Source organism: Cyprinodon tularosa, unplaced genomic scaffold (genome assembly GCF_016077235.1).
Source record: "Cyprinodon tularosa strain WSP-4 unplaced genomic scaffold, ASM1607723v1 ctg771, whole genome shotgun sequence".
In the NCBI taxonomy this organism is placed as follows: Eukaryota; Metazoa; Chordata; class Actinopteri; order Cyprinodontiformes; family Cyprinodontidae; genus Cyprinodon; species Cyprinodon tularosa.
Genome location: NW_024039531.1, coordinates 263510 through 386600, shown reverse-complemented (window position 1 = coordinate 386600; position 123091 = coordinate 263510). Strand labels below are relative to the sequence as shown.

Sequence of the window (123091 nt, the reverse complement as noted above, 5' to 3'; positions counted from 1 at the left end):
CTGTTGAATGAATGAACCATATATCTTGTGACATGACTGAAGGCTTTAGCCTTGACATAAATATTGTTAATAAAGGTAACAAATAAACCCTGAAATAATTTCATTTAAATTATGTATTAACAGTTGCAAAAAGACAACAAAAACAACAGTTCCATGTGAAGTGCACTAGATTGGATCTGAAATATCCCATATTAAATCCTGCATATCCGCTCCAGCCATCAGTCAATATCTGAGCCAATATAAGATACAGGTACTGGATCAATGCATCTCTTCTTGGAATGTTTTATTGCATTGGCTTATTGTTTTTATTTTTTTTTTCTAGAAAATATTTGATAATAGGTGGGGAAAGCCCACCAAAGAGGTGTTTGTTTTAAAAAAAAAAAAAGAAGACTTGTTGGTTCCAAAGCAGTCTGGAACTTCCAAAAGAACCTGTTTGGAGGCAGTACCCCACAGTAGTTTTATCCTTTCGAGTATATAAAAAATGGATCTTTGTAAAATATCTTAAGTTCTGGTTTTGATTCTCTCTACTGCTCCTTTCTCTTTACCTTAATACACAGTCTTCAGAAGGATTTAGGTTTGACGTCTATGGAAGAAGGCTGGTATCATTTGTGTGTTGGTCACGTTTTGGTGCATTATCCCATTAAAATACCTACTAGTGGGTTAAAAACCACAACAACCTTTGCTTCTTATGTTCTAATTTTGACTTTTATTTAAAAAAAAAAATCAGTTGACAGAACATTGCAGCAACATAACAGAAACTTCGCATCATCCACTCTTGATGATGACAAGTGGTTTCTCATTGCATCTCCACTTACTATTCTATGAGTGGAGATAATAAGATATAAATATAGATATAAACAAAGAAAATGATTAATTGAAAACAAAAAAATTGAGATTTTCATGAAACTCTTTAAATGTATGAAAACAAATTATTCAGTGTGGGGTAATATTCACTGTATTAATGTTAATATAAGGTGAGAAGATATCAAACCTAAGTGACAAACCACTGAATTACACTTTTGCTGTCATTGCAGACATCCATGCATGTAGGTTTACTGCTTAAAAAGCTTTAGACAGAAACAAAATAATGAAGGGATTCAAAACGAATCAGTTACAGGCAAAAAGAACGTCCAAGTAAGACCTTTCCTTCCGGGCAATGCAAGTCTATGTACGGTAAGTTTAGTACTTACTGTAATGTAAATAGGAAATAACAATTATAAAAGAGCATTAAGAAAGTGATTCCGTAAAAGTAAAAAAAAAAAAACAACAAAAAAAAAACAATCAACTGGACTTGGTTTCCAAGATTTGAAGACGTTTCTCTTTCCCTCCAGGAAGTTTTCTCAATTCAAATGTCTGGATCCGCAGTGAGTTTGAGTGTTTATATAGACAGGGCCTTGTATTGCTTGGAAACATGCAGATTGAAACCGAGGAGTGTGTCGTATTTGAATTGAGAAAGCTTCCTGGAGGGGAAGCGAAACGTCTTCAAATCTTGGAAACCAAGTCCAGTGGATTTTTTTTTTTTTTACTTTTACGGAATGACTATGACCTGGATGACTGAGAATCTTCATCAGAACATTAAGAAAGAATAAATAGAAAGAAAACTGCTACCAAACTATATTCTTTTGAAGAAAATCTGGAAAAGAATAGGTAAACCAGTTGAACCTGCCATTGCTACATAGCTGAGGTTAAAAAAAAAAAGCCAAATAATCCTGTTGGAGATGGAGGTTTCCATTCAGATGTTATTCAAAACTGTCACTCAAAAGGCTATGATATTATACATGATAAACAAAATTAAACATCTATTCTTCCTACTCTAGTCTAAGAAACAGCTCTTAATGCTCTTCATGTATAAGCGAGCAATATTTCTGCAACATGGACACCTTGAATGTGTGCAATGTGTCTGTAAGCTCTAGTGTCTCTTTTTAAGTATTCCTAGTTAGTCTAAGGTTGAAAGGTATCCATGTTGGGTGAGCTGCTAATCTGAAATGACATAAAGGCATGTGAAAAGATTTTTCAGTTCTTTTGCAGGATTTAACAGGTCACTGAATCACTGCGTTTTCAGGAATTAACGTAGGGTTCCTATAAAAGAAACAGAAGAAAACAACATCTAACCACGGGCAGAATTCTTCTTACCTCAGGGAGCTTTCTAGGACCCCATGACTCATTCATATTCTGTCCTGGTCTACCTTAGTCGGCAGGGTGCTGAAGGCATCTCTGAAGGGAATTCATGCCACTGATTTCTTGCACATGGCAACCATAGCAACAGGCTCTGAATCAGTTCAAATACATTCCTCATCAAAACCCTCTCTTTTTTCTCTATGAAAATTCAATACTGTAACTTTCATTCCTAAGTCTCTAGAGCCATGCATTATGCAAATTTTAATGTACACATCAGAATAATTGTTTTGGTTAGGCTCTTGGTAGCAGAAACATATAGACATTATTCCTTAACAGGCTTACTATGAGACTAAAGCATTACATTTAATTTCATAACCTGGTTTTACATTATGCGACCATATTGCGATTGCTTGTTGTAACTCATGTCTAAATGACCAAACCTTTAAGAGGTATTTCTAGAGGGAGTTCTGCATGAAAACACTTTATTACAAATAAAAACGAAACAGGCCGTGAAATTAGAGGTGATGGAAAATGAACAAAAATAAGTGATCTATAAATAATAAAGTTCAGCATGCATTTTTATGCTTCCAGCACCATTGCAGCTTTCTCCTCAATAAAACCACACATCACAGCAGTTAAGTTAGCCCACAGCTATATTTCCATAACTCACAGTTTCACCATCTGAAAAACCATTTGATTCCATTAGAAAAGACAACCCTTCCACTAAGCTGACGTTAGTGACCTCAAGACACTATAGATTAGAAAGCGTGCCTGTGTGAAGATGTTTATATCACGATTCAAATTAGAATACATTTTATCTAAATCTGCTGTAAAATATTACTTATTTCTTTACCTACTGTGTTAATCGCACTGTGTGAAAATAACCTGACTCATTTTAAGTTTCCTTTTTAAACTAAAACTGCAGTGCTGGTTTATTAGGGTCCCCCCAAACTCAATGTCTTTAGTTTCTGTAGCATATTTAGAATTGAGGTAAAGGACGGGGCATGGTCTGACTAAGTGACAAAGCGAGGCAGTGTATAGTCTTGACGAGGGTCTTAACCAGGGCACAAGAATCCCCATGAATTATATAATTTAATTATGACTTCTATATGTGTTAAGGTTTTGCGGTTCTTTATCCTTTGAACCTCAGCCGAGGATGTTATGTGTTTGGTTGTGTTTGTTGTTTTGTCAGCTAGCAGGATTTCTTGAAAAGTTATGAATGGATTATACTGATATTTGAACCAAATGAACAATCCATTAAATATTGGTGATGATCCAGATCATAAGCCTGATCATAATCTGACAAATATATATTCCAATATCCAGATGATGATCTGGATATTGGAATTTTCAGCTTGAGCTGTGGTTTTCCGCTTGGTCCTAGTGCTCAACAAATGTTGGTGTACTGTCGCGTAACATTGTTTTCAGACAATAAAACCTGCAGTGGACTAAAATGGAAGTTGAAAAAGGTGCAGGTGACATTTCCCCCACAAAATTACATCTATGCTGAAGAAATAAATGCAGACACAAGAAAAGGAGGTCTTGTTGGTATTTTAGAAAGATTACATAAAGTGGTTGAAAGGTAAATATGATTTTAATAACATATTTACCAGAGGCCTCATGCCAAAGGAACAATTAATTTAAATTTGGTAATGATCCATATCATGCTTGACTTTTAGCTAGAGGTGTTAGTCACAACATATCGGGCTAAATTTGCTGCTTAGTGGATGTCTGCACTGTGTGCTTTTCTAGTTAATTTTGAATCGTAAAGGTTACAGTGAAGTTTTTTTATTTAGTTGTTTATAAATCTTTCAGTTTAATCAATGAGTGGTGGATAGATTGGTGGATTGAATCTTAACTCAGATTTTTTTATTTTAGAATTTCAGAGCCCTCATCATTATTTAACTTTTTAATACAAGTGTTCATTCTTGAGCAGATTATAAATGCTACAGGCTGGGGAATTTAAAGAGAACCTTTGTTGTGATAAACATAATTCCTGTTACTACTAATAGATTATTAAAATGACTGATTTATTTCCGAATATTAAAATAATCAAATATCACTACACTTTTCGTACACAGGACTTGAACAAAGAGTTTTAAAAAATAACAAGAGATATTTAGTACCCAGATATTCATTATCAAATTCTAAGACTAATTTGTAGTGAGTAGGAAAAGTAGGACATTTAGGAAAATTAATTATGTAATTTTCCTACTTTTCCTAACTTATATGCATTATCAACATTTTTCTTTTGATCATATTGGTAAATGCAATTATTTTGAAAGTAACAAAATGTATATTTTACTTGTATAAATCTATGATATTCTTATCACCATTTTAATGATTATATGCTTCCCTCATAGTGTCTGGGATTTAACTTAAAAATGTCACTGAAATATAAATGTTGTATGTTTGTACTTACTCTTTCTGTGTTAAAATATATTCAGAAAACATTTTCAAGATAAAAAAAGTCATTGTTACTATACCTACTTGACCTGGTTTTCTACATAAACATTATCTAGAGGGTTAGTGGAGTGTAAGATGCAATAACGTAATAGTCGATGAAACTAGTTGCTAAATATAAAGATAGAAAATGCTTAGTTAATGTGAAACAATATGGAAATCAAAACATTAGCTGACAAACAGCTGCATGTCAACATGTGCAGTGAGTTATCATGCTGACACAGCTGTCTCAGAGGCACAATGGTTTCCCTTGGCACCCACTATGTTAGGTAATAAGCAGAGGAGAGGCAACAACAACCACCATATGTCTGTTTAATCAGCTGTTGTCCACGATCTATGCTTCTTTATTTGTCAAACTCACATAGACCTCCTTTATAAGAGATCCAAAAACATCACCTCATTCACTTGCCTTAAGTCACTGAAATGCATGTACATTTGTTTCTTCAATATTTCTCTGAAGACCTGTGCATGTATGTGAGATGAACGTCACCCAGAATCTAATAATATTCCCCACAGCTCTACTGCCTCACAAGGCGCAAACAGCTTTAGAGAGAGGACGGGGCGGAAGTGAGAAAGATGGGAGGTGTGGATCATCTGACTTTTTCCTACCACAGAGCCGAGACTAACAGGAAACCAAGAATATGCCAGTGAGAGGGAAAATGTGTCAAATGGATGCAGTAGTAAAGAGAACGGAGAGGAACAGAGCAGTAAAAAAAAAAAAGAGGAACATGCTTATAGGATGGTGTCTGATAATAAGCATTATGTTTTATCACTTTGCCTTTTTAGGGACCCCTAAACATAGAATTATATTTTGCCCATATCAAGATATGTGATCTCAAAATCTACCAGTTGCAGATCACATCTGCCTTAAACAATAAAGAGTGCATAACATAACCAAGATATATTTCTTATGCATGAGCTTTAATATTTAAAACACAGCTTTGAATAAATGTCTCAAAACAGAAACATGCTTTAAAGCTCAAATCTCTCTTTGCACACATTATAGCATTTCACAATCAGAGAGTAATGCTTTGATATTTAATGTGTGCGCATGTGTGCAACATAGTAGATGAAGCATCATTAACTTGTATGTAATCACTAAATTTGTGTCTCTGTAGGGGTTTTCCATTCGTCTAATCCCCCCCTTTATCCCTGCATATTTGTCGTTACATCATTCTGACCCTTGCACTCTCTCAGCTCCAACAGCTGGCCTACGTTGGTAAGCTACCAACAGCACAAATTTAGAGAATACTAGCTCTGTGGGGAGTTAAATTACAGTAGAGAATATAGAAATATAAAATTAGTATGTTAATTCATGCCATTATACATTTTTTCTTAAAATATTTGAAAACTTAGAGAGGCTAGATGTACAAAGCAGAGTGAGACTGATTTCAGATAATAAAGTCAAAAAATCAAATTGATTCAAAGAAAACCTACTGACTGTATGAGCTGTTTGAACTGTAAAGTGCCTTGAGATGACTTGTGTTGTGAATTGGTGCTTTATAAATAAACTGAATTGAATTGAATATACCTAAAAAGATTTGAAACAATTATTACATTCAAAAGAAGTTCTATCCATTGATGTAGGTCCGCTCTCACAGACGACTTCCAGGTCTTTATCTGAAAAACCAAATTCAACATCATGTAATTCTGTGAATTGTGAACTGAAAAAAACATCTAGGCCAGATGACATCTCGTAAATTCATATTATGAATTGTGAACTGTAATGATCATTTTGGATTTATGTAACTTTAAATGTATTTTCATTCAGTAGACTCCAGGAAGAATAGCAGGAGCGCGGGCTATGGCTAATGGAACTCCAAATACATATATAAATAAAATGCATTTCCTTCCCTCTTAAACAAAAAAAGAACACATCTTGATCTATTATATTATGCATCAATGGAAGTTTATGGCTGTAATGTGACAACATTGTACAAAAATCAGAAAGAGTTTAACAACTCACTTTTTCAAGGTTGTTAAAAAGGATAAGGTTTAACAACCAAAACCTCTTGCAATCCAATCCTAAAGCACCCAGACATTTTACAAAGACACAGTAAAGTGTATTTTCTATTTAAGATACAGTTGTATTTGAGATTTGAAACTGACTTTTAAGATTTGTTTCATATAAATAAGTCAAACTGTTGGAAAGGAAAAACAAATAATGAACACAATCAATATGGTTTTACTTTTTTCCTCCATACTAGGAGGATGTAACCATATGTTCCAAAGAGCAATTTCATGTTCTTTGCAGAGAAAATTGCTGAAAAAAATAAAGAAAGAAAACTGAAATGCAAAATAGATTAAACATTTAAAACGTGCTAATCAGCTTTGTTGGTATTAACTTCTTTGAAGGGCATAAAGTTCTATAAAATCAAACATTAGTGAAGATCAACATTTGCAAATTCCAACTGCAAAAAGGAGATAATAAAAAAGAAAAAAAGCAAGAAGAAGAATTTCCTCAATCTGGAATTAGGCATGAGACTGCAAACAGAGAGATACTGCTGAAAGCTGCACAGTGCCAACATGTTGCAACTGAAGACAGAATTATACACAGATAGAGCAGGGGTTTAAATGAGTGAATACATTAAAATTCTTAAGCAGATTGCTCATCCTTTTGGGTATTTGCAGCAAGACTGTAAATGTCCTCTAGGTTAAACAATGTATGAGAGAAAAACAGATTTGTCTAATTTATTATAAAACACTGATTATATTACTACTATATTTATATTAGTTATAACTAAATACAAATTAAATCTAAATTCAGCAATCAAGTTCTAATGGTTAGCAATCATTAACTATGCTTTCCACAGTTGTAAATAACCCATGTATTCTGTTAAAATTACTGCTGCTATATCTTGACCATATCCACTGCATTTCCTTTAGCTTTATTTAAATTATATAAAAAAATACTGCCTCTCTTTGCAATAACACTATCATGACTAGTTTTGCAAAAAAACAACATTTGCCTCCTGACGGCATGTGCGCTCTTACATGCACATGCTCTAATCAATACTCTCACACAGCAAGAGTATTGAGAATGTAATGCAGATCAAATCAATAAAACCACAAATTGACAAACACTGAATCAAAAATTGGTCTGAAACACTGAGGTATAATATTTTTTTAAAAGGATACAAACCAAAGCTGCATACTTTAGAAAAATTCACCTAGCTGGAGCTGCATAAACCTGAAAATTAAATTCTCTAAATAGACTCTTTTAAAGTTTTTACAAGGCCCATTTTTCCTTCTCAACACATCGGGGAGCCATACAACAGCAACGTGTGTGCTTTACAGCAGCCGCCAGCTGGATGCCTGTGCTCACTGGTGAATATTTGATGAGAGAATGGATCCTCTCTGAGAGCAGGTTGAGTACAGTGTGCATTCTCAATTGTACACATGAGCACTCCCAGGTACGATCATGCAGCATACGAAGACCAGATGGAACAGTTTCCTTTGCAGCTAAATAGGAAGGTGCCAATGAGGGTGATATGAGAGTATCCAAAATTACTCCCTGATGAAAGCACACCAGAAAGAGATGCTTGTCACTCTTTAGTAGTCTCCATCTTAGAAATCACACTCATGAACACATGCATTAGGGAGTGAGTCCTTATGGAAATAAACTTTATGTGCCAGAAGAGGTATAACAACAGAATAAGAGACAAATAAGTGTCAAACTATGTTTCTATTATTATCATTACATGTAATATATGTGTGTATGTTCATAGAAACAAGTATATTTCTCACTCTACTATCCTATTTACAAAGTTATGAGTCTTTTATTAAAACCTTAAATAAAACCTACATAGGGGCTTTTGTAAACTTGCATTTTTAAACACAAATCTTGTAATGGAAGTTTACTTTTAAATTTGTCACATTTTCGGTGCAAGGCATTTAAATGTATCTTAATCTAAAAGTAAACCTCTAAACCTTACATATCACTGCAAGATTAAGATGTAAAATAATTGTCATTCCACCAAGATTTATATTTCTGATAAAAAAAATGATGCAGGTTTTATGCGATACTCCAAACCATCATGTCTTTTCTGGCTGGTTTTCTTTTACACCTATTGGATTATACACCCTGCTGTCTAGACATTACCACTACCATAAAGATGTCAATGTCAAATAAGCAGATGTTATATCACTTTCAAAATTCAGACGTTTTAGTTTCTTATTTATGTTCGAACTAAATTAACAGTTTAAATGGCGATCTATATTTACAAGAAAAGCCAATTTTACATATAATAATAGTTAATGATATAAATATATATTAAGCATTTTACACTAAGCACACAATAAGTGTCTCCTCTAAATAGAATTTTTCCCATGTTTTAAAGTAGGTTCCTGTGTGGATTAAATTGAATACTTATCCTCTCTGTCAATTTGTTGAGGGTATAAATTATTCAGCTTTCTTTGGCTGTGCTATTACAACTGCCTTTCAGGGGATTTTTTGTCGTTCAAATGTTTATGTGAAGTGTCATCCCTCCTAGCCAGATCAGATGTGTTTATGTATAACCCCATGTCATTTTCATTCCCTTTCAGTCATTCCCTCTTTGCTACTTTGACTCTGATCTGCTTCGATATTCTTCACTGATTCAAAGGATTTGTGAGTGTGAACGTTGTTATCCTCTGACTTTTCCGATAAGTGGTTGGGAACAGGCCTGTGTGTGAGTGGGGGTGGGGGTGAGATAAGAATTGAAAGAGTAGCCGATAAGACTCTTGTTGACACTGTTTCTTTAAGAGTATTTTTAGTATGTTAGATAGCGGTGGTCACTCTTAGCCAAAAAAGGACTGTGCAGCTTCAGAGACTTGTGCAGTGCTCCAGAATGATGCTCAGTGAGGAAGAAAGACCAATTTCTCCTAAAATTACTGCACATTCACAGAAAACCATAAAGAACCTTCATAAAAAGTAGATAATTCAGGTACCACAAGGTGTTCTCTGTTTTCATTTTTCTGCTGAGAATTTCCCTTTATTAAGGAAAAAGATAACCTGACATAGTAAACCCTTTATGGTTATTTACAATCAGATTACAGTGCCAAATATTTATAGCCCTTAAACTTTTTCCCCATTTTGTCATGTGATGACCACAGACTTGAATGTTAATTTTTTTTAGGGAGCAATTCTGTGCAAGTTATTGTAAATATATTCTGACACACAAGTCAATAATTAACATAATCAAGGTTGTGTGTGGGTCTGCTCAGTGTAGCAGTGGGTAGTACTGCTGTCTTTCAGCAAGAAGGTTGCCGGTTTGATTCCTGGTCCAGGGTGTTTCTGCATGGAGTTTGCATGTTCTCCCTGAGCATGCGTGGCTGCTCTCTAGGTACTCCGGCTTCCTTCCACAGTCCAAAAATATGACTGTTAGGTTAATTGGCTTCTCCAAATTCTCCTTAGGTATGAGTGTGTGTGTCAATGGTTGTCTGTGTTGCCCTGTGATGGGTACCCCGAGAGAGGTTGGTTTACCCTCCTCTCGCCCATAGACAACTGGAGATAGGCACCAGCACCCCTCGTGACCCCGCTTGGGAGAAGCTGGAAGTTTGTGTGCAACAAGATCTGCAGTTCTTTTTTTTTTATGGGAAACAAAGAGAATGGGGTCTCAGGAAGTCAGATCTAAAGGTAAAGAAGGTAAATTTCAAGTCTTGTCAAAAGACAACAACATTTAGACTGAGGTCTGGACTCTGACTTGGCCTTTCAAAGATATCAATGTAAGTTGTGCCCTTTGAAAAATTTCCACCTCTATCTCAATTCGTCTGCAGCTTCCAACAGGCATTCTTCTAGGACAGTCATTGATTTATAGTAGTTTCACTCAAGTTCCACTCATCTGTTCATCAGCTCTCTGCTAAGAAAAACATCCCAACAATATAATGCAGCCACATCCCAAGTGTTCCCCTTACATACGTTTTGACAATATGCATACAGAAATGTATTGGCTTTATTTCAACAAAGGCTTCCTTCTATCTAACATGTTGGTTTGATTGTTTCAGTGATTAATGGTCTTCTTGTCTATGCACTGTAGAGTGGATTGGATGTGCTGCAAAGTTTGTATTTGAGCTGTTCTCTGGATTTGGACCAGATGTATAACTCCTGCTTCCTCTTCACTCTTACTTTATGGATGTTCGGTATGAGGGAACATTGCAAAGACAATGGCTAAATGTATGCCACTGCCCACTGTCACTACATGCTGATCCACACTGCAAAAACAATCCAGAAATAAGTAAAAAATGGCTTAAATTAAGTATATTTAGCCTTAATTTGAGCAGGTAAATAAGATGATTTGCCAATGGAATGAGTATTTTCACTCTTAAAATAAGATAGTTAGATAATATTTACTTGAAATAAGACGATAAAATAGTTTTTTCTTATTTTAAAAGGAAATTGTCTTGTTCCATTGGCAAAGTGTCTTACTTACCTCCTCAAATCAAGAAAAAACACACTTATTTTAAGAAAAAATAACTTATTGAGATTTATATTTTTTGCAGTGCAGGAAGAGTAATTTCTGTAAGTTAATGACTGAAATGAATTCACCTGCTTAGAAAAATTTTAACCAATCTGTCTGTATGATTTATTTGAACTGTCGCTACATAAATAAACTGGATCAAGTTAAAATTAAATCTGTTGTACTTGAGCAATTAGACAAAGTCAATGGTGTGTAAATACTTGTGCAAGGCTTTCTCTGTTTATTATTTTTTTTCATTCCATCTAGAGTATTGCCAGGCCATAGTTTCTTTTCTTGCACTACATATGTAAATTTAATGACCTGACAAAGCATGTGTGATCAGGTTACTGTATAGATTACCAGGTGGCCCTGCAGAAAACTCATGCATTCAAACCTAGAGGGTACAGTGAAACATCCCCATGCAGGCTGCTTCTCCACAGGTTTCTGGCTCTTTACAAGAGAAAGCTATGCCGGGGAAAAACTGCTTTGCCTTTCTCAAGGGTCAGCGTCAGAAGTGAGTTTTTTTTTAATAGATTAATCTCTTTATTAGTCCTTTGTTATTGTGAAATTCCTGCTGGCAAGATCTCTTTCATATCTGCTGCTTCTCCAGTGTTTCTGTAAGATCGAAATGAGAATGAGATAAGTACTAGGTTCAAGTTCTCTTAATTCGAGTTTGTGGTTTTTAGAAACAGAGAGTGAAGAAGTGTACCAAGAGAGACAGAAATATGTGAATGCAACTGTAAGCATGAGGTACAGCTTTGGAAAAAAATATAGAAATGTCTTATAGTCATTATCCTTGATTTACTGAAGACAGCACAATAGACGATTTTACTTAAGAGGTATGTGTTCAGCTGTCTCAAAGGGCCTGCCTTTAATTCTATAATGTTTTTTAATGAATTAATGATGAGAAAATGGGATCATTTGCATTAATAGGGGTCAGCTACAGTTCATAATAGAAAGTGATTTTCTGTGTATTTGGAAGTAAGGATCCCGAGTTAGCCATGTAAAATTATTCTTTGGCAAGAGACCAAAGCTTGTACAACTTCTATGCTGTTCTCCCACTAATCCCTTTATTAACAACCTTCAGATAGTCATATAAACTTGAAAAATTAAATCAAATTCATAAAGGAACAGAAAGTAGCTTGAGGGCTTGAACTGAGGAAAAAAGTTTGGTTCTTCATGAGCTTAAAGAATTTGCTTCACCTCAGGGTTACCCAGTGTGTGAATTTGTCTGCATGGCTCATCACCTAGCTGCCCTCTGTTGCTCTCTATGAGCGTCAAGACTCAATCACTTATCTGGTAAGGTTTCTGGCTGTGGAGATCGGTTTCTATATTGTAATGTACAGAAAGAACTGGGGTTAAGGTAAGGTTCAGCTCATAATAAAACGGGAAAATACTAGCCTGTGAAATGTTTTACATCTTTAATTCACTCTGGTCACAGTTGGAATTATATATGAGATATTCTTTTGCAACTCATCATTAAGAAATAATCTATATCATAATGAATCTATATCATATTGAATTTACCTAGGTATGAAAAACATTTCATGTTTAGTGTCAACAGCGGTACATCCATAAATTATTAATCGGGTGCTACTAATTACTGACTCTAAAAAGGGTTTGATAATTTATTATATTCTATGATAGAAACTAGATAAAGAATATTATCACTGAATATATTTGTTTTTCACTGTATTTTAAAATACTGTGCAGAGAAGTTAAATGCAGTAACATCATTATAGATTTTGTAGCTCTGGATTGTCATAAAAAGCTCAAAAAGAACAAATAGACATAATGTTTTATTACAGTTGGCAATAAGGGGACAATAGGAGTCATGGGGCAGAGATTTTATCTCATTGGCTGATCATTTTGAGCTGTATTTGACTTTTCCCTAATTTTTGCTTTTCCTTTTTTCATCCCTTCCTCCATATAGGGTCAGGGGTTTTGGGCAGGTTGTTGATGTTCGGAGAACTCAGTAGGTCAGAGCCGACACAAACCATAGATTTGTTAACGCCTAAAAAAAAAACACAAAATCAGGGAGTGCAGCAAACCTATCTATAAGATTTAATATGTGCAAAAATGGTTGCATTTCAACTACATCATCTCATCACATTTTGATGTTTCCTAGTTTTTCTTGGATTATTTTGGATATTTAATAATTCTTTTAATATACTAACTCTAGCATTTTTCGCCCATATTAAACTTTGCATTTTATTTATATATCTATAATTCATTCATTCATTTTAACTTCTATATGTTCCACAAATTGTGTATTCATGTTTTTTTGAGTTTCTTTAGAACTCTGCACCCAGCTACCCTTTATGTGACATCAAAGTCATGAGCACTAACCTCCTCCTGTTTAGCAGCTGTGGAAACAGGGAGGATGTGGGTCCAGAAGGTTGGTATCTTTAAAACTGGACCCCGTTTTGCACATAAATCCAAGAGAAAGGCTCTATGAAGTCTGATAAGCTGATAATTCCTGTGATTACCAATGTTCCCTGACCCAGACTGATGACTGATTTAAGTTCCCTCCTAATTTTCCTATTTACGCCCTAATCACAGCGCCATCGCTCAGCATAACACACAGATGGTCTGGGAGTATTTAAATATTTGCAGCAATTCATGTGGATTCCCCACACATTGCTACATTTATATATCAATCTGTGATATTACCCGCCTTTTGATCACTGGGGAGAGGAATGGGATGTTAAGAAAAATGGTTAAATATTTTCTTTTATTCTGAATTTCAACTCGTTTATAAACCTTTTTGTGTGTTTATCTGGGTGTGTGTGACATGTGCCGGCTTATACCACCTTGTAGTTTTATCGTCAATCTACTATTAAACTTTCATATGAAATTTACTTAAATGTCTGAGAGGAATTATGATGCAGTCTGTAATCTGGTCAGATTTGGCATGAGGAACTGCGCTTTTTCACACCAACCATGATTTTCATATGTCATGTTTGCTTTGGAGCCTGTGTTCTGTATTCAAGTTTGTAGCTCCATTTTTGTGTATGTAAGCTTTATAAATAAAAACCCAACTTTCTTCTTTAAAAGCTTACATTATAAACTATAACCCTGTAAAAACAACTCCTCCAAGCAATTAAATAAAGAGATGCATGTTTAATGAGTATTTAATGCAATGTGTTTTATTAAAACGGTATAATCCTAGTTTCAGATTAATGCATAGTCATATAAAAAATAATTAAAACATACTTAAATAATTACAAGTAAATCATTGAAGACAAGAGGAGGCTTATTTTTCTTAGAATTGAAATTTTAAAAACAAGTATATTTTTTTGAGGAAGTAGGTTGAAATAATTTAATATTAGGTTGTTTGGATTTGATGACCATTTTTGACCCCTCAGCAATTTACAGCTTCCATGTTTAGATGGAGACTTTACCCTTGAATGTGTCCAGTATGTATGTGTGTAACTGTGTGTGTGTTTTGCTTTAAAGCCAAATCTGGGTCTTTCCAAATAGAGAACGTAACGGTTCTGCTAATCACACATCACTGATGACGTAACTCTTCCACACACCCACACAACACTCGCTCTGTATTATTCCCACTCATCTTACTCATGCTCTTAACAGACAAACACAGTATTTAGCTTTCTGTAGCACACTTAGTGTTAACAATGTTAGATATACAGAAAATCACTGAATTTCCGTCTGTTATCCTGGTTCAATCCATATTACACTTAATTTTTCACTGTCAAAGCATTAGTTTAACATGGGACATTTGCTCCTCCTTTAAACTCTGTTCTCTAAATTAGTTAAAAGGACATGCATTTCAACCCAAATAGACTATTTGAATTGCTTTAATTTAATTTAAGGAAATTTTAAATTTATTAATATAATCACAGATAAAAAACATTTTACATTTTAAAATTGACTGCAGAACAGGATAAAATTAGAATAATGTTCCATTTGAAAAACATCAGCAAATCAAATGGAGTATTGTATAACTGGTAAGAAAAACTCTTGCAGATTTCCTCCACTGTGTTTACACACACACAAACACTCTTGTTTTCATTAATTACTTGGTCTAAATATATATTACCTGATGAAAGCAATGAACACATCAACAAAACAGCGATAGTTTTGTTGGGGTTTTTTCCCATATCACTGTAAACTATGTGATTCTGCCTTTAAAACTTCAAAAAGTAGAAGCATGTACTTTAAATTTGCTTCAAAACACAATAACTTTGCTGGCAAGCTAAATTCTCATGACATTTATGCAATCCACGTTTTAGTATTGCAGTTTAAGGTGGAGCATACAGCGGTGATAAAAGCAAGAGGTTCTGAGCTCACAGACTAACCAAAGTAAATTGGTGGTGCAGGAGGATGCACAAGAAGCTGGTCCTACAAAATCTTTTTTTTTTTTTTTTTTTTTTTAGAATCTACGAACTCATGTTTAAAAGAGGAAAAACGAAAAGTGTTTTAAGTATGAGTTGTTGTTGAGTTTTCAATTGTTACCTTGATTAGCTTGAACCAAAACTTTGGTAGACGGGTCAAACTATGTCTCGCTTCACCCAATCAACTCAAAAAGCGCTTCTGAACGTCGCTGCATGGGAGCTGGCTCAGAGATGGTCTGCCTGGCTGTGTGTTTTCTGGATGGGGCCGCCTGTGGAGCTGGTTTGCAGTTGCCTTTTGTATCTCTGTTCTTACTGTATGTCTGTTTCTGTCTCCTTGAACCCCAGTCGGCACCAGCACATGGCTGCTCACACTGAGTCTGGTTCTGCTGGAGGTTTCTTCCTGTTGAAAGGGAGTTTTTCTCTTCACTGTCGCTTGAAGCATGTTTAGTGTGAGGGACTGCCTTCGAGTCAATGAGTCGATGCAGTCAACTGTTTTCCTTAGATGGAAAACTGGAAGGAAATTGTAAATTGCGTTGAGATGACGTGTTGTGAATTGGCGCTATAGAAATACACTAAACTGAATTGAAATGAATTAGCTGTCAGGTCAAATAAAGGGCAGACGTTTTACTGAGGTAGTTTTAAGTGTTTTTAGAGAAAATGCTTGAAAACTGTTGGAGAAATGAATGCTTTTTTTTTTTTGGTATTAGTGTGAAATAGATGCAGGATAGTACATTAAATTACATAATTTAATGGCCAAACATAGATTGTATTGAGGTATTTGCATCTGCTTAGATGAGTTCTGTCTGAGATCTGTAGCTATATCCTAAAGACTTCTTGGTAATACCACATTTTGCCAAATGTCCTGTTGGGTTTTTAATCCAGAGAAATGTGAGTTTAAAAGATTAAAAGGAAAATGATCAACACAGAGACCGGGTTTTGTGACGTCAGTGTGTGCCGGGTGGAGAGAAGAATGCTGGCTTGGAAAGCCATCACCTTCTCCCACAGATCCCTTCATGGCAAAGCCTTTTATTAACAGTTTACAACATCAAACAGGCGGGCCTAAAACAGCAGACCCAATAATGATTGTCTGAGAGGATGCAGGTAACAAGATGGTGTGAATTGACCAACTGGCTGGATGGAAGTCACACATCCGTTTGATTCTGCCTCATGACCTACAGGAGGTCATAAAAGTTTATGACCCTTCTGGTTGAAACACAGGATAGTTATCACTCTAACATTTCCCTCCTCTTATACATAAAAACATCAGCATCTTTCAATTCATATTTTATTCATAGGAGTAGGAATATGAGTACAAACATAACAGTCTGTTTTGTTCAAATCTTCAGCAACATGTTTTGCATGTTGCCACCACATATTGGCACCGTATGGATGATTTTCTGTGGATCCATCAAAAATCATCCTGCTCTTCCTTTGTTTCAGACAGTCAGTTTGAGTCCCTAGAGACACCACTCCAACGGTCACCACCAGGCAGATGAATGTCATTAGTTTTTCCATCTTCATCAGCTCTTAGTTATGGGGTTCCTGTGAAGGTAATTGGGCTTCTTTGCTGTGGAAAGTTTTTAATCAGTTTACAATGACTCTGGTGGATCCAAGTGTCTCTCTCCTGGATTTTCACAGCAGTGGGGGTTGTTAGTTGCACTTTGTAGGGTCCTTCCCACCTCGGAGCTTTCCAAGTTTTCCTTTTGATAATTTTAATCAGCACTCGGTCTCCAGGCTTCAGGCCTTCCTGTGGGGAAACAAAAGGAGCACTAGGCAGATTACATGTTTTCCGAACAGTTTTGTCGCTGAAAAGCTTCAGCATCCACTTAGTTAGCGGGTCAATGTCATCTTGTTCGTTTTCTGCCCATGGCTTTCCTGTTTCTGCCATGAATTTTCTCAATCTATTTTTAACATCCTCGAACCATTTAACTGGGTTCTGTCTGGCTGGAGGTAAACCTCGACAGGCAGTCCGCATCTCTGCATCTGTCCATGGCCCACACACAAGAACAGTGGGTCCACAATCCAGTGGGTCACCATCTTGGGGTCCCGTGCGTTGACCACAATGAGGGTTGGCCACCTCCAACACCGGAAAAGCACATGCCCCCCCCCCAGGATCTTGGTCCTGCTCTTGTTTTTTTTAATTCAGCCAATCTTGGATAAATAGGGGCAGATGGGCCCCTTCCACAAGCCTCCATTTGATAATCATCCATGTAACACTTCAAATCAAGCTTCACACCCCCCCCTGATCCTCCCAACTCATGCTCACAAGAGTCAGAGGCACTGAGTTCCATACCATCCACAGAGGACGACACGGACAGGGGGCCTGCTCCTGCTCCTCCAATATAACCACACGATGGTGGGGCTACTGGAGGAGGAACAGTGGCATGGCTGTGTTCACATTCACCGTGATGGGGTTTATCTCCACCTTCCTGTGCAGCTGATGCCACTGCTTGAACCCCATCACCCCCTTGAATTTGATTAGGATCAGGATATTGAGGAAGCATACGGGAAACAACAGTTTCTTCATCAGCTTTAACTTTTACAGCAGCAATTGTAGCTGTCTTTCTATCGTTCTTCTGTTGTATTTGGCTTTCCTTATTTTTTGCTTGCATAATCCAATTATTTAACTCTTCTAATTCTTTTCTGTATTTAGCTTGTTTTCTTTTTGATTTATACACCAATTTCATCTCCACCTTCTGCTGAATCTTAGTCAGCGGCTCAACTTTCAACTTTCCATCCCAGCCCTCCTTCTCAATCCACTTTCTGGCAAACTGTGGGTCACCACCACAACATGCCACCATCCATCTAACATCATCTGGCATTTCCTTCTTACTACTGCCTTGTCCCATTTTTAAAGAACTTAGTCCAGTACACAGCGGTTCGATTGTTTCCTCACACACTTTCACACAGTCACACACACCTAAGGCCTAATATTTTTTATTTTTTAACCAACATAGAGTCCCAGACTCGAATGCACAGAATACCCAGGTCCCAGACTTGTAAACAAAAACTTGGTTTCGTCAAATATTCTTGCAACTACAACCAGTTATAGCTTGAACACAGAGGGTCCCAGACCCAAACGCACAGAATACCCAGGTCCCAGACTTGTAAACAAAACTTGGTTTCGTCAAATATTCTTGCAACTACAACCAGTTATAGCTTTCACACAAAGGGTCCCAGACCCAAACGCATAGAATACCGATCCCAGATCTCTCACAACAAACCCTGTTTGTCAAATATTCTAGCGACTACAACTAGTTATAGCTTTCACACAGAGGGTCCCTGACCCAAAACGCATAGAATACCGATCCCAGATCTCCCACAACAAACCCTGTTTGTCAAATATTCTAGCGACTACAACTAGTTATAGCTTTCACACAGAGGGTCCCTGACCCAAAACGCATAGAATACCGATCCCAGATCTCCCACAACAAACCCTGTTTGTCAAATATTCTAGCGACTACAACTAGTTATAGCTTTCACACAGAGGGTCCCAGACCCAAACGCATAGAATACCGATCCCAGATCTCCCACAACAAACCCTGTTTGTCAAATATTCTAGCGACTACAACTAGTTATAGCTTTCACATGGTCCCAGACCAGCTTTTAATAAAAAACCTTAGGCGTACCGTTTCTGTGCAGATCAGTCCTCAGCTTGAGTCGTCACCAGGATGTCCAGGGCAGGGCTGGACCAACCTATTGGCTCCGTCCGGCAAAGGGTGGACGGCTGTTGACAGTTTCTTGGCCTTGGTCCCGCACGGTCCTGGACAATTGGATCTTGACTCCCGGGTTTCGGCACCAAAAATGTTGGGTTTTTAATCCAGAGAAATGTGAGTTTAAAAGATTAAAAGGAAAATGATCAACACAGAGACCGGGTTTTGTGACGTCAGTGTGTGCCGGGTGGAGAGAAGAATGCTGGCTTGGAAAGCCATCACCTTCTCCCACAGATCCCTTCATGGCAAAGCCTTTTATTAACAGTTTACAACATCAAACAGGCGGGCCTAAAACAGCAGACCCAATAATGATTGTCTGAGAAGATGCAGGTAACAAGATGGTGTGAATTGACCAACTGGCTGGATGGAAGTCACACATCCGTGTGATTCTGCCTCATGACCTACAGGAGGTCATAAAAGTTTATGACCCTTCTGGTTGAAACACAGGATAGTTATCACTCTAACATGTCCCATGACCAACATAAAGACTGCTAGCTCATTCCTGGATGTTTTGCAATCAGTTGCGCACAGATGTTTCCGTCTAACATGCATACAAAGGCAAAGCATGTGTTATGCAGTTAAAGCATTATAAAAACAAACAAACAAACAAACATGTATGTAAATAAAAAAGATATTTATTCACATATTTTTGTAATTTAATGAAAATAGCGAAGATTAAAAGTTTGACTTAGAACATTAGAATAACATCAATAAAAATTATATTTTAAGAAGAAATGTCAGGCCTATAAAAGTATGTTAATTTCTATCCACTGAAATTTTAATTTGTCAACCTTTTGCACAATTAACTGCATCAAAGTGGTATTGGTGAGACACTCTAAAACAAACAATGCAAATGCCTTGAAGGCTGCTATAAAAGAAACCCGGACTTTAGCTTTCTATATGTTAAAGGAGAATTCCGGTTTTTAACACTTTTAGCCCATTTTCTGTAGTGTCCAGGATGAAATCGAATGATCGACACCAAAATTTTGACAATTGGTCCTGTCTCTGCTTTTTGGCTCATGCAGAATCCCCCCCTGGCTGCTTCAGAATGGCTTCCATAGTGCATGTCCGATAATGTCCTTAAAACAACCTTAAACGTTCTTTTTTTAAAATATGCTACTCACCGGGTCGTCAGCGCTGTTCAATGACGTTCCAAAAAAAATATAAGGCATATGTATATATATATATATGCCTGGCCCAAAAAAAAGTCGGCACCAAAAAAAAAAGGTCATTCACTCTAATACTTTGTTGGACCACCTTTAGCTTTGATTATGGCACGCATTCGCTGTGGCATTGTTTCAATAAGCTTCTGCAATGTCAAAAGATTTATTTCCATCCAGTATTGCATCAATTTTTCACCAAGATCTTCCACTGATGATGGTAGAGTCTAACCCTGCGCAAAGCCCTCTCTAGCACAGCCCAAAGATTCTAAATGGGGTTGAGGTCTGGACTCTGTGGTGGCCAATCCATGTGTGAAAATGATGTGTCATGCTCCCTGAACCAGTCTTTCACAATTTGAGCCTGATGAATCCTGGCATTGTCATCTTGGAATATGCCTGTGCCATCAGGGAAGAAAAAGTCCATTGATGGAATAACCTGGTCATTCAGTATATTCAGGTAGTCAGTTGACCTCATTTTTTGAGCACATACTGTTGCTGAACCTAGACCTAACCAACTGCAGCAACCCCAGATCATAACACCGCCCCCACAGGCTCGTACAGTAGGCACTAGGCATGGTGGGTGCATCACTTCACCTGCCTCTCTTCTTCACCCATCACTCTGGAACAGGGTAAATCTGGACTCATCAGACCACATTACCTTCTTCCTTTGCTCCACAGTCCAATATTTATGCTCTCTAGCAAATTGAAGCGTTTTTTTCCGGTTAGCCTCACTGATTAGTGGTTTTCTTACGGCTACACAGCTGTTCAGTCCCAATCCCTTGAGTTCCCTTCGCATTGTGCATGTGGAAATGCTCTTACTTTCAGTATTAAACATAGCCCTGAGTTCTACTGTTGTTTTTCTTCGATTTGATCTCACCACACGTTTAAATGATCGCCAATCACGATCATTCAAGATTTTTTTCCGGCCACATTTCTTCCTTGAAGATGATGGGTCCCCACTACCCAATTTTAGTAGTTTCTGCATGCCACTGATTTGACCCTTCTCAAACAGACTAACATCTTTTCCATGACCACGGGATGTGTCTTTCGACATGGTTGTTTAGGAAATGAGAAGCAAGTCATTGCACCAGTTGGGGTTAACTTGTTGCCAGCTGAAAGATAATCGTCCATGCAGTAATTACCCCATAGCGGGCTCGTACCTATTTGAATCCAGGTGGGGACTTTTTTTTTGGCCAGGCAGTGTATATATATATATATATATCAAGGATGTCTATCTATCGATCTAGAGCATAATAATTACAAACATATACAACAACAAAGGGCTTTACAGGACAGGATTATTATTTTAAAATGTCAAAATCAAATCTAATCTATGCTTGGGGGATATAATTTTTAAAGGCAGATATAATTTGCATGGCTTTAGCATTTAAACTAAATTTTAAGGATTTTAATAGAAGATAATCAAATCTGGAAATTAGGTTTTTGTTGTAAATATTTTGAGGTGTGAATATGATATTTACCATAAATAATAAAAAAAAATAATAGCATATAATAATTCTGTTTTGACAAGCTCACATTTCTAAATACCAAAAAAACATCCTTATCTGTTAAAGTAATGTTAAGATTTTTTTTTATGAAAAGCATTTTTAAATATCCCTCCAGAATATTTTGGTATAATTACAATTCCAAAAAAAAAAAAAAATGAACAAGCTTTTCTTCATTATTTTTTTTTACAAAAAATGCACATTGGGTCCAAATTCCTTTGCTTCAGATCTTAGGGTGTCGTGACTCTCAAACATGACGAAATGAGCCCTTTAGATAGCCAAGAGGAAAAGCTTTAAATGTGACGTTAATATTTCTGACGTTGCTCTCGTGACTCGGCAATCCTTTTTTTAACAAAAGAATATGCTCTTTTAAAATTTGTCCACAGTCACGGTAAGAAAAAAAAAAAAAATGTGAAACACATGACCTTCGGCTTTTCCCTCTCGGTCAAACCAGAATCCAGTGGAAATGAATCGTCTGTCCCTTTTAATTCAGATTTTCTTGCGTGATATATATTGTGATCAGCTGTCAGATGCGGCGCATGCGCATTAGCGGGAGGCGGAGAGCGATTCTGTTTGCGCTCAGTCTGCTGCTGCTGCCCTGTGCCCTCCATCCTTCTAGCTGAGACGGACTAACACGGAGTGGGAGTTATCCGACGAGGTCTGAGGATAATGGAGGAGCGGATCCGCTGCCGATGAAGGTACGCTTTAGCTAGGATGCGCTCGGAACAGCTGCGCGTTTAGCGTTTGACATTGTGACCGTAGAGGGTGAAGGATGCTTGGCTGCAGGATGGGAGGGTGATGGTGGATGGGAGGCGGGGGGTGGGGGATACCGCTCGGATACTTAATGGCATGTAAGGAAATTATAATGTTTACAGGGATTGCCCTCTTTTTTTTTTCTTGTTATTTTTCTTTAATACCTTCATATAATTATAATAACATTTAGACAGTTTGCGGATTTGAACAGGTGTCAATGCATATGCATTATGTGATAATGCGTTTATAGGCACTGTTTAAATAGACCTGTCAATGGTTTAGTTTCATTCAGAATGATTATGTTTGCTGTTATTTTTTTTTCTCACACTGATGATAAGATCAGATCCGCACTTAATAGCTGCTTGTGGGCAGTGCAAAGCAGCCATAATGCCAGGCTTAAAACAGATCAAATCATCCATTAAGGGGAGACATCTTCCCCACACGCACCTACACATCTTCTAATGTTCTATTTTATGCGTGCTGTTGGTATTTAAACATTTCAAATATGAGAAATAAGTAAGATCCATAAATCGGTGGGACCCTACCCGGATGTGCCTGCAGAGATGAGAGAGAGAGAGAAAAAAAGAGAGATAGAGCGAGAGCCTTAGATATCCTAGTGTTTATTTGTACCATGGGCGGATCTACAGGGGGGCAAGGGGGGGCAGCTGACCCCCCAATATAGAGCCTTGCCCCCCCAGCTGCCCCCCTAACTTTGATGATCCAAAAGCTGTACCTGTAAAAACAACCTGCCACTATGTTCACAGGCTTCTCAAAACAATACATTTACCAAAAGGTTGCAATTTAGTTTTTTTATTTTTAATGTATTATTTGCCACTGTCCCTCAAATACTTAGCTACGCCCCTGATTCAAACGTGCAGAGCGCAGTTCGCGCTCAGTCTGTCTGACACACGCACACACAGTCTGCAGCGTCGCGGTGGCTCTGTAGTGTGCAAACTAACTGGAGAGACTGAGCTGTCTCAGGGCATCTGAAGGTGAAGTGACTTTTACCAGGTGTAGTTTAAACACACGTTTCACTTAAAAGTTACATTTGTAGTCAATATCTGCTAAAGACGATTAGCAAAAACAGCGAGTGTGTCGGTCAAATCCTTCCCTCGGGATTTGTAAGAGCACTCTTCCCTTTGATTAATGTTAAGAAAAAAACAGCTTAAGAAAAAAATACAAAATATTTTTTTTATCCATAACGTTAACTGATTTACTGATGGTAAACGTTATGCCGCCGTTACGTTACAACACGCAGGCTACAGTGTTGATTTGATTAGCTGAGCAGTCCTATAAATCCAATTCCTCTCAGATATCGCAGCAATGAAACCAGGTTATAACTGGGGAAATAACAAATACAATAGAATTAAGTAGTCTAAACATAACTGGTGTGTGAATGTGATAAATCTTTCTCATTTATATTTGTTATATAGGCTATACTACAATACCTATATATATATATATATATATATATAGGTATTGTAGTATATGCTACTTAACTTATAAGTTCCATGGCCCTACAGTGTAGGCTAATGAAATACAAGGATAACCAGAGGTTTTCACATATTGACTTTTGCATGCAAATATTACTTCATAGGCCTAGCCATGAAAAGGAAGGCTAAAAGTGGGGATATAACCAGCTTTTTTGCAAAGAAAATTCCAACAAGTACACAAGAGGAAGAGCGCAAGGGAAATGAGGGAGAAGGCAGTACACTGGAGAGCCCAGGAGGGTCAGTGCAGGAAAAGACTGAAGGAGACACAGAAATGAGTGAAGGAAATGAGGAAATAAGTGCTTGTAGTCCACTGCATCTTGGACACAATTATAACAAATAAATTAAAGGGATTTTGCTTGTTAGACTTTTACTTTTTAAAAGATGCAGGTTTTTTTTTGTTCGATCACTGCACTTTGCTTATTCTGTTGTGAATTTAAAAGAAAAACTTTGTAGTGTGTAAGGGCATGATTAAACAACAACTACTGTAGTTTAAAAGTGTTTTGTGTTTATTTGGTTAAAGCAGCTCACATATAAGGATTCCCATGTACCATCTACTTCTGCCACCCTGCCAAGACCTCTTGCCACCCCTTTGCCCCCCCATGTAAAATTTTCTAGATCCGCCACTGATTTGTACTAAGCACGTCCTGCATGAGATTTCCCTCCCTAGACAATCAGCGCTGCTGGGATGATGAGATTCTTTCAGGAGAAGAACCAATCAGAATGGGGTTTTCTTCCTACTATTTATTACATTGCAGGAAACAGATCACGCTTGATCACCCGAGCGGCTCAGGCAAAGTCCAGGGTGATGAGAACAGCAGTCGATACAGACTAAATCAGAAACAAAATCTGATAGGGAATTTATCAGGTAGAGGTATAATTTGAAAACATAGTTTCACTTTACAAAGGATTATAAGGAAAGGACATTTTGTTCGTATAAACATATATATTATATGCAATGATGATATCCAAGTTTTTTAAACAAACAGCACTGATTGTCCCTTCACCACCTGTTTGTGGGTGGAATACTGGTAGTATGCAGAAATTAATTTAGAGGGAGGAAAATAAAAAGGATTCTAATTACGTTCATGATTACTAAATGGTGGTGGTTATATGACTGTGTGAAGTTTAAAAAAAATCTTTTTGGGGGGTTACCTGCTCTGAAGGGGTCATTTTGGCTATCAGAAACCAGATAATGGCGCTGTGATGTACATGAGGAGTACAGGCAGGCCCGTATGGTCTGATTTTTATATGCTACTGCATGCTCTGTGTCAGAATAGAGAGAATATCTTTGGTTGGTAGGTTTGAAGCTGATAAGTCATAACCAATCAGGATAAAAAAAAATGTTATATGGTCTTCAAAGGAAGTTATGATGTTATGCCTTATTGGTCTACAAAGTAAAATGCTGTCATCTGAACAAAAAGCCCTATTCTTTAATCAGTATTGGTTATTTGATTTTTCCCTCTCATGAAGTTTCCCTTTAAAGTTTCTATGCTGTTTTTGCTTTGCTGATAGCATTGTAGGGGCTCAGAACAAGTGTGAAATGTGCATATGGTTCAGGTTTTTAAGACATTTGTGATCTCCCCCCCTCTCTTTGTAATTTCACACTTCATTTCTATTTGTCTGCTCTGCATTTAGGAAGTCTGACGTAGATGCTGACCCAGAGGAGAGTCCTGGTAGCAGCACCAGCAGCAGCAGTTGTAGCAGCACCAGCAGAAAGGCTGTAGATGCCCTCTCCTCAGGTGCTGCTCCAGCCCAGGCCTGTGCTGGAGAGCTGGGACAAAGAGGGGAAAGCTCCTGCTCTGACTCTGACAGCCCAATAGACTCCAGTTCCAGTGAGGAGGAGACGGAGGAAACAGAAGAAGCTGACCCAACCATGTTCTCCTCCAAATTTCTCAGTGGGGCAAACCCCCTGAATGCTATGTCTTCTGCTGTGAATAAATTTGGTTTGTTTGGAGATGATGGAGAGGGGGACAAAAAGCCTCCTCCTAACCTGGGGAGGAAACCATCGAGTGAACCACAACCTGGACCGGGCCCTGGTAAGGATAATAAACAGGAGCAGGTACCCCAAAAATCCATCCAGGGTCCCCCTATGCAAAAGTCCCAGCCTCATGCTAAACAGGGACTACCACAAGTTCATGAAAAGGGACAGACTGCCCCCCCGACAAACAAACCTGCAGGACAACAAGCTAAAGATCAACAACAGCAGGGTTCACCCAAGCCTGGAGTTCAACAGCAAGTTCAGAAAAAGAGTTTAGCACAACCGGATTCCCCAAAACAGGTTCCACCCAGAATGACAGAGCAACGGGATCCAGCTAAGAGTGGCACACAAAGGCAAGAACCTGTAAAGACTGAGAAACAGGGGCCCACAAAGTCTGAGTCAGAGTTAGCAAGTCAACAGCAGTCCTCACCGAAAACTAGACTTCCAGCGTCACCTGAGATGGGACAGAAAGGGGGCCGGAATCCAATCTCTGATAAAAAACACAACATAAAGGGACAAGGCACAACTGAAGTGACACCTGTAGGGTCTCCACCTTTGGGAGCAACCAAAGCCGGACCTCCGTCAAAAGCAATTACTCATCTGCTGTGCTCTGTATGTAACACAACTAAACTTAATATCCATACCAAGGATCCACCCAACTATAAAACCTGTACACAGTGTAAAACTGAGGTGTGCAGCTTATGTGGCTTCAGTCCTCCAGGCGCTGATGTAAGTACTAATTTTATTTTCTATTTAATATTACAGCAAAATCATAGTGGGCAGAGCACAGTATCTCATTGCTGCTTTTACATTTTTCTTTTTGTTTCTTTGCATATTTTGTTCCATTTAAAATGAATGAAACTTTTTGATGATGATAATAATAGGATTAAAGATTTGTTTGTTTTTTTCATATGGTTTGAAATAAACAAAGTGCCTGATCTTCAAAACGGTTGTGTATATAAGAAAATGTGCAAACTTGTTTTCACATACAGAGAAAAATCCATTGGAAAAATGTGGTTTTAGCCTGTCATTCAGTCTCATCTCTTGAAATCATAGTGAGCGCCTCATAGTTGTATTATCTGGTGAACATTTGTTTCTGAATCACTTCTGCTAAGAGACCCTTAGGAGCAAGAGATAAGCTAAAAAGACATTACCAAGATATAAAGACATTGAGCTTAGAAAACCAGCAATACTTAAGAACTGGGATAAACAGATGAGATCTCATTATGGTATCTGTTCTCAATCATATCATAATTATTTTGAAGGTAAATTAGAGGACTTAACATGAGGCAGAAATTAGACTTTTTCTGTAGTAGCTTTTTTAGGGAGGAGTTAGTGAGATACCTTCAACAGAGGATCAGAAAGCCAGGATTTTAACCTACAACAGCCACACCATAGTCAAAGACCACTATATACGTATAAGTCGGAGCACCTAATACAGGAAAAAGTCTCAGATTCATCTTATGTTGAGTACTCTATTTTTTCTTCTAAATAATTAAGACAAAACTGAGAAAAGAGGCATACTGAAATGAAATCTCCTCTGTTTATCTATATTCAGAAACAAATGTTCAAGGAATGATACAACTATCAGACGCTCCAAATGATCTAAATGGACAAGACTGAACAACAAATTAGCAACACATGTTTCTTATGGCCATGAAGTAATAAGATTTATTAAATAGTTACCGACAATTTAGATTAAAATAGATTGTTAGATATTTGCAATAAACATTGCTTTATGAATGTGATGCATGCATCACTATTCACAGTACTGTAAAGATTTGAGTTAAATTTGAGGTAAAAATTTCATGGTCAAAGTTTTTCTTTTGCAGCTGAGATTCTTTTCTTCCTTTTTATTTACGGCTGCCCTTAAAGTTACAGTCAGAGTAGAAGAGCAAAGCACAATGTGCAGCCTTTAAATGAAAGAGCAGAACCTGATCTTATCACCCCTGACAGGAAGTCGTCCTGTGACATTATAGGATCTGTGAATTGATTAATTTAGCTTTATCTAAGCTGATCCTTGTTGTGATAAAGGTTTAGTTTGTGCTAGGAAGGCATTTGTGTCATCAAGGAGTAGGTTAAAAAAAAATAGGGCTGGAATCTGTTTTGTTTTACTACAGATGAGAAGAAACAGAATAATATAAATCTAGACTACAGTGAGGGAAGCCATGGCATGATTTAAAGGGGGGGAGAAATCTTAACAGAATGATAAAAAAATAAATAAAAAATAATAGTAAAGCCCTGCATACCGTGCCAATAAGGGTTTATCAAAAAAAATTTTGTTTAGAAGTTCATACAGTAGCTACTTATGAGTTGTTGTTTTTTTTATTTATTATGATGATATGTTAACATAGTCTTAGGTGTGTTTTTTGTCATCAGAGGATAGTTAATTAAGAAGAAAGTAACAAAAAAAAAAATCATACGCAAAAACAATTTAGAGATGCTAATAAACCTAACAGGTATGTCAGGAGGGGGTCAAAAGCACTTGGTTTTACCGGTTATAATCATTCCTAATCAATGACTTTAATAAAAGGTGAAAAGTTATCCCTGCAGTCTGTATGTTTTCAACACCACTGATGTGTGAACAATGATAGGCTTCCAGAGAGACAGACTTGATCAAATTGAGCTTAATTTATAACATTCCTGTAGGCAAGTTTCTACCCTTGTTGTTTTAGAAAAAAAATGAAAGAAGTTGGTATAGGACCATTAACCACACAAGGATGCCCACTGCACCACTGTGAAGCACAGGGAAGGGCAATTGCACTGCTTGTCCTCGCAACTCATTGCTTGTTAGCTGTCCTTATCAGCTCTGTGTTCAATGTAAAACAGTTCAATGCAAAGACTTTTTCCTGCTGAGCAGTTTAAGTTTAAGCCCACAGTATGTGACACAGCTTCTAATACAGCCTTCTCTCTACAGACAAATGCTATTTATGTGAAAAAATAAAGAAATAGAAATTTGTAATAAATAAAAGTTCTACATTTTATAACAACACACTGCCTCTCTTGGCTAACTACATGCACCAGGATTACCGTAAGCCTGCCTGTATGTAGCTAAAGTCGTACAATAGCGGTGCATTTAGTCAACAAATCATTAGCTAACTAAACTATATGTATATTTACTTTTCTTCAGTTGTTTCCTCTTTTTTTAAGAGTTTGTTTGGTACTCTTCACTCCTACTAATGACTATATCAAAAGTACAGCAAACAGTGAAGGCAACAAGGCTCAGTAGGCTGGTAGGGCGATACCAACTTTGGATGGAGGATAATGTGCAGAGTGGTTCATTGGTTATACTTGGTTCTATTATCTGGCAAATGAAGATAAACAAATAAAATAGTTATTCATGCACAATATTTTTGTATATTGAAATGGTGTGAGTTATTCACTTCAATTTGATTGTGGTTTGTTTCTTTCTTTGAGGAGGTGAAATAACCTGCTCTGGCATTCTTAAGTGCTTTTAACATATAGGTTCCAGGTACTATTCACTAGTACCAAATTACATGGTCGAACAAGAATTAGAACCTTTCACACATGCAAATTCATGGCAGTAGGTTGCCAGGTCAGCTCTTTTCCCGCTTAACCTGGCAACGATGGAATGATTACACCTAATGCCATCTGCCAGTGGTACTACAAGGGCTATATCTTTAACTTTTACGGTTACTTTTACATGTATGTCGTTGTTATCATTACTATTTTTTAAATTATTCAGACATTATTTCCTCCAATTCCACAGAAGAACTTTATCTTTTTCTTACGTACACTTTCCACCAGTTGCACATGCAATTCACTTATTTAAAGGGGGTGGAATCTAACCAGTTGGGTGTCTTATAAGTCGCAGGTGATCTACAAAGAATCTTTGTAGCTCACCAGCAACACACTAACTCATGGGATGGGATTTTTTTTAATCTATGTACAGTAGTCTCGTTATTTGGAACCTTTGAAGATCAGGTACTAAATTTGTTATTAAAATTAAAAAGAAAATTTTTTATTGACATCCCTTTTATTGACATCCCTTGTTTAACAATTTGAGAGAATAAGCTTTAACAGTACATTTCATAAAGATTTTTTTTCTTTAATGTACATATTTAGCAGAATCTAAGAGCCTTTTTTTGTTTAGGGTCGTGAGTGGCTTTGCCTTACCTGCCAAATACAGAGAGCTCAAGGAACTTCAGAGCCACCAGGACCTCCCACCCAAACACCTCTAAAAGCAGGGCCTGGTCCTCAAAGCCGGACACCATCACCAGGTGAAGCTAGAAAAAAAGACATTTCAGGACCAGATTCATCACAGAAGGTGCTGTCTAAACCAATAAATGTGCCAGCTAAGGATATACCTCCCAAGGGACCAGAAAATCCAAATCAAGCCAGTGTTGGTCAAGCTCAGAAAACTACACCAGAGACTCAGAGGACAACGGGGTCTCCAAAACTGCGTCCAAGTGCTCAACCTGGCCAACCTCAAAAAATTGTCCCTCCAGCTTCACCGAAAATGTCTGGAGGTTTATTTGGCTTTACTGGTGGTGCTAAAAATGAATCCTCAAAAGCAGATGAGTCAGTGACTGGGAAGATGTTTGGCTTTGGTTCTTCTCTTTTTAGTTCTGCATCTACTTTAATAGGTTCAACTGTTCAAGATGAACCCAAAACGACACCACCAGTTTCTCCCAAAAGGCAGCCCACAAAGGACTCTAAAATGCTTTCCGATGAAAAGTCTGAACTGGAAAAGAAACAGCAGCAATCTCGAGAGGCAAAGACCCAGTCGGCGGGACAGAAAGCAGAAAAATCCTCTGTAGAGATTTCAAAGGCAGCAACATCATCCCTCAATTCCCCCAGTATGGGCCAATCCAGTTGTCCTATTTGCAAGCAAGTCCTCAATGTTGGCTCGAAGGATCCTCCCAACTACAGCAGCTGCACAGAGTGCAAAACAACTGTCTGCAATCAGTGTGGATTCAACCCCATGCCAAATGTAAAAGAGGTAAGACATATGAGACTTATGACTTAAGATAATTAAATAAATCAAGTATTAAAGATTGATAATCCTACAATTTAATTTGTTATTTTTGAATATGTTCTTCTAAGACTTTATCTCTAAACACCTCTGTTACTTTATGGACAAGAGTATTGCTTCCTGAGATATAAAAACTGCTTAGTTACAGCAAATGTTCACTTAAAGGTATCACATGTTGTTTTAAATCTTTATGACTGTTCTTTTTTTTGTGCTTTCAAAAAGGTTAAAGAAATGTAAACATTCTTCATAGGATATTTTTTACCAAAAGTTTATAACAATACGTTCTCCAGAGAATCAAATACTGTTGACTGCAAATTAATTTTACTTTTAATGTCATATAACACACTTACCTTGCATACACACAAACATACATTGATATTAGAGAATAATAAACTGCATTGCATAAACAGAATGGCAACCTAAGGGCCACCTGAAGCAAAAAGAACATGACACTTGACTCTGTAATTCAATGCAGAGTAAGTATCTGGCTTACCAAGGACATTCCAAGGCTACATGGTGTTGTTGTACTGCTTAAGAAGATGGCTTAAGCAGAGCTAGAACAGAATTGTGGGGCTAGGGCAAAGGCTGTGCTGAGTTTTGACAGACTGGTTCAATATGATTGGACACTGCATGTAATAGGAATGCTGATATTATATATTTACTAAACGCAGGGTATACTGGCTAAATATCTATCTATCTATCTATCTATCTATCTATTTATCTATCTATCCATAGATATCTATCTATCTATCTATCTATAGATATCTATCTATCTATATAGATAGATAGATATCTATAGATAGATAGATACATAGATATCTATAGATAGATAGATAGATACATATATATATATAGATAGATAGATACATATATATATATATAGATAGATAGATACATATATATATATATATATATATATATATATATATATATATATAGCTCCTGATGCATACGTTGTTGAGCAACACTTTGAGGCACAGTTTTCTGTAACTTTCAGTCAGATTTCTGCACCTGTTAACAGGTATGCTAGTTCATTTTGCATGAGTTAGGTACTTTAATTTGTCTCTGACATAAATTCTTTTTAAAACAAAAATTTAAAATAAATATTTTAGTTTACTAAATTATCATTTAGTGAATTAATATTTATTTTCAATGTTTCAGTTTTGTTTTATTTGAATTACTAGTGTGAACAAAAGAGGTTATTGATTAATAATAGCTTAGATGTGATTATATGTTATTATTCATTTCTTTAATACTGCACCTTAAAGCAAACCAAAGCTCACGCCTCCGTCGCATGAAAATCGCCTGAGTCACTCACAGTCTTTAATCCAAACAATTAGGTAGCTACAGTTTCATAGCTTCATTTTGCTTTTTGTATTTTTTTAACTATAATGCAGGGGCCATTTTGATTGACATGAGAGGACACAGATTAGACATGTATGCTGCAGTTTTATTTAGTTGGGATCAGATACATAAACCACAAAATATTCATAAATACTGCTAGATTGTGGAAGTGATGGAGGGCATTCTGGTATTCATTGTGGTCTTAATACCACCTTTGCCCTCCCCTCTTGCTGCTGTAGGTTGTGGGTCCTCTCATATTCTCTCTTTTCTTCAGTCCACATGCTTTTTTTTTGATTTAACTTAAAGAACCATGACCATGCAATAGGCAGATAGTGTTCCCTATGAAATAGTTTTGTCCTGGTTTGAAACATTAGTTCTCCACTTATTAAAAAGAAATCCAATCTGAGGTTTCACTTTTCCAGAAATTTCCACTGGGAAAATTTTCTTCTGTAGCAAAAACATGGTTTTACATGTCTTTACCACGGGTACTAATAAATGTGGCAATCATTATAATAAAGTCCGGAAAAATTTTTTTTTACAGGGTTAAAGGCCAGAACAAGTTCTACTACTTAGATCAGATAAAAAAACTACCATAATTGTTTTTTATTGTAGTCCTCTTTATTCCATGACATATAGTATTTCTGTGCAAGTGACGTTATATTTAAGATTTGTTGTCTCAATTTGTTTTGTTTCAGTTTAGAACTTATTATAAATGGAGTTAATTTATGCTTGATTGGCTTCCCTTGTTTTTTGCAGGAAAAGGAATGGCTTTGTCTGAATTGTCAAGTGAAACGAGCTGCTGAAGGAGTTAATCCACAAAAAGAGACGTCCTTGGTGAATTCATCTAAAAAGACAACAGCGGCACAACCCGCCTCTCAAAAGACTTCTGCCCCAAGTTCTCCTCAGAAAAAAAAATCAACAGCAGAAGTACAGCAGGGTAAAAAAGAAGACCCGAAAATAAATAAGCAGGCTGGCAAAGGTCCTGGACCGAAAGCACCTCAAACGAACCAGAGAACCAATCCTGAGAAACAAGCAAACCATACCACTCAACCTCCACAACAAACAGAAAAGGCCAAATCACAAGAGTCTGGTGGCCTTTTTGGTTTTGGTAATCCTAAACATCAAGGTGATGCAGCAAAGCCTGCAGAATCAGTGCCTAGTAAAATGTTTGGGTTAGGCACTTCCATCTTCAGCTCTGCTTCAACTTTAATTTCTTCAGCTGTCCAAGAGGATCCCAAAATTAAAACTCCAGTTTCTCCCAAGATGTCCCCTGCAAAGGAATTAAAATCAGCTACAGTCAAAAGGCTAGAACAGGAGGATAAAGGGCAGCAGTTACAACAAGCCACAGGTTCCACATCAGCTCAGCCAAAAACAGATAAGCCTTCCTCAGAACTGCCAAAAAAAGAGTCAGTCTCACCAGTTATTTCCAAGAAATCTGATTCAACGTGTCCCCTCTGCAAAGTGAAACTGAATGTGGGCTCCAAGGATGCTCCAAACTACAGAACCTGCACAGAGTGTAAAAGCATCGTCTGTAACCAATGTGGATTTAATCCCACGCCAAATGTAAAGGAGGTAAGATCAAGAGATTTGAAATCAGTAATAAAATATTTTTGCTAAAATAGTTTTAGCATTACCTCTCTTAGTAATTAGGTGATATTTGAACTACAATGCTTAATGCTGTGTCCGGCCAAAATATATTGACAAGTCTAATTAAGTTTGCTCTTTTTCAGATGAAAGAGTGGTTATGTCTGAATTGTCAGGTGCAAAGAGCACTCGGGGCATCTGAACCTCCAGGAACACCTGTAATGAACCTACGGGCCTCTCCAAACAAATCTCCTGTCTGTCCTGATGCTCTTAAGACAAAAACTATGGTACAACAGAATACAGTTGCAAAAGAGTCCACCCCATCTGGTTCCACTCAGCAGAAATCTGAAAAACCAGCTGAGAAGTCAGCAAATGCTGAAGACAAGAAAAGACCTGAAAGTCAGGAACGTGAAACTCCAGAAGCTGGTCAGAAAAGCCTAGAACAAGACCACAAGAAAGGACAACATAAACCACCAGACCAGACTAGTCAAACTGATAAGAAGAAGGGTATTACATCAACTAAAGAAGAAAATGAAATGCTTTTCAAATCTGGTGCTTCCAAGGCTCAGCCTGATGCTTCAAAACCTGCTGAGTCACTCGGAGGAAAAATGTTCGGCTTTGGTTCTTCCATGTTTAGCACTGCATCCAATTTTATAACAACTGCAGTCCAAGATGAATCAAAAGCAATGGCACCAGTTTCTCCCAAAAGTCCTATTACAAAAGGAACCAAATTAATTAATGGTCAGAAACATGACTCAGAGAAGAAACCGGAACAAGGTCAGCAAACCAAAAGCTCTCCAATGATGCAAGCCAAAGTAGAAAAAGGTCCACCAGAACATGTTAAGGATTCAGTAAATTCAGATAGTCAAAAGGTCAGCCAGTCTACCTGTCCCCTCTGTAAGACTGAACTCAACATTGTTTCCAAGGATCCTCCAAACTACAACAAATGCACAGAGTGCAAGACAACTGTGTGCAACCAGTGTGGATTTACCCCAATGCCAAATGTGTCAGAGGTAATAATAATATAATATCATTAATAATAATAATAATATTATACCCAGTTGTACAAAAAAACATAGCATGTGTGTTTTTGCTGCAAATCAGATTTTGAATTGAATATAAGTTATCCCTTTCATTATTGCACCTATATATATTGGTATGAGGATAGTTAACAACACTCGCATGTAGGGAACAACACAATGAATATCAAAAATATTGATATCTTTTGCTATTAATCAATACTATTTTTGCTCAGACAAAACCTACTATTGAGTCAAAAGATTTTTTTTAACAAGCATAACTTTCTATGATGTAAGTGTTTCAAATTAATCTACAATTCACTTCCTTTAAAGTAGCTGCTATGTATCTCTTTGCTATAAAATACCAGTTTTAGAAAATGGAAATGTTACAAATTGATCTACAGCATGTGTTTTTGAACAATTGTTTTTTTTTATTAATAAATTTAGCAAGAATACTGTAGAGCGCCATTGCTGCCCTTTTCTGTGAACTGCTAAACATAGAATTTATTCTAAATAAGTAAATGAGTTAGAGTTTTAATCAAAACATTAGACATTTTTAGAACCATTGCTTTTCTGTCACCAAGAGTTTAAAATTCAGTTAAATATTGAATACTCTATTTACTTATTGAGGTTTTTATCTATTCTTTTAATTATATAATTAGTTGTTTTTTTTTATTTCAAGTCATCATGCCATTGAACTTTATATAAAAGAAATACATGTATTTAACTGAAATTTTCTATAAATGAACTTAGATTATAAATATTATATGTTGTCAATTGGCATATATCGGTTTTAATTTGTTACCCTACAACCTAACTTAGAGTTGGACACTTAACTGAGTTTATCTGCCACATTTCATGTGATTTCACAATTCTTCCTTGCTTATTTTTGATTAAAACTCCATTAACTAATTTATATATTTACAATTTTATTGTATCCATGATACCAGAGGCATGTGTATAAACCAACATTAGTATTAGCCAATAACCATTTTAGCTAAGTCTGGAACTGGACTGAAGTTTATAAATTTGTATTTCAGAAGTAGTCTGGAATATAGTCCTAATCTTGTTTTAAAAGTGTTACTCTAATCCATATTAATTTGTGTTTTCTGCAGGTCAAAGAGTGGTTATGTCTGAATTGTCAGATGCAAAGAGCTCTTGGTGCCTCCGAAGTCATAGGACCTTCCATAAAACCGGGAATAGAAACAAACAAAGGTTCAAAAGAGGAAAGTCTAAATAAAGAAACACCTGACAAAAAGGTGGGAGCCTCAGTGTCGGAGTTATCTCAAAAGAAGGTGAGCTCCACACCTGGTTCTCCTCAGAGGAACATGCATGAGGCTTTAAAACCTGCTTCTAAAGAAAAAGAGGCTAAAACACAGCCAAGCCCAAGCACTGGTCAAAGTGTTCCAAATATGCAAAGTGTAACAAGTACACAGAAACACATTGAAGGGACAAGGAAGTCTGAGCCCAAACACAACGAGGTAAAACGAGAAGCACAAAAGGAATCAGAAAAAACAGCTGGCTCAACATATCCTGAAAAAGTGACTGAAGCTTCAAAAACAACCGAGTCCTTGGGTGGTAAAATGTTTGGATTTGGCTCATCTATCTTTAGTTCAGCATCAAATCTAATATCATCTGCTGTTCAGGAAGAATCACGGACTACACCACCTGCTTCTCGTAAAATGTCTGCACCACCTCAAATTTCTGGCAAGTTGTCTGTTTCACCCAAGATTTCACCCAAAACTACACCACCGGTTTCTCCCAAAATGTCCCCAAAAAGAGAGCCAAATGTTCTACCTCAAAAATCAGAGCAGGTAACAAAACCAGAGGAATCCCATCAGAAGAAAGAGGAGAAATCTACATCACAGCCACGTGTAGGAGTAGACCCTTCAAGATGTTCTGATGGAGGTGTATCTACCTGTCCACTGTGCAAGGGGGAGATGAACATTGGCTCAAAGCACCCTCCAAATTACAACACCTGCACTGACTGCAAAACTACAGTCTGCAACCAGTGTGGTTTTAATCCCATGCCTATGGGCGAGGTAAGTACACAGAGACAAACAAAGCCCCTCTTATAAGAAATGAAGTTATTGTTTTAACTGCACTCCTTTTCAGTCTTTGAGAATTTTAAAGTTCGTTCTAGAAAAAAAAAAATATGATTTTGTGTTTATTTGCATTTTAGGAAAAAGAATGGCTGTGTCTTACGTGTCAGGTGAAAAGAGCAGTTGGACCCTCTGTACCATCAGGGCCTACTGCTTCAAAGGCCCAAACTTCACCCAGTAAATTTCCCTCACCTATGTCTGCTCAGCTGAAAGACCCCTCCAAACTCACTGCTACTCTCAAGAAGGATGATGTACATAGTGTAGAAAAATGCTCTGAGCCATCTGTACCTGATGGGAAAATTCCTCAAGAAAAATTAAAAGCAGATGAAAATAAACAATCAAATCAGGCAAATCAAACTGAACGCAGGCGGAGTAGCACTACTTCAGGAAAACAAGAGCCAGGGGGCTTTTTTAGTTTTATTGAATCTAAAGTTCAGCCTGACGCAGCAAAGACTGCAGAGTCAGCGAGTGTGAAGATGTTAGGGTTAAGTTCTTCCATTTTTGGCTCTGCTTCTACGTTAATAACCTCAGCTGTGAAAGACCAGCTCAACACAACACCACCAGTTTCTCCAAAGATGTCTCCCTCGAAAGAGAAAAAATCTCCAGCCTCTCCAAAAGTAGACCAGGGGAGAATGTCAGAACAGGAACGGCAGCCAGAGGATCAACCAAAAACAAATGAGAACAAGCCTTCTACTTCCCAAGAACCTGACCAGAAGAAGAAAGCAGGACCATCCTTGCAGACAAAGACTCTACCACTAGCACAGGACAAAGTGGACATCAGCCAGTCACAGCTTTTAAAGCCTGAAGTAGATTCTCAAGAAAGTATCAAACCAGACCAAGCCACCTGTCCTCTGTGTAAGATCAAACTCAACATAAACTCGAAGGATCCGCCGAATTACGATAACTGCACTCAGTGCAAGAACAGAGTGTGCAACCAGTGTGGATTTAATTTGATGCCAAACAATACTGGGGTAAGAGAATGAGTAAAACAGTAGAGTTTGTATTATTTTAAAAATATATTTTACAAGATGATTTCCTTGATTTGGTAAAACACATTTCCAATTCCAAATATTACTTTTATTTAACATTTTTCCTTCTGTTTGTAGGTCAAGGAATGGTTGTGTCTCACATGTCAAATGCAGCGAGCACTTGAAGTAACAGATCCTTCTGGAGGAGTTGCTTCTTTCAAACCTCAGACACCAGCAGAACTCCAAACAGGCATCAGCAGTCCAGTTGTGACTGAAAAGAAAGTCTTATCCACACCAAAGTCAACTGAGAGCAAATTGTCTGCACCTGCAGAGTCAGTTATATCTAAGACGGTTGCTAAACAAGTGGTTGATAAAGAGGCCAACCCAGTTTCTTCTGAGAAAACCCCAGTAGAGCAGCAGCAAATATTAGCTCCCAGCAAATCACCAAGTCAAAAAAGACAAGCTGAATCTAAGCAGAGCAATGTGACTGCAACGCAAAGAGATTCGGGTGGCTTCTTTGGATTAGGCGGAGGGAAAACTAATGTGAACAAACCAGCAGACTCTGTTTCTGGAAAAATGCTTGGCTTTGGCTCATCCATTTTTAGCTCTGCCTCCACCTTAATAACCTCAGCTGTTCAAGATCAACCTAAGACCACTCCACCAGTATCTCCAAAGTTGTCCCCTGCAAAAGAGATTAAGTCCCCTGCTGCCCAGGATATAAAGCAACCAGGTACTCAGCAGCCCAAGAAACCCGCTGTGGTGCAGAGCAAAGCCGACAAGGCTCAGTCAGTGGTTTCAAAGGACAAAGAAAGTGATGTCAAACCCGGGACCAGCTGCTTGCTCTGTATGGCTGAATTGAACACGGGGTCAAAAGACCCACCTAACTATAACACCTGCACTGAATGCAAGAACACAGTCTGTAACCAGTGTGGATTTGACCCCATGCCAAATCAGTTAGAGGTAAGAGAGCTTTCTATACTGACCCTGACTGAATTTTTGAAGAACCCTAAAAAATAGAAGTTTCTGCATCATTTAATTTCTACAAGGACCAATAAACCATCACTGAATTGAATTAAATTGAATAGAACTAAATTGTATTGAATTTAATCTGTGACAATTTTTTATGTTATATTGTGTAATAATGCTATATGCATTTCATTCATTTAGTTTTAAATGTATCGAATGTTTTCTTTCTTTGCTATTAATGTAGCATGACTAACTCAAATGTTATTTTCCTGACAGATGAAGGAGTGGTTGTGTCTGACTTGCCAGATGCAAAGAGCTGTGGCAGCAGCTGACTCAGTACAGCCTCCTGTCTTGAAAGCTCCTGCATCACCTGGCAAAATGTCTTCACCTGGCACTCCTAAGAATGATACGAGTAATCAAAAGAAATATAGTATTCCTAAAGAAGATCCCGGAGTTAGTGGAAAAGCAAAAGAAGTGCCACAGCCAGAAAAACACACTTTGAAAACTTCTTCCTCACTGATTTCTAAAAATGAAGCAGCTGAAGCTGCAGTCCCAACAAAAGATGAAAAAAACAGTTCACTCCATGTTGAGGATGTTTTAAAGTTGTCTGTACCTGAAAGTGAAGAGACAGGGCCTGTTAACTCTGATGTCAAACAATCAATGCCTACTCAATCTCCTCTTATTACCACAGATGAGAATACCCCACAATCAAAGGTGGAATTAGAAAGCAAAGAGGATAAATCCAAACTAAAAAAACCATCTGACAAAATTATCAAATCAACAGAGGAAGAACAGCATTTCGAAGCCAAAACACCCCAAAGGAAAGGCTTGGTGGTAGTTATGAAACAAGATGAAAAGCAGAAAACACATGATACAAAGATACTAGACCAGGAGCCTGAAGCTACTCCAACAAAACAGAATGAAGATGATAAACGTAATATAGATTTGCCAAAACTAAGAGATTCCCAAGATGCACCCAAAAGGCTTCAAGCTGCTTGTCCACTCTGCAAAGTGGAGCTAAACTTTGATGGCAAAATCCCTTCCAATTACAACACCTGTACAGACTGCCAAACCACTGTTTGCAACAAATGTGGATTTAGTCCAATGCCTACCATTTCTAAGGTAAATTTATTCAAGATTTTTGTTTTATATGAATGTGTCAGTTTTTTTTTACTTTTTATATGAATCTATTGGTAATCTGTTAAAAACAAGCCAAGGTCTGTCTCCTTACAAAAAATCTATTATTGCTTTTTTTGTGTGTTTACAGGCAAAGGAATGGCTGTGCCTTAACTGTCAAATGCAGAGAGCTCTTGGAGCTTCTGAACCTCCAGGCCTCCCCATGATCAAAACACAACCTTCCCCAATTAAAGAGATCCCAGCCAATATACAGAAGAAAGAAACCCAAAGAGTAGGTGTTTCCAAGGAAGAGATTTCTGACCCAGTGACTCTGAGTAATGACTTTGCTAACAACATTATTGCCAGAGAAACAGAAATATGTCCTGTTAGTGGAGTAGCAAAAGAGGATCCTTATTCAACTGTTTCAACTGCTGATAAAAGTGATTCCCTGACTGCCACAAAAGCAGATGGTTCAACAACTTTACAAAAGCCATGTTTAGATGAGACAAACGCACTGCCAATTGCAATAAAGCAAGAAACTGAAAAAGTTCCTGTTCCTAAAACTGATGTTTCAACAGATCAGCTGAAAGGAGGCTCATTATTCCAAAAGCCTCAACAAGCTTCACCTGCAAATGAGTCTGTTTCTTTGCCAGAACAAAATAAGGTGAAGCAACCCCCAACACAAACTCCAAAACCTGAGAGCTCTGCCATCAAGTCTGCACCACCACCGGTTCAGGCTGTAAAAGCAGAGCAAAGTAACTTCTTTGGTTTTGGTGCTCCCAAAACACAGCCTAAAGCAGCAAAACCTGCAGAGTCTGTGACTGGAAAGATGTTTGGCTTTGGTTCATCTTTTTTAAGTTCTGCCTCTAATATGATAACTGCAGCTGTTCATGATGAACCTAAAACTACGCCACCTACTCCTCGTAAGATGTCAACCACAGAGAGAGTCTCTCCAAAGCCTACACCACCAGCCTCTCCTAAAACATTACCTGCAATGCCTGACAAAGGACCTCCTGTGCAGCGGAATGAGGACAAGAAATCAGAAAGACATCAGCAGAATAAAATCCCCCCAGCTGAACAAGTCAAAATGACCAAGTCACCATCAGAAGTCTCTAAAGCTCAAACAAATAAGCAAGATACTTCAGAGTCAGATCAGATAATGTGCCCAATATGTAAGATCAAGCTTAATTTTGACACTAAACACCCTGCAAATTACAACACTTGCACTGAATGCAAGACTACTGTGTGCAAGCAATGTGGATTTGATGCAGTTTCAAATATATCAGAGGTAAGAATCATCTCCAAAAAGTTACACTTATAGTTGTTTGATTTAACGTAACCCCATTATATCTTATTCAAGCAATGGAAATTGATGATTACATTTGGTATTTTGTATTCTTTTGGATTATAATTGTAATAACTCTTGTATTCTTGTGCATGAATTATTTGTTTTCTATCTTAGTCCATGGAAGTTTTATCTTGTATTCTCAATATTGACTGTAGTAAAAATACAATTGTTCTTGTGGTTATGATGACCCCTCTAATGTTCTTTTTCCAAAAACTGTTTATGTTATTTGCTTGTTTCAGGTAAAGGAATGGCTCTGTCTAAACTGCCAGATGCAGAGGGCCCTAAAAGTGTCTGAATCCACTGTATCTCCTGGGGGAAAACAGATAAAGAGCGACACACAGCTTCCTCTTGTGCAGAAGGAGAAACCTACAGTAAATAAGAACAATCAGAGAGAAGCCATGAAAGCTACAACTTCATTGCAAAATGCTGCTACACCTCAGCAAGATTCTGTGCAAACATTACCGGTGGTTCCAGGTTCCAACCTGCAACAAGATGAGAAACCACCACAACTTAAGAGTCCTCAAAATGCAAAGCAAGAGCAAAAACCAGATATCACAAAACAAGAGGGTGGAAAACTACAACAACAACCTGGAAAGTTGGTCCCGCAGCAAACCAAAATGGCTCCACCAGTTCAGTCTACTAAAAAAGAATCTGGGGGCTTCTTTGGCTTTGGAGCCCCTAAAACAGCAGCTGCAGCAGCAAAATCTGCTGAGTCTGTGGGTGGGAAAATGTTTGGCTTTGGCTCATCTTTTCTAAGTTCTGCATCTACACTGATAACCTCTGCTGTTCAGGATGAACCTAAAACTACACCACCAACTCCAAGGAAAATGTCCACCACAGCAACCACCTCTCCTAAACCTACACCCCCAGTATCTCCAAAGATAACACCTGCCAAAGAGACAAAAATACCTGCTCCCCAGAAATCGGAGCCACCTCAAGAGGACAAGGGTACTACACCACCTCAACAAGACATGCCTTCTGCACCATCTAAACAGGCCAAACCTACTCCAACCTCTCAACAGGATAAGACTACTCCACAACCATCACAAGATAAGCCTGCTATTCCACATCCACAGGCTGAGCCTATTCTTCCTCCACAGAAAGAAAAACCTACCCTTCCACCTCCACAGGTGAAGACTACTCCACCACCTCAACAAGATAAGGACAAGCCTACTAAACAACCATCACAAGACAAGCCTACTCCACCACCTCAGCAAGATAAGCCTCTGCATGCCAAGCCTAATGCACCTAATGCATCCCAAAAGGATGAGCATATTCCACTCCCATCACAAGAGACGCTTACTCCACCATCTCAGAAGGATAAACCTACTCCAGAACCTTCACAAGAAAAGCATACTCCACCATCTCAACAGGACAGGCCTACCCCACCACCTCCACAAGACAGGCCTATTCTTACCCCACAGCACGTAATACCTACTCCACCACCTCCACAGGCCAAACCTATTCTACCCTTACAGCAAGAAAAGCCTACTCCACCACTTCAACAAGATAAACCCCTGCATGCCAAGCCTAATGCACCATCTCAAAAGGACAAGCATATTCCAATCCCATTAGAAGAGAAGTCTACTCCGTCATATCAGAAGGACAAGCCTACTCCACAACCATCACAAGACAAGCCTACTCCACCATCTCAAAAGGACAAGCCTACCCCACCACCTCCACAAGTCAAGCCTATTCCATCATCTCAAAAGGATGAGCATATTTCACTCACATCACAAGAGAAGCCTATTCTCCCGCCTCAAAAGGATAAGCCTGCCCCACCACCATCACAAGAGAAGACTACTCCACCATCTCAAAAGGACAAGCCTACCGCACCACCTCCAATAGTCAAGCCTATTCCATCTTCTCAAAAGGAGGAGCATATTCCACTCCCATCAAAAGAGAAGCCTATTTCACCATCTCAAAAGGACAAGCCTACCCCACCATCATCACAAGATAAGCCTACTCCACCATCTCAAAAGGACAAACCTGCCCCACCACCTCCACAAGACAAGCCTATTCCGCCACCCCAACAGACAAGACCTACCACATTACTGCAAGAAAAAGAAGAAAAGTTTCAACCAATACCTGCAAAGCTGAACAACATTGTTCCTATACCAGCTGTGTCCACCTGTCCTCTTTGTAAAGCTGCACTTAATGTGGGATCAACAGATACTCCAAATTACAACACCTGCACTGAATGCAAAAGCACAGTTTGCAATTTCTGTGGATTTAATCCAATGCCTCACACTTCAGAAGTAAGTCCAAGTTTTCTCATTTCTGCATTTTTTTCCCATAAATAATGCAAAGATTGGTTATATGAATAACCTTAAATCTTGAATAACAATAGTACTAAATTTTATGGAGAGCTGTTTCTTTAAAAAATATATTAATAAATATTGCTATGAATGGGCAATAAATATTCCATTGAATAAAATGAAATAAATATGTTGAAACAATTTTTAATCCTATTTCATTTAATGAGATTTCAAGATTTTTTTTATTTATTCAAAGAAGTTTTAAGTTTTTTATTTATTTTTTATTTATTTATTTCATAATGGGGTATTATTTTGTGAGACTTTTTTTTTGCAAAGCTACTTTACCTTTACATTTTTCCTTTTAAGCTCCTTTTATTTCATGTTCTTATATTCACGCAAATAAAAGTCACTTAAAACATAATGTAGCTTTACAAAATAAAAGCATCAAAACATAATACTCCATTATGAAATTAATAAATAAATAAATTACATAATTACATGATTAATAAGCATCTGAATTATAAAAAATCTTGAAATATAATAAGGTCAATATTATTTAAATATAGATTTGTATTTAATGGTGATAGCTATTTAATTAATGGAATATTTAATGAAATATTTATTGACAATTTATCAATAACAGTATATTTTACTTGAACGCAAAGTTGAGAGTGCAGCTTAAAACAGAGGCATTGTAGATACTTGACATTTTGGACATTTAAGACTTTTCAGCTTAGATTTTGTTATAGATTGACTTTAAACATTATCATTGTTTGATCTAAGGATATTCTATCATAATCTTTGATTGATCTCTTTAAAAGAAAAACATGCTACATAACCCAGTGCATGAGGGTTGTCTTGTGGCTTTTGTTTCTTGACTCAGCAGGTCAGATTTGTTATGCAACTGCATTGTCGACAGACTGGCAGTATGGAAAAAGTATTAAAGGGATGATTGATGGTTGTGCAACAGCATTAGTGAGATGGGATCTGCTGCCACTGGAGACCAGGAGTCAGAGAACTCCAAACCTTTTGAGAGATTTGAGATGGCAAATCTATGTGATATGCCAATAAGAGGGGGTGAAATTGATTAAGACAAAAAAAAACATGATACATTCCATCTGTCCATCCATCATCCATCCATCCTGCATCACTGACTCTGACATTTCTTGTCAGTCTGTTCTGTCTGGTATCAATGGCTTCTAGTGTTTCAGCTGTTATCCCTTATTTGTATGGCAGTTGAAACAACATACATGTATTTGTTTCTACATAGGCAGCCTATGGCTGATGAATGTATGTGTGCCCATGTCTACTTGTTATTCTTAGGTAGTTTCAGTTTGTTTGTTTTTTTTCAGTGGCATCCTAAATAAGCAAGCTAAAAAGATTTAGTAAATGCATTTGACAGAATATTGACTGACAGATACTGTCTTGGGGATAGGAATAATCTCTGATACACCAAACAACAAAATTCTGAGATCAAAGAAGGTACCAGGTATGAATTTCTGCCTAGGGGAGTTTGTAGGAACCCTCCCTATGTGTGTTCTTTCTCTATATCCTTAAACTTCTACTCACACACACAAAAAAAAAGAAATAAATAAAAACGAGTTAAGCCATTTGCTCTGAGTTATCCTTAGATATAAGTGTGTGCTTATGTGGCTATTTATCCAAGTTCTCCTCTGTCTTTTGCTCAATCTCTTCTCTAGATACAATAGCTGTTACTTTCTGTTGAAAATGGATGAGTGGATGCTGTTACTTTATTTGATTTTGTAGAGTAAAATATGATTCACCAGAACACATTCAGCCTTAATAACAGGTTCTTATATAGAAATATTATAGAACTTGCAGATGTGCACATTGCCTTTTGTTTAATTACACCAGAGAATGCAAGAGCCTAAAAATAAAAACTGATCTAGGGAAGGGACCAACATATATTTCTGCTGTGTTTACAGTGCAGATATATCCCTCTAGGCAAAACAGAATTAGCCAGGCCCTGGCAGAGCTGGGCATAAAAAAAGCTTACTCTCCTTTAGTGGCCTTTATGCTTGCCAGTTTTCTATAGTTACTTTTTGGTGAGCTTTTTTAAACAAGAGTCAGAAATGCACACTTATACAATTTGAAAGGACTTGTAATGTTTGTAAGAGGAGTCTGCCTTAGGCAAGTGCGAGGAGAAATTCTATCCATTTCTCTGTGTTTTCTGTTTTGCTACTGCTGATGCTGTTAAAAACCTTAGACTGACTGTTATCTGATAAGTAGGGCACACGTGTGTCATGACAGAATCGGCCTGTTTGTGGATGCTGAATTCTGGTATGGTAGCTTTATGGTTGTACATTTTGCATTGGTTGAAAAGACAAAAAATCTAATGTCTGTTAATATTTTCAAAGATGCAGAAAATGCTGTTGATGAACAAGGTTACAAGTTATGAGGATTAATATATGCAATGGATGTAAATAAGTGCATTCATATTTGAAATTACAGTCTATAACTAAATACCTTACATGGTATATTTTAGTTAAAGAATTATCTAAAGTGATGAAACAACATTCAAGCCTGAAGTTTTACTGTGCAGTCATGGGTGAAAAGCTTCGGGTTTAGCTGAAGCTACTGTTTACACCTAACAGCAGCTGAACATAGTCTCTTAGGATATTCCTAATCCCTTCAGCAACTGGCAAATTCATGACATAGCTTTGCAGTTTACATTGAACAGCCACTGTAAAATAATAAAAATAGTTATATTCTTTTTCATTTTTGTATTAGATACACATTCAAAAGGTAGTAAGAAATACAAGCAAGTCCTAAAATGTAGTCTACAACATCAAAATTGATCCATGGATTTGCATGTTACGAATACTCATGTTGAGAAATGGCAATCCATAAAGCAGGGATCACCAACCATTTTAAGGCTGAGAGGTACTTCATGTGTGCTGATTCATAGGAAGGGTTACTAATACTGACCTATGAATGGAGGAGTCAGCGTTTACAGCGTTAACTTCATGCATAATAAACATATTTTTATGCTTATTTAAATGTATAATTTTCTTCTAGATATTGTCAGTTTGAAATTCCTATAAATGAAGATTAGAATAAAAAAGAAGAGCAACAGAATAAGATAAATTTTCAAATTTAACCCACTTGTGGATTGTGCTGTCTTCAGAAGATGCTGTGGGCACACTATGTAGTCCTTGAGGGCCCCTTGGTGCCTGTGGGCCCCATGTTGGTGATCCCAGCCATAAAAAAAAACTTTAAACCAAATTGAAATAGGCATTCTAATTAGAAACTAAAGAAACAAAACCATAAAATCCATTAGTTTCTTTCCTAATCTTCAAAATATTATTGATATATTTTTTATGATTAAAAACCTACATAAAAGTATTGATGTGGCAAACTAATTTTCTATTAAAGAGAATAATGAAAATAATTCTCTAAGAGGAAGCAAAGTTTATGTTTTTTTTATATATATATTCCTACATAAGCATTCACTTTGTAGAAAATACAGTACATCATATACATTATCTGCTGGAGAAGTTTTTAACCAAGTTTCTGCATGAGACTTAATTTTTATTATTGCAGCTGAATTCTCTTTTCTACTAGAAATCCGTGTAGAGACTAGCCAGGTAAAAGAAAATGTATTTATATTATTTAATTTATTTCATACAGCTGCAATATACCCCTTTAAAATGTTTTTTTTTTTTTCAACTATAAGGTTACAGTTTCATGTGTCCCTCAAGCTGCAGTCACACATATTACATGAGCCTGTCTCGTTTTTTTCTTTTTTAGATTTGTTTTTTTTTTTACTGTTACTGTTTTCTAAAATATGCTCTGCCTTATAGTGAAGTTTCCTAAAAGAGCTGCAAATGCAAAATAAAACAATCTGCTTATCACAGATTAGCAGGTAAACTTTTACATTATTCCAAGCATTAATATATAAAAACTTTGGAGTTGCATTAAGCCTAGTATAATGTAATTGCCAACAGCACTGCCAAAAAAAATCAATAGGAACCTTCCTGACTCTAAAAAAAAAAAAAAAAAATTACTTGGACTAAAAGATCATAACATTACTAGCTGAATATAGTAATAGTCTCATTTCAGGAATTTCCGGTAAAAACCCTATCTCGGTTTAATTATAAAAGACAAACTTCAAAATTACATTCAGCTGATGCTTGTTTATGCTTTAGCTAACATTCAGAGGTGCAGCAAAAGCTAATCACACAGCAGTCTGTGAGGACATCTTTTTTTATTGCTCTCTGCAAGGAGATCTTGCCTATTCCTCATAAGTCAAATAAAAACAAAAAGGTAATCGTACATTTCCAAGAACCATATAGGTGGTGATGTGGTTAAGATGCAAAAACATATCTAGGATTTGACTTGATAAATTAATAGTAATACTTATAATGATAAGTTTTTTTGTGACTGGCCAAAATATTTCTATTTAAGAACTACTACGCTATGCTGTTAATGCTTTTGGTTGGACAGTGTTTTTGAGTGAAGGAAGTTTAACATTTGCTTTTCAGTATGCTCTTTACTACATATTTAGATGTCCAAGATCAAGAGAGAAGGCAGATAACAATGCAATTCTATCTAGTATTGTAAAACAAGACGACACAGTTGCTCTGTATGATTCTAATAAGCTTTCATCCTATATATATATATATATATATATATATATATATATATATATATATATATATATATATATATATATATATATATATACACATTATATTGAGAGTGGCCCTATTGGGCATGCCCCCAGCATCATAGGGTGCAGAAAGTGCCCTACTTGTAAAGTGATTTGTTTGTGCACATTTGTGCAGTTAAAACCTTAATTTTTGCTGCCATTTTTATGCAGCTGATGGCATCCCCATCTGAGCAGAGTGCACCAATACAACCGAAGAGGACTACATTTTCAGTGCTTTGTTAGTGCTGTTCTTGTTTCTGATTTCAGATCCTTCCATTTGAATCAGTTGCTACATATAGCAACCGCAGAGCATTTTCATCAAAATCTTACAACTGAAACTACAAAGAAACAACATGTGAAACCTGACATTGTGCTCTATGACCATTCATTTCTGGAAAAGCACAACCATCACAACAATTGAAGGCAGCCTTCGCTTCGGATTTAGACACAAAGAAAATATAAACACTAAGGATATTTAATTTTTTTTATTATTATTATTATTTGGGGGGAATAAAGTATTGGCTGGGAATTATGAAATTGGTCATATTATTGAATAAGACATTCACTTCCTGCTCTGAGTCTTTTTAAAGAAATAAAGGTAAATACAACAGTATCACAACTCCAAATAATTCAAGCTAAATTTTAACATCATAATAAGGACTGATGGTGAATAATTTCTTTGTGATGGTGGTGATGAGGTCTAGTGCAGACTACAGATGGAATTAATTTGGGTAGAATTTGGTGATTTCTACAAAGTATTGCTTAGAAACCACAATAGCCCAAATTAAAGTTTCACATTAACAGGGGGAGAACTAAAGGGAGAACTAAAAAAAGTTATCTACATTGGTTTGTTTAATAACGCCATCAGCTGAAATAAAAAATATATTATGTTATAAAAACCAAAGAAGAAAAGTTTTCACTGCAAAAATCATCACTACTGGGGCATTAAAAGAGTAGACTGCTTTGGTTGAATTCCGAGACCAGTGGGGGGATCATGACCTCTGGATTAACTGAAAAAAATAGTGTTTGTTATTTTTAGCAAAAGTAGCAATATTTACCATTTTAACTAACAAAATCTGCAATAATGAAGCACTAATCGTTCATTTAAATTTTCCAAGTTTTTTTCTTGTGGATGGGGTGTCAGCTTCATACGGTTCCCCAGGTAAAGTCCTGACTCAGATCTAAGTTAGAAACTTTGTACATAGCCAGATGATGGCGAGGAGGTTGTTCTGTCCTGAAAGACTTAAAAAGCAACTCAGAAAATGTTGAAAGGGCTTAATACTAATTAGGGATTATTTTTTTAGATTGATTAACAAGAAACCTATGGATAATGTTCATTGTATGAATAACTTATAAGTATCTACGAAGTGTATGAGAAAAAAATAAAGGCCACAGACAGGGCAGCTATATCCTGAAATGCTTTGCACAGAGAGCTCTCCTCGCACAGAGAGCTTTCCTGTCACAGCAGCCCACTGTTGCCATAGGCTGTCGTTACCTGACAGCGGCAAGTAATAACCAAGATGGCGCAAGCACCATGCAGTCAAGGAGAAGTTACGTGACCAACGGAGCAAAAAGCAGTGATCAGAAGAAAAAAAAAAGCAGTGATCATCTGTCCGAACGTTGTTCAGTTAATTGAGTTTGCAATAAAGTTAACTATATACTGTGGTCCCCGTTCTATACAGTGATTGAAGGATTTAGGGGTTAGGGTGGACATTCGGGCACAGTAAGCTTATATGAGCCAAGAGAACGGCAACTTTTAAACAGAGCTTGCACAAGGAGAAATGGGTTCGAGCATGCTCTCGCGCATGCTTTTTTTTTTTTTAAGAGGAGAGGGTGGGTCTTGAAGAAAGTCCTGCACAATACCTTTAAGTTACTGCTATCCAGAGGTGTAAAGTGACAAAGTACAAATACTTCGTTACTGTACTTAAGTACGCTTTTTAGGTATCTATACTTTACTCTATTACTTTTTTTTCCTCCTACTTCTGACTTCTACTCATTACATTTTCACACGAGTATCTGTACTTTCTATTACTTACATTTTTAAAACAAACATTACTTGTTACTCTTGGCTTCAGTTTAATGCAGAGGTAATGGATTAGAGGACTGCAGTCTGGATCTGGATCCCCCTGCAGGCTAATCCGGACCCAGCCTAATTTAAAACATCTATAAATTACCACATGCTGCCTGTCGACAGTGTCTAAACGTCACTTGCGCCGCGTCTCCTCTCCAGACCTCCTGCGAAAAGCAAAGCCTACAGCCTCCGCTGTTCCTCCCGTATTGCTGCCCTCTGACCTATCCTCAGAGCTCGAGGAGAGCACATGCTATATTATCATTAAATTCGTAGGAGAAAAACATGCAGAAATGAATGCTTAATTTAATATGACATATTAAAAAAAATCCCCATCAGCATTCAGCATATGTGCCATTTCTGATGGAGATGAGAAATCTGCTCCCTGGTATGTTGAAGCACCAATAGTTCGCTGTTCTTTTTCCCGTTTGGTGCGATTGCAATAGCGGATCTTGACCTGGCCGGACCGGAGCGGACCCTGCACATTTTGAGTATGTTTGGCTCAACCTGCTGCTGTAAAGCAGGATTCTTCACCACAATGAACACAATCAAAAATAAATATCAATCCAGGCTCAAAATTAGCACCTTGATATGTGCTTGAGAATGACTTTGTCGCCATTTAAACCCAGGTTTAAAGCCTTGCAGGGCAGCCTAAACCCCACTGCTCTCATTAAGCCTGAAAAAAGAAAAAAAAACAGTCAGTTCAGGAGTTTAAAAAAAAAAATGTGAATCAGGAAATTGTCCATAAACCAAACTGAAAGATTGTTGTTCTCTACTTCAAAAAAACTTTAGATTTTAAAATGGAATGATTTTCTATTTTTTATTTTTTTATATATATATTTTTTTATTTATTTAAAAATGAATGTATAATATGGATGCATAAACACCTAATTTCATTTCAGTGTTAAATTCTGTTTAAAGTAACAGATCATTAAAAATGTCTCCGGACATTTACTGGTTGATAAATTTCTTTATACGGACCCCGCTGATTTTTAATTGGTTACCCCGGTTTAATTTTTTTAATCATCGGCGGCATACACATCTAGTGAAAACTAGTGTAATTGGATGAGTCATATAACGCAAACACTCATTGGTTAGCTATTCGTCAAATTTGAGCTTACGCCCAAGGAAATCATCAGAAGCAAACAAATGTTCTTCAACCTGCAAACGTGAATTGTCTATGTCGTGCTACAATGTCGGATTCAGAAAAAGATGTTGAAATGTCTGAAAGGTTGAACACAGGCAAGAGCGTATCGGGAGATGGAGACCAACAAGATCCCCTTCATTCTTGGCCATATCGAAAAGAATTTTTTTGAAATAGTCGTAAAATTGATCTTTTAATTCATATAGTGGCATCTGGCTGGTTGTTTTTAAAGGTTACTTTATACTTTTATATCTTAAGTAGTTTTTGGAGTACATACTTTTTTCACTTTTACTTGAGTAAAGTGGTCAAGTTGATACTTCAACTTTAACCAGAGTATTTTTAATCTGCAGTATCTATACTTCTACTTAAGTAACAAATGTGTGTACTTTTAACACCACTGCTGTTATGTCTGGTGTAATCCCTTCAAAAGAAAATTGTATTTTTGGATCTGTGATGTGTCTAGATCACTGTGAACAGTGATGCTCTAACAATATTATGTTGCTTTTGTTTTCTCTTTTACAGAACGAATGGCTGTGTTTGACGTGCCAAACTGATAGAGCTTTGTCAGGGCAGCTGGGAGACTCAGGAAAAATGTCCCAACCTTCACTTGTGCCAGCCAAAGCTAAAACCCTGGGGACGTCTGTTTCCGGAATGACAGATCCAGAAACTTCACCCATAAAACCAGAGCCCACACCCGGAGCAAAACCCACAAAACCTGTTCCTCCTTCAGTTGAGGATGTACAAACACTTCCAAACGTAAAATCAAATGTAGAACCTGCCAAGATGGAATCAATAGTTACTGTTCCTTCCACAGAAAATGAACTGGAGAGAAAACCCCTAGCCACCATGGCAGATGGTGCATCTGTTGTCCCAGAAAAACTTTCTCTCACAGATTCCCTTCAAGAATCTTTCTTAACAGAGCCTGACGTGTCAAACACCATTTCCTGCATGGAAACTGTTAAAGAGGTTATAATGTCTGAAGTTGTTCTAGAGCAAAAAGCAAAGCCAGAGCTCTCTGTTGAAGGGAGTACAAGTGCTGAGGTGCAGACTTATGAGCATATCAAGCTGATGGACACAACATATTCTACACAGGAGAAAATGCAACCACCCTTGCCAGAAAAGGAGCTGGCAGTAGAGTCAGGGCGAAAAACAGCAGCTGGCAGCAAGGAACTGGATAAGGCGACTGAAAAGGGTGCAGAAATCTCCTCAACTCAACTTTCACAGACACTGTCTACAGAGACCGTAACAAAAGTAAGTTTTTTTCTTAAATGAATATTAAAGTTATTCATACCAAATTGTGGCATTTGGTTGAGAGATTCTACTGCATTTTTGATTAAACTGACTTTAATACCAAATACTAGCTCTATATTTAAAACACCACGGTTCAGCATTACTTTATATTTTCCCTAAAAAAGGGCAGCTGATTTGAAAAGAAAATCCTTCTGTTAATGTGACCTTGGGTTTGTCTTAGAGCAGGGGTGTCAAACTGGTTCCAGAAAGGGCCGTGTGGCTGCAGGTTTTCTTTCCAACCAAGCAATAGCACACCAGACTCCAGTCATTTCATAATGTCATCATGTTCAGATTGGACTCACTTGATGAGATGATAGGAGTCTGGTGTGCTATTGCTTGGTTGGAAAGAAAACCTGCAGCCACACGGCCCTTTCTGGAACCAGTTTGACACCCCTGTCTTAGAGTAAATTATAATTATTCTGTAGTCATTCATTCTGTGGTCAAAGGAAAGTTCCACATGTGAAAAATAGTGGTGCCACTTCAATTCTGCTCTGCTCAAGGTGGGCACACATTTGACTAGATTTTAATTTTTTTATGTTTTTTGTTTCTGGTGTGAAAACTGGAATAATTTTGACAATTTGTTTTTTTTTGTATACTAGTTATAATGCATAACCAGAGCAACCATAGCAAGTAGTTTTTTTTACACCCAGGCGCAGCTTCTTGAGAGGACTCTATCTTATACTAGAATTTGGAGGTGTAGAGTAAAAAGTAATGATAAAAGTACTATCTCCTGTGGTGCTTCTGTACTGTTGACTACCTGTTTAGAAAAGTGACCCTTCAGCTTTGCAGACCGTGGTCATTTTTTCTTGTAGTTTTTTTATCCAGGCAGTTGTTGATACCTCCACCTGAGCCATCTTGATTTTCTGATAAAGTCAAGCTGAATTGTATTAAATGCACTGGATAAATTATAGAATAATCCTCGCAGTACTGCCTGCCTTTTCTATTGCAGGAATTCTATGATGGCATCTTTAACTCCAATATGCAAACTGCAAAGGTTACTAATAACTGCTTATTTGCTTGCTCACGTGGTCCGACAGAAGTATCTCTGGGACCTTTGTTTGTTATGTGTGATATCATAGCTAATGGTCTAAAGTCATTGAGGACTGTTGGCTGAGTTTCTTTGGTACTGGAAAAGACAGTAGGTTTTCTACATTACTAGAACTGTCTTCTTGTTCAGACAAAGGATGAAGGGGGTCTATACACTCCCACAAGAGCTGCTCTGCACAGTTCTTTAGAACTCTGGGGATGACACCACTTGGACCTGGTGAAATATTGCAATTCAGTCTCCAGCTGCCTCTTTATTTGACATACACAGACAGATGGGTTGAAAGCGAATTGAGCAGCACCATAATTTGATTTGACTGAGAACAAATGCATAGAAGCAGGAGGGTCCATTTTTGATTGACATTTCAGGCGTGGCAGAGAATCTTTGGGTCAAAGGAGGGCGGAATGCCTGTTCCATTGTGGGCATTGAGAGAAGGATGTTGAGCTTCTTCCTGAACAGAAGTTATTGAAGAAAGTGCTTAAGTCAATTGCTCTTTCTAGAGTTCTCTGATATTCTTCTGTATCTGCCTGCTTCCCAGCTTCTCCCTGTATATCTACTTAGTCTCTCTTATTTTGACTTTAATTTACTCCCGTATTTACCCCTCAATAAGTCCTTGTCTGTCTTCCTGAAGAATATTTTTTCTTGTTATCAGTTCCTCTAGGTCACTGGTGATCCTAGAACTATTATTTGGGGAATGTTTTCACTGTTCTATTGGGGAAGTTGTTATCTACACAAAAATGTATGTAGTCAATTGCATTGATGTGTACATGATGCTTTCTAATCTATAGCATCAAAACCTTGCAGTTTGTCTCTTATAGAGGTGGTTATACATTAAGCAGAGAAAAACAAGAATGTAAACTGATTTCCCAAGGGGAGGTCTCACATTAGAGACATAAGAGTCCCTAACATCTGCATAAAGCAAGCACAAAGTTTCGTTTTCTCTGGTAGAGCAGCTGACAAACCTTTGAAATGTTGACACAGTTGAGAGGGAGGTATGCATAAAATCAGCAGTTATTGCCACAAACACATTTGGCTGTGGTGTCTGTAGCTTAGCAACAACAGAACCGATCACTACACATGCAAAGTAATGTATGTAAAAGGTTACAAAAGGAACACTGGTTAACTCTGGACAATTAATACAGAAGAAAACAACTGTTAACAGTTTAATAACTGGGCTGCAGAGACAAATCTTCACAGTATCATATCCTAGCTGACACCCTCTGTTTTTCAAAAGCACTGCCAATCGACCACCCTTTAGTTTACCAGCCTTCTTTAAATTTGCCAGAAAGCCTGGCAGAGAGATGCTGCAGTCAGGGATATGATCCTGCAACATTTCAGTAAAGCACATAGTACTTCATTGCCTATATTCTGGCTGGATCTTTGCTGGGACTTGCAGTTTTTCAAAGTTGTTTGTAAAGATCACACAATGCCCATAATTGATTGATGGAAAATGCAGGTTAAATTTCCTGCTCCTCTCTCTTCTTTCTCCTCCTGCCCTGCATTCTCAGCGCCTCCTTTTCAACACAGCTGGAACTTGCGGTATTTGCGGAAGAAGTATTATTTATTATAAGTATTCTATTTTTGTAAGTTTTATATCAGCTTTAGAGATGTTGATAAGCTGCTTTCAGGTGTAAAAAAAAACAACTTGCTATGGTCGCTATTGTTATGCCTCATAATAGCCAAAAACCTCCAGTTGCAAAGCATTAAGCCCTAGAGGTGAAAAAATAAAAACAACTGACTGATCCACAAACAGAGGAGCTGAAGTTATCTTAGGAACATTGGAATCAAGCTAGCATAGCTACGCCAACATGCAGCCACCTTAAACGGGGAATTCTTTAATTAACTTATTTATTTTTCCTTTTAGTAACAGTGGAGAAAGACATTGAATCTAACAACAGCAATTACTTTTTTTCTTCTTTTGACCTTTTTAAACATTTTCTCTATGAAAGCTTAATATAGCTTATAGCCCCATGTCTGAAGTACTGCTTTGTCTTAATAACCTATAGAAAGGTGAAAAGAGGACAGAGGGAAAACTACCAAAATATGTATGGAAAATGGTTTTAATCTGATTCAATAAGTACAACCAAATACAATTCTGATTTATATTTCAGATTGCGTTACCCACTGTTTATATAAATTCACACACCAACATACTGAATAACATTTTCCTCTGCATTACAAACTTTTTTTTAAATCAGTTATTAATATGAAATACACAGCTAAAAAAATTGAACACTTAAACAACACAATATAAATTGAATAAAATCAAACTTCTGTGGAATCAAACTGTTCACTTAGAAAGCAACACTGATTGCCAATCAATTCCACGTGCTGTTGTGCAAATGGAATAGAACACATGTAGAAATTATTAGCAATTAGTAAGACACACTCAATAAAGGAGGGGTTCTGCAGGGGGGATCACAGACTTTTGTGAGACACTTTTCAATAAAGTAGGGGATTAATTAAAAAAAATTCATTTGATTTTTATAAATCAAAGTCACCTGCCCAACAGCAATGATGAGCTGCATGGAATTATTGTATCTCAAGCAATTATAGTATCTAGTCAAGAGCTGTCTGTCTGGTAAGGAATCTGGTTGTTATTTGAAATTGTAAAGGTGCACTGTTGAATTGCAACATAAAACTGACTAAAACCTGACTAAGGCCCCGTCCACACGAAGACGAACCCTGGCCTAAACGCACAAATTTTTCACCAAACCAGCCTCTCATCCACACGAAGCCGGCATTTCGGGGGTCTGTAAATGATCTTTTTTTTATTCAGCCTTCAGAGTGGGAAGATTTCGAAACGCCGTTTTCGCGTTTCCATCTTTACGCTCTAACCGCATATTTTTTTTTACACACACACATGCGTCATAGCGTCGCCTCTAAACACGCATGCGCGACCAGTATCACAACAACAATGGCGCCGTTGCTGCTAATGCTACTCACCCTGCTGTCGGGCTTACAACAGAATCTTCTTCTTCTGGAATATCTCCAGGAAGAACAGAGCAATATCGACGACATAGTTCAGCACCTGAATTTGACTTAACCATGAAAATGGACCCGCAGGGCAACCATGTATAAATATTAGTGCGCATGCCCAACATTTCGTCGCTTATTTTTGCTTTGGCACCACAGCGCCACTTACAGGCCTGGCATACATTTTGCAGCGTTTTCATGCATTCGTGTGGACGCTCACATTTATTTTACGTCTCCGTCTTTACGGCAAACGTTTTGGAAAATATCAGCGTTTCGTGTTCGTTTTGACTTCGTGTGGACGGGGCCTAAAACCTTCTTGAGTTTTAGTTGACCAAATCTGGACTAAAGCTATCACATAAAGTAATGACTAAAATGCAACTAAAACTAATAATAGTTTTCGTCCTGAAGACAACATTTAAGACTAAATCTCAGGTGGCTGTCAAAAACCAATGGCTTGAGGTACTAACAGGAGACAGGCCAGTACACATAAGTTATGGAGGAGGCCATAGGAGGGTGACAACCCAGCTGCAGGACTACTACCTCCGCCTTTGTGCAAGAATGAACAGGAGGAGCACTGCCTGAGCCCTGCATAAGGACCGCCAGTAGGCCATAAATGTGCAAGTGTCCAGGCATCCATTGGTTAATACATTTGATTGCCGTTGATTATTTTTATGTGATTTTGTTTTGAGCACAATCAACTTTGAACAGAACAAAGTATTCAGTGTATATATGCACTGATAAAGATGAAATAATTATTTTTTTTGGGGGGAGGAGGGGTATAATACCAGATGCTGTTGAATTTTGTTTTTTTTTGTCTCCAAATAAATCTAGAAATATATTTGGTTAGCACCACAACAGAAAAAACAAATGTTTTTCAAAAGGACTGTATATAAACCGTCACTGTCTAATGTGGGTCAGGTTTATTTAGTCCGTTTTTTTTTTGTGTGTGTGTGTGTCTCAATTTCTCATTTTTAATAATTAATTAAAAATTGACTAATATTTTTCATATATTTATTTTTAGGGTTCAGGTGTCACCAATGAAGATCCAGCAGAGGAGAAAAAGGTTCACTCTCACACTGATCAAGGAACAAATAAAGCCAGCTTGGGAAAAGAAGTGCATGATAAGGATCAACCCCTGATTATACCTCTACTTCAGGAACAACCTGAGGGGAAGGTACATGACCAAGACAAAGGTGATTCTAGTGTGGATTATTCTATGCCAGAAAAGGAGGGAGTTAAACCAGAGAGACGGCGTCTTAGTTTCCAAGCAGTGGAAGAGAGCAGTGAAAGTGAGGTGACACCTTCCTCATCCCCTAGAATGCAAACAAGGATCTTAAAGGTCAGCACTGTTTCATCCAGCAGTGAGGAGAAAACTGAAGGGGCTGATTCTTCCATTGAAGATGATGAGTTCATCCGCAAGCAGATTTTGGGTATGGGTGATGAGAGCTACATGTCTTTATCAGAAGATGAGAAAGAAAACACTTTGGAAAATGTGGAAGCTTTGAAGGACAACACACTTGACAATGCATCTATAAAATCTAAATCTTTGTTTAACAAGGATGAAGTGGATCTTGACTCTCAAATCCAGACCGAAGTGTCCAAGAAGGATGATACAACTTCTCAAAACATTCCAGAAACTGTTCCAAATACTACTTTTAAGAAAGCTACTCCTGTAATGAGGCAGCGACAAAGCACTGATGAAGAAATAGAGAGTATCACAGAATCATTGTCAAAGGGTTCATCCAGTGTTCAAGTTTCAAGCATTACTCCAGGGTCTTCCCCTACATCAGTTTCATCTTTGGAGGAGGACAGTGATAGTAGCCCATGTAAAAAGAAATTTAGTCAGCAAAGACAGCATCGTAAAGGTAGACACAGTCAGATTAAGCCTCTCTCTATTATAGATAACTCCTCTGATGAAGAAAAGACAAAGAATCATGAAAAACATCTGTCTTCACTCAGCGATGTGTCCTCTACAGAAGATCTACGACATGTGACTGTCATGGATGAACGTAATAAAAAATCTGGTACTGAGTGTTCCGCCAGTATAGAATTTGAACCAGATATTAAGAGGGCTGTACAAAAAGGACGGAAACCTTCAACAACAGTCATACCTTATACCCCTTCTGATCAATTTGAAGAAAAAGGCACAGTAGGAAAATCATTGAAGAGTGCTGAAGAAGCATACGAGGAAATCATTCAGAAAACAAAAGCCATTCCAGGAGAAAGTCCCCCTGATATTGAACCACTCTATGGAGGACTGGCAATAGAGGACTATCTTTATGAATCTTTAGTGGAGGAGCCAGAAATGAAACTAAGCGAGACTCAAGATGAAGAACCCCAGTTTGACACAGCTTCACAATCTATTAAAAAGCTCAGATCCCCAGAGGAGGTTTATGAGGAGATGATGCAAAAGAAAAGGGAATTGATGATGATAGAGCAAGAATTTCAACAGGCTTGGACAGCAATGGATTCTTCCTCAATCGAGGCTGTGGTTCATGAGCTTCCTGTTGACGCTGAAACTTGCGTGGTGACCATATCTAGTGAAGATATACCTTCTGAAGATACACAGATCACTGAACAAAAGGATATATCTCCTTTAGTTATGGATACTTTAAGTGAATTACCAGCAAAGAGAAAGAAACGTCCAGCCCCCCCACGCCCCTCTGAGCCCCCTAAGCGCACTGATGTAACAGTTTTTCATAGTGCTCCCAGTGCATCCATAACTTTTATCAGGCCTATGGTTCCTCAAGATCCTGCACTTAGAAAGGCATTGTTCCCAATACCAGACCTGAAGATTACTCAGTGCTCATCTGGTGAAGAAGAGGATGATAGTCTTGCAGATGAGTATGCCATAGGTATTTCCTCTGATATTACTCCCAGTGATGATTCTGAAACCAACGAGGATCACTCCATAAGTCCATCTTTGTCTGACTCTAATGAGATAGAGCCTATAGGTGTTATATGTGAAATACCAGAGCCAAAACCGATTCCAACTCCTATATCAGCCCCAGAACTAACAACTACACCTTCATCTGTTTCACCAATATCTCCCCCAACATCACCAGCTGCTCCAGATTCAAGTATGGCTTCAAATGTCTCATCATCCTCATTTCAGGCTCGAACACCGATTTCATCTGATTCAACTCCACTGTCCACACCAACTCTTCCAACTTTAATAAAAGATCAGTTAGTTGAAGAATCGTCATTGTCTAATACAAGCGAAGTAATTTCGTCAAAATGTGTTCCTTATCCCCCCTCAGTGACTGTTATAGTCACAATTCCAGATATAGTTTCTGATCCATCTAAAGTTCAAATGACAGAGGACCTTCAAATTATTCCTTCTTCAGCAAAAGTCCAACCCCCACCTCTGTCTGAGACTTTATCTGCTGTAACCCCTAAAGTTCAAATGCCAGATTTGGTTTCCACTCCATCACAAGTATCAATAAACATTGAAGCTGTTTTACAAGTCTCAGCACAAAGTCCACCCCCCATCATTGTCTCAGCCCAGCCTTTAGCCCAAGACATAGCTACACCTATTGTTGTCACAACAGCAGCTTCATTGAACACAATCTCATCTACAGCCTCTGATGTGCCATGCCCCGAGCCCTTAACAGTCCAGATGCCAGATTTGGTTTCAACACCACAACCAATCTCAGCCCTAATTACTACACCAACTCAAGCCCAGGCCACCGTAGTACATTCAGTCCCTGTACAATATTCTGTTCCATTAATGAGGACAGTGGTGGTCCCAGCAAAGGCTCAACCTGACCAGGGAATTATATCATCTCTGGCATCGACTACTATTGTCAAAAAGAAAGTTCCTCCTCCACCCCCTCCTCGATCCACTTCAGTTTCATTACCTGAGACCACTAACGAGATGCCTCATGTAAAGACTGTTATACCAGCTGTAGCAGCTAAGGTACCTGCAGTGACTGCCCCGCCAATGCAATCTGTCGTTGTAGATATACAACGAAGAATGGAAGTTGTGCAATCAGGGAATGTACCTGTTCCCCAAGTTGTGACCCCAACCAGACAGGGCCATGTAGTCATTATTGTTCCAAGTATGGAAAATAAATCTCTTCTTGAAAAAACCAAACTGAGTAGTTATGATGCAGAACCAAACGTTGCTTCACACATATGTGGTAGTCAAGAAACTACGAATGATACAGTCAGTACAGACACTTCAGGTGTGCCTTTGCGCTCAGCTCCGCCACTTCCACCTAAACCTACATATGGGGAAAAGGTTGTATCAACTGAAGAAGTACCCCATGTTGCAGCCAAAACTCTATCATACCCAACTTCTGTACCTGAACTAACTGGAAGCACTGTTCCCACTCTAGTCACAAACACTATAGCATCAATCGACACTGTTTCTGGAACAGAGTCAATTCCTTGTCATCTTGCTAAGCCTCCCCCACCCATACCACCCAAGCCTGTTTTAATTCCAGCTGGCCTGGTTTTCACCCACAAGCCAGGCGAGAATGTTAAGCCCCCTCCTCCTCTTGTTGCACCCAAAGCAGCAACACTGCCTCGGATGAAAGAACCCCCAAAAGTCCTGTCACTTAGCCTTGCAAGACCTTTGGAAACTAAATTGGGTGCAACATCTCCCAAGTCACCTGTGTCCCCTAGACATGCAAAATGTTTACAGACATATGTGGTGATTACTCTACCATCTGAGCCAGGTTCTCCAACAGAGACCATAACAGTTCAGGCACCTGTGAGGCGAGGATCAATACCCCCTTCTACAGGATCAGACATTCAAACTACACTACCAGAGCAGAAGACGCCCACTGAGGTCCTTTCAGCACAGCTTGCAGTTAGGCGGGCATCTGTACCCACTGTAACCCATCAACCCCAGATTAAAAAAATATCAGCTACGGGAGCAGAGGAAGGGAAAACATCTGAGATGGTGACTGCCAAAGTGCAAATGAGGGAAAATTCTGTGCCCTCTGCTATACACCCACTACTTCCTGTTGCAGATGTTATAACAGTGTCATCGGATCAAAATGCCTGCATCATGGCACATGCTGTAGCGCCTACTATCAAGAAACCCTTTATGAAGCAACAAGAGTTAATTAATGAGCTCCAGAAACCTCCTGATCCAACAACAGAAGTAATGCCAAAGCCTACAGGGCCTATAGGTACTCTCGATCTGACACACCAATCCATTGTAATTGATCAATTTCAATCAAGTGTATCTCAACAACCTTGTGTAATAACAGAAATTGTAACAGTTTCTCCAAAAACTTTAACTGAAGATCCAGTTTTTCAGTCAACCAAATCAATTGCCACTGTGCAACCACAATGTATAGGGGAAGCTGTTGCACCACAGCAGCCTGAAACACTTTTAGAAGTAGTTGTTCATCATAGACCACCTACACAATATCCAATTGATCATAATGAGAAATGTTTAGCACAAACAGATGTACAGGGTGTTGAGAATACAAAACAAGATGTAAGTAATCATGTCCCAGAGGAAGTTCTGATTCCATCAGCAATGCCAGACAACAGTCATAAAATTGCAGCTGAAGAAGCAGACACAGCAATTGAAGTGGTTGTACACTCTACAAAAGAACACATACCAGGGAATTCTAAAGATGCATACTCCCTATCTGAACCTGCAAATCAACAAATTGATCAAATTTTAGAAAATTTGGTTGTGGTGACAGAGCACCAATTCACACACAAGTCGAAGCTTATGGCTGAAGAGATCCCACTGCCTACAACATTTGAATATAGCACAGAAGATGTTTCTACTGACCCTGGTGTTAAGGTACCTGAGGCTGCTGTAGTGTCTCCTGTACCTCATCCTCTCACTGCTGCTGTGGTTGTGACTATGGCCTCTAAAGTACCTGAGGTAATGCCACAACCTACAGATCATGGTGCTGTGACTATTACAAGTGGTGGTCAATCACCGCCATATCTGTTGCATGGAATTCAAACATACCCAGATATTAGTTATACTCCCCAGCAGTATGGGACAATCACAGTCACAGCAACGTCACATCCTATATCCCTGGAGGAAACACCGTTGCAAACTCAAAACGAAACTCTTTCAAAGTTAACATCCATGGACAGTGGTCACTGGACAAAAGAATCCATTGCCATGCAACAACCAAAACAGATTGCAGAAATAATTAATATGCCATCTGAAAAGGATGTTTCAGCATGTGGTTATATAGCACATAGCCTCTACAAGAAGGAATCCATTCCAATAACAGAACAGCAACAGGAATCCTTGATCTATCCATCTGAATATAATCATCCATTGCAGACAATAACTCAAGAAGCAAACATCATAAGAAGCTCTATACCTTCTGCTCCACACATTCCACTGAGTACATCTGCAGCTCCAGTAACCATCACCAAAATTCAACAAGAGTCAATTGAGAGTCAAGAAATAAGAGGATCAGAAAAGCTGGTATCTAGTAGGAGTCATATGTATTCCTCATCGATTTCCACCTCAGGCAAGCCCCCTGAAAGCTTATCTAGTCGGGTCACTCAAGTGGTTACCACCGAAGTGCAACGGACCACTGTTTCTGTTGTCCATGAAAAACTTCAACAGGTTCCTCCACAGCCAATAGCAACCACTATACAACCAGACATATCAAAAGTTCAAACTTTGCCTAAACAAAATAGCAAGATTATGTATCCTGGGGATGTTATTGATTTACGTACTATCAAGTCTGGCATAAAAATGACCGAGCAAGGTATGGACCTGACACAAACTGAGTCTAGTCGGCAATCTGTTTCTTCTGAGTCAAGTGGACGTCATATATCTGCAGTACAGTCCGAGATCGTAAATCTTAGTGCAGAGCTTACTCCTGCAACAACACTGTCTGTGGTTACTGATAGTATCACAATAGTCACATGTACTGCAACGATTGCTTCATACAATATTCCTGCAGAGAAACCACTTGATTTGCAGGGCCCTGTTGCATCACTACCTTTGCCTCTCACCACATCAACATACAAACCATTTGAACCACTTGCGCAAATTGTTTACAGACCAGTGAAGACCCCATCTGCATTCACTGATGAAGTATCTACAGCTCAGGACCTACCCATCAATCTTTCCTTTGAAGCTCTAGTCACATCTGGAGGAAAACAGCCATTGACTTCAGCTCAAAAAATTACTGGCAATGAAAGTCCCATTATATCTCTTGAGGCTACAGGAGCCATGGATTTATCAAATTATAAACCAGTGACAGCTATGGTAGCATTGTCTGATACAGGCTCAGGAGTGGTGACCTCAGTTTTAGAGGATGATGGAGTTCCAATTGACCTTACTGCTGGCAGAAGAAGCATTTGCTGTGATGTAATTTACAAGCTACCATTTACTGGAAGCTGCAGAACACAACCTCCAGTAACAACTCAACCCGACACCCATTTTGGCTTCGAAGATCAAGCTGGACTGTATAAAATAAAAGGGACTAATGGAATGAAAGCATCGTTGTCAGAGACCAATTTGACAAACACAGGTCTTCGCTTCTGTAATCTTGAAAATGACTACTTTGGTGGATCTTCTGATGCAGCCATGGACCTAACTGCTGCTAAACTTTCAGCTGGTAAGTATGGAGATCCTTTTCAAGTATTGTGTTACTTTGTTTGGTCTGCATGTCTTTAGACTGACATTTATTAAAATGTTTGTTTTCTCTTTGACGTAGAGCTCATTGCATTGTTTGCATGCTTCCTGTCTTGTCTTTTACACTTCAGTTTTTTTACACTTAAGTTTATATTGAATGCTTTAATTGTTGGATTTGTTTTGTGATATACATATTTTCTACGAATCGAGTAATTTGTTTTCTGTTTGTTTGCTTTTTTCTTCATACAGATGCATGTGTTTGCCTGCGTGTACTGCCCCAATATTTTGGTTTTGCATCTTGCTAACCAAAATACCTCCATATATGCCTGTGCAGTGGACCTTTTTTTACCCCAAATGCATGATCCTGATTACACAATTTAGTTTCGTTGTTTGTGAAATTACTCTAACGAAAGACATATATATTTTGACTTCTGGCAGGTGAAGCACTAGACTACACTAGCAAAGCAACCAGCATCTACTCTGCAATGATTACTGCCCCAATCTCCCAGGTTCCTGCTGGTGGATTTGGAGTAAATAGTGCTTTAAGAACATCAGATGGGATAGTTTATTCCTCAGTTGCAGCACCAGTTCCATCGACATATGCAATTACAACGCAACCAGGCTCCATCTTCAGCACTACTTTTACACCTACATCAACCATGCAGGATCCCTCATTACAGCACTCATATGGTTTTGTTCCTGCAACAGACCCAGGACAAATAGTTCCTTTTGAGGCTGATCTATCAAAAGAGTTTTTCCCTACAGTGTTGGCTGACCTCATAACTGGCTATCCAGAAATGTACTCAGATGCCACCCTTGAAGCCATTGCTGCTTCTTTAGATGTTCTAGCTTCTTCACCAATATTTCCTGGTTTAGACAACACCAAGATGGCCCAGTATCAGATGGAGAGGGAATTTCTAGAATTAGAGAAGCTTAAACAGCTATGTCTTGCTGAGGAACTGGAGTGGGAAAGACAAGAAATCCATCGCTACAGAGAACAGGAGCAACTTATGGTGCAAAGGGAACTTGAAGAACTTCAAGCTCTGAAACAGCAGCTGCTTCTTCAGCAGGAAGAGGAACACCATGCCCATATGATGGCCCAGCAAGAGACCTATGCTCAACAAAAAGAGCAGTTGCAACAAATTCAGCAACTTCAACTCCAGCTCCAGCGGCAGCTAGATGAGCACTACAGCAGTACTGGTATGACAGGAAACCTTTTAGAAGCTAAATATGCAGGAGTGGGGGATAGTGGTCAGTACTGGCCTGTAAAAGATGAGTCTACACTTCCTTGTACAGAAGCACAAACAGAACAACATAATGAGAAGCTTCACATAATTAAGCTGCAAGCTGACCAGGATTTAAGTAAAAAAATCCTTGACAGTGGTGTACAAACAGATGATGAAGACTCTGCGGAAAAGCAACATGTGGGGAGAAAAAAGAAGAGCAAAAAAAACATTGATAGCTTAGTTCAGTCTGATGAGGATGATCTAGATGAATGGGATGCCCCCACCAAAGTTCGACGCCGTTCTCGGAAGCACAGCAGTGATGGAAAGCATGGATCCAAGGTGTCTAGCATTGCCATCCAGACAGTATCAGAAATTTCAGTCCAAACTGACCACTCTGGAACTATGAAACGACCCAATGTCCAAATGGACACAAAGATAGAAATTGTTAAGCACATATCAGCTCCAGAAAACTCTAATAGAGGTGGGAGTCTTAGCTGTCAAACTGACTCAGACAGAAGACATTCACCTATTGAGTTTGAATATAGTACACAACTAACGACAGATCTCCCCTCTAAATCCAAAGTGCACTACAGTCAAGTGTCTCCTATATCTCCAGAAAAGTCATATGGAGGGCAAAGAATGCTAACTGCTGACCCAACCAGATTCTCCTCTGGCCCTAGGAGTTTAAAATCTGGGCAGAAATCTCTGTCAGATCCTAGGTCTCTTAGTCCTTCAACTGAAGACCGAATTGGAGGATATTATGCAGACAGCTATTCTGTAAGTCTTTAAATTTTTGGCAAATAAAACAAATGAACTAATTTATTAATTTTTTAATCATACACATCCTGATGTGTGATTTCTTGTTGTGTTGTAGTGTCGTGGTTCTCCTTCTAGTAGTTGTAAGAAAGTAAAGCGAACCCTCCCAGACCCCCCTTCTGAGGATGACTCTTTGGCAGGAAGATCAGGCTATAGTACGAACTCTGCTCGTCGCCGTCTTGCCCGGAGCACAACAATGGCCCGTGCAAAGATTCTGCAAGATATAGATAAGGAACTGGATCTGGTGGAGAGGGAATCTTCTAAACTACGCAAGAAACAAGCAGAGCTTGATGAAGAGGAAAAGGAGATTGATGCCAAATTGCGGTGAGGTGCTACACATTCCTTGAAACAAATTACCAAGTTATCTAGAAGGATTAATTTTCCACCCTGTTATAATACTTTTAATTTACTTCAGAAAATTAAAAGCCGATCATTAAAACAAAGAAAAAATGAACAGACCATTTCATTAAACCATTTCAGTTTCTTTTCTTTATTTTCATCATCATTCCCTTTTTACCTTAATAGCTTATGGGCTAAAAGACTGCCTTGACAGCACTGAATGAGACCTCATCACTATTAAACATAGTAACAGGTACAATGTGTGAGAAACTGGAAAATTGCGTAACTCTTCAAAAGTGTGTCTTAGGAATTGTCATTACTTGAAATCTAAAACTTTTTTTTCTGATATAGGTATCTGGAGATGGGTATAAACCGTCGCAAGGAGGCATTGTTACAGGAAAGAGAAAAGAGAGAAAGGGCATATCTCCAGGGTGTGGCAGAGGAAAGGGACTACATGTCAGACAGTGAGGTTGGCAACATAAGAGAAAGTCAAGGGGAAGGCCTTGAGAGACCACGAACTGCACCACAGTCAGAATTTGATCAATTTATCCCTCCCCAAACAGAAGCTGATTCCCAGTACAACACCCTTACAAGCCCCTACTCCCAGTATGGTCAGTATGTTCCTCAGACTCAATCCACAAGCCATTACACCCAACAAAATATCTATCAGCAGCAGTCCCTTTACCATCATCAGGTGTCTCCTTATCAAACACTATCGCTCTCTCATTCTCAGGGTCAGCCTAGCAGCTACCAGCATGCTTTACTTTTACAACAGGGAAAACCACGCCAAACTACTTTATCTGATATAGAGCCCAAAATTAGCACCAACTATGAGGTGATGCGTAACCAGCCTCTCCTCATTGTGCCAACCTCTACAGAAAGTGGCTATGGGGTTGCTCACATGGGGGGCAAGTATGGCAACTTAGATTTGAGGTTAGAGGAGAGAAGCATGGCCTCCAGTCCCATGTCAAGTATTTCTGCTGATTCTTTCTATGCTGATATAGACCATCACAATACCAGGAACTATGTGCTTATAGAGGACATAGGAGAGCTCACTAAGGCCTCAACAGGACTTGGCAGCTCTGGATTTAACATCCCTGATAAAGAGCTATCGAAAACGGACAGATTGATCAGGGCAGCAGAAGCAAGGCGTTCAGCAGAGGTAAATGCTTATTTTCTTGTTTCCTTTTCTATTTCACACCATCTGTGTTTTTAACATTTTTGAATATGATTATTACCCCTCTGGTGATTTGGATTTGTGTTCCAGTGGTACTGAGTACAAATGAAATATGGATAAACAGGTTTTTTTATTTTATTGTTTTATTCTATTGTTATCCCATAATCATCATTGAAATCATTATATGAGTAAGAATATCTTCAAACCCCTAACAGACTAAACTTTTACTCTGTTTTGCGCAAATATTTATAGCACTTTAATTGGCTAACAATTTGTCACGTTAATTTTAATCTAGATATAATGCGACAGACCTACACAAAGTATTGTTTTATTTTAATGTGAAAAGAAACACCTTTTGAACACCAGTGTTTGAGGGTTCTTACTTGACCAGATCCAAACTTCTAGAGGCAAATATTGTTTTTCAATTTCTTTGCTAAAAAGTACAACTTAGTGAAGTTGGGAGGAGTTTGACTTTCAAAATTGAAGCCTTCTCTTAATTTTAAATTGGAATTCAAGCTGAAATTGTTCTGTTTCTAAATACATAAATATATATATAGACAATTTTTTTGACTATGTCACAATTATGTCATGTAATGTTCACAACGAACGCGATTTGAGCAGCAGAGGCAGTAGGTTTACAGGCAAAGTCTATGTTGACGAGCATCAAAGCGCATCAATAGGTCCTGCAGCACATCTCGAGCAGCAGGAGTAACACATCTTGATGCATCTGTCCAGCGCCTCACCATCTTCTAAGCATCTTAGGCGTTTGATGCACTTTACAATCAGTAGATACCGGAGCTGGAAAAAATTTAACTTTTGCTGCTCAACAGACCACATCAAACAATCAGATATGCTGATCTGAGAGCTGGCAGGGAGGTGGGCACAGGGCTGCTCATTCAGAGCTGTTAACATAAAGCCATCAAAATTAAGAAAAATCATGTATGTATATATTAAAACGGAGTAAAACTCAAATAGGTTTACATAAAAAGCAAGGATTTTTTTTCATTTGCCTGCAAAGAAAGTGAGTTCTCTAATCCCTCCCCCCTAAACTAACCTAAACTAACTTAAAATTTATAAACTTGCCAGCAAAATATGTTCTTTTATTCTGGTGCTTGAAGTTTCTACCACATACCTGAAAACCGCTAGCATCTGCATCCAGCGACCAGTAGCACTAGCAGAAAACCCCCAAGAGGTGAAAGGGCCTGAGTAAGCTAATGCTGGATTTCCAGTGACATGCAAGTGCAGTTAGTAATAGCGATATAGCAGTTTTTTTTTCCGTTTTCAGATTGTAAATAGTGATGGGGGGGAATATTTTCACCTTGCGCTGTGCTCCACCCACAGAAATAAACCACAATATTTACCAACATGTTTACGAAGAGATCTATAGATTTAGGCTTTTCTGTTTTCTATTTTCTTTTCTATTTGTTTGGGGTTGTTGTCCATTTGTCTGTGTTTATTCCAGAAGGGCACTGTATTTAACTGCACCCACATTTCCCATACTTTCCTGTTCCTGCACAGGAAGTATCTTCACCATGCCTCAATATAGTTTTAAATGTTGCAACTATTTTTTTATGTACAGTACAATGGTAGACTACTTTGTTGGATCTATTTATTCACGTAACCTTAAAATAAACATCAGAATTTGTAGTTATGGCATTATAAGATATTAAAACAGTTATAAAAATTAACAACAAAATAAAGAACCCTAACCCTATTTACATAATTTAACTGATATATATATTTCCTTTACTCTGAAATATTTTCTTAATATATTGACAGATCTTATATGCAAAATCATAATTGCTAGTACGAATCCATTTACCAAAAAGTGCAAAAACGCTCACTCTAATATGAATGCCTTATTTTCTTACCTTAGGTGGCTGAGTTTTTGGGTTCATCACGTTTTGGAAAAGGAGAAGATGATTCTATGGAGGAGCCGTATGAACTCAAGCTACTGAAGCAACAAATAAAGCAAGAGTTTAGGCGAGGAACTGAAGGACTAGAACATTTAACAGGCCTTGGACTTTCTCATTATCTCTCAAGTGATAGTAGTTTCCGTCACTTCCCTAAAGGAGAGAAATATAGCATTGGACGACTCACTCTTGAAAAGCAAGCTGCAAAGAATCTTCCTGCTGCTATGCTCTACCAGAAACAGATGAAGAACAAAAAGGCTTTGCTAGACTCTAAGACCATCACAAAATTTTCTCCTATTCAGGAAAGTAGAGACCTTGAGCCTGAATTTGGTAGCTACATGGGACCTAGGGCTTCGTCCGTGTCCAGTCTAGCAGCTAGGGCCAGGTTACTTCAGGACGAAATTACATTTGGTTTAAGAAAAAACTTGTCTGAGCAGCAAAAATATTTGGGATCTTCCTTAGGAGCTAACCTTTCTGGTTCTCTAAACCTTGGCCAGTCTCTTAGCTTGGGATCAACTATAAGAGGGACCACTCAAGAGGATGGAACATATCCAAGTGGCACTCGATCCCGTCCCTCTTCGCGCCCCTCTTCTCGACCATCTTCTATATATGGTTTAGATCTGTCCATTAAAAGGGATTTGTCAAGTTCCTCACTCAGACTTAAGACAGATGGGGAGGTCCTGGACGCAGCATTTGCTCCTGGAGTCTCTAGAGCAAAACCCACTAGTTTGCCTATCAGCCAAAGCAGGGGCCGTATCCCCATTGTGGCTCAGAACTCAGAGGAGGAAAGTCCTCTGAGCCCAGTGGGGCAGCCTATGGGTATGGCTAGAGCTTCTGCTGGTCCCTTGCCTCCCATTTCTGCTGACTCCAGAGATCAGTTTGGTTCTAGCCATTCCTTGCCAGAAGTACAACAACATATGAGGGAAGAATCACGGACACGTGGCTACGATAGAGACATCGCTTTCATCATGGATGATCTGCAAGGTGCCATGTCTGACAGTGAAGGTAAATGGACCCTGAGACTAATGAAGCAGTTCAATTGTGCGGATCTGCTTGTGATGCATGCTAATGCCGAGTTGTTTTATTGACTTTGTGCATAAACTGTCTCTTTCAAATTGATCAGTCAATTGATTGTTTCCTTTGTTCTAGGAAAAGTTAAATGGAAGTTTGCATGTTTTTTTATTTCCTTTTGTGCTTCCTCTATATTGCCCTCTCACAAGTACATAAAACTCTCAATCTTATGAGTTTATGTATGTCAGTATTCAGTTCGTCCACTTTTGCTGTGTAATTCCATTTGCATGTTTTATGTTTTTTTACAGATAAATTATCATCCATATTTTTAAATCAAGGCAATTTTAGCAAGTATACATGTTTTGATTTATATATCTGCCTTATTTTTGGAGGATTTAAAATTTGACAGATCAGACACACCATATTTGCTTTAAAGTTAATGTTAAATGGAACAGAGCAACGCATTAAAGTATTTTTTTAAATAAGATGGGAAAAAAAATTACAAATTTAGTTTTCAGGTCCTGTTAACCTGTATAAATACCTTAGTTCAACAACATATTGAATATTGCCATTGTCATTCCAAAAGAAATTAAAAACAATCCACTGGACTTGGTTTCCAAGTTTGAATATTGCCATGGCATTGTATGCAATTTGTCTCTCTACCTATGACTAGTTAAGAATAGAAAATCTACACTCAGTCATATCTTTGTGATGCTGCTGCTTTGTGATGTTGATCATTTTGAATATCATTAGCTAAAAGCTTGGCAAGTAAAATGTCTTCAAACACACAAGCTTAAAAATAAAACAACTTGGAGTTGGTCAACACTTTATAGCAACACTCATACACGTTTAAAAGATTTTAATGTTATTAAATCATTTTGATATGGAACATTTTATAATTTATAGGAAGACATTGTGACTGCTGTTTTATAATTCATAAGAACACAAAATAGCCAGTCTGTATTATCTGATTCACAGACTGGCCATGTATATTTGTAACAATAACTGATTTTCTGGTAATGCAGTGACTATTTTTAAGTATCAAGTTTTTTGTGTGACTTAGTCATGTGTGTCTCATTTCTGTTGGTATTTTTCTTGGATTTTTTTTCTGTACTTTGCATCTTTGCATGTTGTGTAATGGGTGTCTTCCATTTCCATGTTAATAAAATTTATATTTTGGGCTTGTTTTTTGTTTTTGTAGATGTCTTGTTGAAGACAGATAGTAATCAACAGAAAATTTTAGCATGGACTATCAATCTTCATAAAATTGTAACTGGTAGTGTTTCATTACTTTTGTCAAACAGTTATTAAAGCAGCCTCCGGTAAGTTTTTTTTCCCGAAGGATCAGCTTAATTTAAGATATATTCAATGATTTTTCAGGTCAATATACATCACTTGGCATGTATCAAGGCTTCAAGTAGTATTCTCTTCTGAAAAAAGTATGTAAAAGTGCATTCACACCAAACGCAATTCGAGCATCAAAGTCACCACTATTGGACACTTGACATATCCCCAGCAATTTGCATGGGGGTGACAAACTCCAGTCCTGTTACATCAAATCAAAGAAGTTTCTATCTGCTGCTTGCTGTATTCAACTCAGCATGGTGGACCTGTATTTTACAGTGCAAGTCACTGTGGGTTATTTATTATGGAAAGCAGAAGTGTGCCCTCGACCCTGGGTTGACAAGATCCTCCAGGGATTAACCCAGTTTATGAAGGCAAGTAGCTAGAGTTGGTTTATGGTCACTTTCCACTGTGATTTCATCTGACCCAGACCAAAAATTATCCTGCTTCGAGGAAGGATCTCCTGAACAACAGAGCTAAGGTGAGATGGTTTTCTGGAACTCAGACAGGAGCCCCGGGATTTCAGAACAACAATCTTGGCAGAGAGTGCACCAGAGCAGGACAGAGGCGGCCAGCTGTCCACTGCTTGGGAGCTGAGGGAGGATAGCAGGAGTTTAGAGGAGGACAGCAGTTAAGCATAGCAATCGACCAGTCGAAGAGTGTGCACCAAAGCAGCTGCTGAAGGCTCTTGAGCTACAGGAGAAGATGAATAATGAATAATTTAAGTCCTTCCAAGTTTAATAGAAATAACTTTTTAAAAGTCAACCAACACCTCATAAGACCATTACTTAACTTAATTTGTAAAGAAAATAAGATTAAAAAAAGTTTAGTCTTTGCTGGGTTCTTCACCCAAAGTCACAGTCACATACAATTCCTGATTGGTTGTAACACCATAAGACACAAACATTCAGATTTTCCAACGGCAGTGAATGTTGCTTAGCATCCATCACAGGTGTTGCATTGCTGAAAGTGGCAACATTTTGCCTGTCACATCTTTATAAATATGTCCATTGCATTCCAGCACTCCTGAACACTGTATAGGGATGACATTTAAATTGATTACTCAGGTCACTGAAAATGCTTTTGATGTGAATGCACTGTTACTGGAGAGGGTCACTATCACTGAATGGGTCATGTTACCCAGAGCCCCTCTTTAACACAGTCTGGGCTTCCCTTTAAAAGTTGTTAGGCAACAAAGCAGTACGATACTGTCCTGATCAGATATACTTTTGGTTCATGGATGTAGTATTTAATCTATAGCAGGGAATGTGTCTTGTCTCCAAGTAACTTCATGACTTTTCAGTCTCCAAATGGTTTGATATAAGATTGGAAAACAAGGAGGGAGATGGCTTATTTACAGTGCAGTGTTGCCTTTCGCCTTTGGGGGTACTAAACCTGGAAGTTGTGGGTCTATGTCCGGTAGTGGCTAAGTAATACACAATAGTGCTACCTGAGAGCCCTGTCACAACTTGATGATTTAGCCAGAGTATGCCTGATGTCCCAGAGTCATCTAAAGAGCTGGCATACGCTGAACTTTCTATGTATTTTTTCAATTTTGGTTGTATACATCGTGTATTCATAACGAGTCCAGAGTGTATGTCCACCAACAGCCTAACTTATGTATAAAGCACAGCAGCGTAATGCCCATGAAACATCACAAGCCAGTGTCCTGAGGGGAAAGCGATGTGCCCGGAGGTGCCCGGCCTGCATAAAAATATTTCTTTGTTTGGGGTTTAACCTAGCTGCTGTTTACAGCCCACCAAAAAAAAGGATACATAAAAAGAGAAAGAAAGATAGAAGGTTTGCAGTTGCTGCAGATTCAGCGTAACGTCTGATAGGAAGTTTGTTGGCCGCAGGGAGGACCCATCACACTCACCATCTCGCTCACCATATGATGTGGATGCAGTCTGGAGGAGTACTGACGGTTTCCTCCTAGGAACCTCCTTTTTTTTTTTACCAAACACTGCCTACAGTATATGCCATTATACAGTAGCTGTAAGTTAGAAGCACGTTCAGCAGTCATCTGGAACACGTCAAATACGTTGATATGCGTTGGAGATAAGTTCTTGATGAGTTACGCATAAGTTATGCACAAGTTACTCATAGGTTTTGGAAAAGCTGGACACCATGACTTATGAATAACTTACACTAATTGTATGTTAATGATCAGATAATTTACCTGCAACTTATGGCCCATGTACGGCATATGCTGGCATATGCAGAGATGGGAAGTAACAAAGTATAAATACTTCGTTACTGTACTCAAGTATATTTTTCTGATATTTTTACTTTACTTTACTACTTATATTTATGGCGACTTTTTACTTCTACTCCTTACATTTTTACACAAATATCTGTACTTTCTACTCCTTACATTTTAAAAAATTGGCTCGTTACTTTAGTTTTGAATCATTTCAATGGAGTTACCGTTATTATTTTTCACGTCATCAATACCAAATTCAATCTAATTGGATGGGAATCTACGTTGCATTTGACGCACCACTACAAGATGAATCGACAGATTCGGCGGTATTCATTCGCGGCAAATCATTGCAGCTTGGTGGCGGTGGCGTTAGCATAGTAGCATGGACGACGAGATGATTGAAAATGAACACAACGGAGATCTAGTTCTATTGGCAGACATCCATTTAAAATGTAGGCAACGGCATGAAAAAAGTGGTTTCTACTTTTACTTTTATACTTTAAGTAAATTTACAAGCCTGTACTTTGTTACTTTTACTTGAGTGAAGAAGTTTAATCAGTACTTCCACTTTTACCAGAGTATTTTTTAACACAAGTATCTGTACTTTTACTCAAGTATGGAAAGTGAGTACTTTTGCCATCTCTGGGCATATGTTGGGAAATGTTGAGCATGCTCAACATTTCTAGACATAGTCGCTGTATGTTGACATGTGCAAGGTGTTTTAGCGTGCTTCCGCGTACTTCAGCATGCTCAGAACTTACACAAAACGTACCCATAACTTATCCAACGTATGCCAGCATTTTTGCCAGATTTTTAGTATGTCAGGCATACACTGGTCTAAATGGTCAAGGTGTGACAGGGGCATTAGCAAAAGCACAAAATACTTTGGTAAAGTGTTTATCTCTACTTCTATGTATTTCAATGGGATTTTAGGTCAGAGACAATGCAGTAATCGAAGAACTAGAGGAAGAAAATTCACAAAAGGTTTTCAGAATGTTTTAAATAATATAAAAAGTATCTCAAAAATATTTATTTAGCTGCTCAGTAACCCTTAATGAAACATAAATTATGTCGTTTTTTGAAGAAGTTCAAGACAGGTTATAAAACAATATTCCAGAGCTTTTCATTTCTTCCAGAGCACAGTACAAGCCATCATCTGAAAATATAAACAGTGTATTAGAACTGTTAACAGAGGCCAATTTTGAATTGGCTCACCACACAGGGTGCCATTTTGTGAGCTAGCAAAGAGATTTGAACAGTTGAGCATCAATTGTTTGCAAACTGTATTGGTTAGAGAATTTAGAAAGAAATACTTAACCAGGATGCCATTTATGCAACAACTCCCACTGTTTGCAAACCTTCGAAAAACATGCCTGTCCTCCTGAGCCCATTCCAGCTCTCTTATTTTGCAAAGTCTACATCATTTCATTTGCCTGCCTCTTTGATGCAGGTATACCAGACTTTCCAAACTGAGGGACAATACTTTTTTTCTTTTGTATTTAAACTGACAATGGAAAAATATAACCAGACAAAGACCATTTATAACTCCGGAAGAGCTGTAAAGAAACATAATGCAGGATGGAGAAACTATTAACCAAAAAAGAACGAACTTTCACTCAGTTTAGAGGTTTATCTGTGTACTTAATAATCACAACAATTGCAATATGAGGTTTGCAACAATCAATTTGATAAATTCCAGAAATATGTTGAAGAAACCCCTCTCTGCCAGCTGAGTCTAAATTTGGAAGCCATATTCAAGATGCAAAATTCTATGTACAGAAAAACACTGTGCAGTACATATAACACTCCTTCCCCAGTGTCAAAGATGGGCAGCATCATGCAGTAGAAACAATTTTCTTCTGTCATAGAAATAAAGCTGATCAGAGTAAACGGATGGAGCAATCTAGGGGGAAAAAAAAGAAAAAATAGTCTTGCAAAAGTCTTGAGACAGGGCAGAAGGTCATCTTCCAACAACCATAAACAAAGATGTGTAGCCGATGGAAACATAGACTAATGCATACTGTGGTTTTTCAAAATTTTAACTAGCTGGCTTGCATATTAAAGCTGGCAAAACTATTTAAAAAAAATTTTCTAGAAAAAAAAAGGACAATCTTGTGTAATTTTATTCCTGACCTTAGGAACAATACACTTCCCTGCTGTGTATCACCTATATCCCCCATTCCCTAAAAACAGATTTGTGGTTGAAAAATGGCAAATACTGTATGTTGAACATTTATAGGGGTTTCAGTTTTTTTGGCAAGGCACTGTATTAGGAGTAATTTCAAGCATGTTTCTTATTGTATCATTTTTTGAATGCATGTTTTGACCAACTATACTCTCAATACAGATATTTACCATAGCAAGCTTTTGTTGAGATAAGAAAATATATTGTGAAAAGAATTCTGAAAAAAAAACATATAACTTTGTACCCCAGCCGGAGGCCCAAACTGGAATATAGAAGGTGAGACAGCATTTGAATTCCATGTAGTTGCGTAGAGACTGTGACTCCATGCTGCACATCATAATTCTGAATGGTCCACTTCTCTGGCTGATTCTTTAAACATACCAGACTCATGCTGGAATGAACCACCCTCTCGCTAGTATATAGTGCATATCATTTAGCATACCTGTGGTTTCTGACATTTTAGTTTTATTTTTGAATGAACTGTACACCTTTTTTTTTTTCCCAGGAATGTCCGCTCTGTGGTTAAGTAAACATTCTGACTCATTTCTTGTAATCATGCTCATGCACAAAAAAGAAAAAAAAAGAAAACTAATGGCGAAATCATGCGTTATATGTTATAAGTGTCCACAAAATCTTGTTTAAAGTGTTACCCACTGCTTTTTTCTCCAAGACATGCAGCAGTTCATTCGCAGTCATCATTACTGCTGCACCTGCTTCGTTGAATAGGATCTCTGATCATATATGATGTTTAGGCATAGTGTGTTTAACCAACCTGTTTTCCTCTACAAATATATCAGGATTTTCTGGGTTGAAAAATGATAACTGTAATACCTGCAAAATCTCACAAATTTTCCTTATGCTTAAAAAGTATTAAGTGCCTATTAGTTGGGTTTAGGAGGGATTTAGAGAACATTACCATCTGAGTTCCTCAGGATTATGTCAACATAATACAGACATGTCATAGTTATAAGGATTTGCATTCTTAACCCAGCAGATGGAAGAAAATGTATTAAGTCATAACTAAGACTCAAAGCAATCACTATTTTAGGAACCCTTTTTTTATTTTTAGATTTGTAAAGCAAGCATTTAATGACAAATTATTTAGTAGAGTATTTTAAATTATAATTTGATTACACTAATAGTCATTTTAGATTAAATGAGACAAAGTGCAGCATTGCTTTAGCAGTTCTAGAGAGAAAAGATCAGAGATCTTCCTTCATTTTAGAAAATGGGGGTTGGTGTGCAAATAACCTCTATAAAAATGAAAAAAATAATTTAAATAAAATAATTTTAAACATGATTCCTCTGTTGATCTTTGACTGATAAGACAGATTTATCCAACTATTAAACTTATTTTTACAAGCTTGGAGTTTGAATATGATATAATTTTGAAACCTTTCTCTACTTCAGCCTACCACCTGCGGAGGGAGGACACAGACTGGTTTGATAAGCCAAGAGAAGGACAGCCTCAGAGTGGACACATGTTAGATAGGAGACAGGTGTGGTTCAAACTTTGGATTCTTGTATAAAGTTGACTAGAATTTTTTAGCAAACCATACATTATTTATTTTAAAAGTGTTTCTTTTAAAATAAAATGCATAAAATCTGTTTCAGATGAAGTTGGTTCCATACACCTTCCCTCACACTCGCATTAAGCTTAAGAGAGACATGACAGACAACAGCGTCTCAGGTAAAGCACAAATGTATAAACAGCATGTATTGTTAGATTGGTTTTATCAGTTGCATGTTTTTGTTATTACAATCTCTTTCTTATATCAGGTAACGGACTTGGACTCCGTGTGGTGGGTGGTAAGGAGATTCCAGGCAGTCGAGGAGAGATTGGAACCTACATTGCAAAGGTTATTCCAGGAGGCATGGCTGAACAAACAGGGAAAATTGTTGAGGGTAAGTCTGTATATGTGTAAAAAGAGCCTTAAGGCCTGAGCAGGCCAACGTCAAGGGCAACTATAAAGCTTTTCAACCGATAGAACAGGATTAGAATCCAGTATTTACAAGTGCATATAGGCAAATTCTGAACAGTTAAGCCCCCCCCCCAATAAAGAGATCAATGGTATTTAACTGTTTAACATTTTTCATTTGTACCATGCAAACTTCAGTACATTTGCTAGTACTGTATATATTTTTAAAACACGTTATCTTTAAATGGCAATGATATAAACCAAAACTTTAGGACTTCGCATGTGTAGAACTGACCCCTGTTGCAAGATTGTATTTTCTCACTGAAACAAATACAATTTCAGTTATATTTAGAGTTTTGTGGTTTTTATTCACTCATAACGTGAAGAAAAATTAGTTGTAAACCCTGAGCAGCTCATTCTCCTTCCAGCCTGTCCTTTAAATGAAGATACAAACATCCATTACAAAGATGAGTAATGAATAATATTCTGTTCTTTAAGGAATACCTTTGCCTCTAGGATACTATTGCATATCTGACGATACAATGCTGTAGGATAATAGAGCTCCTACATCATCTTGAGTTTTAACAACAGATAAGCTAAGTTATTACACATTTGTTGGATATATCTAAAAGGTCAATCAATGTTATGATTCTCATGTGATGCAAAGTGTTTTACACCATTTGTCCAAGAGTCTGCCCTAACCCTTAAATACCTCAATCACTATATTAAGAAGGGACTATATAGTGTAGTTCATAGTAAACTCAGCTAACTGAGAGTTGGGTCAGATGATCAGTACTTTTAGCTCATTGTTGGTTATTTAACTCTGCCTCCATGCACGGTTCTTGCGCGGCCACATCAAATTCCATTATGCTTTGCCAGGAGAGCTCTCCCAGCAAAGTATTCTGGGATATATCTGCTTATCTAGTGACCATGGATGATAACTACATTTTAGGATGCATTTTTGGAAAATGTATACACTGTATAGATTTACATGCATTTAACCTAAAGCCTCTGTATTATGTTAAATAGACTTAAGTTTTCACACCTACTGATTTTTTATGGATTTTTCCGATTATTTATTACAAAATTTTTTTCCTTAGATGTTTCATTATATGTGTGTTTACAATTCAAACACTAAATATATATCACACAAATGTAACTGCTACCTTTCTTAAATATGAGTGGAAATCTGTACCTGTAGTACAGTAGAGGGAAATTATTTAATTTCAGAAGCTTTAAAAAAAATACCATCGAACTGGTAAACATGGTCCAATTGACTGTATCGTGATATTTGGCTGGACTTCACAGATTCAGGTTGACATGCATTTTTTTGAGGGACATTGCATCTAAAAATACCATATGATTAAATCTGTCCCAGCCTCTGTTGAAGCAGTTATTGTATCCATGTTTTTTGCTGGGCTTGTCTAATTCCCAGGTATGTCTCATTAAAATGTGGAAGAATTCTCCCCCACATTAGTACGCTGTGTGAGTCATTAGACTGAATTTAGCTTCACAAATATCCTGACAGCACTGAAAAATGCTCAGATTGAACCCTGGAGATGCCTATTTATTTGTTCTTTAATTCACCTGAAATTACAATCACTGATGTTCTGAGCCCTATAAACCATCATGATCACTTATGGACCATTAAATATAGCAGTGGTTATGTAGCCTATAATTTACTGGATAAAATTTGGCTTATTATAAAGATGGAAAAAGTGAGTATTGCCAGATTTAAAATATTTAAGGAAAAAAAACTATTATAGCACTACTTTTTATCAAAATAGAACATGTCTCTTAGATGCCAGTCTGATGAAATCTGAAAGCATTTGTCTGTAGTTGTAGAATATTCAAAACACCACCAAAGATAACACAAAGGATACATTTTGATCTAAAGTTTGACTATGTTTCTTTGAATTTGTGTAACAGGTCATTACTGCCATTTGTATAGTCATGCAATAGCTTATTACACGAATAATGTGTATGAGCAGAATTAGTTTCATTTAGGTTTTAAGGGGGGATTGTCTTTTATTTTATATTCACCTTTTTCATTATTGTAGCTTTAGATAGAGCCAAATGTGGGTACAAAGAACCAGAAGCAGGGGGATAAGATTAACTGCATTTAACAATAAAATAAATAGGACTTATGTTGACACAATAGAAAAAGGACACATAACAAACATGAGAGAAACAGGCAGAGGGAAGGGACAATCATGTGGTAAACAAAGTGACCCAGTGAGGTTAAACTGTCATAAACGGGACAGATAGACCCAGTATTCAAGGTGAGACAGTCAGTAGGAAAGTTCAAAACATTTTTGTTAAAAACTAACAAACTGAAACAGAACTGAATCGGGCTGCTAAATTCTGGTTTAGGGAGAAACACAGGTAAGTTAAAACGATCGTCTGAACAGGAGATGATTATCACAGTAAGTCACTTACCTGGTTTCAGTCTATGCCGATGCGCTGCCAACGAGATGCGGCCCTGAGCCGTCCAGAGCGTCCCTGATCCAGCAACCCCAGTGTGCAAGCAGGACTCCGATCCAGGACAGAGATTAAGATCAGACTTGAGTAGTTCTGGAATCCAGGAGTCCGCAGTCCAGTCAGGGGTTCTGATCCACACAGGAACGGACAGATCCGGGTTCAAGGAATCTATCAGAGCGGGAGGGCAGGTTCAGAGTCCCTTGTGTTGAGCATCTAGCTCAGACACAAACGCACAGACAGGCAGAATCCAGCAGCAGTCCAATTGTGGTTCAGGTGAACAGATCATGCAGGGACAGACGGATCCAGTGGGTGGATGGGTATGGAATCAGGAAAACAAAATCACTAGGGAAACGCTCTTACCACTGGTTACGGAATAACTCAACTGAGGACACTGGCTTGAGAATAAACTCCTCACTGGAACAGGGACATGAACCTTGGAAATAAACCTAAAAACAAAACTGACAGACAGGACACTAACAGAAGGCAAAAAGGGAACAAACAATGATCTGGCCTCGATTGCTGGAACTGGGCCCAATATAAGGAAGAACGGCATGTGGATGAGATGAGTGACAATTAGGAGCCAGACAGAGTTAAGCAGGTGAAAGGTATGAATAATTAAGGTGAGCTATCAGGGCAGATCATTACATAAACACTGAGACAGGGCTGGAAAATGAAACACTAACAAGTGGAGCTAACCAGAGGTAATTTGGAGCAGTTGAGGCAGAAGACAGGGCAGTTGAACAAGAAAGGATTATAAAGAAAAGAAGTTTAACTTAAAGACACAGAAAGTCCTCTCCAATGGGAAATGAGTTAGCAACAGCACTACATACACTTCATTCAAATTCATAAAGAGCAGAAATTATTTATAAACTAATAAACTAACACAATAACAAGTATTATTATGGCTAGACTGAAACGATCACAGAAAAATAACAAGAAAATACTTAAAATATAGATTTTAAAGAAAACCAAAGCACAAAAGCTTAATGTACAGTACTGAATAAAAACAATGTTTTTTTCTACCAAATTAACTAAACTAATGCAGTACTTTTATGTAAAACAAACAAATTCAAGCATCAACTTTCTATTACCTTGCTTTTTCTTGGGTCACAGTGAAACTGAACATTCTATAGCCAAAAAACATTTCTGTATAGTTTGCACACACAAAAAAAACTCAGAACAAAGCTTAAATGTAAACTGAGAAACACACTAATTTCTTTCACATTTCTTGATTCTCTTGTAGGAATGCAGGTGTTGGAGTGGAATGGAGTTCCTTTAACTGGGAAGACCTATGAAGAAGTGCAGTGCATTATGGCCAAGCCCTGTGCTGAGGCAGAGCTCTGTGTGAGACTGTGAGTAACATCTAGCAGTGCCTCATTTGTACTCATATATTGTAGCAGTAAGGCGACATTGTACCTTTGATCACGATCTCTCCCCCTCGTCATTTTATTTCTCACCCCTTGACCTGTCGGTGTCATGTGAGTTATAAACTAAGGTCCACCAATTGTAATATCGTATTTTTCTCTTGGATTCCAAGCAGTGACCTTAATATGCTGTCTGACCCGGAGCATCCTCAGGCTCTAGAGGACCATGTCAAAATTAGGGCTGGTATGCATAAAGATTTATGGATACTCTATATCTGCATGTATGTCTAGTCTAAACTAAAGAATACTACACAACTTAGGTTATGTGGAATAATTTTCTCATCAGGTGGCCAGCGATCCCCCGGCGTGGATCCTAAACAGTTAGCTGCTGAGCTCCAAAAGGTGTCCCAGCAGCAAACTCCTGACATAGCAGGAACAGGGTCTGGGAGCTTGGGGATTCTCACTGCATTGGAACGTTCTGCCCTCCTTCACTCAGGCCCTGGGTCAGCAGCCTCCAGTGGAGTCCCAAGCCCTGGCCAGCCAGCATCCCCTGCCATCAACAAGAAACAGCGCTACAAGGTAACTCACATCTTTAAAAGACTGCTCAAAGCGGCAATACAATCTGATTTATTTTTGTCAGTCATCATGAGAAAATGCAAAAAAGGCCCTAAATCCACATTACCATGTATTTGTTCGCTAAATTATTACTTAATTTTTCTTTCATTTCAAATAAATGTTTGAAATCATCAAATAAAATATTCATATCAGATGAGGATTCCCTGAATAATAGCACAAAATATTGTTTTCAAATAATGGCTTATTTTTTTAGATAAAAAAACTTGTTTGAAAAACGAGTTGTGCTACCTTTGATGATATTAACTGCCATCTGGTGTTTGCAATGACTGTCTTTCACATTTTTCAAAAATGTTTAATCAAACAGTATTAGAAAGCTTTTCACCGTAAGTTTATAGTCACATTACAGCAACTGAGATAGACCTAAGTTCAGACGCCACTAAAACCTTCTTTTTGTGTTTTTCTGAAGCCATTCAGTGATGGCATTCTCGATATGTCTTTGACAATAAAATATTAATCTCTTTAATTTATGTGTCTAACTGCAAGTAAATCTGGGGTTAGTAAAGTTTTTCAGATCTAAATCCCATTTGCCTCCTGCATGACAGGTATACTTTGACTTAAGGCCATGAATCGATAGCTGTGTATTCTCCTTCAGGATGTTTTGTTCAAGAGCGGATTGTGTTGTTCTGAAAATGAAGGCAAGCTGTTCAGATCCTACTATATAGCCTTTTGTAGAGAGTCAAGTTTTTTTGAATGTGTATTTTTGTTTAAATAATAATGTTATTAACCTTTGCCTCCCTGTTTTTTCTGGGTTTTTTAGACAGGAGAGGTGATGAAAATACCTCATCCCATCACTGGAGAAATTCAGGTAGTAAACATATCTTGAAAACAAATTATCATTAATATTTGTATTTTACTTTTCTAAGATCAAAGTAATAAAAAATGTGAAGTAGTATTATTCACACCACTTTTCCTCATTCTTTTCCCCGCAGCTCCAGATTAACTATGACAGAAATCTGGGAAACTTGTTTGTACACGTCCTACAAGCCAGGAACTTGGCCCCCCGAGACAATGACGGTTATTCTGACCCTTTTGTGAAGGTCTACCTTCTACCAGGGCGAGGGTGAGCACTGAAAGGGCTTCAGTTTTAACTGAGGTCTTGTCTGTGTTTTCCTTTTGATTTCAAGTCTGTCTTATTTTTTCTCCCCCAGTATTTTCTGACTTTGTAAGTGCTCGGTTAACACTGACTAACCCCTTGAGCTTGTTTGGGAAAAGGACATGAGGACATGAGGCAGTCGTTTTCACTTTGTTATTGACTCATTTGGATTTTACATATTCAAAGTTATCCAAAATATTTTCTTTATGTATAGGCTGGAATTCGACACACTTTCTACATATGTAGAGTGCTTTATATCAACATTTGGATCCCATTAACTTTTTAAAATGGTCTCGTTAGAGCAAAAAGTTTATTAATATAATGCAAATTCAACACGTTAGCGCAAGGCACTTTACAGAGACAATCCAATCAAGTCACACAATCCGATTGGTTAAAAGTTTTCTATAAAAAAATAGCCAGCAGATTGCCTTTGCCACATTGACTTTGCAGGATTTGCGACCTCCTGGATGAGCTTGCACTGACAGTAGACATGTTCTTGCTTTGTGTCATTGGCTTTACAGCCGTACCTCACTCTTAGTCTGAATGCAGTGACAGTTGAGAACAAAAACCCCCTTTTAACAATAAGAAGCCTCTTGCAGAACTTGGATTAATGCAATTGGCATTTGAAATAGACAGAAGCAAACATACAAGGGGAGCATTAATTAGAAGCACTGATCCATGGTAAACTAGCTCCCTAGATGGATCAGTCTAGGAAAATAACAGTTAAGCAGACAAGCTTTGAGACAGTTTTCTTGTCAAAAAAGGTGAAAGACAGCCCATAGGGTCAGAGACAGTAAAAGCTGAGCCTGAGTGGATTGGTTTCTCAGCATAACCCCAAGACAAGATATATACTTTTTTTTTTTTTTTTTTTTTTGCAATAACAATGAACAAAGAAAACTCCAAAGTTTTTCATGCCTCCTATACGAATTGACTAATAATCAACTTCACTTAGATTATTTTCCCTAGCGCTGATCCCTGTTTATCAAGCTCCAGTCACCCTGGAGCTTCAGGAAGACTAATTATCAACATAAACAAAATGAAATCTATCAGACAAATAGAATTTTAACCTGCTTGGCACTGTCCCCTTTATTTCTATCAACAATTACAGCTTATCTTAACTTGTGATTGACTGTATCAAATGTAGCTCTGAGCTGTAACACAAGTACAGATACAAGTTCACTATAGAAGGCCATGAGAATATTGTTAGTAACTTTTACCAGAGCTGTCTCATTGCTGTGATGAGGTTTAAAACCTTAATGAAACTTTTCAAAAATGTCATTTTGGAGTAATTCCTGAACTGATTAGCACTATTCTCAAAAATTTTAGATAAGAGAGTATATTTTTAGAGTATTAGAAATAGGTCTATAACTCAGCTCAAGTAATTTGGCTAGATAGAAGGTTTATTAAAAAAGCTTTATTTACAGCTACCCTAAAGGTCTCTAGTATGAATCCCTGTATTGAGAATTATTCATATCTAAATATAGGCGGAAATCAGAGGAAATACTTCCTTAAATAAGTTGGTTGGTTGGAGCGACCAAATCCAACCCGGTGATGGTCCATCACCGGGTCGGGTTTGGTTCCCCCATCTCCAGCTGTCTCCCTCCCCCCGTCCGCCGGAGTTGCTGGACCAGTCACGATGCTCACAGCTCAGTTCTGCTGCACTGTAGTCGACCAAACTCCTAGATGATTTTGAAATTCCCTCCAGACATTTTTTTAGGTATCGGGAAAAAGAGGACATCTGGTCAGCCTAAATCACAGAAACAGTAGCAACTTCATTTGTTTCACAATTAGCAGAGTTAACTGATAAATCAAACTCTTACCAAATCCGGTCAGGAGAGGACATAACCATCGTCCCATCCACAAAGGCAAAAACTGCGTCCATATGCAAATTTTTCAAAAATAAATAGAGGATTTCCCAGCTAAAACCGGTGTAGCCATGTTTGTTTTGCTTCAGCTTTCCGCCTCTAGTAGATGAGGTGACATCATATACTCCCCTGCATTTCATTGATCCGAAGCGTTTCCGTATCAAGGTCAAACATATCCCTCGGCAAGAAGTATTTTCGGGGGTTTGTGAATTCACAAATTTTGCTTCAAATCATCTTGTCTGCAAGGTAAACCTGGAGTTGCCATGGATGTCCAAGTTGAGCTGGATAGTAGTAATTTCTGAGTATCCACAAAATGCATCTTGCATATAATGCTTCAATTGTTTGCTAGACTGTATCCATGTAGCATGGATGCTTGTCATCACATCTGCAGAATAGCTTTACAAAACCATGCAACAATGCAAACATTACTCTCTCGCACATACCCATAATAACATCCAATGGCTCTTAATTTAACTTGAAAATATCGATTGAGGGCTGCTGAAAACAAAAGCATGGTACAAATTTAGATATTCAGTTGGAAAAAAAATAAACATAAGCATTTAATTACCTTGATTTTCCCATTAAGCACTACTTTGGTCTGTCATATATAAACTTTGTTAAATTATAGAGTAATTTGTGTCGGTTACATGAAGTGTGAAAACATTCAAAGGTCATGAAACTCTCTTCCTAATTTATGTAGCTGGTTCTTATTTTTTCAGAGCTCCTCCACTAATATATACTGCACTCTCTTCCAAAGAACATGTGGAGAACAAGAAAGGATCGATAAGAGCTTTAGTTGCTCTGTAATGATGTCTGTTTTTAGATAATGACCCCATCAGGTCTATATAAGATTACTTACTCTCATTCTGCAAGCAGTGTGAGAGAAAGGAAAGCTCATGTAGAATATTTTTACTCCTCTGCCTCTTGGGTTTGAGGAACAATTTAAAATCCATTTGTCTGATATAAACTGAACTGAACATTGCCAGGGTATCTGCACAGCAGTTTAGATTTAACTGCAGGATTTTGTAGGTCTTACCTAATGTATCATTTGGACAAAAACAAGTGACGTACAATGCAGAAAATATTGATTGCCTCATCTCTCTATCCTTTACTGCTTTTTATTTGTGCACTCTGGGCTTCTCTGACAGTTTTTTCATATTTTTTTGCCTTTCTTGTTTGTGATATCCGCCCTCCTCATCCTCTTCTGGACTCCCTCAGCCAAGTCATGGTTGTCCAGAATGCAAGGTAGTGTGGTGCTGATTGTTTCGTTTCAGTTGATGTGTTTTTTTTATTTTGGGAATGTATCCTAGTGGTTTTCCATCCTTCTGTTGTGTCCTTTGTTTTTTGTCCAAATATAGTTTTTATTTAATTCTATGTGACAACACTCACATCATTGCTTTCTCTCTCTTTTATATGCTTACAACTTTCAAACCGATAAATTCTTATGTTTAACATTTTTTATTCCATGAAAGCATCTCAATCAACAGCAACTTTCAAAATACAACTTTTTGTTTTTACAATCATGCTGAGTATTGACCATTTTGCAAACATTTGCAAATGCAATCCATGATCTGAATATGTTGGTTCCAGTATGTTTGCCTGGGGACCAACATGAGAAACATTTTCGTTTTTATCAAATCTGACTACTTTTGTTCCTGTATATCATGAATCATCAGTGCTGATAACAGGAGAAGGATCAAGTATGCTCAGAAGACCACAAACCCAGAATGGAACCAGACTGTAATTTATAAGAACATCCACTTGGAACAGGTAGGCCTACTCAGCATATTCACACATATATGTTGTGTTTGAATCCATCTGCTCTGTCCTCAGTAGGCCAGATTCATTGCCGATTACATCATAGAGAGGAGCCATGGCCTCTTTGGATTCAAAAAAATCCTACTTATCGGGACCACAAATACAGCCTTGTTGGTTGGAAAGATAGGTCAGCAGTATCCACTGTAGCCTAGGGTGTCACCTTATTCATAGTGAGTCCAAGCAAGCCAGCTGCTCTGTGCTCAGAGGAAAAAGGGAAATGGCGCCGAGCAGTGGTGAATATTGTAGGTGCAGTTTATTATAACACATTAACTCATTGAAAATATTTTTAAAATTGTTAGTGAGTCAGATATGCCCGGCGTAATTTTTGGTTTACTGAATGGTTTTATCTGTCCCTGTGCAAATGGGTTTGGTTGATATTTAAGCACAGGTTCCAACATCTCTGCTGTGTGGGGATTTTAAATCTGATATCCACAACAATGGTACTGCTGCTGCTGAAGCTTCTCAGAAAAGAAATTAGCATACAGAACAGTTGTGAAACAGTCCATTCTTTACCTGCTTTGTGAGTCAACTGTAACACTTGCAAGGCGTCAGAGCTTACGCTGAGTAAGGGGCGTTGACAGCTGAAGAAGGCTCCTTATTTTCATGGCTGTTGAAGGACCAAGTTCATGTAGATTAGGGTCCTTCTGAGGTCGCAGCTGCCGAAATCAAACAGCCATAAACTCATAAACACCCTTAGAGACCTTGCCATAGGACGTTGTGCTTTAGCCCCCTTTGAAATTGCAATGTTTCAGCCTTTTATGAATTTAGGAAGGATTCAGTACTGTTGGCTCTGCCTCAAGGCTGTTATCAGAACCCCAATGAAACCTCTTTTTCGCACTTCTTGATCAAGTAGAAATCTTATAGCTCCTATATGGTCCAGAGCCTGGTGGTGATCATAATTTATCATCATCCATGTTTGCAAATAAATGTTCATTCGAACGCATAAGATATAACTTATTCTTTCCTTGCTGATAAAATACACTTGGGTCTAATTTGTAATACCTGACATTATTTACAAATTTTGTTGTTTTTTTTAAGATAAAGAAACAGATTATTTCCTGACACTTATTTACAGAGATAGAATATCTCATTCTCTGACCATCTGTACTCTTTCCTTCTCCTTGTTTAGTTGAAGAAAAAGACATTGGAGGTAACAGTGTGGGACTATGACAGATCCTCCTCCAATGATTTTCTCGGAGAAGTAAGTAGTGTTGGAATCTTATTTACCTTTTAACTTCAATCTCAAACAAAAGGTTATCTTCATTTCATATTTATCTTAATGCTTATATATGCTGTATTACCTCCAGATTATGATTTCATCAATGCTCACCAAAACCGTTATTCAAAGTCTGTAAGCAATGTTGTTATTTTATTTTCCTGCATTATGATTTTTTTCTTTTCTTTTTAACAGTCATGTCAATATTTGATACTGTGGCAATTAAAAATCTATCTAAATATGTATTTGTACAATGCAGAATCGAGGCTATTAAAAGGTGTTAGCTAGGTTTTTTTGTTTGGCTTTCTGCAGTTCTTTTTCTTTACCCATTCAATGCTTAATCCTTGTATTTTTTTCTGTTTTTCTTCTTTTAACCAAACTTTACTTTTTGCCTTTTTCCTTTACTTTTATGTGAAATGTGTTAATTAACTTGAGTTACCGCTGTTAAATCCACATGTAATGTGGATTTCACTCTAATACATACAGAAATACATACAAATACAAAAATATTTCTCCAGTGTTCATTTTATCAACTATAAGCACTCCTTAAATCTGTAAGAAAGCCGTAGGAGGTTGTGCTTGCAGCACCCTATTCTGGACACACCATCCCCACAATTAAACATTTTAAGAGCAGCATGATATTTCTGTTTGTGATGGAAGAAGTTGGTAAGATAAGTATGCTGTATATTAACGCACATATCTAGCAGAAAATACCTTATAACACTAGCAGCTGTACTCGGGCAAATTGCAGTTTTAGAGGCCTTACTGACTATAAACAGATATCACAACTTTATAATTTTTGTGTTTTCTGAAAGCCATGGGACAGTTTGCCTTAACTTTACAATGATAAACCAGTTTAAGCTTGAGTTTGAAATCACAATCTGGCAAATTCGGAAAAGCTTTAAATGGTATGCGTATTTTTATGCAGTAAGGACTGCATTGCAGTGTTTTTTCAGCATCTATTTTAATAATTGTGCTTATTCTTTTAACTGTAGCAATGTGTATTTCAGGTTCTCATTGACTTGTCAAACACAGCTCAGCTGGACAACACTCCCCGCTGGCTACCCTTGAAAGAACAAAGTGAAAGTATTGAACACAGCAGAGCTCACCATGCTGCGCAAGCTCCACCAGGGTCTGGGTCAGGACAAGGTCATAGTCAGGGACTTTGCACAGGCCAGAGTCATATGTCAGGGTCTGGACAGGGTCAAGTACCAGGACAGGGAGATTTGAGTCAGGATTCACCTAAAAATTCTGTGATCAAGAGCAGAAGCCATGGAATCTTCCCTGATCCAGCAAAAGGTAAGCTATATAAATTACATACATACATTTTTAAATATCATTGGTATTTGTTCAAAACGTGGCACAACCTAAATATTATTGCTAATGGTATAAAGCTTCATTTAGCCGTTTTTTGATGTTTGCAAGCAGATCAACCCAAGAACAATTCTCTTCTTCTAGACACACAAATGTTACCTTTGGAAAAGTCACACAGCAGCCCAGGTAGCTCCAAGTCTTCATCTGATGGCCAACTGCGGTCTCATGGCCCTTCTCGAAGTCAAAGCAAGAGTAGTGTCACTCAGGCCCACCTTGAGGATGCTGGGATAGCCATTGCTGCCGCAGAGGCTGCCGTGCAGCAGTCCCGCCTGCAACCAAGTAAATCCCTTCCCTACCGTTAACACAAGTCCCATGACATGCCTCCTTTTTACCTATGCATGCAACTTTTGTTGGGACTGTTTTAATTGAACCTTAATTGCTCTGCATTAACCACCCTTATATTTACCTTTGGACTCTGCTTGGGTCACGTTTTCTCTGTTTATAAATTGTTTTGCGGTGATAGATGATAGTTTCTCTATAAGAGTAAAACTTGTTTATTTTATCAAAAGAAACTTAAAAATAATCAAAGCTAGGAGTCGTGTAAAGTAAAAAAAAAAAGCATGTGCAATAGGCAGTCAGTAAATGGAAAGAGAGAACATCTTATATTTTAATTAAATTATTTTCTTTAGAAAAAGGTTTAAAAATCTTTTACATGTTTGCAGAGATATTGTCACAAGTCAAGTATGGAACAAATGACAATTAAATAATTTGAATGGAAACATAGGCCTCTATTTATCCCCAATAATAACTCCCCTAATCTCTGAAGAACTGTGCATGTGTCAATCCCAAGATTATGGTTTCTCTTCAGAGCCCAAGTGTGGTCGATAACCAACCTGAATGTAGAAACCAAACTGGGATTGCTTTCCCATACATCTTGATTTAAATATACCATAATTTACCATTAAATCCTTATCTCAATTAGATGTAATAAATATAATGTAAACTAAAGATCTTTTAAAAGATGAGTCATTTTTTTAAGCTTATTGAGCATGCAGTTCAACATTCCCTTGCAACCCTATTACAGTGCTTAGTACTTTGTGGTATCACAGTACAGCTCTGTATGTGCATGTCTGACATGAATGAACCCCAGAAAAAAAAGAAACGCACAGGCACGAATGAAACATCCTTTTCTGACCCCATCTGGTCCCATCATATCCCCACCACTTTAAACAAATGGGACACAAATTGGAGACTACACAAGTTATACCAAGAAACACCAGGAAGGTTTCAAAAGCCATCTGGAGTCTCTCTCTACGCTCATCGACCAGTGAGACTAAAGCTTTCGGCTAACCCATCAGAGCATCTAAGCTATCAAGGGAAGGTGAGGCAACATGGGAAAAATATAATGTCTAAACACACTGATAAACAGGACCAATCCAAAAGTAAAGCTGTTAAAGTAAAAACTAAAATATAGTGATAAAAGTAAATTATGGGGATAATGTAGTAAACTACTACAAGTATTTTATGCTGCCGTTCAAAAATTATTTCTAACACTGGATTCATATTTATTGTGTTTTCTTATTGTTTAAAATCATATATCTGTGTTCAAAATAACAGCAATCCAACATCAGTTAATAATAATTCTATTTTTTTTTTAGAGAAAACGTGTTTCTATGTTGAAAAACATACCATAATGGCTGTAGTATAAAAACACAAAAGGCTTCACAAACACAACATGAATACTGCTGATCCTAAAAAAAAAAAAAAACGCAGTTACAATGAAAGTAGAGGCAGCAGACCCAGGGAAGAACCCAGACATCCCTCTCCCCAGCAACTTCTGGTAGAGCACATGTCTGCCTCAGGTCACAATGGACATTTACTCCACTGAAGTGTAAGTTAGACTTCCCTGTTGTCTTCTCTCAGTGGAACTTTAATTTTAGTTGCTTCCAGAGGAAAATATTCAGGAGGCACCTAGATTAGAAATCCAAACCAGCTCAAGTGGCTCTAGTTAAATTCCTATTTGGACATGAAACAAGTTCTTCTCTGGATGTTGGAAATGCCCGCTATGTCCAAAGTAGAGACAAGCCAACTTGAGTGGAAACTCATTTCAACTGTCAAGAGTCAAAATGTATTAAATGCTCAATCATAATTACTCATGAACAAGGCTTGAATATAATTTACCACCTCTGCTTGTGTATTATGAAATTTAGGCAGGATCGGGATGAATCGGCAATAAAGATGAACACACAAACTGTTTCTGCTAGAATTAAAATGTGTCGTTTTATTCTGTCACAGAAAACAGCAAAGCAAGCACATCAATCAAGGCACGGTGCTGAATACAAATTATATTGTCTCAATACTATTCATATTGTCCCCCTACCGTGACACAAGGATCGGAGGGCCGGTCGATCCCGGCAGGGCAGCAACCCGCGCAGCTAGGCGTCCGTACGCAACCCTAGCAGACCCCGCCGGTGTCAACAAGCCCCCGCCATTTATGCCACACTTCAAAGTAAAATTTTTCACCCAATCAGGAAAAGTGACCGCTCCCTCTCACGCCTGGAGCGCATGATTACAGAAACCAAAATATGGAACCGGCATCCCCCGAACCCACCCAGGGCTCGCGGACAGCCGAAACCAAAAACAAAATTACATAATGATCAGATACAAAAACAAGTTACATCATGCCCAGTACCTGGTACCAATCACTGCTTCATCTGTGTTACCCCCCCAGAGCTACTGACCCTCCCCAGAGCTCATTATGCCAAGTATCTGTTCCCCAGAGCTCATGGACACAAAAAAAAAACATGTTCCTGCTTCGATACAAATTTATATAAAAATGTCAAAGAACATAAAATATAAAACCCATATATATCAGCTTGAGAGAGGGGCTCACCCCCTTCTCAAGGATGGGACAATTCAGTTTTTTACAGTTTTGACCCATGGCCACAGTTTCAGTATACCTAAATCTCATCCTAGCTGCTTCCCACTTCGGTGCATACAGCTCCAGCACTTGCTTAAGTACATGTTTTGAAGCAGGCGCCAGAACCAGATGCAGTGTAATACAGTAAAGATACTGTAAGATCCAAAGATGAGATTGGAACTTTCCTTAAAAAAACGAAAACAAAACTCAATTTTCCCACAACTATACCTTGGGATCCTTTCCATATAAACAGTAAGCAGGATTAGGAGGAGGGGGGCAGCCCGGGGGAAGTCTAGGAATAGATCAAACTTTTTTTATCATGAAAGGCACCAATGTCCTTCAGGCTGCAGATTATTCAGATTTAAGGTGTGACATTTTCCTAAGTATATGGGAGAAACTGCGGATTGAGCCTTTGCAGTATGGTACCAAGTGGCTGAAGTTTAAAAACTCTGCCCCACTTCTTATCTGGCAGCACACCAGGTCTGGTGATGATTGTAAAATTGATCATCAACCAGGCACTCTAAGCTGCAGGTTGGTTCAAAAGCACAAACAACAGGCAGAACTTTTCCTCTTGAAACCTGGAAGTTCAAAGAGGTGACACGACTCTGACTCACCGGGTAAAAAGAGAACAGCAAAGGACTGACAAAGACCAGGCCTTCTCTGGTTCTGAACCCAAAACCTGTGTGGATTGAGAAAGCTTCCTGGAGAGGTGGCGAAACATCTTCAAATCTTGGAAACCAAGTCCAGTGGATATTTTTTGAATTTTTACGGAATGACTATGACCTGGATGACTGAGAACCTTCATCAGCTGTGTGGAGTCCAACTATATCTATAGTAGTTAATAACACTCATCCTTAATTTCAAAAGCTTGCTTCTTTCGCACCAGTCAAGTGACATCTGTCATGGGACAAACCTATCAGGGGCCAAAGTTAACGCCCTGGTTCTTAGGGGAGCTTAGAAGTTGCACAATCAAAAGTCAATAGCTTTCACGCTTTACACGGAAAATGTTTCAAACTTGTAATGAAACAGTCAGGATGGTGGTCTGTTGAGTTTGGTTATGGTTATTTTTCAGTATGCACACAATGGGCCATGGAGCCTGAGGCAGACATTTCTGTTCATGTCGATTCCTTGAGGAGTTTCTCTGGTCTCTCTGTGCAAAGACTCAAATCAAAACTACTTCTTTACAATTCACTACCAAGTCTGGGAGTAATGTTTCAACCTCCACTTCAATCTGTGACCTTCCTACCTGTTTCAGTCCAATGCTCTGATCTACTGGCATCCTCTGTTCCAAGTTCCACGATCCTCAATCTGCTCTAGCTGAGAGCTGACACAAACCCAGCCATCCACCACTCATCTCTCTTTGGAGTTGATTCATCCACAAACCAAAGTTTTGCAGTTCCTTGCTTCCAGTTCCTCCCCTGGATTGTAGTGTCGCTTTATCCCTCCTCTGTGCAATTAACATTTCCACTTTTATTAGTTTTCTCTGAGTGTCTGTGCATGTGGGTCAAGAGATACCACCATAACAGAAACATTCATTTCTGTTTAGATTTGACTCCAGGACAGCTCTTGAAAATAAACAAGCACTCCTTTACCACAAACGTCTTTACTGTCAAAATATGCCTCTTAGGCTACGTTCACACTGCAGGCCTTGATGCTCAATTCTGATTTTTTTGTGAAATCTGATTTTTTTTTGTGTTGCTGTTCACATTTCCAAATATATGTGACCTGTATGTGATCTCCTGTGTGAACTGCAGTCATACAACACAATTGTCCTGTATGCGCAGCAGAGGACACAATGACATCACAGGCCTGCGTGCTCTGTGTTTACGGAAGTAAACATGGATGGTAGTGCCGGAGCGCATCTAGCGATTTTCCCCAACCATAAAAACAATCTTTACAAGATGGTTAAACATAAATACTGCTCTCCACATCATCATCTGCCATGGTTGTTGTTTTTCTTGCCACTTCTTCATAGCAAGAATAGTGACCTTTGTCGGGTATTAATGGCGTTCAGGTCAGATTAATGCGACCTGGCCGTTCACACACAGGTTGCTTTTAAAAAGATCAGATTCGTATGGGATTCAGGACCACATAGCCAAGTGGCCTGGGTCGCATTGGAAAAAATCAGATCTGTGTTGTTCAGACAGCCATGAAAAGCTCAGATACAGGTCGGATATGGGCAAAAAAATCAGATTAGGGTCACTACAGGCTGCAGTGCGAACATAGTCATAAAGTCCCACTGTTATTGGATTTGTAGCCAATAAAAACAGCTTTCAAACAAGGGTATGCATGGCTGATTTTAGTAAACCTATCCTTTCTGGCAACTCAAGGTCACCGTACAAAAATAGATTAATTTGATCTTTTTGTTTTGATTTAAAAAGGTACTATGAGCTGTCCCCTATGAACTTATATATGAAAATAAAAAGAAAATTAAAAAGCTGTTATTTTCAACACAACTGTTTTTAAATGGGATTTGAAAAGTAAATTGTCACTTTTATACAAGGCATTCATTTAAACTGCTCTTTAGTTATGAGATACTAACTTGTTAAAGATATTAAGGGTGACACTACAGGTAACACTATAGTGTTACAGGGTAGAGTTTCATATTTTTGACATACTTAAGAAAGATAAACAGATAATAAATGAAAAGATATATAATATATAGATAAGCAGAGCGACAGATAGACCCGCTGACTAACAGACAGATTAAATCTCATTGTCATATGGTCTTGTCATTCACAGGGCCAGGACACCGCCTGGGTGATGTGTCAGGGTCAGTGGTGCTCTCTGCCCCAAGCCTTGTTGGCGATGCCTATGGTGGTCTGGATGGGGATGAAGGGGAGGGCATTGGAGTTGACAGCGCTATTTTTCAAGTGCCACAAATGTAAGGTTTTTGGGCTTGCCCTTTTCAGCACTGTCTATATAAAGGGGTCATTTTAACATTGTAACATTAACAGGTGTCATTTTTGGATAAAATTGTGTGCTTTTTGTTTTTCCTACAGTGGTAAGACTATTCCTAATGGTACTGACAAAAACCAACAAACCACTCCAGAAAATGAAGGCAAGCTTCCAATTTTGTATTTTGGTTATTGGTCTCCCCCTGCCGGAGACTTTATGCACCTTTAAAGACAACTAGGGACAATAAATGTTTTTTTTTTTTTACAACACATGTTCTGTTAAGTTTTCATCATTAGTGAGCAGCAACTCTCCATAATGACTTAATGCATGGCTTACAATAGTGGAAGGGGATGCCACATTATCCTGCTCACTGTCATACCTATATCTACATGTCATTAAGCTCATGTGTCAGACCATGAAAGTATTCAAATGTGCCAATTACAAAGTTTGTGTCTGTTTCTTTCTTTGTCAGGAGGGAAAACCCAAGTAATTGGGGAAATTAAAGTTGCTCTAAAGAAGGAGGTGAAGACAGAAGGAGATCAGCTGGTGCTAGAGATTCTTCAATGCAGAAATATTACTTACAAGTTCAAAAGCCCAGACCACCTGCCAGGTTGGAAACTCTATTTATCTATGTCTACATAAGTATATATGCACTGTGTTTTGTTAAAGTTTTATTACCCTTTTCACATTTTACTTTGCTTTGCACCCACAAATGTCTGTGTATTTCATTGGGCCTTAGATTATATTTAGAAATGTTATGTTATACAATGTAAATATTTTGTGTACATAATTTTAAGGTTTTATAAGTGAATTAAAGAAGCATAGTCACATTATATGACAGATTTTTGATTCATATGGTTACTTTTTCTTTTCCTTTTTTGTGTTAAATTTATCAGTAAATGAAACTAGTATGAGCAGAGGTATAGTAATGCATATTGGCACAGGGATTAAACAAGGAAGTGATGTGGCTAAGCAAGTTAGCGCCTCCCAAGAAAGTTTTTGGGGGAAAAAAGAAGAAAAATACTAGAAAGACACTGCATGAAAAGTGAGATTTTCGTCCCCGTAAACCCCGTAAACTCCCGCAGATCTGCCTGATTTTCGTCAGTTTCCGACAATTTGCAACCGGTGCTTGTCCGCGTTTGTCGTGCCACAAATTGTCGGAAACGTACCGTGACGTATGTGGAGAGCGATCAGCTGTACTAATGGCCCTAATTAGCATATGAATGCAGCAAACCCGCGCGGCTGGCCAGGTCTGGCTTGAATAAACTTCTCAGTATTGGCTGAAACCACTATTCTCAAACAAATGAAATCGCTCGTGATTGGCAGCAAAACCACACGTGGCCACGCCAGGCTTTAATTTTCTTACTGAGTATTGGACGGAACCACTTCTTTTTAAACAAGTAAAGTCGCTCGTGATTGGTTGGCATATATATATATATATATATTTACATATATATATATTTATTCATTCATATATATATATATATATATATATATATATATATATATATATATATATATATATATATATATATTCATATATTTATTCATTCATATATTTATTCATTCATATGCTGTGTATTTATGTTATCCTACACTACTACACAATTATTATGCTACCATCAAGGACATGAATGAATTTATACAGGAAATGAACATTTGCCAGGAAGCTGTTTATGCAAAGAAAGAGCTTTATTAAAACACACACAACTATATACAACGCATATCCAAACACATGCGTATCTAAAAATTACAACTCCGTGAACGGTCCGTTTGCTTCCTCGGGGTTGGAGGTAACTGGCAGCATTCCCTCCGAGGCAGGTCCGATGTGCAGACGCATACTGTGCGTGGCCCTGTACTTCGGCATCGCTTCTAACCGGGACTGCAGCTTAACACAGAGTTCAGAGGGATCCGGCCTACGAAATGGCGGCGACCGTACAATCCATCCAGAGACACCGCCGACGACGCCATCTTCTTCGTCGGACATGAGGTCGACGGTGGCGGACTTCCAGAGTTCCACTTCCTCATCTGCCAGCACAATCTGCCTCGCCTTCAGCAGCTGAAAAAAAAAACAATGAATCAGCGCACTGCATATGGACACAACACATCTATCAATGCACCTGAAAAATAGTCACCAAATAAAGTCTTACCCTCTTTCTTCTGGCCGACTCCGAGCAGATAGCCTGGCAGCCTCCGCACGCAGCGTGCTGGCTAGCAGCGTGTATCTGAAGCTCCTGCATACCGTCTCATAATACGTCTTACAGGCAGCTGGAAAACAATTAAATGAGAGTGGTATGAATAAAAAAGAAAAAAAATCAAACGCAAGTCACAGTAACAAGGAAGGAGAAAACATTAGAACAAGTCACTTACACACAATGTCGTCTTTATCAACATCGTGCAAATCCGAGCAAATAGGAGGTCACCGCCTCATTGTGAGGCGACTGTAGTCTGTGAAAAAAAAAAAAAAAAGTACAGCTATGGTCGGTATCCATCCGTATCCATGTCCTTTTACCGCAGAATGAAAGCATATTCTTTAAACCTTACCCCTGCTCCGGTTCATAGCGCCTGCAATGAGTCTCCGAGTTGTTAAGACGGCATATTGCTTCCTGTGAATCACAAAAAATACACTTTAATAAAGCTTTAGGCTAGGCTGCTTTTAGCTTACCTAGCTAGGCTAGGTTGTCTTTAGCTTGCCTAGCTAAGCTAGGCTGCTTTTAGCATAGCTACCAGTAATCGAACATATATTTACCGCTAGCGTGGCGTTGTGCACCCGTCTTCTCTTCCTCGAGTTCGTAGCATCGAATTCTCCAGCTGAGTGAGGCGCTCATTCATGTCGGCAGTATGTTGGGCAAGCTGACGAGACAGTACGCTGATAGCAATCAGCAGTTTCTTCTCGTCAGTCTGCGGGCTGGCCGAAAGTTGTGGACTAAGAGCAGTTGGAGGCGAGTTGAACGCGAGACGTCGTGCAGCCATTGTTCACGTAACAACAAAATACAAACACGGTAAATGGAGATGAAGTTCACAACACAAACATGTCTGCTAATATGCTGGCCTCGCGAGAAGTCGTAGTGCACAAAAGCTCACACGTGATTGGACGATGGGGCCGAAGGCTCATCAGGCTCCTCCAATCACATACGACGTCATTGTTATACGGAAGGACTCGCGAGAAGAGCTCGCGTCGCTCCATTCTGGAAAGTGGCGGTAATGCACCTATAAATTGTTTGCAATTGCAATTGTTTGTCTCCATAAGATTGAATATGAGCAGGTGGACATTAGAGATAATAAATGCAACAACAAGTTTTTGAATCAATATTCTATAAATAATATGTACCCAGGAAGAACAAAAAGCACATCTCTCTTACAAAATTTTAAGAAATCTATGATAGTCAAAATTAGGACAAATTATTTGAAATTCCCAATTCCTCCTAAATATAAAAAGACTGTAGTCTGTGAAAAAAAAAAAAAAAGTACAGCTATGGTCGGTATCCATCCGTATCCATGTCCTTTTACCGCAGAATGAAAGCATATTCTTTAAACCTTACCCCTGCTCCGGTTCATAGCGCCTGCAATTAGTCTCCGAGTTGTTAAGACGGCATATTGCTTCCTGTGAATCACAAAAAATACACTTTAATAAAGCTTTAGGCTAGGCTGCTTTTAGCTTACCTAGCTAGGCTAGGTTGTCTTTAGCTTGCCTAGCTAAGCTAGGCTGCTTTTAGCATAGCTACCAGTAATCGAACATATATTTACCGCTAGCGTGGCGTTGTGCACCCGTCTTCTCTTCCTCGAGTTCGTAGCATCGAATTCTCCAGCTGAGTGAGGCGCTCATTCATGTCGGCAGTATGTTGGGCAAGCTGACGAGACAGTCCGCTGATAGCAATCAGCAGTTTCTTCTCGTCAGTCTGCGGGCTGGCCGAAAGTTGTGGACTAAGAGCAGTTGGAGGTGAGTTGAACGCGAGACGTCGTGCAGCCATTGTTCACGTAACAACAAAATACAAACACGGTAAATGGAGATGAAGTTCACAACACAAACATGTCTGCTAATATGCTGGTCTCGCGAGAAGTCGTAGTGCACAAAAGCTCACACGTGATTGGACGATGGGGCCGAAGGCTCATCAGGCTCCTCCAATCACATACGACGTCATTGTTATACGGAAGGACTCGCGAGAAGAGCTTGCGTCGCTCCATTCTGGAAAGTGGCGGTAATGCACCTATAAATTGTTTGCAATTGCAATTGTTTGTCTCCATAAGATTGAATTTGAGCAGGTGGACATTAGAGATAATAAATGCAACAACAAGTTTTTGAATCAATATTCTATAAATAATATGTACCCAGGAAGAACAAAAAGCACAGCTCTCTTACAAAATTTTAAGAAATCTATGATAGTCAAAATTAGGACAAATTATTTGAAATTCCCAATTCCTCCTAAATATAAAGAATTACAGTTTAAAATAATAAATAACATATATCCTTCAAATGAGTTTTTAAGAGAGAGATTTAAGTTTAATGTTGAGAATTATGGCTTTTGTACAACTCAATTGGAAACAACTAAACATCTTTTTTATGAATGTAAAGAAGTATTAAACTTATGGGATCAACTTCGAACCTTTCTGTCTTCTAAAACAATAAATTTAGATTTTATTTCCTGGCAAAACATTCAATTCGGTTTATCCATTAAAGAAAAAAAATTTGGAATTTTTAATCAATATTCTAATAATTGTAACAAAGTATTATATCCATAAATGTCGCTATGCAAAATGCTCCCTCTCAATCTCTGCTCTCAAAAATGAACTTTCCCTTTTCAAAAGCTGTCTGAGAAAGATGCAGAATTTAAATGCAATTAAATTGTTTGAGTTAATTGAAGAATTTCAGTTGGTAGTCCCCACTGATTAATTTACTTTAACTACTATTATTATTTTATTTATTTTTATTTATTTTATTTTATTTTATACTTTGTTCCAGCCTGTGCATTTAATTTTATTTTTCAAAAGCAGGAGTTGTGATATTTCTTCTTGTATTGAAATATTTGTTATTGACTTGTTATTTGAGATTGTTATTGTTTTCTTATATATTCAATAACAAAAAAAAAAAAAAGTGGAAATCTAAAAAAAAAAAAATTAACCATTACAGCCAACTGATTCTGATTAAAACTAATTTTTGAAGTAAATTATTTTGTGTATTTTTTTTTACATAACATTTGCATACACAGTAATCTAGCGTACTTTAATTAAATAAATCAATTCAAGCTAAAATGTAAGAGTCTATAATTAGGCTATACTGAGCCTGATCTATTTCTACCATCTATTTGGGGGATATTTATTGCCACACTTTGGGCCACTTAAAACCAATTTAGCATGCTGACCTATGTCCTTATGACCACAGTGTACCAATCTTCTGATGGCTACTTCCAACAGGATAATGCGCCATGTTATAAAGTGAATCATCTCAGAATCATTTCTTGAAACTTTTCCACTTAAGTAATTGTGAATTGAGCATATTGACAGACAACATTTTATTTTTTATCTTAAATGCAAATTTAAAAAAAAATAATTACTGCTCTAAATGTATTGCTCTGTCAGCTAAAGATCTGTTTTGGTCTCTATACTTTAATTAAATAAATCAATTCAAGCTAAAATGTAAGAGGCTATACCTGATCTCTTTGTATCAGAGATTTTCTTACCCAGGGTTGCAGGGGGGGTTTTACCCCCCCTGCAACCCTGGTTTGCATTTGTATAGCTCACAGCATGTTCATTTACATGTTTAAAGCCTCCCCTAGAATTCCATGGGGGGGAGGCATGGGGGGAACACTGCCTAAGAAATTCCACGTCAATTTCTGACAATTTACGGGAGTTTTCAGCGAAGCCTGCAAATTGCCGTATACTGCCGCTAACCTGAAGTTCCACGACAATCTACAGTGCCGTATATTGACGAAAATCCCACTTTTCATGCAGTGAGAGTGAAAAAAAACACAAAAGTATTCTAATTCCAAGAAGGACACCGAAATAGTGGTTGGAATCCATTATAGGGGAAGGATCCACCAGAAGTCAGAGTTACTGTAGATGTGTTTATTAAATCGTTATCGGTCTTCATCCAAGCCATGTTCTGCTTTTCTGTAAAGCATTTTAGGACTCTATAAAATAGCTGCTTTAATTGTGGCAAACTAGCTTTTTGATAGTTTCCCTTTACTGCTTGCAGATGGTGCACACGTCTGTTTATTTTTATTCATCGAGCCCATTGCTTTAATTCTATTTAGGTCCAAATAGGACCATCAAAACACTAATGGGTTACATAGTAATAATCTTACTGTATTAACACATCTTTTTCACTGGCTTTCAGATCTGTATGTCAAACTGTATGTGGTGAACGTAGCCACTCAGAAGAGGATCATCAAGAAAAAGACAAGAGTTTGTCGACATGACAGGGAACCTTCCTTTAATGAGACCTTCAGATTTCCTCTCAACCCAACGGGACATTCAATACAGGTCAGCATGGAGAAAACTTGAATTAAAAATCTAGGCATTGGCAGAAAATTGCAAATAATTTTTTCAAATTATTTCTAACATAAGCATTGAAAATATGTAGTTTTATAGATAATAGCATTTACCCTGAAAAACTTACTGTATGTTAGTGAAAATTAAACACATAAAACTTTTTCCAAGAACACAAATTAAAAAATCCCTTTGTCTTATTGCAGTGGTTCCCAATCGCTGGTACCCCTAGTGGTCCGCGAGTGCATTGCAAGGGTTACATGTAAATGTTTTATTTCTTAGGTAGTAAAATAAATAGGGCTGGGATCGGTTTTGCTTTGCGAGGAGCCAACTGAAAAGCTATGAGGTATACTGTAGGAGCTAATCAAAGCAAGCTCTGGTGTCTTGATGAAAACAAACTAAATCTGATTAAGTCAGTCTGACTATAATTTTTGTTCTATAATTTGCTTCCAATTCATCAAGTTTAAATGTGATTATAAGGGAGTTACTCAGAGGAGCTAGAGTTTTTTAAATATAGGTTTATAATATGTTTTGATTTTGGATTTTTTTTTTATCCTTACTAACTACCAGGCAAACAACTTGTGTTATTTTTTATATGAGATGGAAAGAATGAAACGCCTAAGAATTAAATGCTCAGATTAAAAGATTTAGCTTTATAATCAGTTATTGCACTTTCCACTGTTGGATGATCATCAATACTTTTGACTGAGGGGGTACTCATGGTATGAAAAAATGGCCAAAGGTGTACAAGAATAAAAAAAGTTTGGGAAACACTGACCTACTGCATTCTACCGTTTTGTGCAAATTAGATGATAAATGAGTTTTATTTTTACTGTCCTTTCAGCTTTTTTTGGTGTCCAATGGTGGGAAGTTTGTGAAGAAGACCTTGATCGGGGAAGCCTACATCTGGCTTGACAAGGTGGACATGAGGAAGAGAGTGGTCAGCTGGCACAAACTTTTTGTCAGCTCCAACCTGACTAACCCTTGAGTGCCAGACAATAAGATAAAAAAGATCAATTGGGAGATATAATTGGTAAAAGGGAAAAAAGAAAACAGAATATTTTTTATAATATTACATAAATTCATGCATTGAGTTTATAGATCATTAGATGAAGGTAACTGTGTGACAATAACATTTGCATGTCTTGTCAGTCTAACACTGCCAGTGCACGTGTTCCTATTCTTATGTCAGCTCTCAAAAGACTTTGCTTGGATGCAAACATGCAAAGACAGTTACTGACTGATATTCCACGGCAATATGGCTTAAGGACAGTTATGCTTTTGATACCATAGTTCCATTGTATGATCCATAATTATAATTTTGATATTGCACGATAGAAGTTAACAAACTAGCCACAGAAAAGATTTAAAAATGACAATTAATGAAAATGTGTATAATTGTTTAGACAGTTTGCAGACATCAGTGGTGCTGATGTATTTAAAAGACACAGGAATGCATAACAGTTTTTGTATGGCTGACCTTCCAATGTATGTCAACGCTGAGAAAAAAAACTTCAGATTTAATTTATGCAGTGAGATGAAGATTAAATGTACAGTACTTCTAAGGTTTCTGTTATTCCAAATGCAGATTACAGAGCATATCAAAGAATTGTACAGTGTGATATATATAGATATATATATAAAACCTTAAATTTAGCATAAGAAGGATATAAATAAATACAACATAGTATAAGAGTTGTTCTCATGTCAACAAATTATATATAGGATAATATTGACAAAAGGTCTAGGTTGAGGCAGTGGGTGGTGCACTGACAATCCAGTAATCTAATGAATAAACAGTCCTTATGACTTTTAGGGATCTTTGTGAGCTAGAGGTTTGCCATATTTTCACACTGATGCACCTCTCTGCTGAACAGACCTGCAATCATGGTTCAAGTCAACATCAGCAGACAGATTATTATAACATGCATCATATTTAGGGGGAGATATATTAGCAGAATGAACAGCATTTTGCACATGCTGTGTTGAATGTAACAAATGTTACAACTTTTCAGAAGACAGACGTTTACACATCTTTGTTATTTGAGCAACTTTTTTCTTTTAGGTTGTTGTAGTTTTTCCTCTATGTAAGTCATTTTATTTTATCACTCTGTTGCTATGGACATGTAATTCATAGAAATTGTATGTCTGCTTTACTGTCAGTGTGTTTGTTAAGCCCTTCCATCAGAGTTTTAACTGAAAATAACAAAAAAAAAGGTAGATAAGAGTCAAATTCTCCTCTGTGTCTCTGGCCATGCTTGACTTATAAAACACTAATGTGTTGTCTTAGTGACTCCTTTTAAACACAGTGGACCAGCATCTTTCACTGCCTGTGATCAAAAAATTTTCTCAGGCATGATAAAGGTTAGAGAAACTCGTGGGGCCAACTCTAAATATTCATGTGTATGCAGGAGAACCATTTATGTACACATTCCTGATCATCCTTCAGTCATATTTTGCGACCATGTCAATAAAATAAAAAGAGAAGATAACATATAAAAGAAAGGGAAAAAAATAAAGATAACTACTTTTAGTATGTTTTATTATAAAACAGGGCTGATACAACTTTTAATCAACAAAAACACAAAGAGCAAGATGTCACTCATATACTGCAGAAGATACCATAAAATGGTAACCAATTTGTTGTGCCATACAATATTCACTTACATTTTGGTATGAAATATATTTTAATATTTATCATTTTTTCCTTTTTTCCCCCACCAGACCAATAAGTTATTTTAAGGTAATTCTATGCAACATATGTATTCATATGCATATGTGTTAAAGTCTGTGAACATATCATTTTAAAATGTCCTGTAGAAAGTAGTTATAATTTGTACATTTGGTGAAAGAAGAATATTAAATATTTTTATTTTGTACTTATTTTAGTATATATTGATGTTAACCACTGTTAACATCTACATGGAGCTTGTGCACTTTATTACAATGCTTGTTTTCTTGTCTTATTTTAACTGTCGAGACATTCTAAGTTATATGTTTTGTCTCCATACTAAAATTGAATGAGTCACAGTGTATGCAGTTGCAGGAACTATTGTGGTGTACAATTTTTATCTATGTGGCAAAAGATTAACATTCAAACAAGTAGGGGTTCCCTTAAAGGGATGCACAATCTTCAGTGAAGTCAATTACTCCATTTTCATAGTGTACTGAACAGTCTGTATACGTGGTGCAGTAAGTAAGACCTCATCTTATTGCCCAGTCATGACTGTCAAATCATTTGTGTATCATTAGAATTGCTTCTGAATACTGTTTGTTAAGATCAATCGTTGCCTGTAATTGTGAACCCATTCATTTATTGTTGTCCTGAGGGGTGTGAATGTGCTCAAGTTGTTTGACATGTGTACATAAAGTGTTTATTTTCTACAATGACTGAATGTTTATATGTCTGAGGTTTGAGCATGTGAGTGTAAAATAAAAAAAATAAATGTAATTCACAGAGCACTTGCAATTGTACAGCAATGGGTGTCTAGAGTCCTATCAGGGGAGTTGAGAGTGTTTATTTAAAACAAGTGCTGTCCACTGATGATTATTAGTGAGATTAAATCCTATGAACTGCAGGAACAACATAAGATGGGAAAAAAATGTATATGTTTCACTTTAAGTAGTTGTCTGAAACTTTTGGTTTTGGATGTTGCATGTTTTGTTGATGGTTTGTCTGTATATTTTGCCCAAGGATTATGTTTAAAAAGAGAGAAAATATGTATAGATCTATCTGTATGCTGAGTGTAAAGAGATATGCTTGTAAATTTGTCTTGTTTTTCACTCAGTGTAAAAACAAAGCATATGATGTTATGGTTTTGTGACTGTACACGGGGTGTGTTAAGATATGCAAATTGTGCTGTAAAAAATCCTCCTGAGTCAGAAGAATAAATATTAAGAGCTATATTGCAAAATCAGATAGACAGTTTTATTTGTTCTGTTTGTTTAAGAATATATTTTATCCTAAGCGGTTCACATCAAAGGTGCAATAAGCAAGACAATTGTTTTAAAATGAACCAAAATCATTCTCATTTTTCAGCCAGAATGAAAGTAACATTTCTTATTACAATTGGTCCTCTGCATCAACAAGGATGCATTTTAGTCAAGTTTTCCTCCTTTCAGATCTTGAGGTAAGGTACAGAACAACTTTGATACAGTAAGTAACCAGTGTTTAATTCCTTGTTCCTGAGCCAATCATATGAGAGTTCCTAGGGTTGTGAAAACAAAGCGCAGCATTTAGTATTTAATGTTGACAAAAGAGCAACCATTGTATGGAATATACACTGCCTGGCCAAAAAAAAAGTTGCCATCCAAAAAAAAGGTCACTCACTCTAATACTTTGTTTGACCGCCTTTAGCTTTGATTACGGCACGCATTCGCTGTGGCATTGTTTCGAGACGCTTCTGCAATGTCAAAAGATTTATTTCCATCCAGTGTTGCATTAATTTTTCACCAAGATCTTGCATTAATGATGGTAGAGTCTGACCACTGCGCAAAGCCCTCTCCAGCACATCCCAAAGATTCTCAATGGGGTTGAGATCTGGACTCTGTGGTGGCCAATCCATGTGTGAAAACGATGTGTCATGCTCCCTGAACCAGTCTTTCACAATTTGAGCCTGATGAATCCTGGCATTGTCATCTTGGAATATGCCTGTGCCATCAGGGAAGAAAAAGTCAATTGATGGAATAACCTGGTCATTCAGTATATTCAGGTAGTCAGTTGACCTCATTCTTTGAGCACATACTGTTGCTGAACCTAGACCTGACCAACTACAGCAACCCCAGATCATAACACCGCCCCCACAGGCTTGTACAGTAGGCACTAGGCATGCTGGGTGCATCACTTCACCTGCTTCTCTTCTTACCCTGATTCACCCATCACTCTGCAACAGGGTAAATCTGGACTCATCAGACCACATTACCTTCTTCCTTTGCTCCACAGTCCAATCTTTATGCTCCCTAGCAAATTGAAGCCTTTTTTTCTGGTTAGCCTCACTGATTAGTGGTTTTCTTACGGCTACACAGCTGTTCAGTCCCAATCCCTTGAGTTCCCTTCACATTGTGCGTGTGGAAATGCTCTTACTTTCAGTATTAAACATAGCCCTGAGTTCTAATGTTGTTTTCCTTCGATTTGATCTCACCACACGTTTAAGTGATCGTCAATCATGATCATTCAGGATTTTTGTCTGGCCACATTTCTTCCTTGAAGATGATAGGTCCCCACTATCCTTCCAGTTTTTAATAATGCGTTGGACATCTCTTAACCCAATATAGTAGTTTCTGCGATCTTTTTAGATGTTTTCTCTGCTTGATGCATGCCAATTATTTGACCCTTCTCAAACAGACTAACATCTTTTCCACGACCACGGGATGTGTCTTTTAACGTGGTTGCTTAGGAAATGAGAAGCAGGTCTTCTTCTTCTTCTTCTTATGGGATTTTATGGCGGTTGGCAGACTTGTGAATTGTGCATTACCGCCACCAACTGATATGGAGTAAAGCAAGAAAACAGGAAACGATTCACCCCCCCAAAAAAAAAAAAAAAAAAAAAAAAAAAAAAAAAAAAAAAAAAAAAAACCTGTGTAACTTAAACCAACATAATACTAAATCACATTTGCCCATATAATTTTAATTTACTCTAGGTCATCTTAACTCTGCCAGTTTCTGATGGTCCCATCGGTCCTCCCATCATACTTCCAACCATCTCCCAGTTCAAATCTTTAATGTCCAGATATTTTTCTGCAGCCTTCACTATTATTTTGATTTTTTCCGTTTTTTTTGTTGTCTGTGCAGTACAATTAATAACTTCTACCATGAAAAGAACAAAATTTGTCTTTTTAACAATAAGTGAGTCTTCATCAATTTTTAGAGATTTCTCTAGAGGTTTGGAATTTGCTGTGTGTTGAACTGTAGGTTTGGGTTTTTCTGACTGAGATGGGATCCTTTTTGCAGCTTCAGCGTAGGTTATTCCGAGCTCAAATTTCATTTTTTTAATTTCCTCAGACCTTTTGCTTGCTCACAGCCGCGATAGGCAGCAGTATGTTCTCCACCACAATTAACAGCATTTCTTATTCAATTGTTCCTCTGCATCACAGGATGCATTTTAGTCAAGTTTTCCTCCTTTCAGATCTTGGGTAACGTTACAAACTTTGATACATAAGTAACCATGTTTAATCTTGTCCTGAGCAATCATATGAAGAATTCATGGGTTGTGAAACAAAGCCAGCATTTAGTATTTATTTGACATAAAGTAGCAACCTTGTATGGAATTACACTGCTGGTAAAAAAAAAAGTTGCCATCTAAAAAAGGTCTCGACTTATACTTTATTGACCGCCTAGTTATTACGGCAGTCCTTTCGCCTGTTTGCTTTGTTTCTAACGCTTCTGAATGTCAAATTTTATTTCCATCCAGTTGCTTAATTTTTCACAAGATTCTTGCATTAATGATGTAGAGTCTGACCATGCGCAAAGCCTCTCCAGACATCCCAAATGTTCTCAATGGGGTTTGAATCTGGACATCTGAGCGTGCCAACATGTGTGAAAACGATGTGTCTGTCCATGACCGTCTTACAATTTTGGTGTGATCCTGGCATTGTCTCTTGAATATGCCTGTGCATCAGGAAGAAAAATCAATTGATGGAAAACCTGGTCATTCAGTATATTGCAGGTGTCAGTTACCTCATTCTTTGAGCACATATGTTGCTGAACCTGACTGACCAACTACAGCAACCAATCATAACCCGCACCCCAAGCTTGTACAGTAGGCACTAGCATTGGGTGCATCATTCACCTGCTTACTTTTACCGATTCACCCATCACTCTGTAACAGAGAAATCTGGACTCATCAGACAATTACCGTCTCCTTTGCACAGTCCAATCTTTATGCTCACTAGCAATTGAAGCCTTTTTTTCTGTTAGCCTCATGATTAGTGGTTTTCTTACGGCTACACAGCTGTCATCCCAATCCCTGAGTTCCCTTACTTGTGCGTGTGAATGCTCTTACTTTGTATTAAACATAGCCCTGAGTTCTAATGTTTTTTCCTTCGATTTGATCTCACACGTTTAAGTGATCGTCATCTGATCATTCAGAATTTTTGTCTGGCCACATTTTCCTTAGATGATAGTCCCCACTAATCCTTCCAGTTTTCTAATAAGCGTTGGACATCTCTTAACCCAATAAGTAGTTTCTGCGACTTTAGATTTCCCTGCCTTGATGCATGCCAATTATTTGACCTTCTCACAGACTAATCTTTCCCGACCGATGTGTCTTTTAACGTGGTTGCTTAGGAAATGAGAAGCAGGTCATTGCACCAGTTGGGGTTAAAAAACTTGTTGCCAGCTGAAAGATAATCGCCCATGCAGTAATTATCCAATAGGAGGCTCGTACCTATTTGCTTAGTTGAATCCAGGTGGCGACTTTTTTTTTGGCCAGGCAGTGTATTTTTATGCTGCAAACTCTGGGAATTTTGTGTACACTATAAACTCCACTAAAATTGTATTTAACTATTAAGAACTTACTAAAGACTAAGAATGTTAGTTGATATATGGACTTTGCATGTGTTTATAAAGCAAATTAGTGAATTTGAATAATTGGAAAATCTGGGTGCCTTTTTTTTTTACTCAGGTGGAATAGAAAGCAGTGCTAGTATGGTGAAGAGCACTGGTGCTGTTGGAGCTCCTGCTGTCGGGGAGGTGGTGCAGCAGTGAGGAGTAAAGCAGCAAAACGCCCTGTGTGTACAAAATGATAATAAAATTTGTCTAAGTCTAAGCATGGAAAGACCCACCCTGGTGATGATCTCTTCCCCAAGATCCATTGTGTGTAGTTGTGTGATAGAGCAGATGAGGGTAAGCATCAGCGATGGGAAGCAGAGAACTGGGGAACAGAGATCTCCCTAGGATCCAGCTCCCATATTGACCCCATAGGCACCCTGTTCTCCATCATCCACCAGGCGAGCAAGGCGCCAAGCCACAGCGGCCGACCACAACCCAGTCCTTCGCTTTTCAGCCCATGAATACCAAATTATCTTTCATACCAGATCCAAGATGGTCTTTTTCATCTTCCTGTTCTCCCTGGACAGCTGCAACATTCCATTGGTGGGTTTTTTTTTTTTTTTTTACGTCTCCTTTAGCGGTTCTTCTTTAGAAGTAAGTAAAACTAACTGAGCTTGACTGAATTCATAGACTGAAATTTCAACCGGGCCAAGGCAGGCATAAAAGTGAAAATGGCAGCAACTACTTTTCTGTAAAGTTTGGGTTCCCTGACTGCTTCTTCTCCATTGTTTTTTGTTGTTGTTGTCTTCTTTAATCCAGAATCCAAAGCCACACCTTTTCACTATGATAAAAAATTTCTGTCCACAACTGGTCAGGAGGTCCTTTAACTATCTAAATCACTTTCAGTCTAAAACCTTTTGGCAGGAATATTTAGGCTAAATTTGGAGCTCCCTGATAGGAAACTTTGCTAAAACGGCCCTTCTCTTTTTAGATGTACTATTCATTCATAAATAAAGACAAAGGAATCTAAAATATTTGTGCCAAATTTTGTTCTGCTTAAGTTCAATTCAATTTCAATTCAGTTTATTTATATACTGTAGTGCCAAATTCACAACACATGTCATCTCAAGGCACTTTACAGTACACTTAAGTACACAATAGTATATTGGATACACTTTGAATACAATCTCAATTGTTTCAAAATAGTACAGATACAGCATATGTTACAACAATGTTCAACTGAAATACTGAATAATAAATCAATCATGAAATTACACTTTCAAGAGGAAACTCTGTTGTAATGAGGTGAATTTGTAATTGTACCAAAAACTAAAAATCACTTAATAAATGATGCAATTACCAATTATTTAGCATTAAGTCAAATAGACATATAGATAGACATATAGATAATCATACAGATAAGCAGACCTTGAAATTATTAACTAATTGCATTAACAAATCCTTCTGCCCAAGGGAAAAAGATTACCTTCCACTTGAGTAGCTGTTTGTATACGGTATGTAGCTACTTATTTAATCATACATTATTAAATCTTGACATGACATTCTGGTATTGAAAAAAATGTTCACACAGGAAACACCACCTGAGGATAAACTTTTAGATAGTGCCAAAATGAAATTGACAATGAAAGATATAAAGGATATTTGTATACAACTCAAACTGTTTTGACTGAATTTATTTGAATCATTTTGCATAAAAATTGGAATCATAAAAATAATCGCCACATATTTTCAAAAATGTAGCAATAAAGATGTTAAATTCTTAACAGTAGTGAAAAAATTTTTTGTTTGGGGTAAAAGGTGACTCAGTCTGTGCACTGCTGCTGAGATTTAATGCCTGAAATCTCACTGACTACTCTGAGTTATCTCCCATCAGTCCAAAAACATGACTGATGGTTTATTGGTTACCTCTAAATTCCCTTCAGTATGAGTGTGTTCAGGGTCTCTGCCTATTTCATGCAATGTAATGGAATCATCTACCTCTAGGTGGCAGCATTTAATGAGAAAAGAAGCACTCAACATTTCAAGTTAAAAACAGATGACTTTTAGACTGGGTTTTTATGAGATCATCATTAGCAGTTAGTATGGTTGCCCTGTCTTCCTAAAGTCAGACACTTTTTACAGTAATTGAACTCTAGCATATTAAAATTTCCAGATGTAATATATCTACATTATTTTGAACCAATTTTTAGAAATTGATTTTGTTAAGTGAGAGATATCTGAAAATCTAATTGGGAATAAGATCTAAGTTGCATATACAATGATAAAAAGTGGGAGCATATCACTAAATTCATCTCAGACAGTTTAGGTATCTACAGTACTAAACATAGACAATTTCAGTTACATATTTTTCATCACATTTACTACACTCCCTATAGAATAAGAAAATAAATGTTAGTATTACTGACAGATGTGTACAATATCTGTCAGTAAATAAATCCCAATAATATCAGAGGTTTGTGGATTGTCTTTAAATCCTAAACCCAGGATTTGATATTTGGAGAGGTTGGATTCCTGAAGTTACCATACATACATATGTTGAAACAGTTGCTGTTTGTGGGCATATTGTGCAGCAAAAAAGTTTATACTAACTATAAATCTATGGAATTTCCAAACCAGAAACAATAGATAAACACTCTGTAGCTTTTAAAAATTGTAAAAATATTAATTGTCTATTCTCAATAAATGTGTACATATATAAAGGAAATAAGGTGACACACTCCACTTCTTTATTTAGTGAGAACATGTGCAGCAGGATTTTCTGTTTTTGCAGGCATGTGAAGCAACAGTAACTAAGGCAACAAGTTGATTTAATGCCTTCTTGGGTTTGTTTCACAGTCTAAATGTTGTATATATATACAGTATATATATATATATGTGTGTGTGTGTTTGTCATTATTTAAAGGGGAACCCTGTTTGTTTTACATTGGGCCCTTGATTTTATGTTACTACATCTTGTTCTACTCACCTATATTAGTTTTGTGTCATTTGGAGCTGTTCTGAAGATATTTGGTTAGGTTATATCCAAGTAATGTCCTCCTATGGGTAACGACTTGAAGGCACAAACTAAACTGTTCACAATGTATCATTTATGGTACGCCAGCATTCATAACATGTTGGCGAATCACTGTCCCCCAGACATCCGCGGTTATATTTTTTATATTTATATTTTTTTAAAACAAAGCGGAGTGTGTATGACGTAATCCGCAGGCAGCCCGGGCCACAGGCGGCTACGCTCTACCCCTTATATTCATTTGGCTAGCTAATCTGAATCGTTCAATTCCAGTTCGAGAGCGAGATTATCTGTGGTAGTAGCACTAGACATCTTCCAGGCATGTGAGTAAAACTAGCAGCAGTTCAGCGGACAGGATGAATGAACGGTAGCCGACACGTGCAGATGACGTCATACACACTCCGCTTTGTTTTAAAAAAAATATAAATATAAAAAATATAACCGCAGTTGTCTGGGGGACAGTGATTCGCCTACATGTTATGAATGCTGGCGTACCATAAAGAACAAATTATGAACAGTTTAGTTTGTGCCTTCAACTCGTTGCCCATAGGAAGACGTTATTTGGATTTAACGTCAAATCAAGGGCCCAATGTAAAAAAAAAAAAAAAAAAACGGCATTCCCCTTTAAAAGGGACAGTGTACAATTATTACATCAATGTTACGAATTGATGCATTGAACCAGAGTTAGCCCAAGGTTAATTTGCATCTGCAGTCACTCAGGCAGGGCACAGTTAATATTAACTTCATGCCCCATTCCACAATTAAAAACAGAAAACATACATACGGGGTTCAACATGGCACTCACCTTTCACTCATCTACTCTATAATAAAAATCTAACCCAACCTAAAAATAAATATATACCCCATTCACTCTATTATAGAGAGGGATTTAAAATAAATTGCATACATTTTAACTGGTCTGACAAGTTCAGTCTATTAAACATACGGGTAAAAATTTTCTGTGTATGAAACAGCCGTTTGCATCAATTCACTGACATGGCAGCAAAAATGTGACAAAATTTCACTTTTATGTGACTAAAAAAGTAAAACAGGTTTTAAATAGTTTTGACTTCCCAAATGAAAAAAAAATATTTGGACAAAAATTCAATAAAGATGTCTGTTGTTTTTCTCTCTCTAGCCTTTTCTTTCCAGTTGTTTAGCTTGTTCCTCTCCTGTTCTTTATAGTCATTATTACTCTCTGTCCCATCAACAGCTGCATCTTTGTATCTCTGCTGGTTATGGAAGATGTGCAGCGGGTTTTCTGATAAGGATCAAGAGTATTATAACTGGGAAGTAAGTGGGTAACAGCAATGCCTTAGTAGAGCATAGATAGGTGGCAAGGGAGAGACAAAGCAAGAACAAGGAGGAAAGGGAGGGGGAGAGCGGGGTGAGAGGCCATGAGAGGATGGTTCATGGTTGCCAAGCAACGATTGATAACCAGATCCCCAAGCATCTTGCCTCTGCTGCCCTGCCCTCCCTCCAGGTCTAAATCAGACACATAAACCCATGGGCATGCACAGAAAACAACATACATGGAGTAAACTTGCTCATTAAAGATATATATGTATTACTTGAACTTCAATTCATGATAAATAAAAAATCTTCTTTTGAAGAGGCTTCACAGCTGCAACAGTGAGAATGTGCAACAAAGAGCCCAAATCTAATTCCCTAAAACAGTTGTGATTGATGACACTAAGACTCACTAAACTGTTATTGTGTTTTCCTCATAAGCGTTTTCTCTAAATGTGTAAAATCCATACACCTTGTCTCTCATTCTCATGTTGCCGACTAAGGCTTTTGCTATACTGTAAATTCTCATCTTTCTCTGCCTGTTGCAGATGCTAGTGGCATGGCATTTTAAAAAGCAAAGCCAAGGATCTGTATTCAAAATACGTTGTCAGTGTGGGTGGTTGTCAGGTGTTTCTTCATAAGGAAGCAACACATAAAGAAAGAAAGGAAAACACAGAGAAAAAAATAAATTATAAGACCCAATGTGTGGTGTTGCAGCAAATACAGGAGTGGCAAGGTAAAAAAAATAATAATAATTATAATAATAAAAAAGCCTATTTGAGGAAAAACGTTTGATATGGTTTAATTTTATTTATCGCAAAACATAAACGTTAAAATGCATGTGGTTAAATAAAGGAAATGCATTCATTTCTTTATCCTCTATCAGAACAGAAGGAGGGAGTGTGAGACAGAGACGGTAGGAGATCTCCGTGCAGGTACCTGTTAGAGCGCAGGATGATCAGATTAAAGGTGTCAGGGTTTGTTAATCTGTGAGGGAGGAACAGGCTTCGCCACTTGCGCACATCGCCCCATTCATCGCCAGCGACGGGAAGCGGAGGAGATTGGATACTGACGCGCATCGGGGAATTTCCCCCCCTTTTCTCTTCCCTATACAATGGACACCTGCAGGGTACCAACCTGGATATGCCTTCTTCTGCTGTGGCAGGAGGGATGTTTGGCATCCCAGTTCCCCACACAGCTCATGTAAGTATAACCCAGTGTTTTTTTTTTTCTGCTCAAATCCTTGACAGACTGCTTTTCGGAAGCGTTCATTGTTGTAGCCGTAACAGTAGGTTCTTATGACTACGATTTTAATTATTTTTTAATGAGACACAATGATTGCGTGGGAGTGGGGACCGGTGTCCCACTGGCCGGTTCGTTCATGAGCCAGACAGACATATTAATAGCAGAAAGTATTTTATCTCAGCTGTTTGCTGGGATCCTGACGTTGATCAATGTTGGTCACCAAAAGCGGCAGATTGTCGCCGGTGGCCGCGCGCAACCGTGACAGCTCGTCAATGAAGTTGTGGAGGAGTTACAATCGTTGCCCTCCAACCTAATGCTGTATTTAAAAATGACAGAGGATGTCTTCAGTAAGGTATCCTTTAGGCATGTTCACGTGTTTTATTTTTTTTCAAAATTTAATTAAATATACTGTTTATTGTTTAAAAAACAAATCCACGTTTATGTTTATCATTTTCAATGGGAGTTGGCTTATTTGTTCCTTTTGTATCTATAAGGAAAATACAGTCTGATTAAATGCAAACGGTTGTGTTTTGACTTTACACAGAAAAAAAAATCAAAGACAGCTCATGGGATACAAGAAGAGCGCGGGGATCCAGGGGCGGAGCTAGATGGGGGGCCAGCCACAAGAATCTCCAGTCTGTGTGGGTTAATCTAGGGAATAGTGCACACGTTGGAGGTCAGACAGGTAAACAAGCGCTGGACCCGGAGGAGTAATGGAGAGGACTGTCAGTCGGATTTCCGATGGGTACTTGAACGGAACATGTGGAGGTTTTCCCCTGCTCAGTCTAACTCAGTTTTTCCTTCCAGGGGAGAGAAGGCCCAGGAATCCAGTAACCCAGGAAAGCTTCCTGTGGGGAGCAAAGACAAAAAACTTGTTAGACTCAGAGAAACAAAGCTAGGTTAGACTCAGCTAATCTCTGCTTGGCTAGAGTACCCAAAACTGGCAAACACTCTGGCCTCGAGGTAGTGACAGCTCACAGCTAAAATACTCCTCCAGATAATGATCCAACAAGCCGCAGGTGTGCAGGAGGGCCAACAAGGACAGGGCACCACCTGGTGGTGGATGGAGAAAAACACACAAACAACCACAAAAACAGACCACACAAACTGGATTCCTAACAACAGGTATAGAATTAATGCTCTTTCCAGAGCTAGATTTTGTGTTACATGGGGTAAAGAGAAAATGATGTGTCTCTGCAAGTCCTCTAGGAGTCTTCAGTGAAATCATAGATAAATAAGAAATTTAATAAAAACTTATCAAATAATCAATTTACGTAGATATTAGTGCTTGGAAATATCAATTTTATGCAGAATGGTTTTTGATACAAGTAGGTAAGTGATAATGGAAAAGATTTACGCCCCAGGACTCAAAACTGAGTTTTATCCACTATACCTTTTATCTAGAATTTAGGGGTGTTTAAATATATATGTATTTGTTAGCAAAGGCTGTAGGAAAGTATAGTTTGTTTGTTTTTTTTTGGTTGATTTTCCCGTTGGAACAGTGTAGATTGACCCTGGGTTCTGGTGCCTATCTGCTTTCGGCCACCCCTCAACGTACATTGGTTATTGCCTAGCCACCCTTATAAATATTTCTGGTTACGCTAGGGCTGGGCGATATAGAAAAAAAGCTTATCGATTAAAAAAATGCACATGTGTTGTGGTTTGAGAGGGCGGCGCTTGGTGACGGCGTGCCTGGGTCCGCGATTGTGATTGGTTGGGAGGAAGCAGTGACTAGCATAAACCTACATGCTAGGCTACAATGAGAAGGAAGGAAAACTGCGTTTCTTTTTTATCGAACTTTTATCGACCCTCTTTTTTTCTATTGCGCCACACGTCTATCGATCGATATATATCGTTATTGAATTATCGCCCAGCCCTAGGTTACGCCTTTGGATAAAACCAACTCGCTTTACAATGCTTAATTATGATGGCAGGGACATTGTAACTGGGAACTAGCAGCATTGTTCTGTGGTGATGCTCCTTATTATACTACAGTATTTTGCAGATTTAGAAAGCCAGAAAATGTAAAAGGCAAGCGATTTGTTGAAATCATAAGTTTGGCCAGACTGTAATGTTTTCATGCATTGAACAGAACTATCACTTTCATATTTTTATAAACAGAGGTAGATAAAATATGATTTATTACAGCGGAGAATGTAAAGATTTTGGGTAAAACTTCATCAGTTAGAACTCCGAGTTAGAGCCTTTGTTTCTACTTTTCATGGGCTGGTTACTTTGTTTTATTTTAATTTATTTAATTTAACCTTTATTTAACCAGGGAAAAAAATCCCATTGAGATTAAAAACCTCTTTTTCAAGGGATTCCTGGCGAAGAGGCAGCAAAGTTACATAAGAAACAGAGATACAAACATTGATTTTGGGTAAAACGTCATCAGTTAGAACTCCGAGTTAGAGATTTTGTTTCTACTTTTCTTGGGCTGGTTACTTTTGTATTTTATTTTATTTAACCTTTATTTAACCAGGAAAAAAAAATCCCATCGAGATTTAAAAACCTCTTTTTTAAGTGAGTCCTTGCGAAGAGGCAGCAAAGTTACATAAGAAACAGAGATACATTAAAATAAATGACAGGTACATAAAAAACATATCAAGTAAAACAATTGCAGATCATTGAAGCTCCCTTAAATTATTTAACTTTCAGCTTAAAAGCCTTTAAAGATAAAAACTTAGTCAACTTATGTAAAGATGTTTGCTAAAGACTGAAAAAAAAGTTTGAGATTCCAAATTCTTACATTTTTTTAGTGAGATGATAGAGTTATATTATGCTATATTAACCTCTTGCTGACACTGCTGGTGCTAACCTGATTTATGAGAAAGCTTCAATAACTGCTGTCGACTGCAGTCCAGCAAACATAAGTATATTATTGGGTCATATACAAGTTTGTTTGAAAATTAGTACCAAATTAGCAAGTGTTTATAAAGTATTTATGCTCAAAATAATACTAAAGCTATGGTATTGATAACAAATAAAGTGATATTGTGATATTTTCATTTGACATAATGATAATTTCTGAATCAAACTGATTATTGTTTTTTGGCCATATATGGACCACTATTGATAGGTAATGACCACCGCAGACCATGAACACCCAGAAATACAGTTTTTTTTGCTTTAGATATACTGAGTAGTTGTTTTTTTACCTTTTTATAAAATATCCACTGGCTGCCTAATATACCCCAACCACTAAAGGGTACAATGCCAAAGGAATAATAACTGTTCTTAAATCTTCCGGTCATAATTTGGAATTTGGTCATAATTTTTGCATGATTGGAGATGGTTTGTGTCCTCATTGTGTTTGATTTGTAGTCAATCTATAAAAATTCTGATAGACTACGAGGAAAAGAAGAATGGATGAACAACATAAAACAGAAGCCGGTAAAGTTAAAAAAACATTACAGTTTTTATTGCTCAAACACAGACAGAATAATTTAAAAGAATTCAGCAAACTTTATTCAGCTCTCTGCTGAATTATTCTGTTTAAAGAGTAAAGGACTCTTTAAACAGGAGCAATTTGGCAGATGCTTGTCTGCCAAGTGGAAGAAGCCTCTAATTTATAAATATGAAACCAACACAGTTATTTACGTAAAACCTTTGGAAATAAAACTGTTTACTCTAGATTATCTTTAATATGTAGCATCATATTAAAGACAATGTTAAAAATTACAGGAACATTTCAAAGCTTAAAGAAATAATTTGTGTTGGTCATTCTTTTTAAATAAATCGCTGTAATCCTTGGTGAAAAGCTTCAGTAGTAAAGATATATATATATATATATATATATATATATATATATATATATATATATATATATATATATATATACACTATATTGCCAAAAGTATTTGCTCACCTGCCTTGACTCACATATGAGCTTAAGTGACATCCCGTTCCTAATCCATAGGGTTCAATATGACGTCGGTCCACCCTTTGCAGCTAGAACAGCTTCAACTCTTCTGGGAAGGCTGTCCACAAGGTTTAGGAGTGTGTTTATGGGAATTTTTGACCATTCTTCCAGAAGCGCATTTGTGAGGTCGCACACTGATGTTGGACGAGAAGGCCTGGCTCTCAGTCTCCGCTCTAATTCATCCCAAAGGTGTTCTATCGGGTTGAGGTCAGGACTCTGTGCAGGCCAGTCAAGTTCATCCACACCAGACTCTGTCATCCATGTCTTTATGGACCTTGCTTTGTGCACTGGTGCACAGTCATGTTGGAAGAGGAAGGGGCCAGCTCCAAACTGTTCCCACAAAGTTGGGAGCATGGAATTGTCCAAAATGTCTTGGTATGCTGAAGCATTCAGAGTTCCTTTCACTGGAACTAAGGGGCCAAGCCCAGCTCCTGAAAAACAACCCCACACCATAATCCCCCCTCCACCAAACTTTACACTTGGCACAATGCAGTCAGACAAGTACCGTTCTCCTGGCAACCGCCAAACCCAGACCCGTCCATCAGATTGCCAGATGGAGAAGCGCGATTCGTCACTCCAGAGAACGCGTCTCCACTGCTCTAGAGTCCAGTGGCGGCGTGCTTTACACCACCGCATCCGACGCTTTGCATTGCACTTGGTGATGTATGGCTTGGATGCAGCTGCTCGACCATGGAAACCCATTCCATGAAGCTCTCTGCGCACTGTTCTTGAGCTAATCTGAAGGCCACATGAAGTTTGGAGGTCTGTAGTGATTGACTCTGCAGAAAGTTGGCGACCTCTTCGCACTATGCGCGTCAGCATCCGCTGACCCCGCTCCGTCAGTTTACGTGGCCTACCACTTCGTGGCTGAGTTGCTGTCGTTCCCAAACACTTCCATTTTCTTATAATACAGCTGACAGTTGACTGTGGAATATTTAGGAGCGAGGAAATTTCACGACTGGATTTGTTGCACAGGTGGCATCCTATCACAGTTCCACGCTGGAATTCACTGAGCTCCTGAGAGCGACCCATTCTTTCACAAATGTTTGTAAAAACAGTCTGCATGCCTAGGTGCTTGAATTTATACACCTGTGGCCATGGAAGTGATTGGAACACCTGATTCCAATAATTTGGATGGGTGAGCAAATACTTTTGGCAATATAGTGTATATATATATATATATATATATATATACTGTATACATATATAATTGACTGGATCAGAGCAGGCTCCTTTTGGGAATTAGATGGTGTTTTTATACCACATTCTGTTTTTCTGTCTGGACTCGACAGCCCCTTTCTTTGCCTCTCTAATGACGTGTAATTAGAGTGTAGTTTAGCAAAGCCACCCAGTGAGATCCCCACTACAGGCCAGCTCATTACTCTTCTTGGTTCTAGTGTATCATGAACATCTGAGTCTCTGTGTCTTGCATTGTGTATCTGCTTCTTTCTCCACTTTCACACTCATTTGCTCTTCCCGTGTTTGTAAAAACAATGTAGGGCAATGTCTGACCCAGTTGCCATATGGATGTGTGAGTGTGCTTGTGTTTAATTATCCAGCGTTCTACCACAGGCTGCAGTAATCAAAGTTCAGCAACCAGAGCAGAAAAATGATGCAACCTCAGCTCAACTTCACCATCTTCATTATTTTTTATTAGCTTTCAAAATTACTGTTGTATTAGCCATTTTATATACTATTAGTCATAAGTTACCAAATATACAGTAGTCCTTAAAGACAATAATATATGACAGTAGGTTTTCATGCATAGCATTTACGAAATTTGAACAGTGGACAGCGGCATCCAAGGCAGGAAGCAGTCAGCAGCTTATTGACCACGTCTATCTGGTGGTGGATGATAATGAACATTACTACTAGTGACTGCACTAACCTAGTCTTATAGTTCAGTATAAGCCCAGAGGATGAGGCTGGTCCCAGCCTTTTGGCTACCAACAAGAGGGGCACCGCCACATCCAATACATAAGCCCAAGATGCTGATATATTGGACGTCAGAGGACAGGCAGGAGATAAGAACCGAGCAGATGAAGGAAGGCAGGATAATACAGAGGGCGAAGTCAAAGCCGTTGCCAGTAGCATGCTCAGTAGTTCTAGTCAGGAGATCAGAGATACAAAGAGGTACCAAGGGATAATTCACAACAGAGTCGGGATGAAGTTCCAGGTTCGGTAAACAGACAGGCAGAGATCCGGCAGGAGTCTGAAGACGGGTCAGGCAAACAGATCAGAATGGGGACAGGCAAGCTCAGAGGTTTAGATGCAGAACAGATCAGGATCAGGCAATATAAATATAGGTACACTACAGAACTTCTCACCACAGGCTCGAATAATCTGGCCCTGATGACAGGTCTTAAGTCTGGTAAATAGAGACTTGAGCAGGTGGATCAGATGAATGGTAATGGAAACTGGGTTTGGAAATGAGTAATTAAACTGGACATCAGCTCCATGATCATGACACATTGGTTATGACTGGAAAGATAAATTACATATGCATGCATCATCTTTCTAAAAGGAGCTATTAGACATACAACTATTATAATAAGTTAATAAAAAATATATGGTGCTATGAATAACATTCTAATTTACTAATAATATCATATTAAGAAAAAAAAGGCCCCTGAAAAAGTAAAATCAGATCAGTTTTTATATAAATGTAGAGCCAACACATGTCAACAACACGTTACTTAGACATGTCAACTCAAGGTACTTTATAGGTGAGTAAGTTCATTAAAACCATACAGACATACAAGTTAAAACATTTTCTAGGGAAGCATTTTGCCTCATTGAGTCATTGACACCAGGAGTATTTACTCCTGGTGGATGAGCATATGAGTATTTGACTGTGAACAGTTGCTTGCATTGTGTAGTTGACTTTACAGCAGTCCTTTGGACTAAGCATGTATGAAACTAGGGTGTACAGTGAACCCTTGCTATAACGCGGATCACTTTTCACGGTCTCGCTGCTCCACGGATTTTCATCATGCATTGTTAAACTTTATTGTCAAACATATTAATGGTGGCATGTCGGTTTATAAGGATCTTTTGGCCCAAAAGAAAAAAGAGCGACAACAACTACCGATAACTATGTTCTTCTCTCCAAAAAACACACCTGCACTGCAGGCTTTAGAAGAAAAAAACGCCACAGAGCAGAGTCAGGATGCAGCGGCTCGGTCAGAACAGCAGTGAAATACTGTACTGTACACGTCAGTCACTATTTGTCCTACTGTACTTTGTATTTTTTTTCATAATCATTTTTCATTTTCTCCCGTTCCAATCCGTCACGGCGGGGCGGTGCTGATCCCTGCAATATTAACCCTTCATTTTGTATTGATGATTAAAATTATTACTTATTTATTTATAACTAAATTATTTTACAGTACAGTACAGTAGTTAACAACGTTCATACCGTACTTTTATTT

The 123091-nt window shown here is 38.0% G+C and overlaps 3 protein-coding genes and 1 long non-coding RNA gene across 6 annotated transcripts in view; 3 read left to right on the top strand and 1 right to left on the bottom strand.

Moving 5' to 3' along the window:
• Positions 1–16939: 16939 nt before the first annotated feature.
• LOC119773621 lies at positions 16940–19233 on the bottom strand. Its single transcript, XR_005279438.1, has 2 exons — positions 19006–19233; positions 16940–17123 (listed from the first exon to the last, which is right to left on the bottom strand). It is a non-coding gene; the product is annotated as an uncharacterized LOC119773621 (long non-coding RNA).
• Positions 19234–22289: 3056 nt separating this feature from the next.
• On the top strand, positions 22290–64829 carry LOC119773616 (mucin-17-like). The gene is made up of 14 exons (XM_038270673.1): positions 22290–22452; positions 25636–26707; positions 30093–30941; positions 33075–33890; positions 34049–34915; positions 36037–36963; positions 37104–37994; positions 38130–38951; positions 39234–40079; positions 40225–41361; positions 41661–43679; positions 52086–52814; positions 57896–64442; positions 64709–64829. The coding sequence occupies exons 2-14, from the start codon at positions 25874–25876 to the stop codon at positions 64762–64764; spliced, it is 17340 nt and encodes a 5779-aa protein (XP_038126601.1). The 5' UTR covers positions 22290–22452; positions 25636–25873; the 3' UTR covers positions 64765–64829.
• An 80-nt stretch (positions 64830–64909) lies between these two features.
• LOC119773615 (protein piccolo-like) lies at positions 64910–106602 on the top strand. Its single transcript, XM_038270672.1, has 23 exons — positions 64910–66462; positions 66560–66825; positions 67192–68002; positions 69894–70935; positions 76923–76949; positions 78084–78172; positions 78288–78363; positions 78453–78578; positions 82317–82425; positions 82611–82681; positions 82781–83016; positions 83831–83878; positions 84003–84133; positions 87250–87276; positions 87708–87801; positions 88979–89050; positions 90076–90364; positions 90524–90718; positions 96042–96183; positions 96302–96360; positions 96670–96807; positions 102532–102677; positions 103528–106602. Exons 1-23 carry the CDS (start codon positions 64945–64947, stop codon positions 103669–103671), a joined length of 5856 nt encoding a protein of 1951 aa, XP_038126600.1. The 5' UTR covers positions 64910–64944; the 3' UTR covers positions 103672–106602.
• An 8777-nt stretch (positions 106603–115379) lies between these two features.
• The window catches only part of LOC119773619 (voltage-dependent calcium channel subunit alpha-2/delta-1), a 117354-nt gene continuing 109642 nt past the window's right edge, over positions 115380–123091 (top strand). For all 3 annotated transcript variants that reach the window (XM_038270679.1, XM_038270677.1, XM_038270676.1), the window contains exon 1: positions 115380–115696. In XM_038270679.1, coding sequence (XP_038126607.1) covers positions 115608–115696 — 89 coding nt within the window. In that variant the 5' untranslated portion in view covers positions 115380–115607. The remainder of the gene's footprint in view (positions 115697–123091) is intronic.

Bases quoted from the DNA above. Each gene is read 5' to 3' on its own strand.
- LOC119773615 (XM_038270672.1), top strand. From the start codon at position 64,945: ATGATTACTGCCCCAATCTCCCAGGTTCCTGCTGGTGGATTTGGAGTA. The intron at 78,173-78,287 runs GTGTGGTTCAAA...AATCTGTTTCAG, and splicing joins ACATGTTAGATAGGAGACAG to ATGAAGTTGGTTCCATACAC. The intron at 96,184-96,301 runs GTAAGGTTTTTG...TTTTTCCTACAG, and splicing joins ATTTTTCAAGTGCCACAAAT to TGGTAAGACTATTCCTAATG.
- LOC119773616 (XM_038270673.1), top strand. From the start codon at position 25,874: ATGTTCTCCTCCAAATTTCTCAGTGGGGCAAACCCCCTGAATGCTATG. The intron at 37,995-38,129 runs GTAAGAGAATGA...TTCTGTTTGTAG, and splicing joins TGATGCCAAACAATACTGGG to GTCAAGGAATGGTTGTGTCT. The intron at 38,952-39,233 runs GTAAGAGAGCTT...TTTTCCTGACAG, and splicing joins CCATGCCAAATCAGTTAGAG to ATGAAGGAGTGGTTGTGTCT.